Genomic DNA, 128,794 nt, shown 5'->3' on the forward strand with positions numbered 1-128,794 from the left:
CAGGGGTGGGCAAACTTTTTGGCCCGAGGGCCACATCGGGGTTGCGCAACTGTATGGAGGACCGGGTAGGGAAGGCTGTGCCTCCCCAAGCAGCCTGACCCCCGCCCCCATCTGCCCCATCCCACTTTCCGCCCCCCTCAGAATCCCCAGCCCATCCAACCCCCCCGCTCCTTTTCCCCTGACTGCCCCCTCCCAGGACCCCCACCCCCTATCCAACCCCCCTGCTCCCTGTCCCCTGACTGCCCCAACCCCTATCCACACACCCCCCCTGACAGCCCCCCCGGGACTCCCACCCCCTATCCAACCAGCCTCTGCTCTGCATCCCCTGACCACACCCTCCTGGGACCCCCTGCCCCTAACTGCCCCCCAGGATCCCACCCCCTTATCCAACCCCCCTGCTCCCTGTCCCCTGACTGCCCTCCTGATCCCTATCCACATCACTGCCCCCTAACAGGCCCCCTGTAAAGCCCCCCTGGGACTCCAACTCCTAACCTTCCCTGTTCCCCATCCCCTGACCGCCCCCCCTAAGAACCTCTGCCCCATCCAACCACCCCCTCCTCCCTGACTGCCCCCCAGGACTCCCCCGCTCCCTTATCAGCAGCAGGAGCTCGCAGACGCGACAGCCAGAGCCAGCTGTGCTCCCTGCCCTGCCCAGCAGGAACGGCAGACCAGAGTGCAGCAGCATGGCTGCGGGGGAGGGAGGACAGCAGGGGAGGGGCCGGGGACTAGGCTCCCCGGCTGGGAGCTCAGGGGCCGAGCAGGATGGTCCTGCAGGCCGGATGTGGCCCGCGAGCCATAGTTTGCCCACATCTGGTGGGCACTCAACAATGGGCTTCTTCCTCCCCTGCATCAGGTGCGGAGGATAGTCAAAGTACTTCAGAGTCCCAAGATAAGCAGAACATAGATAAAGAAAGAGCCACAAAGCTTTGTTTGTTTGTTTTTGTTTTAAGTCCCCTATGTCTAAGGGCATGGCTAGACTCGAAACTCCAACTGCTGCTGCGGGAGCGCTCCCACGGCAGCGCTTTGAAGTGCAAGTGTGGTCGCGGTGCCAGCGCTGGGAGAGAGCTCTCCCAGCACTGCAGGTACTCCACCTCCCCGATGGGATTAGCTTACAGTGCTGGGAGTGCGGCTCCCAGCACTGGGGCACTGTTTACACTGGCGCTTTACAGCGCTGTAACTTGCTGCGCTCAGGGGGGTGTTTTTTCACACTCCTGAGCGAGAAAGTTGCAGTGCTGTAAAGCGCCAGTGTAACCATAGAATAAGACTAGCTCTACTAGCAGTCTAGGACTTCAGGGCCATGGCCTATGGTTAGGACTCCAGGTTTGTCACAGTGGAGAAATATGATGGACTCTGATTTTTCCTGTTTGTCTGTGACTCCCCCGCCCCCAAATTTTTCTGAAATGGTAGTTGGTGGGTTGCTAGTCCAGTGTGGAGATGAGACCGGGAGCAAGGGGGCTAAAGAGCAAGTCCTCGCTGCACTTATCCTGCAGCAGCAGCTCCTGTTCTGTGCGGCTGGGCCCAGTGCCCCACTTCAGATGTTGCAATCAGGCGCAGGGGGTTGATTTATTTTAATGGGGTCTGCCATTTTGTGAGGGGTGGATGGATATGTGCAGTGCTGTAATACTATGTGCCAGGTAACAAGGCCCAGAGGAGGGCATGAAAGCAGGATCGGCTTGCTTTCCCCCTCCCCTCCTCAGTGGCCAGGAACTGATATGCTGCTGGAGACAAAGTGCTGCTGTGAGGGCTGGTGCCCCCCTTGGCAGGATGAGGAGGTCATTTTTATCAAAAATCAGGGAGCAGTCACAGTAAATTTAGTAACCTATGACTTACATTTGCCATGACTGCTCTGGGACTTTTGATTTAAAAAAAAAATGCTATGACAAATCTGCTTTTCTACCCAGGGTTAAACAGCACTTTTGGGATGATGAATAATGTCGAGGGCACTTACCTTGTTCCTCACAAATCCAAGAAACCTAATGTACTTATTTTCAATTGCATATTTTCTATGCTTTGCATTAGATTTCTTTTTTCCTCTGGTCCCTCCTAATGGCATTAGTAATTTGCCTCTATTACCAGGGAAAGGAAGGAATCTTTGTGACAAAATACACCCATGTATTCATAGTCTACACGCTATTGTAGTGATCCCTGTATCAGGTGTACCTGTAAGGTATCATTTAAACTCATAGTTTGCTGGTCAGTATTGCTTTGTTCAATGTTACCCCACATATCTTTACTCCTGAGGGAATTAAATGTTCTGCACACAATATTTCAATTAATGAATTAATTATTTTTTAATTAAAAAAATTTCTGCATATTTTATTTGTCAAAATAACAATATAATTACACCATTTTCAATTATTTGCTGATAAATATTTTGAAATAAATGACCAAAATAATTGAAAATGGTGTGATTATATTGTTTGTTATTTTGACAAATAAAGTATGCAGAACTTTGCAGAATTTTAAATTTTTGGTGCAGAAGTCCTTCAAGAGTACCAGGGTTCTGTGTGGTGCAATCTAGGTGCTGGCAGCTTGGTAGGGGGTCTGAGTGCCGGGGGAATCTGGATGCAAAGGGGCTCAGTGCAGGATTCTGGGTGCATGGGGACTGGGACTCTGCAGGGGAGTCCAGGTGAAGGTGGTTAGGGCTTGGGGGAGGCTGAGGGAGTGGGGCTTGGTGGGGTGTGGGGTCAGAGTGCAGCTACTTGGGGCTCAGTGGGGTGGGGGTCTGGGTTTGGGGGGCAAACACCCCCCCCCATCCTTTGGGGACAGCGGATCTGGGATTTCTGTTAGCTAGTGTCAGAGGCTAGATAACACAGGAGAACACTTCAAAGGGCACTCAGGGACTTAAGTGCATCTACTGTATTGTTAACCTTCAAGATGAAGACAGGGCTGGAGCAGGATGCTTGTGTGGCTAACAGGTTGATGGTGGTAGGAAGCTAACACTCAGTCATCACAGACAATGCTATCTCTCACTAGAGGCAGAGGATAACAAGGCGACTCTCAGTCCTGGATACCCTCAGAACCATCACAGTATAATTGTTTTAAAATCAGGCGTTTTATAACATAACTTACATTATAGTTTTTTGCAGTTAGAAACATAACCACAGAAAAATGTAACTACTGGGGACATTTGAAAAAAACACAAGTGTAAAAAGAAAAGGTATGACAGTACACCATATATCAATGCAGGTTGCATGTAACAAACTGTGGATGCATGTCCAATAACCATTTCAGATAACAACCACCTCCACCAACTTCATTGTGTAGAACACTTTTCATAAAGACTGTATCATAAAATCATTTGCACAATCACAAATAATACTGCTTCATTTCTCTTTACTTCAGCTGTTAGTAAGTAAGTAAGGCAGAAAAGAGATGTATTCAGCTGAGACTTGAAATGCGTGAGAATCAGTGAAGCAGAGAGATACTGCAGACCTTTTCCAAATGACAAAAGCTACAGCAGGAGAGGGTTTCACACCAATAGTGGTGAGATTGCACAGAAGGGCAAAGAAGTTACTCAGTAATACTTAGGCCTGGGGGATAGAAAGAGACAAGGGTCATCAGATAAGCTGGAGCAAGTCCATGGACGGTTTTAAAAATGAGGGGACTTTTTAATTGTATTTGAAAGAAATAGAGAAGCAGTGGAGTTGCTTGACCACAAAATGCCCATTCTTTCTTCTTGATAGATACAGGAAAATGAGCAGAGACTGAGATTTGAATCTGCAGTAATTAAGGAGCGAAGATGAATATATGAACAAAGACTTGACCAGAGATGGAGTTGTGGCAGTGGCGTATTTTGGCTTTGTTATAGGAACAATGATAGGCCCATGTAGGAGGTTCAGAATCAAGTATAATGCTAGTGTTACAGAGAACAGAGCCAAATGGAATATCTCAGAGCCAGATGAAATTTTTTGAATGAAAAGATTTTTTTTTTAGTTGAAAAATGGCCTTTTGTTAAATGATATTTTTCTGTAAAGTTGTTGATATTGTCAAAACTTCTCTTCGCTGCGTGAAACATGTAATGCTGTTCTGGTGGCTTTTATGTGTTTATCAAAAGGATTATTGAAAATTTTCTCTTGCCTAAAATTTATGGTCACTAAATGAAATATGTTGAGTTTTGGTTTAAAAAAACTTGGGTGGAGAATTCATAAAAACAAGTCCCATCCCTCGAAATGGGCCAATTTTGAGTCTTTTAAAATGAAAATAACTTCAATTTTCAAAATAACAATTTAAAAAATATTTGTTTGAGGGGGAAAACGTGTGTGTGTGTGGGAAATACAAAATTGAGGGGGACAGGAAGAGAAAATAATTTCAAATTTTCACATAGTTTTTCTTTATTTTTTGACAAATCCTGTCAGTCTTGATTGAAATAGGTAATAGTTTTGCTGCAATATACTTAGGGCAGGTCTTCACTGCCCGCCGGATCGGCAGGTAGAGATTGATCTATCGGGGATCGATTTATCATGTCTCGTCTAGATGCGGATAAATCGATCCCTGAACGCACTCCCTGTCGACTCCGGAACTCCAGCTCACGATCAACTCACCGCTGCAGCGGTCAACTCACCGCCGGCCTCATGGCCAGGTAAGTTGACCTAAGATACGCCGACTTCAGCTACGCTGTTTGCGTAGCTGAAACTGCGTATATTAGGTCGACCCTCCCCCCCCCCCCGCAGTGTAGATGAGGGCTTAGGCATCTGTAAGGCATTTGACTTGGTATCATATGATGTTTTAATCTGAAAACTAGAGTAATACAAAATCAACCTGGCACACAATAAATGTATTAAAAACTGCCTAACTTATAGGTCTTAAAATGTAATTGTAAGTGGGGAAACATCCCTGAGACAGTATATTTCTTTGGGAGGGTCCTGCAGGGATCGGTTCTGAGTCCTATGCTACTCAACTTTTTTTTTTTTTTAAATCAGTGACCTGGAAAAAACCATAAATTCATTACTGATAAAGTTTACACAGGAGACATAGATTGGGGGAGTGGTAAATAATGAAGAGGACAGGTCACTAATATAGAGTGATCTGGCTTGCTTGATAAAAATGTGTGTTAATGCAGCCACATATAAAGTCATACATCTAGGAACAAAGAATGTAGGCCATATTTACAGGATGGGGGACTCTAACATGGAGAACAGTGACTCTAGGGTGACCAGACGTCCCAATTTTATCAGGACTGTCCTGATATTTACTTGTTTTGTCCCGACCAACTGACCCAATATTTTGCACTCCGGTGCACAGGTGGAGGGGGCTCGTGCCCCCTCCCAACTCAGCCCCGCCCCTGCCCCGACTCCACCCCCTTCCTGCCCCATTGGATCCCTCCCCCAATCCCTGTCCTGGCCCCGCCTCTTTCCCAAGCACAACGCATTCCTCCTCCTCCCCCCTCCCTCCCAGGCTTGTGCAAATCACCTGTATGGCGGCGCAAGTGCTGGGAGGGAGGGGGAAAAGCAGGACATGGCAGCCCGCTCAGGGGAGGCGGAGGTGAGCTGGCGCTGTTGGGGGCGGGGTGGGGAGCTGCTGGTGGGTCGGTGCTCAGCCCTCACCAATTTTTTCCCATGCTCCGGCGGCTTTTTTTTTTTTTGTTGCTCCGCTGGCGACCCTCCCACCCCAAGTCCCAATATTTCATGTCTCATCTGGTCACTCTAAGTGACTCTGAAAGAGACTTGGTGGTCATGGTGTATAATCAGTGAAACATGAGCTCCCAAGGCGATGGATGCTGTGGCCAAAAGTGCTAATGCAATTCTTGGATGTATAAACAGGGGAATCTTGAGTAGGAGTAGAGAGGTTATTTTACCTGTGTATTGGTCACTGGTGTGACCAATGCTGGAATACTGAGGCCAGTTCTGATGTTGACAATTCAAAAAGAATGTTGAAAAATTGAAGGTTCAGAGAAAAGCCAAGAGAGTTGTTAAATGAGTGGAAAACATGCCTGATAATGAAAAACTCAAGGAGATCAATTTGTTTAATTTAATAAAGAGAAGGTTAAGGGCGGGGTGGGGGAAGGGTTGACCACCCTTTATTAGTTCCCATATGGGGAACAAATATTTGAAAAATGGCAATCTTCAATCTAGCAGAAAAAGGTGTAACATGATCCAATGGCTGGAAGCTGAACCTAGACCAGTGGTTCTCAAACTTTTGTACTGGTGACCCCTTTCACATAGCAAGCAACTGAGTGAAACCCCCTTATAAATTAAAAACACTTTTTTAATATATTTAACACCATTATAAATGCTGGAGGCAAAGTGGGGTATGGGGTGACAGCTCGTGAACCCTCCATGTAATAACCTCCCGACCCCCTGAAGGGTCCCGACCCCCAGTTTGAGAACCCCTGAGCTAAACGTATTCAGTCTAGAAATAAGGCATACATTTTTAATAGCGAAGCTAATTAACCATTGGAACAATTTACTAACTATTCTCCATTACTCATAATTTTTAAATCAAGTTTGGATGTTTTACTAAGAGACATGCTGTGGTTCAAACAGGAATTAATTTAGGAAAATTCTGTGTAACACGGACCACAGAAGGTCAGATTACATGATCACAGTGGTCTTTTCTGGTTTTATTATCTCATCTCAGTATAGAAAGAATAAATAAAAAGATTTATCTTAAGAGGCATACTACTTTAAAGTATTATACTGGAGGCAGTTGAGATTAAGCCACAATTTGTTTTGCCAAGGGCTGGGAGGGGTGAACTGCGTTGAGGGGGGAAAATACTCTTTAACTATAGTCTTAATTTTTTTTTTTTTGAGATTCAAATATCAGACATTCATTCCTTCACCCCGAGGGAGATGAGGACATTTTCCCCTGCACCCAGCTATTCTTACTTGCTGTGGCAATTCTGGCTAGGTATTCCTCATACACAGTGGCATGATGCCGCACTCCAAGATCCTTGGGTAGCAGCTCTGAAGGCTTCTTTGTGTCATTCTTCTTCAGGGTGTGGCTGCTTAACTCATTTTTCCTTCTGCTTCTTTGAAGGCTAGCTATTTGGCCTAGTGCAGTATCTTCTGGGGGAGAGGCTGGATTTTTCCCATCCCACATTTTGCTGCCATAGAACCCAGAAGTACTCCACAAAATCCCACTCATTCACTGCTTCCAGCCTTTAGAACTCACTCTGTAGATAGAATACACACAGGGCACAAAAGTATTCTAAACTCCTCATTCACACACCTCTTGTTTAGCATGGTGTAGTCTGAACTCCTTCCACTCCAGTGAGTGACTGCAGAAATTATGTTGGGGAGGAGATAGGATCTGTGGGCTTTTTTTTTTTTTTAGGAAGCAAAGCTTGTAGAGATGGGGGATAGGGAGGTGGGGAGGGGGTATACCTCAAAGCATTTAGCTCTGGAGCCAAAAACTGTTTATCAGTTAAATAATACTCAAAGTGGAGCTGACTGAAAATTTTCTGACAGCACAGTTTTCTGTTGGAAAATGCTGATTTGATGAAATTGAAAAGTTTCATGGGAACATATCAATTTTTGTCAAATGTTGATGAAATATTATTGAAGTGCTTCATTTCAACTTGATTGTTTTGAATTTCATTAAATTCAAAGTGGTAGTTCATTAGTTAGGCCCAGGTAGGGGTTCCTCATGAGCGCTCAGTCAGGAAGCCCTAGAAAAGAGGAAGCTCCTGAGGGGAGAGACCCTACTGAGACCTGGATTGAAAGAGACTCCAGTGGTGTCTTCTGGAGAGCAAAGGCTCATGGAGGGAGGATCCTTTGTCAGTTTTCTGAATAGTTAATGACGCACCCCACATCTACCAATATATGTGGTATTTCAGCTGCATAGATTCAGCTTTTTGAAAAAGTTTATTTTTGCTAATAGGTTATGTAGTTGGGTCCATTTTGCTCTATTTCAGGCCCTTTGATGCAGAATATTGCCATACACACACTCCCTCCCCTCATTTCTTTTACTGTAGTAATTCAGTACTAAGTAGTTAACATTAGATTCCATTTAATAGTTGTATTAACTAGAACATTATTTAAGGGCTTTCTTTCTGTATATTTCACATATCAAGTCCTTGATACATCATTTAATATGTATATACACTAACTGCTTTTGGGTGAGCTCCTGGTTTTAAAAGTAAATTACAGTAAATCACAAATAATTGGTATTCATTCAAATAGCAATTTCACACAGTGGCTTATCCCAGTGACACTTCCCAAAGGGTTTTGAGTACCTCAGAATATTTATCACATCAAGTTCATGCAAACTATTTAAAATGACTCAATTTGTAGCTGTTAAGTATTGTGACAAGCTATGATTTTTCTCTGCATTTTTTTTATTTTTAATATTTCCCAAGAGAACAAAGCAGACTGAAATGTCTTTGAGTTTAAGGAAAGGATTTTTATGAACTGACCAGAGAACGGTTTCTGAAGATGGGCTGCTTGGATTCAAGTGATGTTGATAGGTTTCAACAACACCTCCTCAGTGGCTTTAAACAAGTGAGTATGAATGGGTCTTCCAGGATTGTACATGACTGTTTTTAAAGTTCATATGAAAACATTTTTCCATGTTATTTTAGTCTCATACATTTTTTAATAATGTACTGTTTTTCCATACTCCATCGTTCAGTGGTAAAATAATTGCCCAAGCCTAGCTTCTATTGAAAAGCTTCTGTGGAAGCAGGGCTGACGAGGGGTGGGGGGGAGAGGGGGAGCCAGTAGAAATTACCGGGGCCCAGTGGTCCAGAAGGGGGCCCGGCTTCCCTGGCTTCCCCCCCCCTCTTGTCGGCCCTGTTTAGCCAGTCCGCCCTTGCTGGGGGGCCTGAAAAATGTTTTTCACTGGGACCCGAACCTGCTCTCGGTGGCCCTGTGTGGAAGCAATTAAAAATGATGGCCCTTGGGGGGAAAAAAAATACACACACACACACACACACACACAAAGGGTGTAGAAATAGAGGTATATGAACCCCCCTGATTTTAATTGGCTTCATAAACCTTAAAACAGTAGATTTTTGTTTTTAGCGTTCACAGCCTTTAGGTTTACTTATAGAGTTGGTTAATACAAACCTGAAATACCAATTTGAGTCCACACAAAACTAATTGGTTTCATACGAAGGTGAAGTTGAGGAGGGCCCGTCCTCCTTTTCTCTGCCCTACTCCACAAAAGGCCCATGACCCTTACATTTTATGAAGTCTTCTGGGTGTAGTCTGGTGACCTGAAGCCACTGCCACCTATTCTTATCCATGTCTTTAAAGGATAGTTTGCTGGACCACTTCATACCCTGTGATCTTCAGAGGGCATCAGATGATGGCTCTTCCCAATACCCTGGCTTTTTTTCAGAGAAGTTGCCTGGCATAGCTCTACATACATGCAGCAAGTTACTGTGGGTGCTCTAAGTTCCACTACTTGCTTATTTTCTCTTCAATTTATATCACCACTGAATTTGGCCAGTGTCATCTGAACAGGTTATTTTACTTGTTCCATATTTTTCTTTTCCTCCTACCCAAGTCAAATAATAACAATTGCTCTTTCATTTAGCAGAGCGGGCTAACAAAGATACATTTTGCCACCTCAATTTATCTTGTACAGAGACATATTTTGCTGGCTTTGGCTATAGGGGTTATTTGCATGGGATTAGTATCACAGAGTACTGTATTAAATGGATATAAAAATGTCCTGGTATTTCTCTTGCCAATATTCCAGCCTCCTCTAAGTTATCATTGCTTTTAATAAACAAAGGATGGTTCGCTGTTATAAACACTCTCTGTGAATGGTCTTGTGTTCTGACACATTTGAAGATTGAAAGGTCCCTCCTGGCACTTATTGTAGCTGTGCTTGATAGAAATCTGGGACTCCTTTCCTTTACCACTCAGTGGGAGTGTGACTGTGTAACTTGTCTCCAGTCTATATCACCAGGGAGTTCTGGCATCTTTCCAGCATCTTCAACATTTGTATAATGTTCCGCTGCAGGAGTTCGTCTTTTATCTACAGCTCAGGCACTTTCTTCTTGCTACCCTACAAGATTATCTCCTACCAGTGGTGACAGACCTTGAATCCCTTTTCCTCAGATTAAAGTCTGTAAAAGGATTTTTTAAAAAAACACATTCCTGCCGATTTCATTGTAATGAGTCTCCCATCCTTGGAAGTTTTTAAAAAATCACTAAATTTCAAAGTAGGTTTTCTGTTGTTAGAAAGACAAATATATCATTTTGCAGCAAATCTTGGAATCCCAAATCTTACCAATAGTTTAATGGAAGATTTTGTTCATATTTTCTTTGCCCCAACTCTTGCTAGCACTATATCAAAATTGCATTTACAAAGGATGTTTCCTGTGCCCAGTGATCTGGGAATATCCCGGAACATCAACTTTGTGGGGGTGTCTTCACAGTTGCACTACAGAGGTATACCAATGGATATGACAAAACTTCTATCCCTTTTATTCCATCTTTAAAGGACTCTTTCCCAATACTGTTGTTTAATGGATTGATCCAGGAGCTGAATTTTCTATTTTTAGCTTTCAGTTTTGTGCAACTTAGCAAATGTTACTGATGGGCTACATAGACACTATTTGGGCTAAATTTTGTGGTACTTATTCAGGTAAAATAGCTCTTCCCCCCCCCCCAAATTCACACCCAACAGGAGGCTTTGTTTCCATGGATTTATAGGCAGGCGTTTTAACTGAGTAAGGACTGTATAATTTGGCCATTTGTTGTCTGTTTCTCAAGTACAGTTCTATTGCTGGAACATCTAAATCTCTGCTTTTAATCATTGTTTCTCTTGTGCCTTTGGGTTGTGTGTTTTGTGCAGACCATACACTCTTTAAAAAAACATGATAGAACTCTTAAAGGCATGTAGAAAGGGGTGCTGGATTACTTGTATTTGTTCATTTAATGTTCATGGTTGTATATAGATTTTGTTTTTTAGAAAACAAAATAAATACTAATTGTAGTACAATAATTTAAATTAATAAATTGACAGTGGTGTAATTACATAGTTTTCATAGAATACTAAGTTACTTAGCAGAAACCCCAATTGTGAATTTCGCTAGCGACAATGCCATGGAATCTAACTGACCTAGATTCTGGTGGAGGGTTCAGAGGTGGAAAGTCCAGCAGAGTGGAGGTTGCAGTGGTGGGAAATAGTCCAACCTCCCCTTCACTGATTGATATGCTCAGAGGAGGCAGTGATTCTTAGGAAATAACAAGTTGATGAATGCAGACATGTAGTCACACATGAATGCAGGGTATGTTCAGACACTATTGGAGAAGTCCATTCTTGTGTATGGACACCATCTGAGAGACACAACAGAGAGCTCACTGTTTGGCATTATAAAGGTTTATTTTTCAATAATATCTCCTTTTCATAGTCCCTTGGAGACCTGTAGAGTTCATTATCTCCCCTGGACTTGTAATTCATAACAAGCTGTCATAAGATCAGATCTACGAGGAAGCTTTTTAGTTCCTACTCAAGTTTGATTATATTATAGTTTGAGATCAATGATGGGCTCCTGCTTTGAACTCTTGCAGTAAATAAACCTGAAAGAATCTCACTAATTAATTTGTTTTTCTTATAACATTAGCTAGTGGATTAGGGGTTCAATCCTTCAAATTACTGAGCACTCCTACAAATTGCTAAACACTCTCTACTCCCACAGACTTCAGTGGGAGTTGAGGGTGCTCAATCTCACATCTTGTTGAACTGAGCCCTATAAGATTAATAGACTCTAGTTATAGACTAGCCTTTCCTCTGGACTACAGTAACTCTGTTGTTGCTGCTGCTTACCAGACAGGATTCTTCCTTTCTTTAATCTGAAATTGCCACTGACTTTCAAATGCATTTTGAAGTTAATGGCATACATTAGACACACTGATATGCTGACAATTTTTTTAATAAGGGGCACCCACAAACTGGCCCCTTACTCTGTGATTAAACTCTGGGTACCAGACCTGCAGCTCCTTGAAGACAAAAGAGTGAAGTAATCAGAGAATCTCATAACCAAGGGAAAAGACATCGCCACTTGGCCAACGAACTTATGTCCGGAATAGGTGGGGAAATATTTTTTTCTGAAAAAAATTTCAAAGATAAAGAAAAGTTGGGTTTTTTTGGCAGTGTGTTTGGTTGTTCATTGGAAAATCAAAAAACAAACGTTCTTAGTTTTGGGGGAAACTTGTTTTGTCAAAAAGCCACTTTTTTGTCAAGTTTTGAAGAGAAAATTTCAACTCAGCTCTATTAATATTATGCTGCACTTGGTAGTAATGTTTGTACTTTGTGCCAGAAGACTCTAATGAGAATATTGACAGCACAGGACAATGTTTAACTTGTTTAGTTTAAGTTGTGGATGGAGCTAACCGTTTTTTAAAGGGATGTTGTATTATCTTCTTTAAAGAAAAATATTGAATATAACTGCTTATCTGTTCCATGTGGTCCATGCTATAGTTAAAAATATCTCTCCTGAAGTATTATTAGCCCCAAAACTAAGTAATCTCCTGTATAGAATAATTAGTAGTGTCTGGAGGGGATGAACTACAGTAGAGAAGAAATTGTACCACCTTTCCCTTCCATTTGGTAGCAGAATTTTAACAGGGGGCTTCCAGAAGCCCTTCTGCCCGTCAATCATAATTTTTTTTCATCTTTCTAATTAAATGTATTGGGCCAGGTGCTCAGTGGGTGTAAATTGGCATAACTCCATTTAAATTGATAGGGCTACACTGATTTACATCCGTTGAGGATCTGCCCTGCTTTTGTTACAAGAGTAAATAATGCAAAAAAAATAAAATCTAGAAATGTTAATTTTAAATTGATTTAAGTTTCACTTCTTTTGTGTTTCAATTATGAGAACATTCTCATGACTGAGTTTTGTTGGCAAAAAGCAGATGAAAGTGAATATCAGTCGCTTCTATGAGTATACGTAGAAACTGGATATTAAGAACATAAGAATAGCCATACTAGGTTAGACCAAAGGTCCATTTAGCCCAGTATCCTGTCTTCCGACAGTGGCCCAGGTGCCCCAGAGGGAATGAACAGAACAGGTAATCATCAAGTGAACCATCCCCTGTTGCCCATTTCCCAGCTTCAGGCAAACAGAGGCTAGGGACACCATCCCTGCCCATCCTGACTAATAGATATTGATGGACCTATCCTCCATGAACTTATCTAGTTCTTTTTTGAATCCTGTTATATTGTTTGTCCATGTGCACATTTATTTTGAAAGTGCTTGCATCCCTGTTAAGTTATCAAGAGAAACCATATGTTCTTTGTCTGAGAAATTGGAGTTCAACAGTACAGCTTGAATTTTTAATATCTGTGATCAATCCATAGAGAAAATAAATTTAAGAAGATATTAATCAAATGAATGTGAATAAATTTGAGGAAATTTGTGATCAGCTTGTAAATATTTCATGAACAGAAAGATCCTAAATATTGATTAAATTTATTCACTCAGCTCCATTTGTAAAATATCCTGTGGCAGGAGTAGAGAGATGTTTGTAGAATATTATAATTTAGAGACAATCCCTCATAAGGGACAGTATTATGAACATAGGAATTTGAAGATGTGCCCTGGAGGTGGGAGTTGGGAACACTGCATGGCTGTGTGCCATAGCTCACTAGATTGTTTTAAAAGTTTTTTATTCCTTTCTCATTCATTTGGTTTGTTATTTAATGAACACCAAGATCATTACAGCAGGAAAGTTTGTTTCACATAGAGGTCCTGATACAATGGAAAGATCTATGGAAAGATTCCCATTGCCTTCAAGGGACACTGAGTCAGGCCCATAGTCAGTTTTCAACAGGGTAACATGTATGGTATAAAAGTGTAATGACAAATATGAAGGCAGAGAGGAAAACCATTGCTTTTTTTAAACAAGTGACTGTGTTTAACTAGGTAATGCAGAGTGATAAATTTAGTCAATAGTCAATATTTAGACTTTAGTCAATATCCAAACATTAAGTCTTAAATGGAAAACAGTGAGGGACAGACTTCCAAAGCAAGATGCAAGGGGTTCCTCTGCTACACTGGGTCACTCCCATCATGCTTCCAAACCCTCAGATTTATCAATTTGGGAAGTTGCTCATCTATCCGTTTGTGTGTGCAAATGTCTGCCTGTGCAAATAGTAGCAGGGTGTTTATTCATTTTGACTTGCATCTTAAAAATTTACCTTTCGTTTTCTGAATGACTGAAGACACAAACTTTAGCCAATTATAAAAAGGCTTCTCCTTTGAGTTTTTTTTTTAAAGCTCATCATGTCTATCTAATTAAATTTATCAGATGACTTCTGAGCATAGAGGTTTTTTAAGAGCTAATTGAAAAAAAATCTGTGGACTTAGATTTGGCAAAGAAACCATTGTTCCCATCTGTGGAATGATTTGAAGGCTGATAGAGTACTTGTGACACTTGAAGGTTACCCCTGCATTCATTGTTTTTTACACTGACACACAGTAAGTTAATATTCCCACTGACAATGCATATATCAATTAATAGATGCACTTTTCAGCAGAACTAATAATCTTATTAGCTTTCCACAAGATAATCAGTATCACAGCAAGTAATGCATGAATTTTATGACATTGCTGGATTTTTATCTGTCTTGGGAGCTACAGACTATATGCATGTGGTAATGCATGCATCACCACATAATGACTAATGAGGCAAGGTAAAGAAATCGAAAATCTTTTCATTCCCTCAACATGCAGCTGGTGTATGATGCCAGATGTAAAATCATTGATGTACTTGCCAGGTTCCCAGGATCATGTCATGATTTATTCAAACTCAGACAATAAGGATTAGGTCAATCTTTTGAAGATGGTCAAATTCAAGGAGACTGGCTAACAGATAAGTAGGAGCATTTCTTGTAAATAAAACATTGAATATGTATTAAATATGAGAGTATTATTTACATCTTGCCTTTTTTTTAGGTCACAGTGGTTCTTCTCTAAAGAAATGGCTAATGACTGCAGTTCTTAATCCCCAAACTCCAACAGAATCACTTTATAATGAGGCACATAAATTTACCAGACCTATAATCGAAAGAATCTTTGGTCTTCTAAGAAATAATACAGATGCCTAGCTAAATATTGTAGTATAGATTATATAAAATCATCCCTTGAATGTTTGTGAAGGTTTTTCCCTGGGTGTTGCATATAACAAAATGACACTGTCTGATGTATAATTTCTCAAGGAAGAGAATGAGATCAATGTAACAAACCACAAATATATGGTCAAATAATTAAATGGAGTCCATTTGTAGTATGAATTTTCTGTTAATTTGTGACTGGTAAAGAAAATAAGATGCCTGGTGGATCGGGCTCTTTTGTTGTTAGACCATAATACTTGATGTATACATTTTTCATCTTCCAAAATAATTGTGTTTTATAATTAAATGTATTCCCAGCTGTGGCAATTTGCACACTATTTATGAGTGTTTGTCTTTGGACTTATTTGCTCAGGTAACGTCATTCCTGAACCCTAAAGCCAAGCACTTTATAAAACCAATGCACTTGCTGAAATTTGAAGAAAATATCTTTTTTGAATGAGGGAGATGTCTTGACAAATCATGTGGCTGATCACTAGCTAGGAGACACATTTATTTCATCTCTAGTCATTAAAGTGCACAGAGGGTTTTTCAGGGAGACAAAGATGTTTGGTTTCTTCCATCTCCTCCTCCTTCTGTGGAGTGGGACTTTACTGGGCTTCCCCTGAGGTGGATGCCATGAGATTCTTACAGAGCAGCATAAGGGCTGCCATGCTTGTAAGCATGGCTCTGTAACAGCATTCTCACTTTGTGATGATCCAAAATGCTAGTGAAGAAGTGGATTTGAGGAGGGTTGGGCACTGACCACTATAGTTAGTAAGATTCCATGGTAATATTTGTAAGACTAGGGATTAGTGCCATGGTCTTTGCCAAATTCCAACTCAGGTAATTACCATGCCTTTTAAAATTTCTCCCATAGCTATTGTGTGTATTGCACTAACATTTAGAGATCCCAATGGAAATTGAGGAGTCATGATACATGGTGTAAACACTTGGTAAGAGTTAATCCCTGTCCTGAAGAATTGTCTGTGTAACTAGGCAAGACAAACTGTAGGAGAAAGGACTTCTCTGAAGAAATGGGTATAATTTCCTGAGTCTGAGACCTTAAGTGACTTATTCATGGTCACAGAGGAAGCCTTTGGCAGAGTTTTCTCCCACCCTCATTCATGTTCATATCATTCATTTATTTTATTTTTGCTTTTTCTCCATAAACATACCTGTATTCATAGTAGAACAAGGCTAGAAGTGCACAAAGTGAGTTTCTTATTCATCATTTGTTGTTTTTTGCTCATTAGTACCCCGATTTAAGTTTCAGATGTCCAGCCATCAGAAGTGGAAGCACCATTTGACTTTCCTGGCCAGTCATTCACCATGAATAATGATTAGCAAACAAGCAAAGAGAAGCTTGTGAACACCTTGTAGGCTGAAATGTATTTGCATAATTATTGAATACTTATGAATAAGAAATGCATTAGCAAAAAATCAATATTGGTTTGTGAACAATCTGTAAACAGAAAAAAAGACTAGTGCTCTAATTTTATTTGCAGTGAATCCAGTATTACCTGAACTCAGCCTCATTCTGTGAACCCAAGATATAGTTGGAGAGGTTTGCAAAATCTCAGTGAGGCTCACTCATCTGTGATTAAAAAAAAAAAAAATCTTTTACATTGTCCTGGAATTTTCCTTGACTAGGTGTGATTGCATGGAATATTTTATAGTCATGTACAGCTTGGTATAAACTAGGGAAGCACTTTGTTTGAACTCTGATGCTGTTATAAAAATGTTTAATTAACCTTTTCAGTTAATGTCAATATGTTTTTATTACATTCTTCAGCTTCCCCTGGTGACTAGTGAAAATTCTTGATTTCCTTTACCAAAGAGACTTTGTGTTGCACGATGAATATGGTAGCTGACTTTTAGGGTTGCCGCCTGCCTGGCTGTAGACAAGAGTTTTTGACTTCTTTAGCAATATGGCAGTCTACAATGATTCTGCTGTTTTTAAACAGAGGCTGACCTGACACATAGCTAGGAATAATATCTCCCACACTGCTTGGCCTGTTGCCTAGCTTGCTTCAGTCACTAAGCACAGATTAGCAGAGTATTAATCCAGCCAGCACCACCTCTTATAAGGCCTGATCTGAAGTTCATTGAAGTCAATGGAAAGACTCTTACTGACATCTGTGGGTTTTGAATTGAGCCAACAGTGAAGTGGTTTGCAGTAGCTTCTGTTTCTCCCTCCCCACTCCCCAGTGCCCGCAAAAGAAGTCACAGGAGCTAGATTCTGCCTCCTTTAACTCAGATGTATTCATGGGAATGTATTGTAGACTATTAGGGCAGCTTCATCTTCATCTCTTTAGTTTTAGGGAGGAAAGAGCATTTTCTGGTTACTAATGGGATTTGATTCATTTGTAGAAGCTTTGGATATTTGCAAAATGTTTTGGGGTTGATTTGCAATTGTGGGGTTATCTGCTGCTCTGTCATGTTCACCTTTGCTCTAGTGCTGTTAACACGCTAAGTGTTTCTTCATCTTTGGCTAGACTACTATGGCCTTGATGTCTACATGTAACTGAAAAGAGATCACATTGCTATCTACCAGCCAAGTGGCAGAAGACCTAGGAGCCTGTAACAGAATTTCAGAACTCATAATTGTTTCTGAATAGAGTCTTAAGGGATCAACTTTGATTTCTTATAAGAACACTAATAAACTCTTTAGGCCTTAAATTTAACATATTTCTATCTGTACACTCCAGAAGTAAATTTGTTCTATTTATTCCAGCATACTGTAATGTATTTGTTTGGTTTTAAACCAAGCCTTCTGGGGCTGAATAATTAAAAACAAATGATGAGAGGGACTTGAGGATTCAGTGGACTATTATAATGAAATGGGTTGCTTCACTTTTAGGTCACTATTTCAAATCTGCCAAGGCTGGTAGTGCCTAAGCATCATTGCCATTTGATAGCTGTTTAAAATCGAAGTCCAATGACGCAAAATCCAATGGATCTCTCCATTTTGTCTTCAATTCCTGCTTTGTTTCTCTGGACAGGGTTTCTAACAAGGAAATTCTAAACAAGGACTGATGACCCCCAATATGTTTGGGTAATTCCAGAAAGACTTTTGCAAGGTAGCAGTTTATTCCACCACTACTCTAATCCTGATATATGAACACTGAAAAATCACCTGTATGTATATGACCTATTAACAATTTATAACTCTCTCCTTTTATTATTAAACTTTTAGTTTTTAGTTACTAAAGGATTGGCATCAGTGTGATTATTGGGTAAAATGTGAGTTATAGATTGACCTGGCTAAGTGGCTAATCTCTTGGGATTAGAAGGACCCTATATTTGATTAAATTGGTTTTCAATAATCACTCCTCATATAGTTCAGTGTCTGGGTGGTGGGCCAAGGGCTGGAATGCCTAAGAAGACTGAATTTTTGGCTTCTTGTTAACCAGCGTGGTGAGACAGAAATTCACTTTTGTTACTGATTTGGTATAATCTAATGACAGAATAACCACCAGTTTGGGATGAGTCTGCCCTGTTTCTCAGTGGTCTGTCCTGAATTTGGTATTCTCAGCTGTGAACCACTGAGGCACAGTTGACAATCATATTACATGAAATATAAGTAGTTGCCTTTTTGAGGTTCTCTACCAACCATTGTGAAAATTGTATTCAAACTTAGGATCCTGCTAGACTCCAGGTTCCTAGAGGCTCAACCAACAGCCATAGCTAGAAATATCTTTTTCCATCTTCATGCTGGTTGTCTGTCTGTGAAAGTCATGTGAAAAGATCAGTTTAATCTACCCCCAGCAGCCTGCCTTCTAAGTAGGATCACACTAGTGCTGCATGCTCTGCACTGACTTATCGTTTCTGTACATATTTCGATCCTAATCTTTAATACTTTCAGTGCATAAGAGCACAGAGTTTGATGCTTGTACGCTCTGCCCTAACCGAACTGCATGATAAATGGGGACATTCTGACTGATAGTCATGTACATTTTAGAAATTAGAGATGGAAAATCCATCTTCCTTCTCAAATCTCAGAGGCCAAGGCCAGGGCATTCTCCAAAAAAGGAATACAGGCACAAGTGGTCATATTCACCCATGTAATTCCAGAATAATCCTGTGATGTCAAGGATGATACACTGGTCTAAATTTGGTGTATCATCAATTTGGACTGAGATGTGCTGAGTTAGAATACATTATACAATTTGGACAGGTGTCATGCAGATTAAGCATATAACTGTCTGAAGTTGATGATACATAATTTAACTACATATGCTAAGTCAAAACAGTGTTTAAAACATTTTTAATAAGTAGGAATAACTATGTAGTAACCTCACTTCTGTTTCTCATCATTTGCAAACTTTGTGCCTACAGATATAATTAATGGCACCGGACAATAATTCTGCATTGCATATTCCTTGCAAATATGAATTCTACCCCCAAAGGAAAACTAATAAGATGCAATATTTAACAGGAGACATGAAAAAACATTGTTTTCTCATAGTGAGCTAAATGGGAGAAAATTACAGATTTTGTAGCAACTGTAAAAATCTAAAAAAGCTTTTATATATATATAACTTATTCAGTTTTATCTACTTGTCCCAAAATGTTTCTAGAAATGCCTTGCAGGTGGCTTCAATATGTTCTTTTAAATTAAAATAACATTTTTAATGTACATTGCTAGGTTCTGAAATGTATCCTACCTTTAAAGTTGTACTTGCCTGTTTGAATGTTATCTTTACTCTAGGGTATTGGGGCAAAGATTATATTTACTCTTGTTTTGCTTTAAAAATATTTGGCATTACAAACAGTGCTTTCTCTAAATTCTATATGTATGAAAACATTTGTACATGAATTTCTGATTGTGGATAATGCATGTCAAATTTTGCTTTTGTGTAGATTTCCCCCCCTCCCCTTCTCCTTTTAGTGATTTCAGTGCTTATGAAAGATGCCCTGGAGAATGAATGTCTGTATTAATCCAAATAAAAGATGCAAACACAGGCTGAAGCACAAGCTTCCCATCCAAACTACAGTACCCCTCAAAGATGACCTTAAAGAATCCCATCTAGGGCTGAGAGAGGAGGCCATTCACTGTTCCATCCTTAGGCTCTCTGCTGAAATTCTCAGGAAGGTCGCTAATTGTGGGTTTTGCAGCATTGGACCTTGATTTTAAACAGCTATCAAATGGCAATGATGTTTGGCCACTACCAGCCTTGGCTGATTTGAAATAGTGACCTAGAAGTGAAGCAATCCATATCATTAGAATAGTCCACTGCATCCTCAAGTCCCTCTCATCATTTGTTTTTAACTATTCAGCCCCAGAAGGCTTGGTTTAAAACCAAACAAACACATTACAGTATGCTGGAATAAATGGAACAAATTTCCTTCTGGAGTGTACAGATTAAAATATGTTACATTTAAGGCCTAAAGCATTTAATAGTGGACCATAGTGAACCACATCAGAATCTCATATGCAAATTCCTATTACACAAATGGAAAACGAAGAAGAGTCTATGCGAATATGGAGAACATATGCAGCGATTCTCCGGGTTGAGGAGAACGTTTTCCACAGGTTTTATTTTTTATGGGTTCTTTGGAGAAAATACCCAGACCATGTATCACCTAGTGAACTGCTGTTCTTTAAGATCCTTCTCTGGAGGGATACCCTTGGTTCATTCCATGTCACTTTTTAAGTTGCCATACAAAAGAACTACCTTTGCATCCTAACCTGGCTAACAAGAAAATGGACAGGAATACAAAATAGGAAAAAAATAACTGGACTATTTTGAACCTTAAAAATAGACATTTTGGGTTTGATTTGGGCATTGTGTGGGGATTTAGGCAGATTCTTCTTCTAACCAAACTAATCACAAAGATATTAAGTAAATTGAATGATTTTACAACTACTGTAGTAAAGTATATTGTTGTACATATCCAGAGAAAGTCACCATTCTACACGATTTAAATCAATGAAGTGAAACTGTGCTCACTGACAAAAGTTACAGCTTTTCCTATGCAGTGCTTCTCAAAGCCGGTCTACCGCTTGTTCAGGGAATGCCCCTGGCAGTCTGGGCTGATTTGTTTACCTGCCGCGTCCGCAGGTTCAGCCGATCGCGGCTCCCATTGGGGGCTGCGGGAAGCGACGCGGGCCGAGGGATGTGCTGGCCGCCATGGCCGGCTCCAGGGTTTTGGCCGCCCCAAGCAGCCAAAAAAAAAAAAAAAAGCCGCAATCTGCGGCGGCAATTCTGCGGGAGGTCCTTTGCTCCCAGCGGGAGTGAGGGACCGTCCGCCGAATTGCTGCCGAATACCTGGACGTGCCGCCATTCTCCGGAGTGGCCGCCCCAAGCACCTGCTTGCCAGGCTGGTGCCTGGAGCCGTCCCTGCTGGCCGCTCATGTAACTCTGGACCCCTCTTGGGTCAGTAACTTTCCACAAACAGAGGATGTGGGCTTTGTTTGAGACAGTAATATTCCATGCACACGGCAGAGGATAATACATAAGTCATCTCTTCTCTACCTCTGTCTGTACATAGATTAAAAATACTCAAGGTGTCTATTTCTTGAATGACTTATTATAATTGCATGACAGTGTTATATTAGGTACATCACAAAAATTGGAGGTGCAGAGTACACACAGGAGTGTAAACTGCAGTCCTTCGATTTGCCTTGTAAAAGAATAATTTACATGAAGTTTAGAAATAACTTGTTTTCTTCCATAATGCCATTTGCAAGTTCTAGAGCTCATTGAGGCTTTATTTAATGGCCTGTCTTTTTATTGCCTCTTGTAATGTGCCAGCGAGCCAGAAATCAGAATATGTCATGCATAATTTAATCAAGAACTCATTACTTAATGTATTTAATAACAGAAATCTGCACTGTTTTACAAACACATCTTTAAATATTCAATATTTAAATGACTTGTTAGTTCTATTTTTGAAATGGCTAAATTTTTGTTTTATATTATAATGAATGCAATGTTTGGCATTTTGGACCCATGCTTTTAATCAATATCTTTAATACTTACAAGTACCAGTAAGGAGAACAGTACAATAAACATTGCTGTAGGGAACATTTAAAATGTCTAAATAGTAATCAATACTGAGAAATTAGGTATTGACTAAAATAGTTTTATAATAAGTAATTATTGGTTTGCTCTTTTAGAAATTAGACATTTTCACTTTGGGAATAAAGAGTAAATATACTGTCATGAAATTAAAGTGTTTGTGACCTTTTGATACAACTTTCCTCTTTCTATGAAATTATTAAGTTTAAGTATGATTGCACAGCTGTATTATACTCTAAGCATCAATTTTTAATTATTATAAGGTCAATGTTAGAACAAATGTGATTAATACAATACTTCAGTAGGCTTCTGTTTTTGATTTAGGGACCTTCAGCTATTTCAGGTTACCCCTCAGCACACTGGACCTTATCATAACACTTTAGGGAAGGATTTTCAAAAGTGCACAATATTTGTCTAATTCTGTAGCCACTGAGGTCAATAGTAAAACTCCTAATGACTTCAGTGGGAACAGAGGTGGGCCAGCAATGAGTGCTCTTGAAATTTGCACCATTACCACTTAGTAGTATACTTTCCGATGCTTGCATTCATAACGTATCATCAGATAACTAGGTGACAGCAGTTTGACCTTCTAGCTGGTGTAGCAATATGGATGCTTGCAGTACACATGCTCTCTCTCTCCATAAATTTTATGTTGCTACATTATTTACTTCTGCTATCTTAATCAAAGAGGGAAGGGCTTGTGACCAGTATGGTGATTGAAGGTGAGGATTCTGTATGTCAGTGTCTCTGTATATCTGTGTTCTCATTGGTACACTTTGAAGTAAATTAACTACCGTATTTTATAGAACAAATTCCCACAGACTTTTAAAGCTTTGTCTGAGTAGCCTCTTATGAAAATGCAATAAATAAAATAATAAATAAAATCCACCATTACACAATTTCTCCCATGTACCCCCAGAGATGTCTGATGTCCCACAGTTTGGGAACTTCTGATCTACTAGTCACAGCTCCTGAATGAGCTCTAGTATGGATAAAACCAGCGTACAGTTATTTTTGTATTAAATAGAGGTATGTATGTCTTTGCAAAACAGGGCTCAGGTGTGTCTTGAAGAGTCCTGCACCGGGGCATGTGGGGCTCACCACTCCAAGGAAACAGGAAACCCCTGCACAGTTGGCCAGGTCATAGGACTTGAGGGGCCTCTGGTCCTACCCCTTTTTGGGAATCTTGCAGCCAAAGGACACATGGAAGGATAAGTTCATGCTCCCAGGATTTTGCAAAGTCTGTAATTGTGCCCTGCTGTGGCTCACCCTCTCCACTTGCAGACCCATGGAGCAGTAGGGCACTGACTGGACCATCATGAATATAGCTTGATATTTTAAAACAGCATATACAGAAAAAGCCACTACTCTGTAAAGGAGTTGATATAAAGGTCACAAATGAACATGTGACTGGATTCCAAGCAAATGAAAATATTGCTTTTCAGTAGCAGACTTGTCTTTCAGTCAGGACCTGATCTTTTTCAGTAAGTTTTCTGAACCAAGGAATATCTGTCCCATTATGTTGCTGAGTGGTGATCCACTCTCATAATGTTTTCTTATTCTGACCCATTATCACTATTTGTAAAGAAACTCACATGTTTGCCCACAAACATAATAGAACCAATGCTACAAGGATAATAGGTATTTTAGTTAGAATGAAGAGATAGTGGATAAATCCTGGAATTTTATATTAATAAATTTATTTGTTCATCATGTATAGTGTACTTGGCTTTGTGAAAAGCATTACACCATTTTGTATTAGGATTTATTAGTCCAAATTCTATATGGAGTACACACTGCTTGTGGTCCTATTGACTTCAATGAAATTTCAAAGTAGGCAAGGCAACCCAGAATGTGGTTCATTGTCTCTGGATCAATCCATCTTTATCAACTGATAAAGATATTAGTTTGTAAAAAGAGACCATGTTCTCTGATTGCATGCACATAATTTATGTATTCTGGACCATGTCTTGGATTAAATTGTACAGGCATAAAATATTCTGTGCACGGGGATAAAACATTTTATACTTTTTCATTGAGCAAAATTGTATATGATTTTATCTGCCAACAATTCACATTAAAATAATCTAGAAAAGGCTGTGTGTTGGATAGACATTTCTGTAGAGCAAACCAGAAAAGCCTTTGTTCCCTGATGGAAAAAAGATGGTAGGAAATGGCTGATCTTCTTCCCATTCTCATGTCCCAGAGATGGGAGCTACAGGAGCACAGGGCAACTTTTGACTGGCCATTTTCTGTAGGACTGGATCTTTAATGTCATTTGGTGGTGAGCTGCTAGATCACAGGGAACAGCATTGTGATAACATGACCATTGATGATTTCAGCCCAGGGCTGGTTTCCAGTAATTTTGTGCTCAGCCCTTTCAACAATTCAGAGGGTAACAGAGCCAACTAGGATTAGAGGTGGTTAAAGAGTCAAAGGCACATCTCTGTAAAGTAATCAAAGTATAACCAAGTTTATAAAAGCACCTATATATACACATCCAGATTGTTAATGGTATTTGCATTATCCTCTGCTTGCAAGCTCAGTTACAGCAGTTAGTTGCACTTGTTTCACATGCCTTATCAATCACGTTTTAAAAAAACAACAACTAGTCATTCAATCCATGACTAGAAGCTCTCATTGGTCCTGGTATGGAAATTTTTATTTCAAACTATTTTCAAACAAAACTTGGAGCAGCCAAACTGCTTTCTCAGTCAGGACACTGTAAATAAAATTTTGCAGCTGCTGCTTTAAAAGGATAAAACAAAAATGGGTTAGTGTATTGCACAACAGGAAGTCACAAATCTATGCCTAAGAAACTAATTTTTTTTGGAGATATAGTTCATGTCTGGTTAACCTCTGAAAGGTTACTGGCCACATACTGGCTGAGGGCCATTTTGTTTGTTTTATTCTGTTGCTTGAATATATCCGTAGCTGACACAGTCTAATCTGATGACTCAGAGCCAAAGCTGTTCTTTCTATCCAGACCTGAAGACTTTCTCCTGAAATGTGTGGGGGTTAGGGGTGGGATAGAGATCAAACTTTGTACTTTCATAAAAGGTGACTTGCTGGCTGCTGTAAAGGAGTCAGGTAGAAAGAAATATGACCTTAGCAACTAGTCTGGATGTTTGTAATCCAGTATAAGGCAAACTGTTTTCTATACCATCTCCAGGAGTCCAATGTTATCAGGGAAGGATGCATTGAAGACCAATATCAACCTGTCATTGTTATCAATCTGATCTTGACTAAGTAGATGAAACCCTCTTTGTGCCTCTTGATTTGTGTGAGCTCAAATGCTTTACGTGGAGAACCTTTTTCTGTTAGTGGTAATTTTGGCTTGCAGAGTTGCTGAGCCCTACACATTAGTGATCGAGCAATCTCACTCTGTTACTGAAGAAAGTAGTGTTACATACTCATCTAAATTTTCCAGGTTAATTTTGAAGTTACATATCAATCAACTGTGCTGCAGTTGGTTGTACAGTAGTTAGAGCAGGGAAATTGAAATAAGGAATTCTAGGTTTCAGTCCTGGCTTTGTCATTGATTCATTGTATGACTTTCAGCTAGCTACCATACTTAAGTTTATCCATCTGTAAAATTGATACATTCTCCAACCTCACAGAAGTGTAAAAGATTAAAGCTTATAAAGTGTCTTGAAGTTCTTGGGCATAAATGCAATGTTTGGTGGTGTTCCCCCACCCCCCACAACACTTGCTTCACCCTAGTAAGACCCATGGGATATATGGTCTTGATTGTTCCCTCCCCTTTATCCACTTTTGGAGGGGATCTTCTCCTCCCTCATGGAGACAAGGTCCTGTCATGCAACACTGTTCCCCTTGAGCCTGCAAAAGCGTTTTCTGTGGGCAGATAGATCCATGAAGGGGAGAAGGCAAACCGGGAGGAGTTTCTTCAAGTTTCAGTGGTTCTTACTTGTGGGTTCAATTTGTATGGTGAAGGGAACCTGAGTTTCAGGTTTGGGAGGAAGACAAAATTTGAATAAACCATGCACTCAAACAAATTTTGTTACAGTACCAACTAAACACTACCATATCACCCTACATACAACTCTGCAACTGACTGGGCTTCTCCCACTCTCATATACTCATCTAGTGTTGACGTTTGAGAAAGACCAACTTGTCATTTTCCCACATGTCCCTGTGCCATTCCATATTCTTCACAAGGTAGCAGGCTGTTCCACTTTCCTCATCCTCTGTGTTCCAAGAGGAGGGCAGCAACACAGGACTTGTCCCCTCGCTAATTGCAGGCAAGGATCTTTGAGGAAAAAGCATCACACTGGCCCTTGTGTTTGTAGCCACAGAACTTTTGGTTTAGCAGAGATGGTGGCCCTAGTCTCTGTTTGCCAGAAGCTGGGAACAGGAGATATGGGATGAATCACTTGATTACCTGTTCTGTTCATTCCCTCTGGGGCATTGGCCACCATTGGAAGACAGGATACTGGGCTAGATGGACCTTTGGTCTGACCCAGTATGGCCGTTCTTATGTTCTTAACACAATTGGGCTTGGAAACTCCCCAGAATGCACCACGCTAATAGGGAATCCCCATATAAGAGTTTGTGCCATCCAGTGGTGGCACAGAAAATACCTACTGTTGACTAATGTTAATAGTTTTACTACTTAATTTTTTAAAATATTTTGGTTATGCACCAAGTTTGAAAAAAACCTTGCACATTAAAGATTATTTCAGGAACCAGGTGATGAAATTAAACTTATTTGAGCTTTTCATAAGGGCAAGGAGCCAGAGATTTATTGAAAATGGAATTTAAATCATCACTTTCTATTTTTTTCTAATATAATAAAACTTGTATCCACTTACTGATGAAAACATCTGCTTCATACCCTCCCCCAATGCATATCTTTTGTTTCATGGGATTATGACTGAACAAGGGTCAGTCAGTTGGCTATAAATGATGTCAAGCTCATTATCCAAAGCAAATATTTTTAAAAACAAAGTACAATAATAGTTAAAAAGAGATCCGTACACAGTATAAGAATGAGAACAATAAAAGAGGGGGGAAATGGTAGGTTACCATAGCATATTTCAAACATTGAGCCAGGCCTTGAAGGAAATTAACAGATATGTGCATGCAACATAATATCTTTCTCTTTCCTGTACAGTAGAAGGTGCTTTGAAGATTGTTTGCAGTATACAGTATGCCCCATAAGATTCAGGCTAGAAATAATTTATTTAACTGTATTGTAGATGAGATACCATAGGCACAGAGGAGTTGTTTAATGTTTTAGAAGTTGCAGTAGGTCCCTTTTAAAAACAAAAGCTAAGTGATGCGGACAGCATATTTGCCTGTTGGCGGAGGGATTAACTGCACCCATTCCAGTTTTAATTAATCTTTCTTGAACATGGGTGACCAGAATTGTGCACAGTATCCGAAATGAGGGCTTATCAGTGCCTTGTGCAGTGTCATTAATACATTTGTCTCTACTGGAAATACCTCATCTGATGCAATCCTAGGATGTATTTGCCTTTTTTCACATTGGTGGTTCACATCACACTGGTTGCTCATAGTCATCCACACACCAATGTCTCCGTTGCTTCCAAATGATGAGCCTAAACCTTGTAGCAGACATTCTTATTATTACACCCTAAGTGCATGTCCTTGCACTCTGTACTACTGAATTTCACCCCATTTCTGGCTCTCCAGATTTCAAGGTCATCCAGATCTTCCTATATAATTTTCTGATCCTCTGTATTAATGATGCCTCTAACTCTGTATCATCAGCAGATTTCATTAGCAAACTCTTACATTTTGTGCGAAGGTCTTTAGTAAAAATATTGAATAAGATTGGTCCCAAGACTAATCCTTGAGGAAACTCCACTAATACTCTCCCTCCAGTCTGATAATTCGCCTTTCTGCACAACTCATTGCCTTCTCCTTTTAGCCATTTCCTTATCCACCTTAAAATTCTTGTACTGATCCCCATCTTCCCTAATTTAACTAATAATTTCCCATGTGGTCCTGTGTCAAATGCTTTACTGAAATCCAAGTATATTAAAACTACTGCACTTCTCTTAACTGATTTTTATTTTTTAGATATTTTCTCCAAGAAGGATATCAGGTTAGTCTTGTATGATCTATCTTTAGTAAACCCATGTTGTATTACATGTTTACTGTTTTAAATCCATGAATTTAATTACACATGCCTTCACAATTTGTTCTAAAGTCCTGCATACTACAAAGATCAGACTAACAGGTCTGTAATTTTTTTTACTTTTTTGCCTTTTTTAAAATATACGTACAATGTTAGCTATTCTCTAGTCATATGGTACTATCCTCGAATAGATAGATTTATTAAAAATTCTTGCTACCGGGCTAGCAATTTCATGTGCCAGTTCTTTCAGTGTTCTGGGATGGAAATTTTCCAGTCCCCTCAATTTGAGTGCATTAAGCTCTTTCAGTTTTTCTTCTATCTCAGATGTAATTTCCATATCTAGACACTCATTTACATCAGCCCTACTGCCTTCATGCACATGTTCCAATTTATCACTCTTACTGAAAACTGAGGCAAGGTATTCATTTAGTTTTAGGCCATACTAGATTAATGTGTAAGCTTCTTCCCATCACACTGCATAGCAGCCAAACTTCATACTTCCTTATTCTCTTTTTTATTTATATAACTAAAAACCCTCGTTATTAATTTTTCATTACCTTGGCAAGAGCTAATTCAGCTTGACTTTTAGCAATTCTCACTTTATTCCTGCATTTTCTGATCTCTTTGGTTTTCTTTGTGGACCAATCTCTTTTTTCATTCACTGTAGTCTTTCTGTTTGTTTCTGATAACCTTTTTGAGGTGGTTATTCATCCAGATGGGTCTGAAGCCTTTCCCTGCAATTTCCACACCCCCTTGCTTAGGATTCAAATTTCAGATAATTTTTTGTATAGTTGATCTTAAGAAATTCCAAGCCTCCTCCACACTGAAGTCCTTGAGTTCTTCAGTCCAGTTGACTTTTTAACTAACTCCCTTCATTTCCCAAAATCTGTCCTTTTGAAATCAAAAACCAAAGTTAATGACCTGGTTTTGATTATTCTTCCATTTAATTTAAACTGAATCAACTTGTGATCACTCAATCCAAAGTTTTTTCGTATGACCAGCTCTTCTACGATGTCCTCACCACTTACCAAAACCAAGTCTAAAATTGCATCACTTCTTGTTGGATCGGTAACAGTTTGGTGATGAAAATTGTCCTCTGTCACATCCAGAAATAACTGCATCCTACCACAATTACTAGCATTTTTTCTCCAATCAATATCTGGGAGATTAAAGTGTCCCATTATGACACAATTCCCAATATCGTTTATCTCTCTGATAATAGTTAGAGATCTCTATCTGTATCCAAATCTGACCCTGGGGTCTATAGCAAACCCCTAACATTATCAATCCTTCCCCAAAGTGATTTTGACACAAACAGATTCTGTTTTATTTATGCTATCACTTCTTACTGCTTTTATAGTTTACTGCTTTGTTAATGTTCAGTGCTGCTCCACCACATTTCCCTTTATTTCTAACTCTTCTAAATAGTACATACCCTTCAATACCTGCATTCCAGATCATGAGTGCTATTCCATTATGTTTCTGTAATCCCTACAAAATCTTGTTTGACATCCTGCACCAGTAGTTCTAGTTCCTCCATTTTTATTGCCCAGACTGCTTTTATTCATGTATAAGCATATCCATTATTTCCCTCGGACCTCACTCCAGTTTTCTAGCCTGATTAGATATAGTTCTGTTACTAACTGAGTTGAACTGCTAAACTCTTGGACTTCTTGAGTTCCACAGGTTAGTTACAGGCTTTGTAATTTAATCAACATATGGGAACTGGGCCCATCCATTTTCTCTGGAAGGGAAGGCCATTGTACAATGAAACACCAGACTTTCTCCTGTACCAGGACAGTGCAGGAGTTTGAGTGAGAAGGTTGTGGTAGGTATCCAGTTACAGTTCCCTGATTTGGAGGGTTAGACCCAGTCCTGACTCCACTTAGAACTGCAGTCAGGCTGCTCTAAATTATGCCACTGATGTAGGGTCCCCTATAACAGTGGAGGATTGGCAGATCATAGTGGTTCTCGATGTCCACTTCCTATCCCTGAGACACCCCCTTTCTCTCTCAGCAGAGGCTCTGACTCAAATCTGGCATAGTTATAGCCAGCAGAGTTCCCTGACTCCAGGAGCACTTTCCTTGGGGGAATGTATAGCCAGATTGTGCCCCCTTTTTACTGTCAGCATGGTGCAAAGGATCCAGATCCCCATAATCTGTAAGGGAATAAATAAAGGGGGAACTATGAAGGGATCCTGGGGTCTCCATTGTCAAAACAAATTGAATTTGTACATTATAAATAAGAACAGCTGGGACTTGCCTTTTGCTTGGCAGCTTCCACTATTTTATTTTTTTATTTAAAGAGTTGCACTCTCCTGAGTAGAGTAACTTAAATCATATGTTTGGAAGAAAGAGAAGTTAATGAAACAAGGAAAAGGGCTTTATCATGGGGAAAATATTTTACATGCTTTTCTACTGTGAAAAATGAGCTCTGTGGGAAAATATTCCTAATAATATCTTATCCCTTCCATGGAGATATGGTGCTTGAGTATTTTGCTTCTTTGCAGGCAAATGAGATTGTGTCCATTCATGACGTAGTGGAAGACTCTCCCTTTTGAAACCAAGTCTGCTTTGGCAGTAGGTGATGAATCTAAAATTTGTTGTCTCCTTCCTGTATGAATATAGTACCAGATAGTATCTTCTGTCCATTTCTTTATCTGCCTCTGAGAGCTAGTTAACTATTTGTAAAGGGTGAAAATCACTCATTTCTGCTGGATTATGCACAGTCTGCATGGCAGGAGTATTGCTTTAACTCTTATGGGGGGGGGGGGATGACCTCTCAACCCCCATGTGCTGCAGAAAAGTTTCTGCTCTGGTCCTAAGTAGTAGGTCAGGGGGAGGTTATTGAGGGGTGGGGCTAAATCAGGAGAGCCATTAGCAGACAAAACACTAGCCCCCAAACCTCTCAGTTGGGCAGCTGCAACTAATTCTGCTCCACAGGATGAAACAGTGGCAGTACAGGAGAGGCAGGGGAAATCCATTGGCTTTTGGGTTAGGAGGGAGGAACTTTTTCTGCACTCAGCCACACTTAGACCCCCTTACAGAGCTGTATTACTTGATTTTTGTTCAGAGAATGATGAATTTCATACTCAGACTTCGTCGCTCCTCATTAGGAGAAATCAGTGGCTTGGTAGTTTGATAGGGGATGAAGTAATTTTTTGTGTGTTAAACCTACAGCTAGTCAACATTTTGGAAAAAAAAACCCAACATTTTTATTTTTTAAATCTACCCCCCCCCCCAACCAGCTCTTTTTAAAACCTCCCTTTTTGGATTAGGCCAGTCTTTCATGCATTGGATGTGGGGTGATAACATGAGATACCTCCATTCTAATTAAACTAAATTGGCTCTGTATTAAAGAACAGTTGAAGGAGCTGCTGTAACTACAGCTTAACATTCAAGTCATGTGAATGCAGCCCAACTTCCAGGTGCCTCTTCCAAATTCTTTCCTTCTGCAACCCATGCTCCTACCTCCACATATCTGCAGACAGGCTGTCCACATAGTTGGACCATGGTTGCTACTCCATAGTGAGCAGTAGAATGGCTGTGGCCAACTGTACATTCCTATGTCAGGATTTGTCCCAGTGGATCTGCACTGTAAACAAACCCATTGGCTGTTCCCCTACCACAACAGTAGTGTGACCAAATTGGAAAAATTGGAAAGAGTCCAACGGAGGGCAACAAAAATGATTAGGGGTCTGGAGCACATGACTTATGAGGAGAGGCTGAGGGAACTGGGATTGTTTAGTCTCCAGAAGAGAAGAATGAGGGGGGATTTGATAGCAGCCTTCAACTACCTGAAAGGGGGGGGGTTCCAAAGAGGATGGAGCTCGGCTGTTCTCAGTGGTGGCAGATGACAGAACAAGGAGCAATGGTCTCAAGTTGCAGTGGGGGAGGTCCAGGTTGGATATTAGGAAAAACTATTTCACTAGGAGGGTGGTGAAACACTGGAATGCATTACCTAGGGAGGTGGTGGAGTCTCCTTCCTTGGAGGTTTTTAAGGCCCGGCTTGACAAAGCCCTGGCTGGGATGATTTAGTTGGGAATTGTCCTGCTTTGAGCCGGGGGTTGGACTAGATGACCTCTTGAGGTCCCTTCCAACCCTGATATTCTATGACCACTATCTTTCCTCCAAATTCTGACACAGAAGCCCACCATAGAATTCTGCTCTGCAGCAGAAATGGGTGTAAAGTAACCTTGTGTGGGCTTTCCATGGGCTGGCAACCTACACAATAGAAATGTGATCTTTCTACTGCAGTAGAGGTCACGTATGTTTGCAAAGGGAGTGTTGCATGATTTAGGTTTTACATGCTGGAGACTCTTGCCTATATGCTCGGGGTCTTACTGATCGCCATATTTGGGGTCGGGAAGGAATTTTCCTCCAGGGCAGATTGGCTGAGCCTCTGGAGGTTTTTCGCCTTCCTCCGCAGCATGGGGCAGGGATCTCTAGCAGGAGGGTTTCTGCCAATTGAAGTCACCTAAAACAGGATTGGGGACTTCAACAGCAGAGTCCAGGGAAGGGGTAGGGACGGTTTTATGGCCTGCAGCATGCAGGGGGTCAGACCAGATGATCATAATGGTCCCTTCTGACCTTAAAGTCTATGAGTCTATGAGTCTATGATTCTGCAATCCACTGAGTGACATTTATTCATGTGAGTAAAACCATTTATTTCAATATAACTGTTCATGTGAGTGCTACTTAATTTGAGTAAAGGTTGCAATATTGTGCTGGGAACAATCAAGGAAAGGATTTTATTATTTCTCTCCTCCTATTTGGCTTACAACAAACTAATATTATTTGGTTTATCTTGTCCTTTAAAAGATAACAAATTATTTGATAAGGCAGCATTTTATAATAGTAACCTGCACTGATTGAGGAAACATGTAAAGAAATGTTTCATAGGGGTAGCCGTGATAGTCTGTAGCCTCCTTGTTATGTAAAGAAATGTTTGCCATTGAAATTCCACTTTTCCCCCTTATTTGACTATGTAAGCATGTATATTTTCCATTTTGGGTATGTAGCCTTTCTAGCATTTTGCAAGAGAATTTGAAAAAATGTTTCTGTGAAAATAGTTGACTGGAATGTTCTCTGAAGTCTTTTAGTATTTGTATTTTGTCATGCCATCTTGTGAAGATATTTTACTTTAGGCTAGCTATTCCAAGCAGATATTGGATAGAGTTTGAGCTTTACAAACATCCACTGGTTCTCTTACAATTGTCTAAGAAATAAATGTACTGGTTTTCTGAGAATAGTCAATAAAAAGTATACATGGAAATATAATGAAAAGAAGCTGCTTTGTGTGGGAAGAACCTGCTTCTCTGTTCAGTTGTTTTAAAAAGCAAATCATGGGCCAGGGCCATCTGTGAATACTGAAAGTAAAAAAAAAAAATGCTACAGGTTACACTAGAATGTATCTTCTGAGTCATTTTCCTCCAGTTACTTTAATTTACTGAACATTATCCCTCCTTCCCCCGCCCCGCCAAATTCACTTTATTAGCAGTAAAAGTGTTTTTGTAATCTTTCAATCGCCTTGTACAATAATTAGCCTTTTTAGTACTTCAAATGATCCTTGTTTGCTAATTCCAAAGACGTCCGAAGGAGGCAAGAATGGCCTTCAGAGCTGTTAGACTTTGGAATGAAATAGTAAATCAACTGCTGATAAGACATATATATCATATTAAACACCGTGAATCCACCACAAAATCATTACACTAAAAAGCGACAATTTTGATTGATTAAAATGGTATGGGCTGGATAGTGTTAAATCACAGTGAGTGATGTGACATTACAATTTTACATATCATATTTCTGTCAAGATAATGAAGGTAAAAGGCATTGTCATCATACGATAACGGACAATAAGAGGAATCCTGATGTTAGATTTATTACTTGGTTTAGATTTAGAAAGAAGTAATTCTTGTCTTGTGCCACTTATCAAATGACTGTAAATTCAGTGATGATGTAAAATTCTAAGGCAGAGCCACTTAGAGTTTTGACAAAGTGCCAGCTATAAAGTATTTACTGTTTTCAATGATTCTGCCTTGCACACTTAAATATTTATCAGAAACATGAACCCTTCTGATAAATGTTTCTGATCTTTGTTGGTGTCTTTTTTTATGCTTATATTTTTCCATTAGAAGCTGGGTTCCCTATTTTAATAATAATAATAATAATTAATAATCCTTTGCTGTTTTTAAAATAAGTAAAGGCAAAAATACAGGATTGTTGGTAATATACATTATTTCATTATATTTATTTCATTTAATATGAAGTACATAACATTTTCATAGTTTATGTCCTTTGCCATTTTCATTTTAGAGGTATGGACACTGATAGTCATGACTCATGGTGCACAGTGACTCAGCATTAGTAGAGCCTAATTTTTAGGGCCCTACCAAATTCAGGGTCCATTTTGGTCAATTTCAGGGTCATAGGAGGTTAACATTGTAAATTTCATGATTTCAGCTATTTAAACCTGAAATTTCACAGGGTTGTAACTGTAGGGGTCCTGACCCAAAAAGGAATTTCGGGGGGGGGGGAGGAGTTTGCAAGATTATTGCAGGGTGGTTGCAGTACTGCTATCCTTACTTTTGTGCTGCTGTAGGCCGCGGCGCTGCCTTCAGAGCTGGGCAGCTGGAGAGTGATGGCTGTTGGCTGGGAGCCCAGTTCTGAAGGCAGAACCACTGCCAGCAGCAGTGCAGAAGTAAGGATGGCATGGCATGGTATTGCCATCCTTACTTCTGTGCTGCTGCTGGCAGAGTACTGCCTTTAGAGCTGGGCACCCGGACAACAGTTGCCGCTCTCCTCCCACTGAGCTCTGAAGGCAGCGCAGAAGTAAGTATGGCAATACTTCGGATATGCATCTGAAGAAGTGGGCTGTAGTCCACGAAAGCTTATGCTCTAATAAATTTGTTAATCTCTAAGGTGCCACAAGTACTCCTGTTCTTCTTTTTATGGCAATACTGTGACTAATAACCTAAAATAATGACCCCCCCCTGCAATTCCCTTGTGGGCAGGACTCCCAATTTGAGAAACACTGATCTCCCCCATGAAATCTGTATAGTATAGGGTAAAAGCATCTAAAAGACCAGTTTTCACTGGAGGAGACCAGATTTCATGGTCCATGATGCATTTTTCATGGCCGTGAATTTCAAGGCCCTACTAATTGTCATTCACATCTTACTGTTTGATCCCTCATGCATGTGTAGTGTTTTCTGTGGCCATACTTATTATTATTTAACATTTACCTCATGATAGCACCTAGAGGCCACAGCCAGGTGGGGACCACATTGTGCTAGGCCCTGTACAAATGCACAGTAAATGACAGTCTTTGACCTAAACAGCTTACTGTCTAAAAGACAAAACATAACAGGTGTATGAGATACATGAGCACGGGGGAGGGAGGAAAGATGATATAACAAAAGGGATACAATATTTAAGCACCAGTTATGTGCATCCTTCTTAACCAATCAACAGCTGTTATCAGGTAGCAGCTTGATGTATGCATTACAGCAGGGATGAGTTTATAAGGAGAGACTTGAAAGAGAATAGGTGGTGGTTTATAGATTTTAAATTAGAGTTTTGCTTAAGGGGCAGCTTGAGAAAAAACACAAAGATTCTTGTGAGAGAAAAAAGACAGGCAGACAATCAAGGCTGGCATTGTTGGCGGAACCGGCATCTGGACTTCATAATAGGACAGACAGATAGGCTGGGACAAGGAGTTTGTGTTTGTGGTTGAAGAGAGGGAGCCAATATATTTTTAATGTAGTTGTGATACCAGCAGGTGGGCTTCTCTGAACTAGCTCATGAAGTCTTTTAATGTCATTGCAGTAGAATAGGGCTAAGTGAAGCTAACTTGGAAACAAGCCACTTTTCAAATACAACAGTGTACCATAGAGCACTACTCAAGGGCAGGAAAAAATGGTGGTTGCACATGTTGGCCTGGGACATAAAAAGATTTAAAGGGGCAAGTTAAATAGATTGTATGCCAATGCAGCTGTTGGGATTTAGAGAGAGAGACGGTGGGTGAGGTAATATCTTTTATTGGACCAACTTCTGTTGTTGAAAGAGACAAGCTTTCGAGCTATACAGAACTCTTCTCCGGGTCTTTTAGGATTTGTCATTGCACCTGTCTGATCAAGATCTTGTTTAAGTGTCCATCACTGCAGTAGCTGGAATAATTCCACTGATTCAGTGGTGTTACATCGGTATTAGTGAGAGCAGAATTTGGTTCTTTGGCCCTTTTCTTTCAAGTTTTCCATTCTGTTTCAGCCTGGGGTACAAACATAGACTGATAGCTTTATGCTGAATGACTATAAAAGAGCATAAAAATACTATTAAAATAGCCTCCAAGGATTATTTTTCTCCATTCATGATTCAGACTGACAGTCACAGTCGGAGAATGTGAGACTAAAGTACATTAAATTTCCCATGCCATTTGGCTCTCTGAGGCCTATGCATTGAAAACAAAAAAGTTTCCATGGCCTGGTTGAATTTCTGATGAATAGATAAGGCTGGGTGCAGAGCCGCAGTCTGTGACCCTCTGTAGCTTGCACATAGTCCCTCCACAGCTTCTGTGACATGAAAGGTTCAAGATTGTTTTGAATGAGGATAGCCTTTTCAAACCACATCTGTGAAACACAGAAGAGCTGGGTAGCAGTCATCTTAAAAATAGGAGAATTTGCAAAACTGGGACAGATTATTAAAGCACTTTTGAAATATCTCAGCAGTCTCAGTGTAAGAACCAAAATAAATCCCTTGAAATTAGGAACTCTGCATTTTCTGTTACAGATTTTTTCCCCTCTTAGATATCTAAATGGAAACAAACAAATGAAGTCTCCACTAAAAGTGGTAAACCTAAGGGCGTTCATAATTAAAACTGCCACTGTGCCAGAGTCTTGGAGCAGTATGTGATCTTATAAAGCACACGATGTCAGAAAGACATGATGTAATTCCCCAGGGGAGACACAAAATTAAGTCCACCACAATTTTAAAGTGAAACCCGCTATAACCTTAACATTACATTTCTTTTAGTATGAGCTCTAGTGGTCTGTTATTTGGTGGGAAGAAGGGGAGAGGAGAAGCAGCAAGGGGAAGAGGCAGGAGCAGTAAGAGAGTTGAATGCATCTCCTAGAATTTTCCTGCTCTCTCTTACCCAGACACCATTACTCTACATGGCTTATTATGAAAGCCTTTCTTGTCTTGGGAGGGTTAGATGCCATCCCTGATTTTGGCTAGAAAACAGTTTAAGGATTCCCTCAAATCTGAGTATGCTGTGCATCCCACAGTCCTAGCTACCCTAGCAGCTCACAGCCAAGCACTCTGGTTTTGGGTCATAATCAAATTAATACCAGAACCATTGTAATGAGCTTGCAAAAATGTGGCTGCATTGATTCCTTCCATATAAAGGAGTTGCTACTAAATCTTTCTCTCTTGTCTCTTAACATTCTCAGGCAGAATCACACTAAAAACCACATCCTTTGTTTACATCATCTGGTTACTGCTGGCCCTTTTGGCCCAATCCTAATCTCACTAAAGTGAATGCTAAATCTCCCACAGGAGGATCAAGCCCTTTGGCTGTAAAATTTTAATCAGGTTAAATTCTATTTCTCATTTTTGATTAAACAAACAAGTTTCATTTGTTCATTTTTTCTTTGTTATTGTAGGGGTAACTTTGGTCCAAAATCTGCTTCATTCATAATTTTTTTTTCATAATGTAAAACCTGAACCTGAGACCTTGCTCTCCAACACTCCAGGGGAGTCAGCACCTTGTGGAAGTAAACTGATAATATCTAACTACTTTGTTGCATTATTGAAATGCAGAATACTAAAAAGTACTGTTTCCAGATTTAGATGCACACTTTTTTGACGCTAGATGTCACTGTAGGACTGAGAGAAAGCTTAACTAAGAAGGTGAAACATGACTTCATCTTTCACATGTAGCCTGTTAGCATCTGCTTCATAGCCGAAAGGAGACAGCATGGAATTGGTGCTTACACAGTTTGTTGGCAACTCTAGAGCAATATTTATGTAGGCCAGCATATCCCAAACACCAGTAACTGGGTCTGAGGGTTGCTTCTCTGTCCAGTGTTTAAAATATAGGGTAGTCTTGTGTTTTAGAACATAATGGAGTTGTCTCAAAGATTCCTGTTATGAAATGAAATGAAAATAGTTTATCTATAAACAAGGGTCTTTTGTAATTGTTAGGCCTTGTATCTCCCACTGTCTTTCACAGGATTTGCGCAGCTAAAACCTAACACACAGTTTATGTAAATTTACTCCAAACTATTAACACAAGATTCAAGGAATTTACCAATGATAAAGTGATCAAATCTCTTCGGACACAATCTTTGTTTGAGTTCAGTTTGATTTTATTCCAATTTGTCATCTTTGTTTTTCTGTTTGCATCCTTTACTTTTCATTTCCTGTGTCTTTAGTGCATCTTTCTTACTCATATCTTAAAGCATATTTTCCCATTGTTTTTCTATATTTTTAAATTTCTCACTTTCCTTTTTGATGTACATTGTAGTGCTTTCATCTCATTGCTCTCTTCATCGCTAGTTTTCTTTCTAACTTGGGTATTTTTCTGTCTCTTCATCCTGATGTTTTTTTCTCTCATGTGGTAGGTGCGGAGACTGAAGATGTCTTTCTCCCCGGTTCACCCAAATCTGCCATAGTCTTTCCTCATTCTCCGTGAATCTATCACTCCTTCCAGTGTCTCACTCTTGGCTTCTTTTGCCACCTGAATCCACTTTTTCCCATTTCTCCCCTCCAAGTCCATTGTTTTATGCCCTCCTCTTTCTTTTCTCTTGTTTAATATATATTCTTTTCTTACCTCCCTCGTTTTCCCACCTACAGAGTTTCCCTTCCATCTTTTTCCCATCTTCTGCAGGTTTGATCTCTATTCCTCCTTTGTTCTCCCTTCCCTGCTACCTGTTCCCACCCTCTTAAATAGTATATGAATATCTTTGAGCTTTTTGCCTGTCTCAGCAGTGTAGCCACCTGGGAGAAAAGGATCTGTAGCAAGAAAGTGCTGCATATGCAGCTCCCCCACCATAACTCCTGGCAGCACACAGGGCATGGACCTGGTTAAAGGTGTTGTAACCGGAACTGGGAACAGACTCAGAACTGTGTGACCCATTTCCCCTTGCATTGTTTAAGGAGCAATGGGCCAAAGATTTACTCTCATTACAGCATTAAGCAAAGGTCCACTCACATCTGACCTGCTTCTACTAGCTGTACATGTGTGTGTTGGGTGTTCCTCAGTCTTTTGGCTATGGCTGCCCATAGAGCTGCTAGAATTATTTCTTACCAACTAAATGCACTATGAATTTAGTCTTTTTTCCCCCTGAGGGACTCATTCATCCTAGTTTTCTGCCAGTGTCTTCATTATTTGTAATTTCTCACTATACAATTTGGATGAATTCTTTTCAGAATACAGTTACTTCACAGAGAGTTCACTTTAGCTGTTTGCTGTTAACTATGATGATCTCCTAAGTCCGATGGTATTGTTTTTGCTTACTGATTGGATGACAAACTTTTTAAACAGGAGAAAAACCCAAATAATTCAAATGGGCATTCATTTTTCAAACCAATAATATTCATGTTTCACTAACATTCACTAACATTTTCATGGTACCGGCAGATTGTCTGAATATCTGAAAAAAACTGTTATGGTGACATTATGACTTCCAACAAACTGAAATTTCCACTGTTATTCATGTACATTTTTGCAAATCAGTGGGAGTTTTTTACTAGAAAAATAGGAATTGCTATACTGAATCAGACCATTAGTTTATCTAGTCTAGACCCTGTCTGTGAGAGTGACTAGTATGAAGTGCTTGTTGAGGAAGAACCCTGCAATATGAAGCTGTGGGATAGCCTGCCCCAGAGAAAGTTTCCTCATAACCTCCAAAAGTTAGTAGTTGGATTATGCCCTGAAACTTGAGGTTTTATATCCTTTCCAGAACTCTTTTAAAAAATGTTTACTATTATAAATCTGGATATTCTTTGATACCATGTAGATGTTTAATTCTTTATTTTTATTCTGAATAAGCTCTAGGCCTCCATTATTCAACCAGCTCTAGTTACTAGGCTTGCTGTCTCAGAAGTCCAGCAACAACACCACTATTTATATTCTACCTTGCTGGAATGAGCTGTGTTCTGGGCCATTGTAGTAACTGCCCCTTCTGGAACACTGTTCACAGTGTAATACTCAACTGAAGGGACGATGAAATTAAACCGTTTACATGTTTCTGATTAGTTAAGTGATGTCGACCAGGGCCTGCAAAGGCAGAACTGCCACTGAAGTGAGAAGCATCATAAGCAATGTATTACAAATATACAAATTGTACATTTGAAGTAGAATAAAAACATAGCTTTCCATATTCAGGGGTCATAAAACACTAAGGGGAGAATAAGCATGTTTCTCAATCACAGCTCACAGTCACCAGTAATTGGGGGGGGGGGAGGCGGGGCGAGAAATGTACTTCACCTGCATTATTTAAGAATTTTTGTTGTTGCTGAAATAATACGGTATGACTCAGTCAGATGAGTGAGAGAAAGATGACATCTGGCAATTCAGCTGCTTACCCTTGATGTAACACTTTGATTTATAGAACATTAGAATGTTCTTTCAGTGTAAGTAACAACTAAAATCTGAAACCTAGTTAAAAGAACATGCAATGGAACCTCTATATTTTTTTATTGACTAGTGACTCCTGTGTATCCTTTAGCTGTGAAACAGCCTTTTTCTTCCCTTCTCTCTTGCTCTCTCTTTTTCCCCCTGCAGCTGGTAATAGTTTATGGAGCATGTTGCTGTGTTAATACCTTGTTAAGGCTGTTTCAGCTGCTGGGTCTTTGAGAGGTCAGTGTCAGGACTATTTTACTGTGAACCCTTGATGTGCAGGGTAAAACCGGGGACAGGTAGAACTTTCACCCTCTCACACTGCAGGGAGCCTTACTGCTCCCGGCGTCCCCCCTCCCATAATGCAGTGCTGCTGGTAGTATAAGCAATAAAAAATAATATGTTTCTGGTCACAAGTAATTAGGGAAGCTTTAAGAAACATTTATGTTAATGGACTAGACATAACATCACTGGCATTACTTGATATTTCTAAATTCAGTTTGGTAAAGCTGCAGGTGTTAAAGGGCTGTTGAATGTAGTTGTCTACACATTTTTGACAGATAGCAAAAAAATCATTCTCCAGCTTATAAAGTACAAGTAAAAATAAAAGCATAAGTTTAAAAATATAAAATGTTCATATTGTCGTACTTGCGGTATTACATCACTCGCAACTGCATTTGGCAGGTTTCTAAACTATAGTCGATGGCATTTGGGATAAGCCAAAGATCAGATCTGAAAAGGGAATATTAACATCTCATTTTTCAGTTCAATGTAATATTTTAAATTTTCTAATAGAAGTTCATCCAAAAAACATACATTACTTAGATTCCAAATTGTGAAATGGAAAACCATATTTTAGGAGCCTAATAGAAATAAAATCCAGTTTGCATGCCTGCTGTTTCCAACACAAAGCTTAAAAAAAAAAAAAAAAGGTGACCAGAAACACAGTATTTTCCCTTCATTCTTTTTCTGGTTAATTTCAACATGCAGGTTGAGTGGTCAATTTTTGCACTCAGTTGGTTGTGAGGTTAATCATAGGCCAGGAACGTTTGTTTCTGTAAAACTTGTTTAACTCACTGACTGCTGCTACATTTAGTTTTAAAGGTCTGTTTCTTTTATACTACATAATTTAAGAAAAAATATCAAGACTAATTAGTTGTTAATGAGAAATTCATATAATGAGAACCAAATGCAACATTTATGTCATGTATAATATATGTCTGCGAATCCTAAAAGGTAGGAACGCAATCATTATTCAAAAATGAGTAAAATCTTTGAAATAATTATTAACAGATGTGTTGTGAATTAAGATTTCAGTATAAGAACAATTTGTTGCAAATGGTAAAATGTGAATGCTTTATGTATTTTTTTTTTTAGATTGTTTTATAATTGCTTTTTAAAGAATTGCTTGGATATTTAGTTGTCCACCACCTGGGTTTTCTCATTTAATCTTTCAAGCCAATGTAAGAATCTATTAATAGTTTGCATTTCTTTACCACCTTCCATCTAAAGCTCTCAAAGCACTTTAGAAATATTAATGAATTAAATAGCCCAGAGGTGGATATTTTCTCTCTTTTACAAATGAGGAAATGGAGGATCACTGAGGTTAAGTAACTGGACCAATCTCAGAGGCAGAGCCAGGAATAGAACCAAGATATCCTTATCCTTTACAAGATCATGTTTCCCTTTCATTTTCTGTAGCTGCATGGTTTATTAATTGAATTTATTTTATTTAATAATGCATTGTTGCCATTCATGGCATCTAGGTGCAAAACAAAAATCAGATAACATTGCCCACAATGGGAAGCTATAGGAACTCTCTGCTTAGTAATCAGGCTCTAGCTCACATACCAGGAAAAATAAGGTAATTAAGTCAAGAAAGTACTTCTATAGTTTAGACCCTCTCAAAGTCATGACTAAAAAACAAGCATGGCAGAATCCTCTGAATACTAGCATACTTGGGCTCAGTGCTATGGAATCAAAACTTATACTTTATCTAGGGATGGGCAAATAAAATGCTGAGCACCATGAATATTGGCCATGTTAGTGAATATCAATCAGAAGGCATTCAGCTACTGGATATCTGCAAGTGCATATGCCAAAACAGGGCTAGTGGAGATTTCCAGGTCTTATGAATCTTGGAGGAGACCAAGAGGAAAAAAACTCATTGCTCTTGTTTCAAACTTATAAGAATTCCCATAAATTAAAGTTCCCCTTTAAAAATGCTAAATCATAGCTAGAAAGGGCGAACCAGAGAGAGCGAGCCTGCCAGACTTCATTTGTGTTGCTGGTTGCATTGCTAGCACAGGAATGCAAGAGAAATGTGAGCAAGGGGCAGGCATACAAATATGCCTCACTAGTGTGTGTGTATATATAAGATGGGCTGGGTCACCATGTGCTGCTGTAAATATTGATGCGTCTGTTCTTTTCTGAGAGCTAGCTCAAGTTGTGATGTTGCAGTTTGTAGCTGTTGAGCTTAGTTTTCTCTAAATTTTAGACAGTTGGTACCAATTTTAAAAAAAGGAGGTTTGAGACCACTGTGAAAAACTGTAGGTGAGCTATCATGCACTTACATTTGCATCTGCAATTGCTGCCACTACAACAAGCAAATCAAGTAAATGCACGTGCAAATCAGCATTTAGAGGCCTGTCTAGCCATTTGCCCATGCACATAGCTGATTCATATGTGCCATGTAGGCACACAATTGTACAGATTGTTGTTGTTTTTTTAAATCCCCCTGCCTATTTTTAAGTGGTTTTTGAAGTGCAGTCAGGGACTCTGTGCTGCTATTTCCCTTTGGTCTGAAGAGGCAGGAATTTCTGATCTTCCATTTTAAGAAGAACACACCTAGAGTACACTAGCACAGTGACAGAGGGGATAGAATGTGTCATCACTAAACTCAGATGGAGCAGAAGCAGTAGCACTTCCCTAATTAGTAGCCTTAGTACTGCTTCTGGCAGTTTTCTTCTGTCTGTTGTCACAGCTATGAATACCACCTCTTCCATTGTTTGGGCTTGACTTCAGTGAAGTTATGCCAGTGAAGAATTTGGCCTCGGACATTGATAATATTGTATCTGATGAGTGGGAGGACACTAGTGAGGAGATAAGGAAGAGTTAAAAGTGAAATTGTCAGATTCTAATGTATTTTCTCCATTGGAGACACTTGGAATCCAAGCTAAAGAAAAAAGACAGTAAGGAGGGCAATGATAGCTACAGCACCTGAAGTCCCTTTCTGTTTGTCATTTTGGAAGAAAAGAATATGCAAGCAGTCAGAAACAATACATGGCTAGGAAGGTGGGAAAAAAGAAAACTGTCAAGGACTCCTGTGCATTTAAAGCTACTACAATACTAATCACTTCATCCTTCAATTCCTTCATGCGATCACTGGTAAGAACAGGGCTGTGAACTACTATCAGCAGTAGCAGCTGCAGGTAGTTCTGGACATCAAGGATATATCTACAAAGTCCATTGGAGTTCGACTCCCAGCCTGGGCCAACAGCAGGGCCGGTGCAAAGAAGTTTCACACCCTAGGCGAAACTTCCACCTTGCACCACCCCAGCCCTGTGGCAGCTCCCCGCCCCCCCCTCTGCCCTGAGGCGCCTCCCCCCGCAGCAGCTTCCCCCCCCCCGGAGAGCCATGAGGCAGCTCCCCACCCCAGCTCACCTCTGCTCCGCCTCCTCCCCGAGCACGCAGTCCCCGCTCTAATTCTTCTCCCCTCCTAGGCTTGTGGCGCCAAACAGCTGATTGGCGCTGCAAGCCTGGGAGGTGGGAGAAGTGGAGCAGCGACGGTGTGCTGGGGGAGGGGGCGTAGGAGAGGTGAGCTGGGGTGGGGAGCTCTGCGGCAGCTCCCCGGCCCAGGGAGCCATGCGGCACCTCCCCACCCCAGCTCATCTCTGCTCTGCCTCCTCCCAGAGCACGCCGCCCCCGCTCTAATTCTCCTCCCAGGCTTGCGGCGCCGAACAGCTGATTGGCGCCGCAAGCCTGGGAGGCGGGAGAAGTGGAGTGGTGACTGCGCGCTCGGGGGGGAACGCTGTAAAAAAAAATTGGGGCACCACTTTTTGGCGCCCCCAAATCTTGGCGCCCTAGGCAACCGCCTAGTTCACCTTAATGGTAGCACCAGCCCTGGCCAACAGACATGGGCTAGTAGAGCTCGTGCTAACACTCTAAAAATAGCTGTGTAGATAGCACTTTGAATTTGCAGCTCAAGCTCTGAATCCCATCCCACTCCCTAGGCTTCAGAGCCTAAGCTCTAGTCGCAGCCACAATTTCAAAGCACTGACTACACAGCTATTTTTAGCGCTCTAGCACAAACCCTGCTAGCCCAAGTCTGTTGACCTGGGCTGGGAAGCTCGCTTTGTGCAGACTCCAAAATGTTGTGTAGATGTATTCAAAGGCACATAGCCTGAAGCAGTTGGAAGCACTAAAGAATTGAGTTCTACTGGTGATGCACCAACACATGATAATATGTAGGGCCCTACCAAATTCACAGCCATGAAAAACGCATCCCGGACCATGAAATCTGGTCTTTTGTGTGCTTTTGCCTGATAGTATACCATACAGATTTCATGGGGGAGACTAGCGTTTCTCAAATTGGGCGTCCTTCAGAGCTGGGTGGCCAAAGAGAGGCGCCTGCTGGCTGAGGGCCCAGCTCTGAAGGCAGTATTGCAGAAGTAAAGGTGGCAATACCATACCATGCCATCTTTGCTTCTGCGCTGCTGCTGGCAGCGGATCTGCCTTCAGAGCTGGGATCCCAGCCAGCAGCCACTGCTCTCCAGCTGCCCAGCTCTGAAGGGCAGCACAGAAGTAAGAGTAGCAGTACCACAATCCCACCCTGCAATAACCATGCGACACCTCCTCCACAACACCCTTTTGGGTCAGGATCCCTACAATTACACTACACTGTGAAATTTCAGATTTAAATAGCTGAAATCATGAAATTTACAATTTTAAAAATTCTATGACCGAGAAATTCACCAAAACGGATCATGAACTTGCTAGGGCCCTAGCAGTGTGGCAGCCTTTTCAAGCGTTAATATTCTTAATGCATTAAACTAATGTTTTATTGAATGCCAAGTCCATTGGTTAAGATGCTAGATCTCCCAGGACAAGATTTCATACAGTGATTTATTTGTAAGGGTACATCTACACTACAGCGGGGAGTCGATTTAAGATACGCAAATTCAGCTACGTGAATAGCGTAGCTGAATTCGACGTATTACAGCCGACTTACCCCGTTGTGAGGACGGCGGCAAAATCGACTTCTGCCGCTTTTTGTCGGCGGCGCTTACTACCACCTCCGCTGGTGGAGTTAGAGCGCCGATTCGGGGATCGATTGTCGCGTCCCGACGGGACGCGATAAATCGATCCCCGAGAGGTCGATTTCTACCCGCCGATTCAGGCGGGTAGTATAGACCAGGCCCATATGAGGTGTGTGAGGGAGAGAGGTGCAAGGAGTGGAGAGTCAAATATCTACCCATACCCTCTAATTAACCTGTTCCTGTTGACTCTAGCAATTACATAATATAATAATAATACCTAGCTGTTATAGCACTTTTCCTCCATAGATCTGTGTTGGGGTGTTCACCCCACACTGGAATGGAGGGGGTTAAAAGCAGCGTAGAGATACTGCACACAAAACCCAATCAGGGCCCAGCAGGCTCACATAAAAGGGAGCTGCAGGGCAGAAAAGGGTCAGTTGCTGCCGGGAGCCCCAGGAGAGAGGACTGTGTTCTTAGTGGGCTGCAGGAAGGTAGCATCTTGGACAGAGCAGTTGTGGCAGGGACCGGGAGAGCAAGAGGGAGTTCCTGGCTGGCTGTTGGACCTTACGGGCTGGAGGCCCACAGGGAAGTGGCTGGATTGGACTGGGAGATACCCCCGCCCCCAGAAGGGGGAAACCACAGATGGTGGCATGACCAGGGGGTCGAGTCACATGAAAAGGACACTGCAGTTCCTGGGCTGAGACACAGGTGGAGAAGGCAGTGGAAATGGCATCACCAGGAGAGGGTGCACTGGCTGAAAGAGCTAATCTCTGAGACAGCCAGCAGGAGGCGCCTCTCTGGTGAATGGACTCCATCACATGATTTCAAAGCTCTTTATAAAAGAGGTCAGTATTATTATCCCTGTTTTACTGAGATGGGAAAACTGAGGCACCTAGTGAGGAAAGTCACTTGTCCAAGGTCACCCAGCAACTCACTGACAAAGGCCAGGAAAAGAACCCAGGTCCAATGAGTTTTAGTTCACTTCTCTATCCACTAGACTACACTGCTTCCTTCCTAGCCAGCATATACATTTTCGTAATTTACACTCATATGTAATCAACAAGTAACTGATAATTTGGGGCCCTTAAATTTGGATAAGGATTGTAAATGAAACAAAGAATGAATTACATCTTCTAGTCTCATCCAGCAGAAAAAAAAATGCTCAGCTTCCCTGATCATCATATCAGTTCTACTGGGCAAGTGCTGAGCCATTAATAAAATTTTGCCTAGGAACTGCAAAAGGTACTTACAATAAGCATGCTGCGAATGATGCTGTTGGTTATGGCCCATCCTCTGGAAGAGAAAGGACCAGGAGTGGAGTGATTAATAGACCTCATGTCAGGAAATGTATACAAGAAAGGCATGGGCTAGTGGTTAGCGCACAGGATTGGAAATCAGGAAAACTGGACTACATTCCTGACTGTTACTTCCTTACTGTTTGTGATTTTAAAAAACCCCAAACCTTCCAGCCTCAGTTTCCCCATCTGTAAAATGAGAATAGTAATATATGCCGATTATAGCTGGCTAGAAACATGAATTCCCATCCTGTGGGAAATTCTGAAATTTTTAAAAAAAAGATCATTCTGAAGTAGAATGAACAACGAAATTTCAAAATTTCCCATGGAATGGGAATTCCAAACTTTTTTGTTTTAAAAGGTCTAGACTATTTCAAAATGTTTGGACTATTTCAAAACATTTATGAGGCTCACTGAGCTGTCCAGAGTCCTGTCAGCATGTCAGGTGGGGAACTGGTCATCATGGGAAGTATGGGAGCTGGGCCTTCCAGACTCACAAAAAGATGGGGGCCAGCTGGCAGGAAACCTGCTTGCTTTCCTTCAGAATTTTATCAAAGTTGACACATTCTGACAGAAAGTTTCAATGTCAATGTTAGAGAGACAAGGTGGGCAAGGTAATATTTTTTTATTGGACCAACTTCTATTGGTTGGAGGGAGACAAGCAAAAGAAGTAGGTCCAATAAAATATATTACCTCACCCACCTTGTCCCTCTAACATCCTGGGACCGACATGGCTGCAACTACAATGCATTTGTCAATGTCAATGTGACAGAGTGCTGAAAGCTAACAGGTGAGCCAGCACTCTGATCACTTAGGCACTAATCAGTTCCTCTGGAGAAGGCTGATTGGAGATATGCAGCTGATCAGGCTGAGATGCCTGATGAACCAATTAGCCATCAGCCGAGGGCTATAAAAGACAACCCAGGAAGAAAATGATAGTGGGAGGACCAGGGCTAGTTGAGCTCAGCGTGTGATGAGATAGCAAGGAAATGAGATCACTGTTTTGGACCTGTGGGAAAGGACAAGAAACAATGTAAATACTTTGCTGCATAAGGCTGTATTGGTGATGCGGAATATAAATAAATTAATGTGAAGATTCCCCTTACTGAAAAGAATCAGAGAAGTTCCTGGGGCAACAGAGGATGGAGATGAAATAAACAAATCAGCATTTTCCAATGGAAGATTATTCTGTAGGAAAAGCTCTGACCAGCTCTTATGCTAACCTTTGTAAAGGGTTGTGAGATCCTAGAATGAGAATTGCTATACAAAGGCAAAGGATACCTATTGCTTCTCATTATTTGAGTAAGTTAAACTTTGCAGTTAAATTATTTTATGATTACTAGAAATGTACTAGATATATTTTAAATTTCTTCGTAACTTTAAAACAGTCTCTAGTGTGAACTAGCTGGATTTACCTCTCTCGGGTTCTAATTATTTGGATGTTGCATTACCCTTTTTCTTATTTTGCCCATTGTGGCAGACAGCATATTTGGGACCGATTCCAAGGGTTTAAAAGCTTCTCTTTCCATCTGCTTTCTTAAAATTGCACAATCTGAACCAGTACTGCCATCTGGGAAATAATTTGATCTTGTGATGGAGTAGAATCATTTGTATAAACTAAAACAAAAATGGTCATTTCTTTAGAGTGAAAAACTAACAGCTTTCCCCTCCTTACCTAAAGTTCCTGCCAAATAATGGTAGAATGAGCTGCTTGAGGGAACTTAAGTGTAAAGCAAAAGTAAAACAAGTCTTTGGATATGTCAGCACTGAAGCCGAAAGGTGTAAGTTATGCCTTGAGGAGATATTCCTGTGCTAGCTCTGATCCAGCTAGCATGCTAAAAATTGAGTGTAGCTGTGTGTGTGTGTGTGTGGGGGGGGGACTAGCCAGAGTACCATCCCATTCCAAGACCACAGATAGGTACTTGGCGTGGCTAGCTCCACCTCCTGCTCCAGCTGCTGTGGTTACATTTTATTTTAGCATGCTAGCTCAATCAGAGCTAGTGATCGTGTGTGTCCTAGAGCTGGAGTTTACACTTACAGCTTCACTGTAGATATACTTGTGACAATCAGAGTCCGGATACCTCCAGGTGGAGAACAGGGGGTCTGAGCCCCAAAGAATAAGCAATTGAATCAACTATAAAAGTGTAATGAGTTAGATTTTTTTTTTTATGAAAGTCAATGAGACACTGCTGATTCATATCAATGTGAAATGTTTGTGTTAACGCTGTATGGAGAATCAAATGGAGATACTGATTATATGCTTTAAAGTTTGTGACAAAACATTGTGGGGGAGGCTTTCACCAGACAAGAGGAAAGGCAGCTATCTATCTCTCTGCAATGTAAATTTAGCATTATGGAATCAAAACAATGGAAGCCTCATTTGCATATGAATCAGCAAGGCAATGGGAAGGATCAGCCAGAGGTTATCCTGACCCTGAGGACAAAACAATGCACTTTGGGGAAATATAAGCAGAAGTAAAAAGCCACTTTGGCACCCATCACTTAAGGGACATAAGGAACAGCATCCTGTGAGCCTGTGAAAGTTGTGTTCCCTAGTCCGAAGGGCTAAGGATGCTGTTATCTTGATTTAAGTGAGAAAACTCCCTAGGCAAAGGTTGTAACTTTCTGTTAAGTTGTAGTGACTAGAAAGCCTGGTTTGTTTTGTTTCACTTGTAACTATACCTGCCTCTTTCATTCTTGCTTAGAATCCCCTAAATCTCTTGTTCTTTGTTAATGAAACAAGCATATGTTGTATTACAAAACTATCTCCGTGCTGTGTATTAAACTGGAGGGTGAGTCCTTAGCTAGCCATACAGACTGGTATGTACTCTGTCTCTTTGAGGTAGCAAACTTAACTTCTGTGAATGTCCAGTGAGAGTGACTGGATGCTGCAGAGAGATATCTCTGGGGAACTTGGGAGTTGGGGTTCACAGATTCAGTCCAACCTTGTCTTGCAGGTAACAGAGACCTGTTTGCTGGTAAGGCAGGCAAACTGGTGTGGCAGGGAGCTGAAACATAGTTTAGCAGCTGCAAAACTCTTACTTGCTGAGGCTGAGAGGGGGTAACAGAGGAGTTCACAAATCTGGGTACTGCAAGCAGGATGTCACAATGCTCTTAGAGAAATAGGGTCAGATTCTGCAAAACTCAACATTGGTGAGGAGACCCTTTCCTCCACCTCCCCCTTCCATTACTGAGATAAAGAGCTGTAGAGGATGGACCAAGCATTCAACTCAACTGCAAAGATGAAGTGGCTGAATAAGGATTACAATGGGTTGGACTCTATCCTTAAAAGGACAATTCACCTCAAAGAGAAATGTAGCAGAGGAGAACCCCGTGAGCCAGAGTGGGCAAGAGAAGTGAAAGTATCCTTGCCCCCACTCCAGATGTCATGACAAGAGGGCTGATGAAGGGCTAGCAAGAGCATCCATCCCTGACAGAGCAACACTTGCCTTTCAACAGAGAACAAGAACTGTAAGCTGTGAAAATGAGGCTGATCACTGTGCTGACATCAGTATGATGCATGCCACAGACAATCACTACTGTGTCTTCATATCCCTCACTGGAGTGGATGTTTTTGAAGAAGGAGCTAAGGGATGATTTGAGGGGATTGTATCCAACAACTAAATCTTTTCCCTAGCACCATCTCCATGTATTTGGATGAGGAGCTTTGACTAGTGAACACCCACCTAGGTTTCTGAGGCTTTTGCAAAGGAAATCAAACTCTTGACAAGGAAACAACATTTGCTTTGGGATGCTCTGTGTTCTCTGACCAATAGTGAATTGGGCCCTTCATCTTCCCATGGTCTGTTGAGGAACTGAACTGATGGGGTGGGTCTCAGATTGTGGGCTGGGGGAGTTTAATTTTCACATGGTGTCAACTTAAAAAACACATTAAGAAACCTTTTTGAGAGGGAACTCTTCATCCACATACATTGACAAGGGTCACAGGGGTCTGTGCTCTGGAACAGCTCCTGAGGGGCCAGCACACCTAGACCCTGATTAGTGTAAGGCAGAGGTTCCCAAACTTGATTCGTGGCTTGTTCAGGGCAAGCCCCTGGTGGGCTGCGAGACGCTTTGTTTACCTGAGCGTCCACAGGTATGGCCGCTCCCAGCTCCCAGTGGCCTCAGTTCACCATTCCTGGCCAATGGGAGCTGCGGGAAGCAGCGCGGGCCAGGCCACCGTTTCCCGCAGCTCCCATTGGCCAGGAACGGCAAACCGCGGCCATTGGGAGCTGCGAGCGGCCGTAGCTGTGGACGGTCAGGTAAAAAAAGCATCTCATGGCCCGTCAGGAGTTTGCCACGAACCAAGTTTGGGAATCCTTGGTGTAAGGGGATTATTCATGTTTTTGAAAATATAGTTTGACTAGAGCAGGGGTCGGCAACCTATGGCACGTGTGCCAAACATGGCACGCGAGCCGATTTTGAGTGGCACCCTGCCTGCCCGGTAGGAGGAGGAGGAGGAGGGGCGGAGGGGCCAGAATGCACCAAGCTGGGGGAAGAAGCGGGGGAGGAGGGAAGCTTGGTTGCCGCAGGACCAAGCTTCTGCCCCCGCAGGGGAGAGCAGTGTGTGGGGGGGTCCCGGCCCCCCAGCCCACTCAGCCCCCCCACCACCGCTGTCCCCTGCAGGGGCAGGAGGCAGAAGCTTGGTCCTGTGGCAGCCAAGCTTCCCCCTCCCCCGTTTCTTCCCCTAGCTTGGTGCGTTCCGGCCCCTCTGCCCCTCCCCCCTCCCTCTCGGCGATGGCCCTTGCAAGGGGGAGGGGAAAGAGGGGCAGCGTGCTCGCTGCTCCATAGAGCAGGCAGAGAGAGGTAGGGATGGGCCTTGGGGAAGCAGGTGGAACTGGGCATATCCCTCCCAGCCCCCTGCCTTGAGCCGCTCAGGACAGGGGGCTGGGAGCACCCCTACAGCCGAGCACCCCAGTCTTCTGCCCTGCACCTCCACACCCCCACAGCCCTCTGCCCTGACCTTGAGTCCCCCCCAACACCCAGCCTTCTGCCCTGTACCCCCACACACCCCCAGCCCTCTGCCCTGAACCCCCGCCCAGGTTTGGGGTCCCGGCTGCTGGCCCCTTGCCAGCCGGCGTCCCGGCCACAGGCCCCACTCAGCCCGCTGCAGGCCTAGGTGAATAGAACCTCAGGCTGGAAGCGGGCTGAGCAGGCTGGCGGCGTAAGATCAGCATTTTAATTTAATTTTAAATGAAGCTTCTTAAACATTTTGAAAACCTTGTTTACTTTACATACAACAATAGTTTAGTTATATAATATAGACTTCTAAAAAATGTTAACATGTATTACTGGCGCGCAAAACCTTAAATTAAAGTGAATAAATGAAGACTCAGCACACCACTTCTGAAAGGTTGCCGACCCCTGGACTAGAGCTTTGAAGGGTAACAGGGTTTCCAAATAAGTAGTTTTTTCTATGATCCAATAATAATAAGAGATCATTTTCAAAGGGACTTCTACTCTCTGGGTGTGCAGAAGTGCTGACAGAGAAGAATCCTAAAGGAGGAAAGTTTGGGATTAGAATCGCAGAACTGGAAGGGACCTCGAGAGGTCATCTAGTCCAGTCCCCTGCACTGATTGCAAGGGGCCAGGTATCCAGGAAGATTACCTGGGAACTGTGGTTCTAGAATAGCAGAGCTTGCACAGTAAGGACTAGCTGAGAAGGGAGCTGGCTGGGACTAGGAAGATGCAAGAAGAAGGATTACCAGAGACCCCTGGGAGGGGAGACTGTGAAATCTTGGGGCAAAGGGTGAGCTGAGTTTGTTTTGTTTGGACAGTAAACCTACTTACAGGATATTGGGCATGGCAGCATAGGCTTGAAAGCTGGGGAGAAGCTCTGCCATGTCTCAGTCTCCTTCCCCTCTAGTGCCATAGTAGGGGACGAGGAAGGGGAGACATCTATGTCCTCTTCCCCTTACAAGTACTCGGAGCCCCACAATTCCTCCCTGTGGCTGATCCACCCAACTAAGGGAGGGGGCTTCAGGTCTCCCCTTTTCTCTACTGCTCCCTGATCAAGGGAGGCAACTCCCCCTGCTGCCTTCAGCACAAAGAAGGGGTCCAGGCTCACTCTTCTCTGAAAAGCAGCAGCATCCAGGGAGAAAAGGAAGTAAGAACAGTGCAGGGGGGGGGGAAGTAAAGGAGGGGGTCAGAGCTGTGCAGTGGGGGATTTAGAGGTGATTCAACTCTGCCTCCCCATATTCATGTGCCCGCATTTTTGTCTCCCTTTCCAAACATGCCCCATAATGCTGATCCCAGGATGGGAAGCTAGGAATTCTGTGTTGACTGCATGACACAGGCACACAATGCTTCGAGGGGATGGGAGCTGGGGACAGGTAGGCTCAGTGCATGGCATAGTACACAGGACTGAGATGATAACTGGAAGCTCAAACCAGGAAAGGATGGAGCACATAGCTCAGAGACTGAGGTGAGGAGTTGAGAATGGGCATATTCAGTGCATGGCACAGGTCTACTGAAATTGAAGGAGGGGAGAGGAGATGGAGCAGTTTCCATCTCTCAGAGCTATTGTTTCAGGATGTATTCATCCCCATAGTGTATTTTCAATCACACTAAGATAACATCACACCTCTCTGACCCTTCTATGCTACTAAGAGTCAGCTATAGATGCAGGGATGAGAAAGGGAGTTGGACCTGGAAATGCTGGCAGCAGGTGGAGGTGGGGCAATGGGTGTGTGTGCGGAGAAGCAGGGAGACGTGAGTCCACTCTCACAAGCTTAAACTTATCATAACCTATATGGAATAAATTTTTCAAAATATTGTGAAATAACCCACCTCTGTGTTTTTTCTCCCTACCCTGGTAGCAAGTTCACCCCAAAAGAGTTCATAGCATGACCATTATCACTATTGGAAGGGGCAAGAACCATTTACAAACCAAATAGCATCCTTTACCTTCCTGAGTTTTCCCCCTGCAAACCCATGTGATAACTCAAATAAGGTGTCTCCTAAAAATAACATTACATTGTTCAAAACACTAGGAAATTCACCGACAATTCTGTGAATGCAGAGTTAAGGTTGCCTGGTGGTGTCTCATGCCTTTCCAGAAGATCATGCCCAGCCATGTTCAAACTTCTGAAAATCAGAAAATAGAGTTAAGGTACATCACAGCCTCCCCCATGAAACCTTAACTCTACCCTCTTCAAGCGATGTCTCAACATGCCCATAACATGTACTAGTACTCCAGCCTTACATATGCTGCAGAACACTCAGGGAACAGAGCACATGAGCACAGTAAGAGAAAACTTAAATCTTCTCTTTGACAAGCCAAAAAAACTCAGGGTTAGGTCAGGTGTAGACAACAGGAGCTACCTGCACCTGGCTTACATTCAAACACCAAGCCTACTCTACACAAACCACCCCAGATGATTTGGATGTCCTTGGCTCTTCCTCTCCTTCAGTACCTGAGGATTTCAAGGCCTACCATGACCATCTGCTGCATGTGGCTGCTTCCCTGGACATTCAGCTGGAGTTCCTGCAGGAGAATACACATAAGTTGTTGAATAGCCTACAGCCATCTGCCCCAGAAGAGTGAGTTCCTAGAGCCTGCAAAGGATCTTTGGAGCATGTCAGCTTCAGTACCACCTATTGCAAAGCACTTGTGCTATTTTGTGCTGGTAGAGGAAGTTGAGGACTTTTTCTCCTATCTGGCCCCAAGTATGCATTTTGACTCCTTTGTCCAGAGCAATGGTCCAGTCATAACTCCCTTTACTACCTCCCCTCCATTCAGGGACAGGCTGGCTCACTTTCATAATGCTTGGGGCTCGATTTACGACTAACAACTGGGTCCTAAGAACTATCTAATCGAGCTATGTCATCCAGTTCCTCTTCCCCATTACACACCCATCCCCATTCCACGTCAGGAACCCCGCTCACGATATACTGCTTCTCAAGCAGCTTTGCTGTTTACTGGCTTTTGGGAGGCTGGAGGAAGTTCCTCCAGAACACCAGGGTCTCTATTTCTGGTACTTTCTGGTTCAAATACACAGGAGGAGTAAGACCCATTCTTGACCTTTGCAGCCCCAACAAATATATCAGACACATGAGGTTCCAAATAGTCACCCTATCGACTATCCTCCCAGTGTTATCTCAAAATGACTGGTTTGTTGCTCTGGACCTTCAGAATTTCATGTGGCAATTTTGCCAAGCCATAGAAAATTCCTCTGGTTCATCATGGCAGAACACCATTTTCAGTACATGGTGCTTTCTTTTGGCATCTCTTCTGCCGGATTTTTACCAAGTGTATGGTGAAGGCATACCTCAGAGAGAAGAGAATGCATACCTTCCCATATCTGGATGACCGGCTACTGAGGGGCAGGGTCCAGAGGGCAGGTCACATAAACACTATACTGCGTTACTCAACTGTCTGGGTCTTCTCCTAAACACTGGGACATCAACTTTGGTTCCCACTCAGAAAATCAAGTTCACTGTGGCCCTACTAGACTCTATGAGTTTGAGAGCATTTTTGTCGACCGTTTTCAGGTGATTTGCCATCCTTGCCTCAGTCTGCAGTCACAGCCTTCCATGACTTCAGATATGCTTGAGGCCCTTATGTCACATGTCTGCTTGCATGCAAGTGATCCAGTTTTCAAGGGTGAGTGTTTGCCCACTTCAAATGTGGCCCAAGACAGTTTACTGTCCAATTCTTCACCCCTTGGACAGATTGGTCCGTCTTTCTCTGATGTTCCTGAACTCCCTGCAGTGGTGGGCACTTCCATCGAATGTATGTCAGGGTGTTCCCTTCGTCTGGCTCTAACCAACCAGATCTGTTGTCACTGATGCCTCCCTGATGGGCTGGAGAGCACATCTGGGATTGCAGAAAGTTCAGGGTCTGTGGTCGGAGCAGGAGGCCTCACTGCATATCAACATCCTGGAATTTTGAACCATTTACAATTCCTGTCACACCTTTCTGGATTGTATTAGGGGCTCAGTGGTTCATACTCACTGACAATAGCACTGCAATGTATTATGTGAACAGGCAAGGGGGAATGCTCTCCAGGGTGCTCTGTCAAGAGGCAATCAGGTTGTGGCAGTTCTGTATTGAGGAGAGCATCACTTCAAAAGCCGATCACTTGCCCACGATCCAGAATTATATCACAGACCATCTCAGCAGAAATTTTTCCTACATCATGAGTGATCCCTGAACATAAGTGTTCTGTGGGTCATCTTGGCAATCTGGGGCATTCCGACGATTGATCTGTTTGCTGCAAGGGACAACTGGAAATGTCATCTGTTCTGCTTTCGAGGAGGCCTCAATTGGGGCTCACTGTTCAACGCCTTCCATCTCAGTTGGAAGTTGGTTCTTCTGTATGCTTTTCCCCTGATCCTGATCATCCCACAGGTCATCCCAAGATGAAGGTGGACCGGGCCTTATTGCCCTGGCACGGCCGAGGCAATGTTAGTTTGCTGACCTTCTTGTGCTGTTGATTCAGCCTCCCATATCCCTTTCTCTCCAGCCCGACCTATTCCCAGAATCATGGTCGCACCTCACTGCATGGCTGTTTCATGGTTGAATGAGGAGGAAGAGTGGTGTTCAGTAGCTATTTAACAGGTTCTACTCGATATCAGAAAGTTTTCTAATACATGGCCCAGTCCGCAAAATGGAAGCAGTTTTCAGTGTTGTCATTTGGCCCACAGAGTTTCACCAATACTAGCTCATATCCAGGACATCTTGGAGTACTTGCTGCAGTTTCAGTTGTAAGGCCTTGCACTCAGCTCATCAGGTGAATTTGGCAGCAATTTCAGTGTTTCATCCTCCCCATTCATGGGAGATCAGTCTTTTCCAATGCCATGGTAGCAAAATTCTTAAAAAGGCTTCTTCATCTCTATCCTCTGGTCCAAGAGCTGGTTCCTCTGTGGACCCTTAACACAGTTCTGGTGTCCTTAATAGGACCTCTGTTCAAACCTAAGGCATCTTGTCCCTTTCTGCTTTTGTGTCAGAACTACATTCCTGGTTGCGATAACATCCACAAGGAGTGTCTGTGAGTTGCAGACTCTGATGGCAGAGTCCCAATATGCACAATTCTCCAAAGACAAAGTGACTTTACGACCACACCCAAAATATTTGTTTAAAGTGGTTTCTCAGTTTCTTTTGAGCCAGGCAATATATTTACCTGTGTTCTTTCCTAAGCCACAGTCATCTCTGGAGGACCAGCCTCTCCATACATTAGATATCAGGCAATGTCTAGCCTTCTATCTGGACAGAACTAAACTGTTTTGTGCTTCACCTTGTTGGTTTGTGTCAAATGCAGATTGTACGAAGAGGGAAGTGATCTCTTCACAGAGCATCTCCGAGTGGATAACATCCTGTATCTAGACTGCGTATGAAACAGCTTTGGTTACACCTCCTCAGAGTGCACAAACTCATTCCACAAGAGCACAAGCTACATCAATAGTGTTCCTCAGTGATGTCTCAATAGTGGACATTCACAGGGCTGCTATGTAGTCATCCATACATACATTTACAAACCATTGTGATGGGGCAGCTGCCCCTCACTGGTATGCAAGGAGTTAAAGCAACCCTGGGGAGGCTGTGTGGGAGACAGCCAATAGGGAAAAGGCTTGTAGTGCCAGCCAATTAGGGGAAGGTTTATTGGAGGAGTCATACAGGGTCAGGCTGGCCCATATAAGAAGGGGCTGCTGAGCAAACCAGAGGCAGTCACTGCCTGGAGTTTGAGGGAGGAGGATTAGCTGCTTATAGAGTTGGAGCACCATGGCCAGAGCAGTGCTGGGCAGAGTCAGCAGAGTATGAAAAGTTCCAGGCTGATGGCTGCCAGACTGAGGCCCTGACACAAGGGCAGAGGAGGTGCTGGGGCTGCGGGGGAAGTGGCCCAGGGAAGAAGATGGTGGAATTGGAGGAGGGGCAGTACATGGCTGCCGGCTATAGGGATCCTCATGATGGAGTTTTAGGTGTGTGGGAGTAGTGGGCAGGACCGAGCTGCTCCTCCCCCCCCCACACACACACACCTTGCCCCCACTGGCCACTGAGGGAAGTGGCTAGTACATGGATTGCAGGCTGCCACTGAGATAAGTGGCTAGAACCTGGACTGCAGAGTACCACTGAGACAAGTGGTTGGACTGAGGACTGTTGATCCCCCGGAAGGGGGGAAAGAACCAAGTGGGGCACAGCTGGAAGGCTGTGTCCAGAAGAGGAAGACGTGGTCCAGGGAGCAACGCGGGTCCTGGATGCGGAGACAGGAGTGAAGACGGGCGAGATACCACCTGAGGAGGGCGCACTGGCAACCCCGAGCTAATCCCAGGGTGGCCACGGTGGTGAGTCAAACCCCGTCACAACCATTATGCCATGATCCAGAGCTGATGCAAACTTTGGGAGGGCAGTCCTGCAATCCTTGTTTAGACAGACTCTGAGCCTCACTACTTGTGAGTCATCTAAGTGGAATACATGGCGGTATCTATTTGAAGAAGAAGTAGAAATGGTTACTTACTGTAACTGTGTGGTTCTTCAAGACATGATGCAGACATGTATTCCACGACCTACCCTCTGTTCCCCCTGCATCAGAGCCCTGTCTCTGAGCATTTGGTGTGAAGGAACTGAGGGGGCTTGAGGCAGTGCTGCCTCATATAGCTGGGGAGGAAAAGACATGAATGCGAGCGCCGCCTCCTACAGGTACTGCTAGGTAAAATTCTCCACCTCTGGTGCACTGGGCTCGCACACACCTAAGCTGAATATACGTCTACATCACATCTCAAAGAACCACAGTTACAGTAAGTCACTGTTTCATATTGCTAACTTCCTCAACTAGCATTCCCCATTCCTATTATGCTCACTTCTGTTTTTCCTGGAATGAGTTTGATCCATTTATTTCTTCCAGGCATTGGGACATCTTAACTGGCAGCAGACTTCACACACTACAGTTAAGTGTCCTCTTTGTTTGATGGCATTGCAGTCTATGGTGTTTTGAAATCTCTGTAAGCAGTCTCATACAGGTATTCATGAGGAGGTGTGAGTTTATTGATCCTTGAGGGATCTTCATGATGGAGTTTTAGGTGTGTGTGGGGGTAGGAGTTGTGTCTGAGAAGACTGCGTAGATCCTGCACAGTGCTAGGCCTTTCACTCCTGCTAGGTCTTATACGTTTTTCAGAAGCATTAAATGGCTACTGGGCAAGCACTGTGAAATAACACCACTTTGATATGAATGTCAATAAGTGGAGTTCAACAAACTTTGCAGTTAGAACCCAAATCTGAATTTATTTGGGTTCGCTTACAGCTGACACAAATGCCAATTCTGTAGGCATAAATTCAGGGGGGAAGGGAGATCTGATTTCAGGACTGTTAATATTTTAGAGAAATATTTGCTTAATAATTGACACACACATGGAATTAAGTAACTAGTGTGATTTCCTTCTGGGATGATGCAATGATAGTAGATGTGCATTATATGCTAATGATATTCTGAAATCACTAAAAATCCATAGTGTATAAGAACTCTCTTGTGGTTGCTAGATGTACAGTAACTGTAACAAAATGGAATCCTTCTCCTGGCATAGAAGATACTAAACATCTAACAAGTATAGTATCAACATGGACTAAGTTAAGAATGTTGGCATGGTTGTCTAACAATGATTGTTCTGATGGCAAGTGTAAACAAGGGTACACTCAAGTGCTGAGATATTACTGGCTATCCAGAGGCTATAAGTCTGTATCTCTGTTACACACTGTATTCAAAGTGGCTCTGACACAGCAGGAACTGGAATCAGAAAATGGGTGGGGGCGGGGCACGAGCATGAATTATAAAATGCACAAGATCCAAATTATTGGCAATAATTCAAATTGGGAAGGGGTTACCCAACAGAGAGGGTTCATTCATTCAGAGGAGCTGGTTTCTCTTGGAGAACAGATTACATGATTCCTGCAAGGCTAGAATTATGATGATTCAGTGTCAGACAAAATATCTACAGTTCTTTTTAATCCTAGGAAAAAATTCCACAGGAAAGGCATAAAACTTAAAATGGAAGAAATCTTCTTCTGTTTCCATGCTCCTGAAAAGCTTATATTGTATATTTATTAGCACAGGGTTCAGAGACGGCTTTCCTAGCAGTTTACTCTGCAGACATACATAGTTGACTTCCATGAGTTAATAGAAAGCAAACCCTTTTTCTGCATACCTAGTTTATAGTGGGTTACTTTATTAGAGAATGATGTATGTAATCCCCATATATAAACGAGTCGGGATATTTTCTGCGAGTTTATGTACCTCACATTATTTTGATTTTTTTTAACCAAGGGCTAGTAACTTTGGCTTCTTGGATCACTGAGCTTTGATTTCTAGTACTTGCCATTAATTCACTCCAGATGTAGTAAATTATGAGGAGGTGATAGTAATATTTTTTTCAAATTCTTAAATAAATGTTCCAGTCACCTCACGCCCATACCACCTTAGGCTGTGATCTTAGCATAATTAATAAACTAATAAGGATGTCCCTAGTCAGTACTTGGAAAAGTAAGTAATATGGGTGACTCACTAGAGGACACTTTTCCCTTAGTCAGTCAGTCTTGAACAAATGCCCCATTTTTATTTATTATGGGCCAGATCTTAAGCTAATGTAAATCAGCATAACTCCATTGACTTTAGATGATTTTAAAGATAAGCATGGTGCTTCATCAAACAAATAAAATACGGGTTCCCTGCCCATGAGTGCTCACAATGCAAAACAAGGACAGCTGGAGGAGAAAATATCATAGCTAGGGGATGGGACAGGATAAGTAGATGAAGGAAAGGACATTAAGGTTACAAGGTCACACTGGAGGCTAGAATACGCATGTGGGTAAAAAAAAACCTTTTGAATAATCACTGTTTTTAGTTACAGATATAATTTATAGGCAGGGGACATAGAGTAGGAGAGACAGGAAGCATAATAGTCTCAGACAGAAATGTGTGGCAGGCAGCATGAAAGAAAGCATTGGAGGAGGACACAAATGTGATCAGCTTGGACTGACCAGAGAGGTCATTTTGGTATTGCGGGGAAGGTCAGAGTATGAAGAGAGATATGGGCAGAAGGTGCCATATGGTGGTTGAGAGGCATTGTGCTGTTACATTGCAACCAAAAGGAAGCAGCTTTAAGAGTGACATGCTGATCACAAACAGCAGCATCATTCAGTCTTCTGTGGTACTTTCCACAAGACTGGGATCATAGAATTACAGAAATGTAGGACTAGAAGGGACCATGATTCATAGAAGATTAGGATTGGAAGAGACCTCAGGAGGTCATGTAGTCCAATCCCCTGCTCAAAGCAGGACCAACACCAACTAAATCATCCCATGAGAGGTCATTTAGTCCATCCCCTTGCTCAGAGGTAAAACTAACTACTGAAGCTAGACATTTTTAAATCAGAATGTCCAGATAACTTGTATTCAAGAGTTTTAAGAGAGACGGCTAATGTGCTCACTGGATTGTGAATTTTTTTGTCAGTGAGGCTTGAAGCTAGAACCCTGTGCGGATACAAATTTATATCTGGGGATATCCGCAGATATAAATCTGTAACTGCAGAACTGCAGGGCTCTCCTGGGAACCACAGTGGTAAAAGGAGCAGAATGTGAAGCCGCTGCTCCCAGGAGCCAGTGCCCCATGCTGGCAGCAACTCCAGCACGGCTGCACCGCCCCCAGCCCTGCCCCCATCCCTTCCATGCAGCTGTCTGTGTCTCCTGTCCAGGGGCATGCTGGTGAGCGTGGTGCCCACCCCAGTGGGTGGGTCTGGGGGCAGTATAGCTATGCCGGAAGAGCTGCCAGCGTGAGGCACTGGCTCCTGAGAGTGGCAGCTACATGTTCTGCTCCTTTCACTGCTGCAGTTCCCGGGAGAGCCCTGTGGTTCTGCGGATACCGATTTATATCCGCATCCATGGATATAAATTTGTATCTGCACAGGGCTCTACTTGGAGCACTGGAGAAGTTCCAGAAGATACAAGAAAGATAATGTGCCATTTTTAAAGAAGGGTTAAATGGGATGAGCTGGGTAATTATAGGCCTGTCAGGCTGACATTGATCCTGGGGAAGATAATGAATCAGCTGATATGGGACTCAATTAATAATGAATTAAAGGAGGATAACATAATTAAAGTAAATCAAAATGGGTTTATAGAAAATAGATCCTGTCAAACTAACATGATAGAGATCAGTTCTCAGCCCTACACTATTTAACATTTTTATCGGTGACCTGGAAGAAAACATAAGATCATCACTTATAAAGTTTGCAATTGATCCAAAAATTGGGGAGAGTGATAAATAACACTGGTCTACAATTTTTGAGAAGTCGTCTGCTTCAGAGATAAAATGTGCTATTTATTAAGTGTTTTGATGTGCTGAATTCAAATATGACAATTAAAACAACCGATTGGCTACTGTTTCTAAGATATTTAAGTTTTTACATTTTGTGTCTATGTATATTGTGTAGATAGTAAAGTTTTAATCATAAATTGTAAACCTAGGTCATGTGTTTACGGTTGCTTTACATGATAATATTTCACCTGTCTTGTTTATGTAACACTTTAAAAATCAGCAAAAGGGTTATATAAATAAAATTTATTATGAAACAAAAGGCCAAAAACTATTGTGTACATAGTTTAGTCCTATTCAGTGTCATCTCTTGTCACTGTCCAGCAATAGTCTGCAAACATTGATGGGCTCCATTTGCCCTGATAGCATTTCTCCATTGTTGCAATGTCCTGGTGAAATCGCTCGCCGTGCTCGTTGCTCACTGCTCCGCAGTTCAGTGGAAAAAAATCTAGATGAGAGTGCAAAAAACGTATCTTTAGTGACATGTTGCAACCAAGGCTTTTGTATGCCTTGAGGAGGTTTTCCACCAACAACCTGTAGTTGTCTGCCTTGTTGTTTCTGAGAAAATTTATTGCCACTAACTGGAAGGCTTTCCATGGCGTCTTTTCCTTGCCACGCAGTGCATGGTCAAATGCATCATCTTGAAGAAGTTCACAAATCTGAGGACCAACAAAGACACCTTCCTTTATCTTAGCTTCACTTAACCTTGGAAATTTTCCACAGAGGTACTTGAAAGCTGCTTGTGTTTTGTCAATGGCCTTGACAAAGTTCTTCATGAGACCCAGCTTGATGTGTAAGGGTGGTAACAAAATCTTCCTTGATTCAACAAGTGGTGGATGCTGAACACTTTTCCTCCCAGGCTCCAATGACTGTCGGAGTGGCCAATCTTTCTTGATGTAGTGGGAATCTCTTGCACGACTGTCCCATTTGCAGAGAAAACAGCAGTACTTTGTGTATCCAGTCTGCAGACCAAACAAGAGAGCAACAACCTTCAAATAGCTACAAAGCTGCCACTGATGTTGGTCCTCAAAAGTTTATGCACCTCAAAAGTTGTTTCATGTTGTCATAGGTTTCCTTCATATGGACTGCGTGACCAACTGGAATTGATGGCAAACATTGCCATTATGCAGTAAAACAGCTTTAAGACTCATCTTCGATGAATCAATTAACAGTCTCCACTCATCTGGATCGTGAATGATGTTGAGGGCTGCCATCACACCATCGATGTTGTTGCAGGCTACAAGATCACCTTCCAGGAAGAAGAATGGGACAAGATCCTTTTGACGGTCACGGAACATGGAAACCCTAACATCACCTGCCAGGAGATTCCACTGCTGTCGTCTGGAGCCCAACAGCTCTGCCTTACTCTTGGGTAGTTCCAAATCCCTGACAAGGTCATTCAGTTCACCTTGTGTTATGAGGTGTGGTTCAGAGGAGGAGGATGGGAGAAAATGTGGGTCCTGTGACATTGATGATTCTGGACTAGAAGTTTCATCCTCTTCCTCGTCTGACTCAAGTGAGAATGAGTCTGGTGCATCAGGAACCGGCAGTCCTTCTCCGTGGGGTACTGGGCATATAGCTGATGGAATGTTTGGATAATGCACAGTCCACTTTTTCTTCTTTGACACACCTTTCCCAACTGGAGGCACCATGCAGAAGTAACAATTGCTGGTTTGATCTGTTGGCTCTCTCCAAATCATTGGCACTGCAAAAGGCATAGATTTCCTTTTCCTGTTCAACCACTGGTGAAGATTTGTTGCACAAGTGTTGCAGCATATGTGTGGGGCCCACCTCTTGTCCTGATCTCCAATTTTGCAGACAAAAGAAAGGTGATAGGCTTTCTTAACCATAGTGGTTATACTGTGCTTTTGTGATGCAAAAGTCACTTCACCACAAACAGAGCAGAAGTTATCTGCACTGTTCACACAAGTATGAGGCATCTCTGCTCACTTTGGCTAAACAGAAATGTGTCCCTTTGCAAAATCAAACACTGACAAATAAGAGAGCACGACACTGTATGATTTCTAGAGCTGATATAGGGCAATTTGTTCAGCAGAGTGATGTAAGCTTCGTTATGATTGCATCATCCATGACTTCTAGGAATAACATGATGCAATTCATATCATGTATGACGCAATACCAGCTTCAGATTGCATCATTCATTGTTTTGCCTAAAAAGCAAGTACTGTCCAAACCCAGTCATAGATTTATTCATAGATCCAGTCAAAGATGTATTTTAGTCATTTCTGGTTTAAATTGAGATTCCTTCCCTTTATAACTCACTTATCCTCCGCCATTCCCAAGTCAAGGGTCGTATATACTGACCCAATAGCATATCTTGAAATCCGGAGCCAATCAACAACTTTAAGCATCATTTTTGTTCTCAGTGACCCAGAATTAGTAAAGTTTGACTACATTTATTTCAGAAGCATTTTGGCTGTAGAGCAGTGTAACACAAGAAGTAGGGTCACCCAATCAAATTAATAAGCAGCAGGTTTAAAAGAAACATAAGGAAGTACTTCTTCACACAATGGACAGTCTATCTGTGGCTCTCATTGCCAGGGGATTTTCTGATGGCCAAAAGTGTAACTGGGTTCAAAAAAGAATTAGATATGTTCATGGACAGTAGGTCCATCAACAGCTATTAGCCAAGATGATCAGAGATGTAACCCCCTGTTCTGGGTGTCCCTAAACCTCTGACTGCCAGAAGTTGGGACTGAGCAACAGGGGATGGATCACTCAATAATTGTCCTGTTGTTTTCATTCACTCTGAAGCATCTGACATTGGGCACTGTTGAAACACAGGCTACTGGACTAGATGGACCATTGGTCCAACCCAGTATGGCCATTCTTATGGTTCAGTGGAGAATCTGCATCTATTTATAATTATTAATTTTTTCTGTACACATTATATTTATATATATTATACACACACACACAGAATTGTGAGAGTGTATGACAGACATTGTGTGTGTGCGCACATGTGTGTTCACATGTGCACATGCAAATGCAGACACAACTTTGCACATTAATGCAGGAAAAATTAGGAAACTGAGTAGAGAAAATGGACATAAAAAAAGTTTATACAAATGTATGAAAGGAAGGACTTTCAGAGCAAAGAAAATTCTTCCTGACACTAACCACTTTACCACTGTCATCCATAACTGGGGTATCCAGTCATAAAGTCTGCTCAGGACAAGAAAAAATAATGGTTCCATGTCCATACACGAACCCGCTAAATTTAAGGTAGGCTTGGTGGATCCATAGTCTCCTGAATGAGCCAGCTCTTTTTGAATTTTATTGATGCTTCACTTTTTCAGCCAGTAAATGCCACCATTGAGCAAATCAAATCTCACCTTAAGCCTACTAGAAGAGAGTTCAGAGCATCCTAGTGTCTCCCGGATTGGAAAGGGATATTTGAAGTCTAGGAGTCAAGCTCAGGTTTTCCACTTAGTAAAACATAACAGTGTGTAAGTGTAATCCTTCTGCCAGATGGAACTGGCAGCAACCAGGGCCACGTTAAATATCTAGGGGTTATTTTTCAACACTACAGCACAGAACTGGCTTGAGCCACCACCCAGTAACCTGGGAAAATTACAAACCTGGGTGCCTCTGAGAGGCAATAATTACATCCCTGGGTGCCTCTGAGAGGCAATAATTCCCCACTCACAAGCACAGAGTCTGAGAGTAGAAAAGAAACTTTTAATGAAAGGAGGGAAATGCCAGAAGCAGGATTCATAATCATAAAACTGAGCAGGACACCCACCCCAGAGTGCGTGGGGCAGTGCCTTCCACTTCATGTTCTTGAGTTCTACAACCAAACGTTCATTTTCTGTGCCCCTCTCCACTCACTCACTATACCCCACTCACAGTGGTTGTCCTTGCTCAGTGAGGACCCAGGGTTTAGAGGTGCATCTGTGTGAGTTCACCGCCCACCTGGGGAAGAAGGCACCTTGCTTGTTTTGCCATCTGAGCACCTGCTCTGGCTGGCCACCCTGCCAGCCGTGGTTTCTCTCCAGCTGCTCGTTCTGCTCACCGCCCCGCCAGCCTCTCGTTCGCTGGCCGACTGTCAGTCACCTTCTGTTGCCACCTACCTTTCTGCTGTGACCTCTGCACATCAGTCCCTTAGTGATTTTCAGCTCTTTGCAGGCTGGACAGGGATACTGCACCACCGCAAGTGATTTCAGCTCTCATTTGAGTACTTTAGCATAAGAAGAAGGCTCCTAATAAAGCCTATTTAGCTCTGTCTTTGAGCAGTAGGGAGGAACAGATTAAACCAGACCGGATCCCCTAAGGGAGAGTCCCTACCTCCTGGCTGGGACACTCTTATTTTCAGAAGGGTCTGGCATTCGAGCCCATGGCTTAGCAAGTTCCTTTCTGCTGAGGGTGACCCCTCAATTGGGACAAGCTCAGCAAAGTTCTGCTCCCCTTTAGTCATACAATGAAGATAACAAGATTGATACATTTCATTACCCCTGCATTCAATACTAAAGTGATTTGTAACCCAAGAAACCAACCAAAGCTGATCACTTGGAGCTGCACAACTCCTGTCTGCTAGATACCTATGGAGAGTAAGTGTGTTCATGTAAATACAGTTTGCTCCTGAAGTCTCTCCCCCTCCCAAACTAGAGCTGTCAGGGGAGAGTTCATTCAGACCCTGCTTACATAAGTAACAAGATCAAACAATTAAACAGATAAATTAACATATTACTTGTATCGTTTCCAAACTACTGAGTCATTCATATTTTACAGTCTGCAGTTGATACTTAACATCCACCAGCATGAGGCTGAATAGCATGGCTCTCACTGTCTTTTTTCCCCAAACAAAGCTTTCAAATTTCTGTAATATTCACAACTTTTGTCCATGATGTCTTTTATGTATGGCAGTCATCACAGTATCTAGGCATTGCACATACAATGCAATTCACAATCCTCATTGTGCCAGTCACTAAAAATCTATTAAGCTAGTGCAAAAACTATCTGTGACAGATGCACTTGTGTCTGTGAGATAAATGCATGAAAGATACAAAATTAATCACACCTCTCACAATGACATTTTTACCTTCAGTGTGGTTATATAGCACTGTCTGTTTAAATAGCAGTTTCCAAAACTGAGTGCGGAACAATCCCGGCCCTAAGTACCTTACAGTACAATACAACTAACTTTGTAATGAGAGATTGGGGAGAGATGGAATCATATTGTGGGGGCACAAAGTCATCCACAAGTCACAGTCAGGGCTTAAAGGAACTTCACAGCCTCTGTTTAGTAGCTAGTCCAGTTTCTGAACTAGAATAATACCCGCAACACCTGCTCATCCATTATATAGGGATTTCTAGACATAGCATCTGAATAATCTTAGACCCAGTGGCCACGCTCCTAATTTTTACTCTATAGCATGATGCTTAAAACAGAGCAGCTGCCAGTACCTTATTCGCTTTAGTGTTCCTACCACTGCTACCAATAATGGAGCTGAATCAGTGGGAACTAGAATAGGAAATTTTTGGAAAAAAGTCCTAATGCAGAGAAGATCTTAATGCACACAAAGCAATCATGTCCATGCCTGAGTGTAGAACTATTTAGAAACTGGAGGGAAACTTAGTAGCCACCAGGATCAGCTATCCCATAGGGGGTGCAAAATAGTGAATTCCTTTTTGACCTGTAGCTTAAAGGAACAATCAAATCTGCCAATCAAATAATTCCAATATATTCCAATATGGTGACTGTGTTTCAGTAATGTCTTTGGAGGTCTATTCAATGAAAACAATCTGGAAGTTTTCAATTACACTTTTAAAATTAGTAGCCTTCAAATAATTATAGTAAAAACCCTTTATTTGTCTTGTTAAGGCAGCATCACTTTATCACAGAAAATGCTACCTATTCTTTTTACAGTGTGCATGAAGGTAAGAAAAGAGACAGATTGAATACAGATGGAAGTTGGGGAAAAGGTAGAAGCACAAAATGAAAGATGTAAAACAGAAAGTTGAAGCTAAAAGTAAGTGAAATGACATGAAAATCTGAATATATTAACAAATGTATTGCAAATTGTTGGACTAAAAGGGTATTCAGATAGTTCCAACCAGTGTTTTTCAATTTTTCCCCCTTGAATGTTCATCCCCCAACAGGAACAGTACTTCGAAAGTTATAGCCAGCGGAAGACTACAGATCCTATGCTATACTCAGAAAGAAACATGCAACTCCACCATGATGGAAAGCCGCCTGAATAATTCCTTCCTGCTAAAAAGACTCTAGAAATGTGGTGGTGTAAAGAATAAAATAAGGCAGACTAAGTTACTTAACTGTTATTACTCTTTCATCTCAAATCAAGAAAAATGCTTTGTAGGCTTTGCCAATATTTTAACTAATGTTGACTGATATCAGTACTATGATAAACTATACCATTCACAGACAACACAGTATTCTCTCATTTAGGATTTTCAGAACAAGAAGATAGAACTGGTCATGGATAATGAACACGCTATTGTGAATGTATATCAATGCCATCTACTGGATAAAATCAGAAATGATCATCTATGTGACAGGCTCTATATTGCTAACAGACATAATGCTTTAGCTCAAGTAGGAGAAGCCTGTCTTTTCTGACCATCAAAGTTCTATCCCTTAGGTCACTATGAAATTTCAAATGACTGCAGTTTGCATTGTACAATAGTGATGATCATGAGGCCAGCCATAGATTTTTTTATATATTCATGACAGACACAGATACAAGTGGTCCAAAACAGTGGATTTAGAAGTTTAATTAAACAGTATTAAAGAAGCTGGCTGACTTCATAAATGTTCATGTGACTTTATGCCAAAGCTTATGTTGACCCTTTATATATCTCCAGAGAAAAAGAAAAATTTTACAGTCATCAAATGCAGTTTGGAAAGGCAAACTCATCCTGGAAAAACACAAATTAATAATGGTAATCCCTATAAGTAGCTGTGAGAAAGTGTATTTTATATCCAGATATGAACTTTCTACCACTTCACATTTTCAAAAAATGGTTATTTCATGTTTTACCACTGTGTTGTGAATAATTTCATAATATTATCTGTCACATTGTTTATGAAGTAACCAAATTATGAGCACTGGCTTCTCAGTTAAAATCATCATCAATGAGGTAGGTGTTTAGCAGAATTCAGATTCAGAGGATCTGGTAGGAGCCAGGATGTGAACGCTCCTCCTATGACCAATACTCTTCAACATTTACAAGAATGATCAACCAATCCATCTCAGCACAAAAAGTTTTAACTATGCCAACGACCAAGCCAAGGTTCTCACCCAGATCGAGGTTATATTAACATCGGTGTTGTCTGGGCTCTCAGTCTATTACATCAAGATCCAATTGTGCACCAATTCAGCTAAAACACAAGTGAGTCTCTTCCATCTTTAGAATCATGAAGCCAATAAATAACATGACATAATCTGGAACTGGATACCACTTGCCCACGGCTGAAATCCTTTCTACCTTGGAGTGAAGCTAGACCCCACTATCTCCTTCAAGGCACACCTGGAGAAGACAAAAGGCAAAGTTAGCACCCAGAACAACATTCTTAGGAACCTTGCAAATTCAAACTGGGGAACCAACCCAGCAACACTAAGGGCAGCTGCACTGTCACTTTGAAATACACATTCTGGTATAGGAAAAATTGGCTCATGCAAAAAAAGTGGACCCTGTGATGCCACTACATCACAAAATCTCTAAAAACTAAAACATGAACAGCCTTTATGTGCTTTCTGGAATTGTTCCCCCAGATATCGGAGAGCAGTCACAAGCAAAATGGGACTATTGTGACGTGTTGAAGATACCAAATATCCCCTACATTGCCACACAGCAGCAGTTAGTCACCTGAAATAGTGCACAAACTTCCTAGCTGCAATGGAACCTCTTCACAAAAATCACTGACCGCTAAATGACTAGAATTGTGACATACACAGCTCAAAATACTCAATGAGGATGTCAAAAATGCACATTGACATTGGTTGACCTGGAGACGTTTCAATCACCTCCAATCAAGAGTTGGCAGGTCAAAAGTCCAACAACGCAGACACATGACTGCAGTAAAACACAAACCTAGAGGAACCATATACCAGGACTACAGACCGGGCCATATGATGTGCCCAACACTGGAAAAACCTGTGATTGTGGTGGAAGAACGCAAGAGGAAGCAGCTACAACGTCTGAAATGAAATACTAATTTCCAGCTAGGAGAGCCACTAACTGCTGCACTAACGACTTACAGCCAAAGCCCAGCAACAAGCCAGCCTATGGATGTTACAACTATTGGACCCAAGTCTGCCAGTCTTACTCACTATGTCTTACTATCCAAACAGTGGATATCCCAACAGTCCCATTGAAAGTACTGAGCTCTCAAAGAAGAGCTTGATAACATACCTCTGAAATGCTATTTTAACTTTTACACAGCACATAGCTGAAAAGTTCATCACTGAGCAGTAATTTTTTTTTTAAGAGATGCAAAGAAATTGCAAGGCTCCCAATGACTTTTACATGAATCTTGCATCTAAAAATCCATGCATTTCTTTGATAATGGAAAATTACATTTTTGCAGGATCCTATGCAGGATTTTTGATGTGACAAGGACACATTGCCCAAAATCATAATGTATATGCACCATTTACTCACCAATGGATGACTACGTGCATATTTGATACTCATTGCAAATAGTACTTTACTGCTTGAATATTTCCACTGAAATCAATGGGATTTCTCAATGAGTAAGATACTAAAACTGAATATTAGAATATGGGCTATAATAAGGTACTACTCAATATAAACAATGGTGATAGAATTGACCCATTATTTTGCGCAGGTACTGCGGCAAAAGTAGTCCAGTACCAAAGCAGTGCAGGGACACTTAAATGGAAGATTCTCATTAAAGTCATAGGGAGTTCTGTTACCAAAAGTTCCTTGCATTTCTAAAAAAGTGTATTGTGTCCTACAGAAGCCAAACTTTTCAAATCTGTAGTGTATAAGAGATAGTTTAAGTAGCATTTCACATACACCTTGATAATCTCTCCATTTACTCAATCCTTTCTTTTTTGTAAGACAGGAATGTCAACTCGTGTTCCAGGAGATTTAAAAGTAAATCAAAATGTAAACAATGGAGTGATTCTATTTTTGCAAAGAAAAAGCCTGCGGATTAATTATTATAATTCACTTCAGTCACATAAGACAGTCTAGTTAAGAAAAATCAAAATACATTAAATGATAGTGATCTATCTACAGTGCATTCTAGAAAGATAGCCTCCTTACATTTAATAGTTTAACTGGAACATTTCTGATTTTCTCTCTCAAATTTTTATCTACATTGCAAAATTGACTTATTAGAGATCAGTGTTTCGCTGTTTCCAATCCTGTCTTCCTTGTTGCAAATAGAATGCTTTCTTTAGGCAACTTTCCTCTTGCAACAAGACAAAGGATTCAGCGATCAAACAATATTGATTTTCATTCCAAAGTCAGTGCTACATCGCTTAATGTGTGCATCAAGGAATGCTAGTTAATTTGCAATCACACACAAGAGACTGCGTAGGACAAACCTATGATCTCTGTCAGAACTGCTGTTCAGAAATAAAAATCTCTAATAGAACTATACTGGATTAATAAGCCTCCTAGATAAACCACTGCTGGAAAATGGAAAAGCTGAGCCAACATCATAGAGAAGGTAACTGCAACAGCTTTCACTGTATATATTTGTGTATCTCTATCTAGTACAATTTTTTACTTCCAGGCACTGCAATGCCACATGTTGACCTCTTTTTACCAATTCAATGTACTTTATGTAACACTGTCTGAAAGACCGTGATGATTGTTCCTGAGGCTCTAAAGTCTTTATTAATTATACCTAATGCCAAGAGGGATAGTGAAGCAAATGATCTGCTAAGACTGAATAATTTCACATATAATTCACATCTTCTTCAACTATATTTGGGGCATCACAGCGACTCTGTCATGTTACAGACTCTCACCTAGATTTTGCAAATTCATCTACATTTATTACTACTGTGCTCTGTGGAATTATCACTGCACAACTGCAACAATTTAAATGTGTCAATTCTACAACAATGCAGCAGTGTGCAGCAAAAATTTTTTAAAGGCAAAAATACTGTGAAAGTTGAGCCAAACCCTTCCCCCAAATGAAGAACAGTGCTAAGGAGGTAAGCACTGTTAAGGGGGGAAACAATACCTGAACATTGTTGTTTATTGCTGTTTGGTACTTTAAACTGAGGCATGATTTAGCTTCCCTCCCAAAGGGCCTGATTTTGCCACCCAAACTCTTACTGAGTAGTTCCTTACTCCAATATTAGAGCATTATTTTTATGAACATTAATTAGTGGCAGAGATAGGAACAGATATTGGTTCTTCTTGGTAAGTAGCTTTTAAAAATTCTGACAGCGGATCAGATTCCCAATATTCAAAATAGTGGCAGTGGAAGGAGGACTGTTTTTTTATATATAAATATAAAAACCAGAAACACTAGCCCTGGAACTTCTATGAAAAATTTTAAGGTAGAAAAAGTGTTTCACAAGCCATTCCATGAAAAATGGAGAGCCCTCAAAGTGGTCTTGAGTACAACATCAAGAAACCAGTTATACAGTTGTGCCAATTATCACTCAGAGAAAACTATGGTGAACCAGCTCTGGCATTGTCTGTAATCCTGAATTTACCTTAATGCTTTCCGGAATGATTCCGGCTTATGATATAGAGATTGATTTCTTGTTGGACAAAGGTCTCCCTTATGACTAAAGACCATGGGTGAAATCCTATCTCCATTTAAATCCATGGCAAAACTCCCCCTGACTTCAATGGGGCCCCAAATCTCCAGGCTGACTCTTTTTTGCTCTCTGTTGAGTCTGATATCATTGACCAGGAGGTTGTTTACACACCTGTTAGCTTTGGCACGGATAGAAGAAGTTGTGCTTAAGTTTATCTTCTCTTTCCTCCTGGAAAGAACCCAGAGCAGGGCATCATACTAGGCAAAGTACTATGGAACTTCTCACCTAGCCCAAGGACGCTCTCCTGTAGGAAACTGCAGTACTCTATCCATAAATTATCCTGTTCAATGTATATCTGAACCTACTAAGACAGCTAGTGAGATGATTAGGCTGCAGTGTTATCAATATACTTTAGTGGGGGACAATTTGGTAGTGGGGGACAATTTGGGCTCCAGTGATCATGAGCTAATTCGGTTTAAAATACACGGGAGGAGTAGCAGAATTAAGTCAAAGACTAGGGTTTATAATTTTAAAAAGGCCAATTTTAACAAATTAAGGGGACTGGTAAGGGAAGTGGATTGGGCAAACGTATTAATGGATCTAAAGGCAGAAGAAGCTTGGGATTACTTCAGGTTAAAGATGCATGAGCTGGCGGAGGCCTGCATTCCAAAAAAGGGAAAAAGATTACAAAGCAGGAGATTTAGACCGAGCTGGATGAGCGACCGACTCAAAGGGGCAATTAGGAAAAAACAGAAAGCGTACAAAGAGTGGAAGAGGTGAGGGATTAGTAAAGAAACTTACCTTAGCGAAGTCAGAGAATGTAGAGATAGAGTGAGAAAGGCCAAAGGCCGTGTAGAGTTGGACCTAGCGAGGGGAATTAAAAGCAATAGTAAGAGGTTTTACAGCCACATAAATAGGAAGAAAGCAAAGAAAGAAGAAGTGGGACCGCTGAAGACTATTGCCGGAGAGGAGATTAAAGACAATCTAGGCATGGCGCAATATCTCAATGAATATTTTGCATCGGTGTTTAATGAGGCCAATGAAGGTATTAGGGATACTAGCACCACTACAGAGGGGCATTCAGGATGGGGGATTACCATATCCGAGGTAGAAACAAAACTTGAATGCCTTAATGGGGCTAAGTCGGGAGGACCGGACGATCTTCATCCGAGAATATTGAAGGAATTGGCGCGGGAAATAGCAGGCCCATTAGCGATAATATTTAATGAATCTGTAAACTCGGGGGTGGTCCCGTTAGACTGGAGAATAGCTAATGTGGTTCCTATTTTCAAGAAAGGGAAAAAAAGTGATCCGGGTAACTACAGGCCTGTTAGTTTAACATCTGTAGTGTGCAAGGTGTTAGAGAAAATTCTGAAAGAGAAACTAGTTGAGGACCTGGAGGTTAGTGGCAATTGCGATAAATTACAACATGGTTTTACGAAGGGCAGATCGTGCCAAACGAATCTGATCTCCTTCTTTGAGAAAGTAACGGATTTATTAGATAAGGGAAATGCGGTGGACCTAATATACCTGGATTTCAGTAAAGCGTTTGATACTGTACCCCATGAGGAATTATTGGTTAAACTGAAAAACATGGGGATCGATATGAAAATCCTGATGTGGATAAGGAATTGGTTAATGGGGAGAATGCAGCGGGTCGTATTAAAGGGTGAACTGTCAGGTTGGAGGGAGGTTACTAGTGGAGTGCCTCAAGGTTCGGTTTTGGGACCTATTTTATTTAATCTATTTATAACTGACCTCGGAACCGATTGCAGGAGTGGGCTGATAAAGTTTGCGGATGATACGAAGGTGGGAGGCGTTGTAAATTCGGAGGAGGATAGGGATATCCTGCAGGGAGACTTGAATGAGCTTGTGAATTGGAGTATCAGAAATAGGATGAAATTTAATAGTAAAAAGTGTAAGGTGATGCATTTGGGGATGACTAATAAAAATTTTAGTTACAAGATGGGGACGCATTGGTTAGAAGTAACGGAAGAGGAGAAGGACCTAGGGGTCCTCGTAGACCACAGGATGACTATGAGTCGACAATGCGACGTGGCGGTGAAAAAAGCCAATGCTGTCTTGGGATGCATTAGGCGAGGTATATCTAGTAGGGATAGGGAGGTCCTGCTTCCGTTGTACAAGGTGCTGGTGAGACCTCACTTGGAGTACTGTGTGCAGTTCTGGTCTCCCATGTTTAAAAAAGATGAACTCAAACTGGAACGGGTGCAGAGAAGGGCCACTAGGATGATCAGAGGAATGGAAAACCTGTCGTATGAAAAGAGACTAGAGGAGCTTGGGTTGTTTAGTCTGACAAAGCGAAGGCTGAGGGGGGATATGATTGCTATCTTTAAATATATTAGAGGGATTAATACGAGGGAGGGAGAAGAATTATTCCAGCTTAGTACTAATGTGGATACGAGAACGAATGGATATAAACTGGCCGTGGGGAAGTTCAGGCTTGAAATTAGACGAAGGTTTCTGACCGTCAGAGGGGTGAAATATTGGAACGGCCTTCCGAGGGAAACGGTGGGAGCGACGGACCTGTCTGGTTTTAAGATTAAGTTAGATAAATTTATGGAGGGAATGGTTTAATGGTAAAACATAGTAGTCAAGGAAAACCAAGCAATGGTAGGTAAATTGTATAATGGCTGACAGGGGTCAGGCTGGAGACTCTTGCCTATATGCTCGGGGTCTTACTGATCGCCATATTTGGGGTCGGGAAGGAATTTTCCTCCAGGGCAGATTGGCTGAGCCTCTGGAGGTTTTTCGCCTTCCTCCGCAGCATGGGGCAGGGATCTCTAGCAGGAGGGTTTCTGCCGATTGAAGTCAGCTAAAACAGGATTGGGGACTTCAACAGCAGAGTCCAGGGAAGGGGTAGGGACGGTTTTATGGCCTGCAGCATGCAGGGGGTCAGACCAGATGATCATAATGGTCCCTTCTGACCTTAAAGTCTATGAGTCTATGAGATATGCATATGTATATCCATTACATTGACACTGTGTAATTTGGTTATTCCACTGACCAAGATTAGGGCTCAAGTGTAAACTAGTTAGCTAGTTTAAACTCATTTTAGATTAAATCGAGGTGATTTTGGTGTGCACAGGAATCAAACAGAAGTAATAGCAGAGAGGTGTTCTTTACAACCTGGAGACACACTACACACACCTAAGGGTATGTATAACTTAAGGGTCCCTATTGGGGCCTCAACTGGGTCCAGACATCGACAGAGCAGCAGAAGCCTTTCCCCCTCTTCACTAGAGTCATAGGTTTTGTCTAAGGGATTGTAACTTCACTATAGTGATTGATGCCTTTACCACCTGTAGACCGATTACTGCAAGGTGCTTTACATGGGACCACGGAATGCCATTTTGAAACTTCAGCTAGTGCAGAATACAACTGCTCATTAAGTATATTTAATACAGTTCATATGTGCTCCAAAGATTGCACTGGTTTTTAGTTTACCTCAAGTTGTAGCTCAAGGTGTTCATTTTGAATTTTGGCTTGGATCATGGGTTTCTTGTGTACTTTGCTCCAAACAGTTGAGATCAGCTGATAGCCCCTATATTTGTAGGGCTACAGAGCAGTCTTGGTTAGGAGCCTAATGTCTAGAATCAGCCCACACACTCTCCAGCAGAGAAAAATAATGTTCAGGAAAGTTAATAGACTGCAGTTTTAAACAGGGTTTTTCCCTGTTTTCCCTGTAAAAGGGTTGAGCTAAACATCTCAGGATTTATTTTTGCTCTTAATGGATTTAGGAATTGTTTTTACTGGCATTTGTATTGACATTTATACTAACGTGTTTTGTTTTGTTTTTAATTTTATATTTTTGTTCATGAAGCTAGTGAGCATAGGCAAACCACATAAATCAATAAAACCATTAGTGCTTGAAGACCATGGTGAAACTATTAAGATGTTCTGATATAAAGAGCAGAGGTCAGCATTTCTGACTAACACAAGCACAACTTTTCAGCCAAATTAATTCCTGAATGTAATTAAATCCATTGTATTTAAATGGTAATTAAATCCATTATAATTTATCCATTGTATCAAATCCATTGTATTTTTTTTAATTTGTGCTTTTAAAAAATAGTTTACTAATTTTACTTACACACACACGGCTTAAGTGATTTCACACTCTCTGTAGGTTCCACACATTTCAGTAGTTCAGGTGCCTTGGACAATGGTGACTCAATTGAACTGATTTATTGCCAGTCTAAAGCTATGCTTAAAACACACACATACACACACTTAATACAGTAGTAATACACACATAGCACAGTTGAAGAAAAGATAATGTCTGCTGAATATAACAACTGACCCTAACAACTATCTGTGTGATTATGTAAAAGAGAAATGGTGCATGGTCTAGCAGAGGTTTACACAAGGATCAGTCTTTAGATACCATCCCAAGAAATAGGTGGGTCAAGAAAGGCATAAGAGTAGTGCCCACTCTATGAAACTCCCTTTGGTGTGTAAAAAAGCCACTATGTTCTGGAAGGAAGCCACTTCTAGGTAGAAATTTGAGTGATTTAGGTTTAGATTTTTGTCTTTTAAACCAAGATTTTTGCTATTTAGCAGAAAGAGATTGATAAAATGCTTACCCTATGTTTATTGGTTTAAATTTTCACACTTGCAAGAAATTATGGGGTTAGACAATTTAATAATAGATTCTGAGATTCAAAAAATTAAAATACAAATTGTCAACATCACATGTCAAAACATACTAACTAAATACCATTAAATCAAACTAATAAGTTCTCAAACAGTATTTTTCTTGCTTTGCCTATTTGTAAATTTTGATCATAGATGGAAATATTATGCTGTCAGTTTGTGTGTATGTTGAAATCAACATCTACCAATAAAAATCTAATCTTTCCAACCCTATCCATACAGCAGCAACTTGCAAAGGAGAACTCAGAGGAAGATATCACTTCCACTAGACAAAGCATCAAATATATTAGAAAATACATTTGATCAGTTTTCTTCAGACTTCCAATAGTGTTTCATCAATTGTATAAACTACAGAAGACCATGTTCACATTAAAGTGAACATTCTGTGTTCACCCTAAATTCTGTGAGATGATTTCTGCTAATCGACAGGGAATTATATATATGCTCACATTCACATCATCATCCACAATCAGCTAATCTAGAAATCTGATCATTGAGCATACAAACCAGTCAAAACCATGGGGATCAAGACAACTTTGGAGAATAATGTAATGCCATGGGCCTACATTATTACCAAATCTTTGGGGAGAGAAGACAGATGTTGTTGTCAATTAAGTAGCTCACTACCTGTGGTAAGTCTGTCTGAAGAATTGGTACACATTGTGAGATCGCTTTATAAATACTCACACATACACACATACACCCCTCAAAGCTTTGTTTTTGAAGCATAATCTTTACACTGAATTGAACCTAGTAAGTCTTCTATATACAGTTTCAGTCAGTGGTGGTTGTTTGCAGACAGTGATGCTGCTACTGTAGCTGCCTCCATTTGTCATCGTACATGAAACATTTTCCTCACTATCAATTCCTTATGCATTGAGTCAACATAGCTGGATCTGAGAAGGTTCTACTGAGGATATAGGAGCAGTCTTGAGTTACCCTGGATTTGTGTGTGTGTGTGTAACTGAAAGATGAATCTGCCCCAATATGACTTATGAAAGTTTAATGGAGAATAGCTTCTGTTTATTCTTCTCTTAATAGTAGTCTTCTGTTTCCCCATCCATCTTTTTAACCAAAGCAAACATTTTATTCCAAAAAACATCATATAAGAATTCCCAACTAAATACTTTCAAGTTCCAGGGAACCTGCATTCCTGCCAACAGCAAAAACATTTAGTAAATCTCTGAGCTTTAGTAAATCTAATGCCATACAGCAGATTAATCAGATGTTCAAAGCAAGTAGCTAAGAGGTTTCATAAACAAGCGATATAATAAAACACAGTGTTAAAAAAGAAAACACAATTTAAAAAACAACAACTTGCATTAAGGGCAGGAAACAATTCATGCCTAGAACTACTGCATTATTAGTCACAGAGCTGTGACCTCTCACTTCGAGTGATAAAGTACACAGGTCAGAATTGACAATACATACTCATGGCTGATCATAGCTGCCAGTTATTGATCTGAGGAGGAGGAGAAGGGGAAAAAGAAAGGGAAAAAAAAAACTTTGCAGGGAAAACATTGCCCTGAATTACAAGCATGCATTCTCCTGAGACTCAGCAACTCTCTGGGTTTCTCCCACTGGAACTGGAAAGCAAGAAGTGAGTTCAGCAAGTATTTAATATCAAGTGAATGTGGTGTTTAATCAATACTATTCTGCTTTTGTTCCACGATGTGGAAAGCAGTGTCTATTCATTCAGCAAAGGTTAATGCCAAGGGTCAAGTGATTTCACACTCTCTGTAGGATCCACAACATTTCAGTAGTTCAGATGCCTTGGACAATGATGACTCAGTTGGACTGATTTATTGCCACTCTAAGGCCCTGCTTAATACTAAAGTGCTATCTTATGATAATACCTCAGAAAATAGCACTGATAAAAGAGGAGGTGATAATTACCTACATTTTGAAGTAATGTCTTCATTTCTAACATCCTATAAAGATGTAGGGTCCATTTAAAATGATCTGCTTCTTGTATTAGCAAGTCAGTTAAATCAGATATTATCAGTGTTCTATGCTTTATGAAATACTATGCAAAAGAAATCTGGTGACTGTACAGTATTAAAAAAAAGACAAATTGCAAGCAAACATAATACAGCCCATGATTTAACATATATTTTTAAAGAATAACTTATTTGATATCTCCTCATCCAAATATAGTGATACTATTATAAAAAAAAAAAAAGGAAAATGCTGTCAGGAAATGTAGAATAAAACAAAAAAAAAGAGTAAAAGATACTTTATGTACCAAGAAGCTTTTAATAGAAGGCAGCATAGATAACCATGTTTATAATTTGCTACTGATTTTTTTCTGCTTTAAACATTTCTAACTTAAGAGCAGATATGTAGGGGGGAGAAAGATATATTCTCCTTCAATAAGATGCATTGAAAATGACATTAGGTGAGGTCATTGTCTAAATCAGAATGTATTTGACTTTGTCAGGGGTCTAATTTTTAACATGTTAGCATCCCTGATTATTATTCAGCAATGTCTTATTCAAGATGTGTTTTATATAATGAAAGAAGTTCAGATGTCACCAGGAAAACAGTGTGAGAAGAATTAATTGGAAAGGAAAGTCATTTAGAATCCAGCTCTACCTAATATATCACTGAATGATGAATATACCAATCAATTAGTGAAATAAAATAAATTCTGCAAATTTGACTGAAGACATGCTATTATTATAAGTGGGAGGATATTTGGAACAGTTAATTACTCCTTATTTTAGGCTATAAGTATGCAAAAATCCTTTATGAGATTTTTCAGTGTGCCTTTCTCTCCCAATTAGGAATATTTAGAAATCTCTTCTGAACTGTTCTAAATTAATATGAATTACATTTATATAACATTACAGCTGAGAACACAATTCAGCCATTTTAATGTATGCAAAATGGAAACTGTTATCTTCCGTAAGTTATTATGTTTCCTTAAAAAAATAGCAAACCATCCAAAAATGGATGTGATGATCAGTATAATTTTATTAGAATAGGTGGAACAGTTACTATAAAGTCTATGAACTGACCTGGAATCAATAATTTGTTGCAGTTCTGAAATATCCAGATGATAGTAATTTTTTCACTTCTGCTTTCCAGTTGCTATTGGACCTGGAGGTGTCAAAATCCCATGAGAAAAGTGGCTGTGGTGATAGTGTACTTCAGGCCAATAATGTAAATACCACAAGTCTTGTAAGAAACAGATTTTCAGCTTAATTTTACAGACTCATGTAAGTTCAAATAGTTCAGACTTCTGGATATTATCTAAAAGTGAATTCAAACACCAAACCACTTGAGATTGACTCATTACTTCACTTCCACATCAAGTTTTTCAAATTACATTCTGAAGTTTAAAACTCCAAGCTTATCTTTCCACATAAGATTCCACGTAGGAAGGAAGCTGATGCTTGAGCGGTCTAGCATGTCTCAGAGATATCCAGCATCTGGTCCTTCTCTAAGAGGCCTGGAAAAGGAAATTTTAAAAGAGGATGATAAACTTCTGGAAATTTAAAAGTAAAAACTTTGGCAATAAGACAAGAAATTAGTTATTGCAATCAAACAAGTTAAAAAAAAAACACAATTGCCCCACCCCCCCCAAAAACAACCCACCCACCCACCGACCCCAGAGGTTCATTTTAGGTGGTGTGATTTCAAAACATAGGATTTGTCAACCCAGATCAATCCGTGGTACCATCAAGAGCAGGATCTTGCCTCCCACAGTGGCCAGTGCCTTAGGGAATATGAGAAACCCACTTTCTAACCCTATTAGCAGCCAGTGTACACCTTGAAGAATGATCTTTATAAGCCCTATCTTATTTTGCCAGACTTTAATACTAGTGTTCATTACATTATCTGGCCTTGTCAATGTAAAATTCCACAAAAGTCATGCAGAAAAATGCAGAAAACAAAATCTATTCTAATTCCAGTTGACTTCACCGTGAATAGATACAGGCACAAAGTGTGCGTCAAGCATAGTTTTATTGCAGACTCACACTTACTTACCTTGTATTCATATGAAATACTCAATGAGACAGGTGATTCAGAAAACTAGGGTTGAAAGATCAGACCAAAAAGGCTTCCAGCTGATCTTTGTATAAATAGTGGGTTATACAATGGTTCACTTTAAGTATTCAATTTCATTGATGTACTGACTTATATTGTTTTTTTCCCCTCTGTTTAATATCCCATTTGGAATTCTGACCCAATAATTACTTAGGAAATTCAATTTTTTCAAAAAATAGAGTGATAAAGACAAAGAACATCCATATTAGGGACAATATGATCATAATATATACTAGCCCTGCTATCAATTAAATTGAGTCCAAGTTTTTCAAAATATAAGTGCCCAAAATTAGGCTTCTAAATCCATATTTAGGCACCTAAGTAAAATGCCGAATATTCAAGAGTGCTGAGGACCCAAGAACTCCGTTTAGCTCCAGTGAGAGCAGCGACCTGACTGGTTAATAAAAATTGTGTCTTGGTAGCCATGTAATTATGTAAAATACCTGCCCTGCGACAGAGTGAGAGATTACTGAAATTTATACAGACAGATTTAGTGGTGTTTTCTTGTTGAAAGATATAAATTGAATTTGGATCCCTCTTTTCCCCATATGGAAGTTATTTGTTATCAGAGTAAGTATGTGCTATTGGCTCAGCTATGAACAACTGTGTTATTTACTTCTGATTTATACTGGTCTCTATTGTTTTGTTCTCTTTATTATGTTTGTTTTTCTCCTGCTAGGTGGGTTGGAGGAGGTTGTAGTTGAGTTTAACTTTGTAACACTAATAGGGTATAAATTAAATCTACAAATATAATATAGAAAATATTTTTAAAATCTTAGACTTGGAAGAAACAAAATGTAATAATTTGACAATCAGGAAAAAAGCCCAAGAATTCACTGAATGTTATTAGACCAACTATAGAGCTGGTCAAGTGAAAAAAAAATCTTGATTACTACCAACATTTATCAGTTAAATTATTCACAAAAATAATTAATCCAGCTCTACTAAATATGTTCCTAAATAGTGATTTGGGTACTAATGTGAATTTCTGTGGAGCTTCATTGATATCAATGGGACCCTACCTGTGCTCAGGGATATTCTGTAGGGATACTTGATACAGGATTAGAGCCACAGCTTGTAGAAAATGGAAATCAAAGGGTATGTCCAGACTACCCGCCGTATCGGCGGGTAGCGATCGATTTATTGGGGGATCGATATATCGGATCTAGTTAAGACACAATATATCAATCCCCGAACGCGCTTCCCGTCGACTCCGGAACTCCACCGGAGCGAGCGGCAGTAACGGAGTCGACGGAGGAGCCACGGCCGTTGATCCCGCGCTGTGAGGACCCAAGGTAAATCAATCTAAGATACTTCAACTTCAGCTACACTATTCACGTAGCTGAAGTTGCGTATCTTAGATCGATTCCCCCCCCCTCCCCCAGTGTAGACCAGCCCAAAGTATGACAGTGCTTCGCCTATTTTTTAAAACAGGCATGTCTATTTTCATTATGTAATCTGTTGCTTCTAATTAGGTTGAAAATATACACTTAAAGAGATGCTCCCAGGTTTATTTTTTCTGCTTTTATTGAGGTATGCAATAGATTTCATGCACTTGGATGTTACCTGTTGAGAGTGTTCATGTGTGAGCATGTGCATCTCAAATCTTTTTAAAATTCAATCTGAAGTGACTCTCCAGCTGCTAAAGGTTGACTACCACTGACCTAGAAGACAATACAACTAATGCTAGAGTGCTAAACAAGGCAGGCGTCCTCACTGAACCCACAGAGAGACTCAGAAAAACCAACAAGACACTTCCTTTGTGCACCCAACTGCACAAGTGTAGATTAAGTATGGCTTTTTGGACTCACTAGAGCGAGTTGTGAAGAATGTAGTACAGAAATAAAAAATAAATGAAACCATCCACAGAGAATGCAAGAAAGGCTAGGCACCACACTTTACACATTCAGACTATATTCGGTTCAAAATCAGAGGAGTAACCACAATAGCCCACCAAGCCCAAAAGTCCCATGATAAAAAACAAATATATAAAGTTTTGCCCCCTAATTTTCTTTCTGCCAAGTGCACCTTGGCATAGAGTGGTATAGCTCATCCAGGAAGGACAGATGGGGAGGGGGAGAAAGGAGGATCTACTATAAAAAAGGGGGTCTACTATAGACCACGAAATCAGAACAGATGAATGAGGCATTTCTAGAACAGAAATATTCACATACATGACCTGGTAGTAACAGGAAGTTACGCTGCCCAGATATCTACCGGAAAAAATAGTATGGCAAATCACAACATTTCCAGTGAGTTCTTGGACTATAATGAGACAATTTTTTGTTTCAGTAAGTGGAGGAAGTAACCAGGGGGACAGCCATTTGAGACTTGATTCTGCCCAACAGAGAGGAATTAGCTGCAAATCTGAATCATAGAATCATAGAATATCAGGGTTGGAAGGGACCTCAGGAGGTCATCTAGTCCAAATGCTCAAAGCAGGACCAATCCCCAGACAGATTTTTGCCCCAGATCCCTAAATGGCCCCCTCAAGGATTGAACTCATAACCCTGGGTTTAGCAGGCCAATGCTCAAACCACTGAGAAGGTCGAAGGCAGATTGGGTGAAAGTGATCATGAAATCACAGATCTCATCATTCTAAGAAAAGAAAGGATTGAGAGCAGCAGAATAAGGATAATGAGCTTCAAAAAAGCTGACTTTGACAGACTCAGAGAACTGGTAGGTAAGTTCCCATGGGACTAAAAAATCTAAGGGAGATAGGAATTCAGGACAGCTGGTAGTTTCTCAAGGAGACAATGTTACAGGTACAACTGCCAAATATCCCAATGCAAAGAAAAGATAGGAAGAATAGTAAGAGACCAATATGGCTCCATCAGGAGCTCTTTAATGACTTGAAAATCAAAAAGGAATCCTACAAAAAGTGGAAACATGGACAGATGCTAAGGAGGGTACAAAAGAATAGCAAAAGCATGAAGGGTCAAAATCAAAGGGGCTAAGGTACAAAATGAGTTACAGTTAGCAAGGGAAATAAAAAGCAATCAGAAGAGGTTCTATAAATACATTAGAACCAAGAGAAAGAAAAAGAAAAGTGTAGGTCCTCTAACTTAGCAGAGAAGGAGAGCTAATAACTGATGACATCAAGATGGCTGTGGTGTTTAATGCCTATTTTGCTTCAGTCTTTACAAAAAATTAATGGTAACCAGATACTCAACACAATTAATATTAATATCAAGTGGGAACAAGCCAAAAGAGGGAAAGAATGGGTGAAAGAATATTTAGATAAGTTAGATTTATTGAAGTCATCAGAGCCTGATGAAATTCATCCTAGGATACTTAGGAAGTAGGTGAAGCAATCTCGGAACTGCTAGCAATTATCTTAAAGAATTCATGGAAGATGCTTGAGGATCTAAAGGACTGGATAAGGGCAAAGATAGTACCTACCTTAAAAAAGGGGGAAGAAACAACACCCCCAGAACTATAGACCAGTCAGTCCAAATTTGATACTTGAAAAGATACAGGCATAACTTAGTAAACAAACAGTTTGTAAACACTTATGAGATAATAGGGTTAAAGGAATAGCCAGCATGAATGTCAAGAACAAATCATGCCACACCAGTCTAATTTCCTTCTTTGACAAGGTTACTAGTTTAGTGGATTAGGGGGAGCCATATACATGAAATATCTTGATTTTACTAAGGCTTTTGACACAGTACCACATGACATACTCATAAGCAAAGTAGGGAAATGTGAAATGACTATAGGAGTGGTGCATAACTTGTTGAAAGACTGTACTCACAGAGTAGTTATCAATGGTTTGCTCTCAAATTGGGAGGACATATCTAGTGGGGTTCTACAGCAGTCAGTCCTGGGTCTGGCACTATTCAATATTTTCATGAATGATTTGGATAGTGGAGTGGATAGTAGGCTTATAAAAATCTGCAGCTGACATCAAGCTGGGAGGACTTGCAAGCACTTCGGAGAACAGAATTAAAATTCAAAACAATCTTAACAAATTGGAAAATTGGTCTGAATTCAACAAGATGAAAGTCAATGAAGATAAGTGAAGAACTACTTTACACTTAAGAAGAAAGATAACAATGCACAATTACAAAATGAGGAATAATTGGAGAGGCAGTAGAACTGCTGAGAAGGATCTGGGAGTTCTAGTGGATCACAAATGGTATGATGCAGTTGCAAAAAGCCTAATATTCTGGGGTGTATCAACAGAAGTGTGGTATGTAAGACATGGGAGGTAATTGTCTTGCTCTATTCGGCACTGTGTTCAATTCTGTAAGGTTGGGGGAGGGTGAAAGCAGGGTTTACCACATTTAAATGTAGTTATTTTACTGTGGAGGATTATAGATTAGTCTGTTTTTAATACTCTGGCATCTGTTGCTGTGCTGCGATGTTATATAAATGTGTCATCCTTTGTGGCAAAAGCCAAACAAATGTTAATACTGTCATTACAAAATAACTTGTGGCAACAGAGAGATCAAGCAACAGAGGAAGCAGCTTTTGCTCAAAAACAAGAAATATAAATATTCTTCTTATTATTAAATAGTTATATTACAGTAGCATCCAGAGGCCCCAGTCATGATCTGTTACTCATGGTACTAGGTACTGTACAAACACATACAAATAAATAGGGTCATGTGATGGGGGCACAGCTACTGTACCCCCCCCCCACCTCTTCTATGAGCACAGACCACCCTGAGACCTCTTGCTTGTAAACACTGATGTGTACTTTATTTACAGTGTCTCAAATCCTCCACCAATCGATGCATCCAGACACTTGCAGTGTTTTCCAGCTTCCCAGCCCTTTCTTCTGGAGCAGGGGGAGAGGTTGGTGGGTCTCTTCTGAGAAAACTCCCCTTGCCAAGCTCTCCTAGCCTTCTCTCTCTCTCTCTTCCCCGCCCCCCACTTCCTCCTCAAGCACTTCTTTCCTGTGTTCTTTTAAAATCACTTGCCTGTTAGTCAGCTAATTAGCTCATTAACTTCCTAACCCCAGTCTGGCCTAGTAATCAGGAACACCCCTGAACAGTAAGGCCTTCTCCTGAGGCTCCCAATTGGTACCAATAGTGACCAGAGTGCTGGCTCAAGCTCCATCCTCTCAGCACTCGGTCACAGGCCAGATATTTAGCTGGTGTCCCTTCCCCATAGAATACCATTGCTGGCTGGTCTTTGTGACCAATCCTGTATTGCTATTTTGAACACTGATTTATTTCATCTAGTAGTGTGAACTAACCTACTGGTCCACAGTGGTAATGAAAAGGTTCACACATATGGCATCTGAGTACTCAGTCCACCAGTGAGCCTCAACCCACTGACATTGTGTAGTGCTAAAGGCATAGTGTTCGAGGGGACACCATTTCTATCTGTGGTATAATGATCTCTCACTACAAATTGGGTCTCAGTGTGCCATTTCATTAGTGTTTTCCAATACCGAGTGGCTAAAGTAGACTGAAAGAGGAGGCGGGAATCTGAATCGGGAAAAGAGAAGCAAGAGCTGTGGGATAGTGGTACTAACCCAAGCCAGAGAAAGAAGGGCAGCTCCTTTCTGCCTTTAGCAGAGTTGGGGTGTAGGCAGAGTTTCAGCTCCCCTCTTCCTCTCACTACTCCTTATGTTAATCCATTTACTTTGTGCTGTGTTTGTACAGTGCTTAGCACAGTGGGATCCTGGTCCATAAATGGGGCTCCTAGGTGCTATCGCAATCCAAAAATCCTTCCAGGTATCTTCATAGATCTTTACTTCCTTTTATTAGAGCTTAAGAGTTATCTCCTTTTCCAAACTACCAGCAAGTACTGTGCCTATAGAAAACAGTGACTGGAGCTCAAAAAGAGTTAACAAACAGCATGGGCATCATCCTTTCCATCCCCTTCCCCAAAAGCATTCACATCTTTGAGGTCAACTCAGTCAAGGTTACCACAGTATTGTTAAGTCTTCTCACAATACTGTGGCTTTTGGATGGCAATGCTAACAAGCTGCCACCACATCTGCAGATAAGATATGGTTTTAAATTTCAATCAACTCAGCCTTGTTTGTTTGCCTTAGCTAAAACGAGGAGTTGTCAGGCTACAAAATTTCCATAGCTGTCAAGGATGTTTTTGAACATGCAAATCTACAGTACATCTTATCACAAACATTGCAAAAAGCTTTAAAACTGGGACATAAGAAATCTGTATACTTTCTTTTTGTTAAAAAATGAAGCCTCTAGTTTTGAATATAGCCTTCACCCTGTATATCAATGCACTGCTGTCTTGTTTGTTTTGTAGCCAAACAGACAAACAATACAGCACCAACCAAGCTGTCAGTTTCTTCCATTCATCTACTTTGAGCCATTTACTATAGATAAGTATAAAGGTTGCATTGTCTTTCAAGTGGTACTCAGTTTGGAGGCTCTAATTTCCATATTACCCAATCCCACATCCCAACCTTCATTTGCCCCCAAAAGGCTTTGTTACCACTGCCGGCTGGAGCCATCATTTGGAAGATAGGGCCAAACAAGTGACCCTCCAGCTCTGGTTTGGTTTTTTGGCTGGATTGCATTTCCCATTTACACTATTAGCAACACGCTCCCCAGCAAGCAGCTTGCTACTCCTTCAATCTATCTTCAGGAAAATGGCTGATTGCTGCCTCCCAAACATCACAGCTGTGGGACAGGAAATGCTTCTCCTGCCATCACTCAACAGCAATTAAGGCTGGAGACATCCAAGGTAATGCTGCAGGGAAATCACTGACAACTACATTATTTCATTCATCCATCCCTACAATATACAGCATGCTAATTTGTCCAATGCAGTAGTACCCAGTTCCAGTCACTCAAACTTAATGAAACATTAGTTTAAATTTTCCTAGCCTAAAATACAATGCAGAATTTAAAAACATCCTAACTACACTGATACAGTAAAATTCCTCTGCTACCAAATGACCCCCTATTTAGATTAAATAGGCCAGAATTAGTGATGCATTAACATAAAACAAGTTTAAGTTCAGATAAATATCCTTTCTTCATTGTGTCTCACTCTGGCCATTCTGCCTCACCCTCTTTCCAACAGACCTGTGATCTCTATCTACCAAAATATTTAGAGGCGACTTTACGGTCACCCTCCAACCCAGGTGTCTACCACTGAACAGCCTTCTTGCACTGATTTCCTCTCCCAAGAACTCACACATTTAACTTCACTGATCACATGGCAGGTGCATCAGAATTTAGTCCCTATCCCTGGGGGGCGGGAGGGCAGGACTAGCTCCTTAGATCAGGTATTATCCACTCTGCTCTTCTCATATTATTTGCACCCAAGAATGGATTTAATGCAAAATGAGCTATAGCTGACAGACAAGCCCAAGATGTGAAATTTAAATGGGGGGAAAAAACAAAAATAAAAGACAAAACAGAGACCAGAGAGTCTGTTGGATCAGTTGTGGAATCAACAAAGATGGGCAGGAGAGAGCATATAAAGAGAGTAGGACCCAGTCACAGATGAGTGATGTATGAGTGTCCCGGATAGAAGTTGTAGAAGAGAGGATATGTACCTGTTGGAGGGAAGGTGACTGGAGTTAGGAGGATGCAGGTAGAGATTGTTCCTTGCCTTTAGCCTTTGATTCAGATTTAGTTCAAGCCATTTATTTTGCATAAGCCATCCTAGCTATATACAGATCCCTCGTACTCCAAGACATCATGTGTCCTTATTTGCATTTCCAGCAAAGATGCCTGCAGAACAGTCAAGTGGTTGTTAATATTTTGCAGAATTCTAAGGGTTTGAAAGAAACACTTAAAGTGTTGCTAGAGTTTTCAGCAGATTTCTTATGCATCTACTTTGAATTGAGATGCAGTATATGAATGTGGTTATGCATTATGAAAATACCCAAGAAGAAATCTTAATATTTAAAATAAAATTATTTGGTAATTATTCTAAGGACTCATCTTGCTGATCCATAATTTCTTCTAGAAATATGTTGCCTGTGCAACATGTGGAGTGCTAATAAGTTTATGTTGGATTACTGATCTAATATTAAGTACTTCACTCAATGATTTCCAGTTTAGAAATATAGTTGGTAAGTAAGTGGGGCGGGGGAGAGAGAAGAATGGTATTAATCTATAATTTCTTCTCACTGAATAGTGGTTAGCACAAAATGAACACTTAATCATTGAGCCTCTTATAAACATAATACTAATAAGTCTAATTTACAAGATCATAATGATATATAATCATGTATAAGAATTTTAAAGATATATACACCATTTCTAATGCATTCATCTGGTTCAAATAATACTCTGACTTTTTCGTGAGAATGCCACGAAATGTGTGTGCTCTGTGCTCTTGCAGACATCTTGAAATGTGTTGCTGAAATGTATTGTTCGGCACATTTAATACCAAGTAGTACACTGAAGAGATAAAATTATACAATGCCTTAGGCAATTATGTAAAAGGATTATATGAAAAAAGAAAGATGTAATGTAAGTACAAGTGACACAATGTAAACACAATATTTAATATTTAGGACAAAATAAAAGCCATACTTCCTAGGTTATTGCAACATATTGAAATACATCAGACACCATTTTTTTAGCCAGGCTAAACCTTTAGCAGGTTAGATCCATTTATCTGTTCCAGCAATGTTCAAATTCATTAATGAAGCCATTATTGATTTGTGGAACATGACTTAAAATCTCAGCAAACACTGAACAATCTGTGAGGAGCTCTTAAACACTGAATGTATGTAACTAGACATCTCAATTTAACAACCAGACATACATAAAACAGCATTAATAGCTAGGCACTTAATGGATCAATTCCCACTGTTTGTGTAATGTGGAAATAAAAAAGGCTTATTAAATGACAAGCTTTCCCTGGTTTGTGCTAATTAATTATACACTGCATCTGACTGCTAATTTAGTGGGACAATGCAGCCCAAAACCATGGTTTCTTCTTGAACTTTGCCTCAGCACCACCTAATTCAGCGCAGATTGCAGCTGTGACCTGCCTCTGAACGACGACAGTATTAAATTAGAGCACCAGGCCATCAATTTAATAAGTACTGTAGCAGGTAATTTGAATAAGGACAGTATTAGTATTCCACCAGTGCACAACTAAAAGCAGCTGACCTTTCAGACCAGAGAAGATCCTTGAACACATCTAGCTGAATTGGAGAACACAATAATAATCTGACCATGTTAAGAGTGCCAAGAGAGACTTTTACAGCTCTACACCCATTACTATACATCAGCTACTCTACAGTATATAAGAACACTTTATGTACAAAAAAAGCAAGGTTATAAATAGAACAAAGGCAATAGGAAAGATATATTTGCAGTGGCACATTTGGAAATTCTCCTTATTACCTTGATTTATGGTATAAAGAATGTAAAATTAATCAATGCACATAAAAATGCACTATGAACACGCACATAACAATTCAGTGGCTTTTCACCACAAATTTAGTATCAAGAAGAACATATGTATGTGTCATGTAGTAAAAGTACAATGTATAAAAAAACCTTACTAGCATATCTGTGCAAAATGCAGCAATATAAGATGGACATCACATTTAAACAAGAAAAGATAATGCTTTGCTGCTAATTGACAAGTTTTTCAGGGGGGATTATAACTACAGTAAAATTCTCTGTCAACAGACTCTTGCTGCACAGACTCAGCCATAGAGCTGTGTGAAATTCCCCTAAAGTCTGTTGAGCTGTTTTGAAATAAAGGTGATTTTGTTTCAAGATGTCTATTTATATATAATTACACAGAGAGACGCAAAAAAGGATTCCACAGCAGCAGCTCGATTTGCCCTTATGTGAATATGCCCCCCCTTTTTGAGGGAGGGCTTTAAACCAAATCATAATAGGGCAGATCCTCAGCTGGTATAAACAGTTACAGCGTCATTGGAATAAATAGAGATGTGACAATTAGCCAAAGATCGGGCACACTAATATTTTAGAAATATACACATACACAGAAATATACACATACGCAGAAAAAAGAGTGCAGGCTTATAATACATAATGTACAAGATGTGACAAACAGCCATAACTCTTTTGCCATTTTCTCCAAGATCATGGGCTGCTTGTCAAGTGGTCTCCCGTATTACAAGTTGTTTTTAAGATCTAGTTAAGGAAAGCTGCTTATTGATAGCTCTGGTAGCCCATTTCCAGCATGCACAATGTTATCAGATCAGGTGTGGTGTCCCCAATTTCCTTCTTAAAAGACATAACTCAATTCTCCAGAATACCAAACACTCAGTTCAGAGCGGTTTGGCACACATAATGTATTATAATATGGAAAACTGTTTGTGACTACGTAGTTACATTTTTCAGTCAGATTTTGATGCCCACACTCTCCCAACTTTGCTAAAACCAAAATGATTCCACTTGAAAAGTTACATGTCAGAGCTTTGAATTTTTCAAAATAATATGATGCTAATCATACAAGATGTTTGGAGATATAGGGATTATCAGTAGGTAGAATCCCTATCTCACTTGCAACAAAGCACTCACACGTTGGGTTAGCATCCAAAACTCCTCCCCCTTCCTAGAGAGTCCATTATTCTTAACAAATATAAATCATAGTCTGAGCTTCTTGCTGAGAGGCTGTTTCTAGGGTTTTTTCTTTTCAACATTTTTTGTCTCAGCCCATAGGCCCTCTCGTGCCTTGGACACACTACCTTTTATCCTCCTAAGTTGGAACTAATGAGACTCACCTGGCCTGGTTGCCTGCAGAAGTCAGCAAAATAGCCCTTCATATTTATGCAGGGTTTTAGAAATGGACATGGCTTGTCATAGTTCTAAAACAAGGTTAGGAACTATAAACTGGATTTATTCTGACACTGGTAAGGATATTGGTATTTTGATTCTGAATGTACATAAACATAACCAAGTATACCATCATAGGGTCACCATCTCAGAAATCACACACACACACACACACACACACACACACACACACACACACACACACAGTGTGAGGTGGCCCTGGTGCTGCCCAGCCTTTGGTTTCCTCCATGCTCCTCAAGCATATTTTTCTAACACTCTTATGCTAATAGAACAGGAGTACTTGTGGCACCTTAGAGACTAACAAATTTATTTGAGCATAAGCTTTCGTGGGCTACAGCCCACTTCTTTGGATGCCTAGAATGGAACACACAGAAAGAAGATATTTATACATACAGAGAACACGAAAAGGTGGAAGTAGCCATACCAACTGTAAGAGGCCAGTCAATTGAGATGAGCTATCATCAGCAGGAGAAAAAAAACCTTTGAAGTGATAATCAAGATGACCCATAGAAGGGTGAGGATACTTAACATGGGGAAATAGATTCAATTAGTGTAATGACCCAACCATTCCCAGTCTCTGTTTAGACATAAGTTAATTGTATCTAATTTGCATATTAATTCAAGTTCAGCAGTCTCTCTTTGGAGTCTGTTTTTGAAGTTTTTTTGTTGCAAAATTGCCACCTTCAAGTCTGTCAGTGTGGGGTTAGAGAGGTTGAAGTGTTCTCCCACTGGTTTTTGAATGTTATGATTCCTGATGTCAGATTTGTGTCCATTTATTCTTTTGCATAGAGACTGTCTGGTTTGGCCAATGTGTATGGCAGAGGGGCATTGCTGGCACATGATGGCATATATCACGTTGGTAGATGTGCAGGTGAATGAGCCCCTGATGGCATTGGCACCCTAACAGCTGGATTGTCTGTCTATGTAGACTCTCTCCTCAGGCCCTACGCTATGAGCACACCCAGCTATCTTTGAAGACACCACTGACTTCCTGAGGAAACTACAATCCATCGGTGATCTTCCAGAAAACACCATCCTGGCCACTATGGATGTGGAAGCCCTCTAAACCAATATTGCACACAAAGATGGACTACAAGCCATCAGGAACAGTATCCCCGATAATATCACGGCAAACCTGGTGGTTGAACTTTGTGATTTTGTCCTCACCCACAACTTTTTCAAATTTGGGGACAATATATACCTTCAAGTCAGCAGCACTGCTATGGGTACCCGTGTGTTCCATTCTATGCATCCGAAGAAGTGGGCTGTAGCCCACGAAAGCTTATGCTCAAATAAATTTGTTAGTCTCTAAGGTGCCACAAGTACTCCTGTTCTTTTTGCGGATACAGACTAACGTGGCTACTATTCTGAAACCTGTTCTTATGCTAATAACACGCAGAGTAATTTATGAATATGGACACATAAAATCCCCAAATAAAGTTCAGTAATATAACACAAAATGTTCTGGCTCAACTGCCTTCTGTGACTCTAGGCTCTTCATCGGTCCTCAATCTACCTTCAAATGAAACAGTAACATACAATGTCCACCCACCCTGGTTTTAATAAAAGTCTTACATCCTTCCAGGGTTCCTTCTCAACATGCCCCTGGTACAGGGCAATGACCACAGGGCCACTCACCAGGCCTTCCTTTCTGGAGTCTTTTCCCTGCTCCAGGGACTACCCCTTCCTGTGACTTCTCTCTACAGACACCCAACCTCTCTTTATAAGGAACAGCTACCCCCTTCTCAACTGGTGCTGATTAGTAAATAGGGTTGGCTGGCCTGAAGCCCTTCAAGGGGCATGCCACCCTGTTACATATACAGCACATAGAGAAATTTTACAAAGTGGGCATTGCACAATGAAAATACACATGAAGCAATATGGGCTTTATAAAATATTCATGTCCCAGATGAGAGTGGAAAACAGAGAACCACATTGGGGCAGGTGGATCCGCTCTAGAAGGAACAGGAGAGAAAAGCACCATGGAGGATAAAAGGCCCAATTTTGAAAAGGGGAGAAAAGAAGCTACATGTGGAGGTCAGAAGTTGTCTGAGAAGCAATGGGATCCATCTATTTCAAGCTTTCAAGGTCCCCAAGGTTCATGCCATAGAGCAATTATTACATATTATAAAAAATCTACACAAATTCCCAGCTAAAAGCAATGTATTGAACTAGAATTAAAGTTCAATAGGCATATGAGCAACCTCTTTGGAATATGGCTTTAAAGGACATATCAGTTAAGGGGGGAGGAGGGGATATCTAAACTTTGGAATACTGGGAACTCTGAAGTCACATTTGGAAGTGGTCAGTTAACGGCACCCATGGAATCTTATCTCTGTCCTGGTCTCTGTTCAACCTAAAATTCAAGTTAAGATATAGTTTCACCTGGTAGTGAATATAACATATATTGCATATTATATGTTCTTAAGTACGAATATATTTCACACACCATGTATGGCCAAAGGTGGGGCAGGGAATGAAAAAAGGGAAAAGAAAAAGATTAAGGGATTGAAAGAAAAATCAGAATGGGAGATAGAGAAAAGGGACCCTCATCTGGAGATGTAAGGGGTTCCCTTGCCTCTACATCTTGTCCAGCCCCTGTAGATGGGCTGCCCTCTTGGTTGTAGGTTTTCTTCTAAGATATAAAGATAAACTGACTCTAGAAACTGAACATCTTAAAACTGAGGTAATAACTTCATGCACATTCCGGAAAAGATTCACATATCATTTCAAGCTTCCATTTTGCTTATTTATGCATAACCTCACCTTCAGTCTCTCATACATAAAAACAAAAGGTATTGTCATACATTTAAGCTGTGGAAGATAGAGAGCTATGTTCTTGCATGTTACATAGAAAAGACACACTACCTGATATTTCTATTAAACTTACACTACATAAAAACGGGACATGACTCATTCATGAATAGAACCCTTAGTCTGATTTGTGGCAGCAAGCGTGCTGTCATAGGCATACTTATTGCTAAGAATGTATCAAATTACCTTTGCTGCAATTATTAAAATTCCTTCTCCACCTTCCAAGTGAACTTGATTTCAAGTGCAAAGAATCTCCCCAGTGAGTTTTCCCATCAAATATTTCATAACTAAAACATTAAATACATCTGCTAAAGAAGGACAAGTAATAGTATAATCCATTTTATTTTAAAAAGGCATGCAATTTTTGAAAGTACTAATACTAATACTATAACTGCCTACTTTAAATGTGGTGCTATATAATACCACACCTGCCAATCTGCTTATCTTTCTAGTAGCCACAGTATCTATACATAGATATAGCACTACATGCTTTTTTAGGACAGAAGTTAAACATTAAAGAAATTTATTTAAGATCAGTTTTAAACAGCCTAGCAGAAGGTAATTATTGCAATAAATAACCCCAAATTTCTGTGAGTTGTCTACCTTATATTAGAAACAAATCAACATCCTCACTCCAGCCATTCATACATTTGATCCCGTTTTCCTATTGAAAAAGGGTAAATTGGTAGACACTAATAAAGATCAAGTGTGAACAGTCATAGATCCCTGAGAATAAAATGTTTTTCTTAATAGGTTTTCAATGCACATAACTCATTTCTCTGCCCTTCCCAGGCCCTAACTGTACATGATGGCTTCCCACTCACACCCTGAGGCCTTCTCCCACAGAAGACGTCCATCAACCCTAGCTTCCACCCTCCCTTTGAGAAATAGCAAAAATGGTGATGAAACCAAGCAGCTCTGCCAGCTTCTTTCTGGATTCTATTTTTTACACCTGGCAAATCTTTTAGCTCTCTCAGGCTTCTGATGTAGTTTTGCTCCACAAAGTAGTAAATCTCTATAACAAGGAAACTCCAGGCAACATCTACCCAACTATCTAGATTCTTATATTGTTGCTCATCACAAACAACAACAACAATTACAACTATCTCTTCCTTCCCCATTGACAAGATGTGGGACAGAATTATTTTTAAAAATTATTATGAAAATTAATATGAAAGGTATGAAAATTTTGAATTAAGCAAGGTATATTATTTAGGAATGTTTCAGTGAAAAGGTTCATTTTGCATTTGGCACTGAATGCGGCAAAGTTAGTAGATTCTTATTTCATCTGGCAGTGAGTTCCATAGTGCTAGTCTGACTCATGTGAAGGTTTTGTCTTCTGTGGACATGAATCTCTCTCTGTTGGTCAACAATGGTTTCATTGTTCCAGTAGAACATCATGATAGGAGGCTGTTGTTGTGGAGGGAGACAGACTCTACAGCAGCAGTTCTCAACCTGCGGGTTGCATGCGGCCCAATTAGCACACAGCTGTGGCCCAGCTGTGTGATAAAGGCTGCTAGGCCCACAGGATGGGTTACAGGTTCCCAGCCACCCGGTGTGGTGGGGTCCGAGCCACCCAGTGCAGCAGGCTCTGGGCTGCCCTGTGCGGTGGGTTCGGGGTTGCCAGCTGGCCCCATGGGGGGGGGCAGCTCCGGGGCTCCAGCAAGCCCTGCGCAGCAGGTATCTGTGGCTGCTGGGAACCTGGATCCCGCCGCGTGGGCCAACTGGCCTTTAGCACTTAGCTGAGGTTGAGGTCCAGGGTCGGCATCGGGGCTGCTGGCTGGCCCTCCAGGGTTGGGGTCTGGTCTGTCACCCAACTGCCCTGCCACCTGGTCCCAGTCAGCCAGGTCCAGGTTTGGGGCTGCCGCCTGGCCCTGCACAGTAGGGCCTGGGGTCCCTGCCACCCAGTCCCCTGCACAGAGCTCCGCTCCTGGCCTCACTCTATGGAGGGGTTTCTGGGCAGGAGATGCAGGGCATAGATATCTGAGGGGGATTTAGGAGGGGGCAGGCTGTGGTTCTCAACCTGTGGCCCAGGTAACATATTGTGAGATGCATATGTAGCCCACATTGATAAATAGGTTGAGAACCACTGCTCCACAGATAGCTAAGCCCAGTTCCACTCAGGGCTTTTCAAATCAGGATCTTGACCTGAACTGTGTTTAATGTGGAGCCAGTACAGATTGAGGTATATTGGGTTGATTTGAGATTTACAAGCAAGCTTTAGCCTCTCCCATCTTTAAAACACACATACAATTCCATGTGCCTTTTCAACTACTGCCCCATCTCCCTGCTCACTATCATCTCTAAGTCTATTAAATGTACTATATTTCCTCTCTAAAGTTCTTCTTTTCCGATTCCATCCTACACCCTCCCCATTCTGCCTTCTTTCCCTTGCATTCCATTGACACAACTCTTGCCAAAGCCTCTAATCACCTCCTCCTCACCAAAGCTCCAAATCAGTACCAATCCTCATCCTCCTCAACCTATGAGACACCTTTGATAGTCAACCACGCTATTCTTCTTGCTATTTTGTCCTCTCTTGGCTTCCATAACTCAGTCCTCTCCTGGTTCTCCTCCTCCCTCTCTCATCACTCCTTCGGCATGTCATTCAAGGATCTGACTCATCCCCCTTCTAACTTTCTATGGGGGTAACACAGGGCTCTGTCCTTGGTCCTCTTCTCCCTCCACATCTTGTCTCTGGGTAATCTCATCTGCAAAAACATTCAACAATCGTCTCTTTGCTGACAATTCACATGTCTACCTCTCTACTCTGGACCTAGCTCCTTCTGTCCAAATTAAAAATCTCAGCCTGTCTCTCTGACATCTCCTCATGGATGTCTGGCCATCAGCTCAAGCTCAACATGGCTAAACAGCACTCAGTCTTCCCCATCATAAGCCCTCTCCACTCACTCCTTTCTCAATCACTGCAGACAATAAAGAACCCTGTTTGTCACTCAGGCCCATAACTTGATCTTCATCTTCTACTAGGGTTCTCTCTCTAGATCCTGACTCCCAAATGCTGTCTAAGACTTGCAGATTGTTTCTGCACAACATCTCCAAGATATGGTCTTTCCTATCCATCCACACAGCTAAAATTCTCATCCAGACCCTCATCATCTTATGTCTTGATTACTGTGACATTCTCTTCTCCAGCCTTCACAAATGCAATTTTGCCACACAAATATCCCATCAGAATGCTTCTGCAAAGATCTTTTTCCTAGCTTGTCACTTTAACCATGTCACCACTCCCTTTGCATCCTACACTTGCTCCCCCTTCTCTCTCATATCAAACATAAGCATCACTTTCAATGCCCTTCCTGGTCTATCCCTATGACACCTACAATCTCTATGTTATCAAGATGTTGACTCGCAACTCTGATCAGCTCTCATCACACTCCATTGCTCACTTGTTAAACTTTCAAACAGGCAACTCTGGGCTCTCTCATGCTTGGGAAGACCTTCCTTAAACATCTGCAAAGTTCCTCCTTGTCCTCCTTCAAATCCTGAAAACTCTCCTTTGCTATGATGCCTACAAAAAAACTTGACAATGTTTAAATAGCTGGTGAGCTATGCGGACCACTGCCTACCATGCCAAACAATATTGTATCATTATGCTCCAACATCTGTCTGTATCCACCTGTTGCCTTATACTTAGTCTCTGCTCCATGGAGCTTACAATCTATCTTGTTTGTACAGCACATCACACAATGGGGTCCTGGTCTGTGACTGAGGCTCCTAGCTGCTCCCGCATACATTATTATAATAATAATAATTTATTATTTATTATTATTATTAGAAGGACAAATTCTAGTATTTTAGTTAACCAAACACAGCCTTCATCATCAAGGCTAAAGTGCTACAACACTTTGCTTTCAAATAGAATCACTGACTTCGTGCAAAATAATGCAGCCAATATAATTTTAAAAAATTACTTACACAGTAATCTTCATCCCAAAACTTCAGAAAATGTCCAAATTCATTGGTGTAAATCCAGAAATAGGTCCTTAACTTCATTTCAATTACTCTGAGTTTAGGTTGGAGGACTTAAAAGGCACAATGAAGACCCACTGACATAAGGCTTAGTTGGCCCATTGGCATAAGAAGCTGGAAAGCAGACTGAGATGGTTCTTGACATTGTTAAAGATATCCATATACAGGACATCCCTAACACATATGTCTGAACTTGAGAAGAGAATGATGTCAGCATGTGTGTGTTTCAACACCTCTAAATGCTGATTTATTTGAGTTGGAATTTCTCTGCTTGTTTCTAATGAGGCCATTTTTTTTCTTTTTTTGTGGTCAGTGGCTAAAAAGAATGGAGAAAATGCACACACTCTGGTAAGTCACTTGAGTAGCTAGGACTTGCCATAGTGTGCTAGAGGAAGGAAAGATACAAATGTATAGTGGATAAAAATTACAAAATTGTAACTAGTAAACCAGCTGTCTTCTTTTCAGTGAAAATTGGCTCATAGATTCATATAACTGTAAACTATGCTTACAATCAAATGAGGAGTAAAATTAAGTGTGATGAATTGATAATGCTATACACTGAGGGTCATTCAGAAATGGACCTTTTAATGTATAGCTGGTTGAACAATTCTGAAATTACATGGTTTTACTTTGGATCATTTCAGTAAATGAAGTAATAAAGCCTATTCTATTTTAAGCAATCAACCAATGCTGTTTTTGAGCAAGCTGAACACACTGGCATGATTCAGCAATTATTACAACAGTGGCTTAAATTGGTGAAGTTACATTTTCAAAAGAGAAGCTAACTATTACATATCAAGCATATACTTAATAGGACCCTGGCTTTGTTATCACTTTCTGATCCACATATATGGTGGAAGTATGGGTAGATAAGAAAGTTAAGCAGGGAGACATAGTAGCTAGTGGTTCAAGACTGGAACCATGCTAACTAGTCCTAAGTTTAAGAAGGTGCATTTGGCAAAAGACAGGTAGTCCCCACGTCACAAGCTAGTTATTAAATAAGCATAAAACAAGAAAAAAATCCTAAATTCCTTTGTGAGATTGAAAAATGGTTCTACCATTGCTGGGTTTGTGCTTATTATAGTTATAAACTATTAACATCTATGAATGCACTTTATCTGCCCAAACCTATTCTTTATACAGAACACATTTTCCCAGGGCACTGTTGCAAGCTACAGTTCTATACACCTGCTCACAACAACTATGATTAAAAAGAATAAATCTCAAAAGGCAAAAGTACTTACCAGTGCAAGTTGCAGCCTCACAAGTCCTACAAGTTCTTTCACCTAATGCTCAAAATTGCAGCTAGTGAGTTACAGGGCACATATCGAGTTACATGGAACATGGCTTGTCCTTTCAATCATGGAGCCTCTCTCTCACACATGCAGTCAGCATGCTTTGATCTTGGGTTGATCAGAAGTCAAATCAGACCCTTCCCCCACCCCCTTCTACCCAAGCATGTCCGTCTCTTTCCCTCTCTCCTTCCCAAAGTTTACTGTGTGGCTCTGTAACTCCTTCAAGTTTATATGTTCCACCACCCAACACTTGGTTCCTTTGTCTTACTCTCAGTAATTTTCCACTCTCCAAACCCCAAGCCCACTACAAACAAGTTGGAGGAAGTGGCTTAGCATACCTATGACAGGTCAGAGTACAGTCATTAAGGTTTACTCTTCTCCATTGTATCTAGTCTGGGAGAGAGTTGTGCTTATGGGATCATCAACAACGGTGGATATCCACAGACATAGCTGTATTCTGGAACATAAGAATGGCAGTACTAGGTCAGACCAATAGTCCATCTACCTCAGTATCCTGACTTCTGACAATGGCTGGCACCAGCAGCTTCAGAGAGAATGAAGAGGACACTTTATCAAGTGATCCTCTCCCTGTCATCCATTCCCAGCTTCTAGCAGTCAGATGTTTAGGGATGCCACAGCATGGGATTGCATCCCTGAACATGCTGGCTAATAGCTATTGATGGACTATGAACTTTTCTAATTACTTTTTGAACCCAGTTACTTTTGGTCTTCACAACATCCCCTGGCAATGAGGTCCACAGGTTGACTGTGCCTAAAGTTGACTGTGGAATAAGAACAACTTTATAGTAGACCAAAATTCATACTTTGGATAGACTGAGTCTTTAAATCACCACACCAACATTCTGAACACTCCTTAAAAAACAAATACCCAAGACATTTAGTTATTGTAGTGAGAAGAAAGTAAATTTTCTACTTTTCACTCTTTTTCTGTTCCTCAAAGTAAAAATACCTGCTGTAAAACAAAACAAAACAAAAAACAAAAAAAAAGTAAGAACTAAAAGGGCTTTCAGGTTTTCCATGTAGACACAATGAACATTGTGGTACTTGAAGTTATCTAATTCCAATTGCACTTTAAATTAGACAGTGAATTTAGAGTTCACAAATATGAAAGATGTTATAGCACTGGCCTGAAACAGTTACAGTGAAAGCTCTGCTAATACGCTTCATTTCTGACCTGCAACAACACCTTTGTTATTTTACTCATATGGCACTACTGAGCAGAGACTGACAACTGTGTCAAACTCTGCAGTGGTTTTCATTTTGGGCACAAATGGGACTAGGCTGAGAGCAAAGTTATTTTTAATTGTAACCTGTATTTCATATTGTGTCTGTGAGGTGAAAGGCTAGTGCACTAATACTGTAGTGTGCAACCTGGCTAGCTGCCTCGTTCCAGTTGAATTTATTTCTAACACAAGACAGATAATGACAGTACTAGGGGAAGGAAGTAGGAGTAAGGGCTCTCACTTTACTGTAGACATGAGAAGATAATCATCTTGCAGACTAATGGGGTAGTGGAAGTGAAAGAATAGGAAAGAGAAAAAGAGTTATACCTAGTACTTACATAATGACAAGCACCACTCCAGATCCAAACTACCTCATCCAAATACAAGTATACATTGTAAAGAAAACTGTCAAATATAGGAGGACTAAAGTAACAAAAAAAGTCACCAAATATGCTGCCCCAAGGGGTAACTGAATCTACCTGAGAAAAGCCTGACCATAAAATTAAAATATACTCCACTATGCAGGAAACAAAACTGACCTTGTCAATATGCAGGCGTTATTGTTTATATCTTGGATTCTCTTTCCCAGAAAGGCTATTATTCCATGGGTGGATTAAGCTATGTTGTCAAGTCTCATTGGTCACAATGTTATTAGATAGTGTAATATGGAAAATAAAGTAGCAGAAGAGCAAAAAAAAAAAAAAAAAAAAACCATCTAAAACTGCTGTAAATACTAGGCATCCAGAAGCAGACAAGAAATACATTTTACTTCCTCAAAGTAGCCATTTTGAAAATGGAGGCTATGTGGAAAAGGATAAGAATTAATGCTCCCAAGCATGGAAGTTTGGAATTCATCGCCCCACTCACAAAAAAACCTATGTTATATGTGATTAAGATAATCATCTAGATCAGTTAGCAAGTGCAAAACTTAAAATAGTTCCATCTGTGTGACTATCTGCACCCTTATGTTCACCCCTCTTACGAGACCATGTTAATTTTGTACAAAGCATATTGTGTAAGGTATCATTTGAAAACTCCGGGTTTACTGAACATTACTGTCCTGGTAAAATGTGTGGGGTAACATTGTATGTAAAGATAGAAGATTCCACTGTATAATATTACCCAGGCATGTTCCAACATATTCTGGAGGAAAGTCACACACAAGATTCCTGGAGACAAAAGATTAGCCAATGCCTCAGCCAGGTGTCAAGAGGATCAAAGGGGCCATCACCTGATTAAGTGACCACTCTTCTGTAGAAGTGAGGGGGTGGACAAAAGATCTACATTTTGACAAAGAAGCAGTTTAAGGTCCATGGCTACACTGACTTTCTGTCTCCTGAATATCAGCTGGATGTGATTCTTGCACAAGAGAAAGGGCTATAACAAGAGAAGGCAGATGCCCCAAATAATCTCTCCCTTGCTCTCTACTCACAGCAGCATCAATACCCAAACAACAAAGGAAGCAGCATTGGACTTGGGGGGAGGGGGAGATATCCTGCTGAAAGAGGTTCAGCAGTAAGACTGCTGGAACAAGTGGTGAGAGAGACCTTTGCTTTGTATTCACTTAGCATGTTAAGTTAGGTGTTCGCTGCATTTTACCTTTTATTTCTTTGTAACCAATTCTGACTTATCTGCCACATTACTTGTAATCACTTAAAATCTATCTTTCTGTAGTTAATAAATGTGTTTTGTTGTTTATTGTAAACCAGTGTGTTTGGACTGAAGTGCTTGGCAAAATCCATTTGGGATACGTTTGCTCATATCATTTTCTAGTAATAAATGATGGACTTTATATGAGCTTATATTGTCCAGGAGGGTGCTGGGCAGTACAAAGCTCATAGCTTCTTGGCAGCCTGGGCACCCAGGGTCCCCTGCTTTGTGGCAACCCTCCAAGTAAACTGCCTCGGAGTCAGGGAACTCAGGGCTTCCAGGAACCATAGCTACCCGGCAGCCTGCCTTGGAATCAAGATTTGGGTCACCCTGCCAAACAGGTTTTATCAGAATTGGGAACCTCAGGACCAGGACAACCTGCCAGGCAAACTGCCCTCGAGCCAGGTCTCTCCATTCCCTTTCACAGATAATTTCGAATTTTTTTGGTTATTTTCAAATCACAATGAAAATAAATTTCAAAATATCGAAATCTTTCATGAAACCAAATCACCCTTCTACACCTTCATCCACTGATTATATTGAGTACATTTATAACCAGTTTATAAAAAGTTAATAAATGATTAACAGATGTTACACATGTAAACAGGGTCTGAATGAACTCTCCCCTGACAGCTCTAGTTTGAGAGGGGAGAGACTTCAGGAGAAAATTGTATTTTCATGAACATACCTACTCTCCATAGGTATCTAGCAGACAGGAGTTGTGCAACTTCAAGTGATCAGCTTTGACTGGTGTTGGGTTACAAATCACTTTAGTATTGAATGCAGGGGTAGTGAAATGTATCAATCTTGTTATCTTCATTGTATGCCTAAAGGGGAGCAAAACTGTGCTGAGCTTGTCCCAATTGAGGGGTCACCCTCAGATGAATGGAACTCACTAAGCCAGGGGCTCAAATGCCAGACCCCTGTGAAGATAAGAGAGGTGGAGATAGGATCCACAATCTGGTTTAACCTGTTCTTCCCCACTGTTCAAAGATAGAGCTAGATAGGCTTCATTAGGAGCCTTTTGTTATGTTAAAGTGCTCAAATGAGAGCTGAAATCACTTGTGGTGGGGCAGTGTTCCTGCTCAGCCTGCAAAGAGCTGAAAATCACTAAGAGACTGATGTGTAGAGTTCACAGCAGAGAGGCAGGTGGCAGCAGAAGGTGACTGACAGTCAACCAGCAAATGAGCAACTGGCGAAGCACTGAGCAGAACAAGTGGGTGGCAAGGCAACCAGCGTCTGGCGAGGCGGCGAGCAGAATGAGCAGCTGGTGGGGCAGCCAGTGAAAAGGAACCGTGGCTGGCGGGTTGACCATCAGAGAGGAATCACGGCTGGTGGGGCGGCCAGCCAGAGTAAGTGCTTAGATGGCAGAGCAAGCAAGGTGCCTTCTTCCGTAGGTGGGAGGTGAACTCACAGAGATGCACCTCTAAACCCTGGGTCCTCACTGACCAAGGACAACCACTGTGAGTGGGGTATGGTGAGGGAGCAGAGAGGGGCACAGAAAAGGCCCTTTGGTTGTACAACTCAAGAATATGAAGCAGAAGGCACTGCCCCATGCACTCTGGGGTGGGTGTCCTGATCACAGTTTTATTATTATGAATCCTGCTTGTGGCATTTTCCCTGGTTAATTTTGGGTGACTTCCCTCCTTTCATTAAAAGTTTCTTTTCCACTCTCAGACTCTGCTTGTGAGTGGGGAAGTATTGCCTCAGGGGTGGTGTGTAAAAATTTTCCCAGGTCACTGGGTGGGGATCGAGCCAGTTCTGTGTTGTACTGTTGAAAAGAAACCCCTAGATATTGAACCCGGCCCTGGTTACTGCCGGCTCCACCTGGCAGAAGGGTTATACATACAAGTTACAGATACGAATAGATGGTTAAAGCAGACGGAGGAAGGTGTTATAAATGGTTATAAGCAACCTACAGACCTGTTGGGTTCTATAACAGTAACTAGTCAGAGGGATCTAATGTTTGGCTGGTAGATTTTAAATGAAGCTCTTCAAGGAAGAGCCAGACCTAGGGAAAGAGGGGTTTATGTTTTACTTCCAGTAATTTTGTTAATAAACCCAAGGAAAGGAGTGAATTTTGACCATGTACAACATGTAACTCCACCGCTAGCCAGCTTCCTCCTGCTGCTGTTCAAATCCCCCAAAAGACATCCTTAGAATGCCACTTAAAAATAAATTTTTCAAATTTGATACTTTTACTCATGTTGAGATGAGTGTCACCCTTTGAGCCATGAAGGCTGCATTTCACAGGCAAATATTAATGCACTTGGTTTCTGCTTGTAAAAAACACCTGTATGTTGAAGTCACATTTATACATGCATATGGTCAGTTAAATGCTTAACTGATCCTGTGTACATTTAATTACTGGAATTACATCCACTTCTATAACAAATTAAGTGCACAGAAGTGTACGTGCCCAACTGCATGTACCTAGCTTTGAAAGGCTGCGCCTCTATCTTCAGTACAGATAACATCAAAGACAAAAGTGTCACCCACTTGCTGAATCTTTTGACAGATGTTTCATATAATCCATCTCTCCCTCCTACACTAGTCACTTTGCATAGAGTATGTCTGCAAACAACAATAACTCCCTGAATTACTAGGGGGAATATTATACATTCTTGTTTTCAAGGATCTGAGCTACACAGATAAGAATCTCAGTTCATTAATACTTACTGGCCTGTTTCCACAAGCAGATACTTTGTGCTGACACATATCAGGTGTTATTATTTCCTCCCCCTCTCCCCCCCCATGTTAACCTGCTAGTTCTCACCCTAACTTTGCTTCTTACCAAAGTTGGGCAATATACAAATCTCCAGCGGGTTTCCTAATATGTTCAAGAGTTACATTTCTTTATTTAGTGAAAAGAAGTATTTCTGAAAAGCTTCTCAAAAGAAGGACATTAAGCAACAAACCAACCACTTGAAGAGAGGGACGGTTATCTTTAACTGATACTAATTGAACCAGATTATATTCTCCACCATTTTAAAAGAAAAAGAGTGACAACAGCAATACTATTTCAAACATCTTTATGGTATCTTTGCCACTATACTCTTTGGTGATTAAAAAGATTAATAAAGAAACGGAAACTTTCTTTAACAAGCTATGATCACTAATTAAGATTCATAGTGTAAAGTCACAAGTAGATTTAGCACATGCAATCAAGTTTCAAGAGTCTCCAGCAGCCTCTAGTAAAGACATTTCCTCTAATAAGATCCTGAAGATCTCTCTGGTGAAGTCTTAGTGCTGTACGAAGTTCAAATGTTCATTTCACTGATTTCTGTAAGAAAAATGCTTACTGCTTCATTTCACATTATTTGGCACAGCCTTCCTACCACCTACTCCCATTTCACTATCTGAAAAATGTATCTGAAATTCCTGTTTTCACAATGGAAAAAAAATGAAAAACATCACAAAAGTCCACATTTCAATACAAATCCATCATCCAATAAAAATGGACCCATTTCCTCTTGAAAATGGACCATAACTCATTTTAAAAGTGCACACAGATTTGTGAAATCTCTATGGCAGATTGGGAGCACCCTCCATTTGAAAATATTCCATTTTCTTGATTCCCCACAGAGAGCCTCTAAAGCACTTGAAAATTGAATTTACCCTAGCACAAGTTTTGGCAGAAAAGGGGCCATTTCCAAGTCAATAATAAAATTCAGGTAAAAAAAACAAAAACAAACAAACAAAAAAAAAACACAAATAGTTTTCTCTTTTCAACTTCTCTTTTATCAGAGCACCAAAAAGGGTGATTTTTGCCAGTAATACCTCAATTCTACCCAGAGCTACAAAAATTCAAATAATCCAAACATGGACCAATATTACAATAGATTTGAGGAATTTGGTTATTTTAGATGACAGAACCAATACATAGAAAACTTTGCTCAGTGTGCATAAATGTATACTAATAACCCTACAAGCAATTAACTACATTTACACAGACAAAGCTAAAGAGACAAGTTGCAGAGTACTGACCAGGAATTCTTTTTTTCTAAACAGACTTGAAGCCGGCAGCCAATAGGAAAAAAACCAGCAAACTCCCTCATGGTATAATATATTAAAAATACAAAATATGAATCAAATGGTAGTTTACCTGGCATACAGTAAGCACACATTGTCTAGAACACTATGATCATATTTGCTCATCATTTCCTGGGAAGGTTAACATTTCTCCAGAGAAAGGAATTTTAGGCAATTAGAGAGATTCTGGGTTCAGTTAATATTTGTTATTATGAAAGGCTAACAAGTTTGTATTTAAAATATTTGAACTGCAGTTAGTGTTGCATCTGACAGTGAAGGAAACTCCTATGAGAACTCTGGCATGAGACATAATGGAACCTTTCAAGGTACGCACAAATTCCAGAATCTGTGAACTGTTTGACACGGACAAATACATTTACAACACTGACTGATCCGTATTTCCAGGGAAGAACTGAAACCATACAATACCTCAACAGGGAGCAGAGGTGCGGATACAGGTCATTAGAAGGTTGTTCTTATGAACATACTGCTGCAGGCCATTTCACCCGCCATTTTCCCCTCCACCTGTTTATTTCTATCTATGACTCATATTTGGCCTGCACATAAAGTGTGTACATTTCTTAGGCATGTACCTTGGGGCACAAAAAAAGGCCAAGGGAACAGTGAATCGCAGTAAAGCCTGCAGCAACAAGTATGTGTTAGTTTGACATTAGTGGGCATTGTATGGATTTTTTGTCATCTGCCCAGAATGGAGCAGGAGTGTCAAGGCAAAGTCAATTTGCCACTATACTCTTGCAAGAATATCTGCATAAAGAAAAGGTCAAATAATCTGAAAGAACACCCAATAATGTATTCAGGGTTGAGTAGTTGTATGTGGCCAAACTAGCAAAACCTGCTATTTTCTATCTAGTTTCCCACCATCTGAATTCAATAAGACATATTTTACTCAGATGCTTTGTTGTTTTATGTGATTTTCATCTTTAGTAGAAGATTAGGAGTGAAACTGGGTCCAAAAGAGGTATCCTGTGAAAGCAATGGCAGGAGGGATATTTGACAGGCAAACACACTTCTAAAAATATAGAATAAAATTCTCAAAAGCTTCTAAGTGAAAGTCAATGGAACTTTAGACTCTTCAATTACTTAGGCACTTTAACCCATAGAAAAGCATCTGTCTATAGGGTAAGATGTGCAGGAAGGGAGGTCCAAAACTAGATTCTTCTGTATTGGAAGCAAAGGGAAAGAAGGCATGGCTGTAAAAGTTAGGATGTTATGCTTTACATTTTCAAAACATTGTACAAACTACTAAGTGATCCTCGTAATGCCTCTGTGAGGTAATTACTATCCCTAGTATAATTTTTCAGATGAGTGAAATGCCTGGCACAAAGCAACATAAGCCTCTAGCACAGCCAATTTTAACTAATTGCTATTTGTTCTAGCGGGCAACTACATTTTTGGAATAGAGCACTAGCTGGATGGTGTTTCTGCTCCTTGGGACTACTGGTCCCTCAGCAGAAACCAAGAAAAATCAGAGAGCAATTGAAAATTCAGTGAAGCCCTTTACAAAGGAGGTAAGCATCATTATCCCTGTTTTACAGATAGGGAAATTGAGACAAAGGGAGATGAAGTTGTTAGGGGAAAAGGGAATTAAAGAAGGTATTAAAGGACCCCTGCTAATTATGGAAGTTAGGGTTATCCCTGACTTAGGGTCCATCACCTCTGGTCTCAGTGAAACAGAAGAGGGACAAAATTAAAGGTGAACAAAAAAGACAGTTTATTGTGTACAGGTAGGTAAAAGAAAAACACTCAGTGGTTTGAAATCAAGGGCGTGAAGCCAAAGTCCTCTAGCCCTTACAGATATTATGGACTAACAGTCCAGAAATCTATACTTTACAGACGAGACGTCAGTCATGGAGGAAGGGTCATGTCTGACTGATTGCCTCAGCTCCAGTGTGATGGACAACCCGGACCTTGTACTGTGCCTGGTGATGGTGATGTACACAGGAGGAACACGAATCAAATCAGCTGCTGGACCAGAATCCCTCAATCTCAGGTAAGTAGGGGTGAGTGATGTGTTGCCTCTCGGAGACTGCTCACGACGACCGATGACCGACGTGGACATGGGCTGCCACCATGATGGACAGCATCCTATAGCCTGTGAGAGGAACTTATATACTCTCTTGTCTCTGGGCAGAATTGCCAGATCACGTGACTGATCTTTTCTCACCTTACAGAAAAAGGGCACCAAAAGCCCAACAAGAAGGGAGACCAACATGGCTTCCAAACAACAACTTTACAGAATTCAAAATGACGATTGTGAACAAATTTTTAAAACAATACCATATCACAATATACAGTTAGAATACATAACAACAGTTTTCCTATACAAAGTGACTTGACTGAGACTAGCTGCCTTAGGGTTGGGCTTGTTTTTTGCTGCATATTCACCTGATCCTGAGCCTGATTGTTTCTCTTCAACTTGTGTCGTCACTTGCAATAAGGTAAAGTGGGTCTAAAGTGGAGCAGGAGTGTCAAGGCAAAGTCACTCTGCAGTAGTAATATTTTACCTCCCCTTTGCACCCTGCATAATCCCGAGAGCTGTTATCACTGTAATGGGTTAAGCAACTGAAGACCTGGATCTTGCATAATGGCCAGAGCCAACATAGAAGTGTAGGTGCCCCTAACCAGCACTAGTAGAGTTGTAATGATTTCATTACCCCTCCACCCAAATCGTACATGAATTTTAACCAAAACAACCAAGACCCTTCACACTGGCATGGCAGGCGTCAACAATGCAAATAAGCCTTGGCTCATTCTATCACTTCCTCTGTCTCACCACTAGGAAGCAGCAGAGAGCACCTTCCCCTGTGATCTTCGGGGCAAAAGGCTGCAGTACATAGGAAATTTGGGTCTGATTCTATCTCATCTTTTGGAATATCCTCATTGTTAAAAGATTCTAACAAAGAATGATGTTTCCAAAAGAAACCAAAAACACTTAACAATATAATCTATGAAGAGAAAGGGGGGGGGGGAATACACAAGACTCATGACAATGCCCCCTTTTTTATATAGATAATGCGGATAAAGTGATAAACAGCTGTTTTACTTAGCAATGTTTCAGAGGCTACCTGGTACCTTTCTGAAGTGGAGAATTTGTTAAATATTCAGCCTTCAAAAACTGTCATTAAATAATAAAAATATTTTAGTCCAATTTAAGTGAAAACTATTATAGCACACAGAGCTTTACAGATGTCTTTAAAGATAAGAAAAACAGTTTTTAGCAGACGAGATTTTATAGTGACTCCAAGATCAGGAGAGTGAAATAATGCTTTACATTATTCATAATCCCTGTGGAAAAATTAAAAAAAGATGAATATGTTTTTACATTACGATGATTATTTACACAATGTGCTAGGTGCTTTGCAAAACAAATAAAAGAGGCAGTCACTGCCCCAAGGAGTTTATGATCTAATTTTAGATGATACACAAGTGAGAGCCACAAGACAATTCAGGGGCAGGGAGACCAGATTAAGGGCTTGTCTACACTGCAGGCGATACAGCTGCACAGCTACGGTGCCATAGCTATGCTGCTGTAGTGTAGATCCTTTCCACAGAGACAAGTGTGTGTGTGGGGGGGGTTCCCATCGCTGAAGGAAATCCACCTCCCCAAGAGGCAATAGCTAGATAGAAGAATGCTTCTGTCAGTCGACCTAGCCACACCTATACTGGGGAGTAGGTCAACACAGCGACTGCACCCGGCGTATGATTTTTTTCACATCTCTGAGAAATGTGGATCCGTTACTCTAAATTTTAATTCTAAACCAGGCCTAGGGTTAAAATAGGAAGATTATAGAGTTTCTTTGCACTGTTCATGCTTCTTGATAGACTATATGAAATTATGTTATTTCTCTCTCATGCCTTGATCCTTTTCGCACTCACTCTCTCTATTTTATAGCATGCTATGGTGGGGAAGGTTTTGACTAATGTAATCTAGTGCTTGCGTTTGGAAGATGTTAGTCTTTAGGAGAGACTAGAATACAGAGGGAAAGGGCCAAACAGAGAGGACTGGGAGGTGATTCTATGCATAGCGGGTAGCACTGAAGAAACCACAAAGAACAGGAAGAAGGGTACAAGGCAGCTCTGGCAGAGCAAAGTAATGCACATTGGAAAACATAATACCAACTATACATCCAAAATGATGGGGTCTAACTTAGCTGTTACTACTCAAGAAAGAAATTTTGGAGTCACGGTGGGTAGTTCTCTGAAAACCTATGCTCAATGTGCAGCGGAAGTCAAAAAGGCTAACAGAATGTTAGGAACGATTAGGAAGGGGATAGATAATAAAACAGAAAATCTCATGATGCTACTATATAAATCCATGGTACACCCACACCTTGAATACTGTGTGCAGTTATGGTCACCCCAGCTCAAAAATATATATATTTGAACTGGAAAAGGTACAGATAAAGGGCAACAAAAATGATTAAGGGTAGGGAACAGCTTCCGTATGAAGAGGGATAAAAAAGACTAGGACTGTTCATCTTGGAAAAGAGACAACTAAGAGGGGATATAATAAAGGTCTATAAAATTGTGACGGGCCTGGAGAAAGTGAATAAGGGAGTGTTATTTACTCCTTCAAATAACACAAGAACCAGGGGGGTTAAAACAAACAAAAGGAAGTACTTCTTCTCACAATGTACAGTCAACCTGTGGAACTCATTGACATGGGATATTGTGAAGGCCTAAACTACAAGGGGAGTCAAAAATGAGCTAGATAATTTCACAGAGGATAGGTTCATCTATGGCTATAAGCAGGAATGCAACCTCATGCTCCGAGTGTCCCAAGCCTCTGATTGCAAGAAGCGGAGACTGGACATCTGTTCTGTTCATTCCCTCTGAAGCACCTGGCATTGGCCACTGGCAGAAGACAGGATACCGGGATAGATGGACCATTAGTCTGACCCTGTATGGCCTCTCTTATGTGCAGAGAGACATGATAAGAAATGAGATCTAAGGTGTAGGCCAGAACTAGACTGTTCTCAGTGTTACCAGATGACAGAACAAGGAGTAATGGTCTCATGTTGCAGTTGGAAGGTTTAGGTTGGATATTAGGAAAAACTTTTTCACTAGAAGGGAGGTGAAGCACTAGAATGGGTTATCTAGGGAGATGGTGGAATCTTCTTCCTCAGAGGTTTTTAAGGTCAGGCTTGACAAAGCCCTGGCTGGGATGATTTATGCATATGAGCAGGGGGTTGGACTAGATGACCTCCTGAGGTCCCTTCCAACCCTGATATTCTATGATACTATGGAGTTGCATAGAACCTTTAAATTGATACAGTGGGAGGACCAGAAGAGGGTGTAATGAGGACAAATTAATAAGAAAGATCACTTCAGCAGCTGCACTTTGGATGGAGGGGTGAAGAGCAATATGCACGTCAAAGAGGAGGATGCACTAATCGAGCAGGAGATGACTGTAGCACAGAGGCATGGCCTCCCTCAGAGACTGTCAGCAAGGGAAGGCCAGATGCCCCCTGGTGGGTGGAACCAGGAAGGCCACACTCACCATGCTGGAAGCAGAAGGGACAGGACAGGAACAGGAAGTATAAAAGGTGGGTCCCATAGCTCAGTCGGGAGGCAGCTGCCAAAGGAGATGGATGTGTTCTCCCCTCTGCTGATGCAGGAGGCTGCAAAAGACTTCAGTTACCCTGAGGACTTGCCCAAGCTACCAGAGCTGCCAGACCCAACAAATGCTGAAGAGCTGTTGGGATTACCACTAGCAGTATATCCCAAGGAGACAGAGGACGAGCCTGGGGTTAAGGTACACCCTGAGGGGAGGGGCGGAAGAAGCCCAGGGATAGGTGATTGTAGTCTGGCTGTAGGGGTATCCGAAATGTGGTGAGTGTGTTGCAGTGGGATTCCTCGCTGACCCAGTGGCAGACCACTCTGCCACTGTAGGGCCCTGGGCTGGGACGCAGTGGACTTGGGCGGGCCTGCGTCCCCTACCCCTGCCACTCCACCCCTGGTGTGGCAGTACTCCCCCTCTTCAAGCCAAGAAGCCTGTGCTTGTCTGTCTCCCACCAGAGCCAGGACAACAGATTGTACCTGGATGCCTCGCTCCTGACCAGAGCCCCCTAGACTGTGTTGGGCGTTTACCCCTGCCTTAGGGCTGGAACCCAAGACTGTGTTTGGTAACCAGGGCCGGCTCGGCGCGGGGGGAAGGGCGGCCAGAGCCCTGGGAGGAGGGTGGCGAGCCCCAGCCCGGGGCTCCGCTCTCCCCCCGGCGGCCAGAGCGCAGGGGGCAGGGCGGTGAGAGGGCGGCGAGCCCCAGCCAGGGCTCGCCGCTCTCCCCCCGGCAGCCGGGGGGAGGGCGCGGGGGGGGGGGGGGGGGGGGGCCCGGCGCCCGGGGGGGGGGGCAGCGAGCCCGGCCGTGGCCCCGCTCTACCCGGGGGCCGGAGCGCCGCGCCGCCCCCCTCCAGGTGCTGCCCCAAGCACAAGCTTGGTGGGCTGGTGCCTGGAACCGGCCCTGTTGGTAACTGCCCTGTCTAAGGGCATGGGTTCCCAGACTATACTCTGCCTGACTATACCCTGCCTGAGGGTTGGGCTTTAGACTGGTGCCCAGCCCTGCTTGAGGGCTTGGGTCCCTGAACCACTCCCTGCTCTACTCTGCTGGAGGGATCGAACACCCAGACTAACTTCCCCCTTATCTGAGACTGTCCTTACAGGGGCGTGACAGCAAAGACGTGTGTCCTCCCTTGGAGGTTGACAGTGAGAGAGGGCCACACATGCCTACAATTATCAAGATGTGAAGCGTGTTTTGACAGAGAGGAAAGAAAAGAAGGATTGGATGGTCAAAAAAATGTTTATAAGCAGAAACAATAAAAGTTGATCACAGCCTTCATGTGTCATGAGAAGTCAAAAGACTCCCCCAACTCTGTAAGTCTGATTGATAGGGAGGATGATCATGTTATCCACAGCAATGCAAAGGACTTGGAGAATGGGAGGGGGAAGAATTATTGATTTTTACTATCTTGATCTTTCCTCTTGAACATGTATATAAGATGGTGTGCCAGATGTGTGGGACTCGAGAGAGGGAGATGGGTCAGGAGGAAAGAGGTAGATTTGTGAGTCATTGGCATACAATGGTAATTAAATCCATGTGAGCTAACTATGTCAAACATTGTATTAATCAGTACCTTTCTGAAGTGTCCATATATTCTGAACATGCAGAGTTTACAAGTCCAGTGTGTACACTTAACGAGCTTGTTTTTCAGCTCTGTGCAACCCTACTTACAGAAAAAGTTACAGAAAGCAGGATGCCTAGAATCAACTTATCAGAAAGGAATCAAATTGTCTTTGTGGTCCAGGAGATCTAGTTATTATGTGAGATGTGAATTATTATAATTCCAGTTTTGTCACAGATTTAATGTATGACACTTGGTAACTCGTTGATGCTGTCTGCTTGAAATATGACCACTTGTATCACTGATATTACCACTGTAATACAATTGCAACAAATCTTGTACAAAGTATATCATAAGGTGTCACTGTAGAAGTTATGATTTGCTAAATAAGATTATCCTGTTTAAATCCATGTATCATCACAGTATCTGAAGTTATGAATATTGGCTATGTACCCATATCTCAAATGTGCTTGTTCCTAGGTAACACCCACAAGATAGTTTACATCCAGTCTAGCCAGCCCATTGTGAATGAACTAATCAAGCTTGATGGCCCATTAAGGACACTTCACTCTAACAATTGGCCATAGAAGAAACTCATCCTGCCTGGTAAGCCTTCATGTGGACCTCTCAGCATGGATATGGGCAATGGCTGCCTCTGAGAGTCATCAAAGCATGTAAGGATATGTGATGCTCATGTGACCCTGGACTCCATATCAGATCATTAACTTGCCCTTTCCACAAACAGAAGCTGTGAGCTGTGGTTTGAGCCAGTATATTTTCAGGTGCATTGTAAAAGGTATAAAAAAGACTACTGAGTTGGCCTCTTTCCTGCCCTGTTTCTCTAGGCTGTGGATTTACAACTAAAAGGAGCATATTGAACTAAGCATTTTCCAATCTTTTGGAAGTTACCAGAGAGACTTTACAAGCCAGCAGTCTATACCCTCACTGCTACAACCCTGATATGAGAACTTGGCAATTATTGTATGTATATGATCTATTAATCATTTAACTCTTCTTCCTTTCTTTTATTAATAAACATTTAGTCACCAAAGGATTGGCATTAGCGTGATTATTGGGTAGCATCTGAGTTATAGATAGATATATAGAGAGGGAGAGAGCACTGATCTCTTGGGATTAGAAGGCCCCTAGATATGATTAAATTGGTTTTCAAGTAACCCCTCAGAGTCCAAGGGCTGGAATGCCTAAGGAGACTACATCTCTGACTTCTTGATAACCAGTGTGGTGAGACAGAAGTTTACTTTTGTTACTGGCTTGGTTTAATCTAATGATAGAATAACCACCAGTTTGGGGTGTCTGCCCTATTTCTCAATATGTCTTGAATCTGGTATTCTCCGCTGTGACCCACTGAGGCACGATGACAACTCAGTTTCTCTTTCCTCATTTCTAAAAATGGGGATAATGACAACTCTCTCTCATACAGGACTGTTGTCATACTAAATTAATTAGTGTCTGAAATACTGGTTCTCATGTATAAAGTAATATAGAAGTGCAAAGCATATATATTGGCATAGTGTTCGAACTGGTGAAGTAATTTAGTATTGATTCAGAGTAGGGACAAACTGGTTCATTAAAAAAAAAGCCCACATCTTAGCAATATATATTTTACAATTTGGATCTGTATGTGTAACTTAGCCCACCTCACACCCACCCTTCTAATCAACAGTCCTTCCCTCTCTCTATAGGTTTCCTGGCCTTTCTGCTGTTTTCCACCATCGTATCACTTATTAGTGATCGCATCATAGGCTTTAGGAGACGTCCAGACTGTTCTTTTTTTCCTTTCAAATCTCACAGGTAGTGTGGTTGGCCACTGAGAAACATATAACAGAGCTAATGACTTTAAGACCCAGAGAACATGAAATAGGGATTGTGTAATGAGGCACAGCACAAAAACTGGCGATTATATTGGGCCTCACAATGGGATCAAAGTTGGGGGCAGGAGGGGGGAGATCATAAATCTGGGAGAAGTAACAGGTAATGACAAAGTTGATGCAGGACTGTGGGGCTTGTGCAAGTTATAGGAACTGAGCATGGAGACACTGAGAAGCCAAGCAGTGGATCTGTGAAAGGAAGGATAGGATTAGAGGACTTCACTAGCTGCAGACAGACAACCCAATATTTGGTGCTTATCTCAACTCAACGTTTTGATGTGCTCCCATCTCTAATTCTTAGTGAGGAGAAGAGGCCAATGAAAAGAAACACACAGAATTTCTAAGAATTAGTTGACAGACTAGCAGATATCCTACTCATTTTAACTGCATTAGTATATCAAATGAAGTGGAAAATAAGTAGCTAAGTAATATTAATGCTCACAGCAAACAGAATTTTAAATTAATAAACATTAATATATTAATTTACTTCTCATTGTGCAATAGTAAGGGATGTTAATGTTTCATGTACATAAAATGCCATGTCATGATGTGACAGAGCAATCCACCACTAGAAAAAGAATAGACAAAGGTGGGGGCCACTGAACAATTAACCCAGAAGGATATTCCCTAAATATCAAACCCCTTTTCTTTCTGTTGCCCATTGCATTAGAGAAAAAGATAAGGCCACTCTTTCAGTCTCGGGAGAATATTTTCCTTATTTCAGGAGAAAGCACTAGAGAAGCAAGTACTGGCCTACGCACTGCTGAAATAGGCTAGCTTGGAATCATGTGAGGGCTTCTGGGATGGAAGCACATTTACAACCTCACATAGTGGCAGAAATACCTTGCTGCAAGTCCCCTATTGAGATGAAGGATGGTTCTTGCAGTTTATCTTACATTTGTTTTATTTCTCTATTTTCCTTTCCTTCTGGCATCTTGTTGTTTCATGGGGACTTAGTGTCACCACCCCCATTCGTCCAGCCATCCAGAATGGGTTAATTTTACACACACACACACACACACACACACACACACACACACACACACACGTAACAAAGAAAAATTGGGGTAGGGGGCAATTCATTGAAACCCCAAGAGGATCTCAAGGATGTCAGTTTCTGCATAGCTCTTAAGCAGGAACTGGTTCTTGGGCCCAAATCCTCAAAAGGTATTTCAGTATCTAATTCCCTTTTGAAATCAGACCTAAACCCCAGGACTAGATGCCTCACACTCAGTTTTAGGTATGACTGTGATCCATACTACGCCCACTCAGCTGGCACCTAACCCTGTAAATGCCTAAATTCACTTGGTGCCTAAATATCCACTGTAAAAAGTTTCCTTGGCATCTACGTTTCTGCTTCTGAGCATTCACTCTACTTCTTCATGCTAGGCATCTTGACACCTATCACCTGCCTATGACACTGATGCTACAGTTGTCCTCCTGATAACTTTCAATCCAATGATTAGACCACTCATGTGGGATATGGGGGACCATGGTTCAATTCCCCCTTCCACCTCCTGAGAAGGGATTTCAACCGGGGTCTCCCATTTCTCAGGTGAATGCCCTAGCCATTAGATTATGGGATAGTCTGATGGGGCTCTCAAACTCTCTTTGAAGCAGTTCAATTTTAATTAAATAACTAAATATTAATTGGGTGAGAGGAGGCATGAGAACCACTCCACAGTCCAGTGGCTAAGGCACTCACCTGAAAGGTAGGAGTCAGGAGACTCTTCTTCACATCCTCTCCCCTCATCAGGCAGGGGGGGAAATTGAACAGGGGTCTCCCAGACCTGGGTAATTGCTCTAACCATTGAGCTAAAGGTTATGATGAAGGCCTCCTCCCCTTGTGCACCCTGACAATTTTGTGAGGCAAATGGCTAACTCCAAATTCATTCTTGCAAGAAATGGCTTAGGAACCAAAGTCACCAGACTCCAGAAGAGGGACTCTTGGCTGTGGATCTCAAGCAGAGAGAGGCACCTACTTGCAACCCAGACTTAGGTGCTGAATTTCATGAAAGCCATGGGGCTTGGACAACTCTTCTTGTCAGCATCTGCCATTGATTAGTTTAGGCTTAGGTTGGATCCCAGTCTTCGGTACCTATTGCTCCCTATGCATTGTATAGGGAGCCTAGGCATCTAACATAGGCTTTGTGGATGCCATTGTTTTTCCAGTCATGTTCTAGGCTCCTCAAAGTTAGGTGTTCCAGCACCGAGCATTGCAATGCCTAAGTCCCTTTATGGATCTGGGGCATGGTGCTTAAATACCTTTGGGGCTCTGGACCTGGATAAGGAGCGCTGTCCCAGTCCTGGAAGGGATCTGTGCTGGAAGCCCACATGGAACCATATTGCCTTCAAAGATCAGATGGTGTAAGGAACCATCTGCATGGATCCATTTACAGGATAAGGACCTAATTATTAGCCAAACTTGTTTATGCTGATTTTATCCTGTTAACATTTTTAAATAAAAATTCAACATTTTAAATTTAAAACATCCAGAGATACCTCCATCCTTCCTCTTTACACTGACATAAGGTGAGTCCACACATCCAGGGGAACCACTTTTCAGCCACTGTGTGATGTGGTGAAATTCAATATATATGCATATTTACGAAACAGTCAGTATCACTTTCCTTTCCGTAATATTTACAAACCAATTTTAATCTTCACACTTTGACCCCATTATCAAACCTCAGCTAATCTTTATGCTTCCCAGAGCAATTTAGGATTGCTTCATCATCATTTATTTGTACTGCATTAGCACCCACAGGCTAATGTAACTGAGACAAAGACACAAATTGCAACTGGGATTGGGACACCACGGTAGCAGGCATGGTAAAAATACTTTCTGAGAGATTCTCTGCTTACTGAGAGATTCTGTAACTGAATCGGTTTAAATAGAGAAAGAGTAGGGAGAACAGAAGCACAGAGAAATAAAATGAATTACCTAAAATCACACAGCAAGTTAGGGCCACAGCTGGCTCCTAGTCCAGTGCACTACGCTCTAGACCATGATGTTGCTCAGGTATTGAACATTTTTTCCCCATGAACTTTCACATGTAACTGTTGCCAGTTCATTTTGTTTAATTTCCTTTCAACGTCTCAAAATATAACTTGACATATTTTTGAGGGCTCAAACTTTTTCCACAGATATTTTTGTTAAATTAACTTCTAATTCAAAATGTCATGCTTTTGCACTTCGTGAATTCAAAATGTCATACACAAGTACCATGGCAGCAGACTATGGAAATCTTGGCGTGTGGAGAGAAGACAGGAAGCAATAGAGTAACAGATGCTCACACATATTTAAAGTCTATTGTATATACAGAAAGACATGCAGCAGGCCAGGCTGGGACAGAGATGGCCAAGGTTCTTTAGTGGAACCCCACAAGGCCAATTTTAAAGTCAAATTGTGGGGAGGGGGAATTTTACCTTAAGCTTAATAGTCAGATACACTGGGTGTCCAGGGGGACCAGTCAATGTTTTCATAACTGCCTGTCAGTCTTATCCTCGTGGTAAGAATTTCTCTTCTCTCCAAATGGTGACCAGTTTTGGTGGGAAATGAAGAATTAGTGTTGATTCTTACTGCCAAATCAATTGATATTGCATGGATTCACTGTGGAGAGTTAGAACTTGATCTTACTGCCATTGAAGTCAATAGTAGTTTTACCACTCACATAGACTGAGTCCATGGCCATATCCTGAACCCCATTCCAGCTGCTTTCCACAGCTCTGTGATACAAATCAGACATACATATGGTAGGACATGAGTATCCTCGGATTGTGTAGCAGTCTCACCTCATTCTCCTCCTTCCCTTGCTACCTTGGAAGCTCAAGCATCCTAGAACTGCTGGAACAGCCCATTGGAAACTGTTGGCCCCGAAGCTGATCTGTGTTATGCCTGGGACTGGTCCAGAGCTGAAGTGGCCCTGGAAACAGAGGAATGCATAAGTGGTTTAAATTCACTTTTGGGACTACCCGTCCTAAGCTGTGCTGAATTGGTTTGTGACATGGTGCTGGCTCCTCCTCGTTTCCAGCTCCTAAACAGCATTAAAAAGGACAGATGCAGGATAAATACTTTCCTAATATTTATTTTTCATTTACACAATTACCTAGTTGTCACAGGGATGTTATGAGAGGAGTTGATCCGGGGGACAATCTCTCCAATAGGAAGTGGTCTACACTATTAAAAAGCTTGAGAATCCCTCATATAAATGGTTTAGTAACCCAAGTAAAGACATTTATTTTTAATGTGAATTTAACCTGACTGAGCCCCTTTAAGTATTAACTTTTTCCAATTAATATTTTGTACTAGGAATTACTCAAATCAGCATCCAAAACCTAAGGTAGCTTCTAAGTTTGGTTCAGCACTGCCTAGAGTGATTGTAAGACTTAGTACTTTTGTCTTTAAATGCAACCTCTGTGGTATCAGAGAACAATAATGCATGTAGACAACAAGTGATGACATTCCTCTCCTTGGGGCACTGCACTCAACCCCACGCTTGAAACAATATTTCACAAAATGTAGAGGAAATAAAAAGGGAAAGGAAAAGGGACAGCAGCAATTGACCTATATAAAAGTTGGCCCTGAAAATTGCCCAGAAAGCAGAAAAAGCCTCACAAAAGAAAAGAGGTCATACAGAAGAGGAGAGAGAGGGAAAACATCCCGTTCTAAGGATCATATTTTTTTCCTGACATCAAAATTTAGTAATTAACCAAACCGTTAATCTACACAATACAGGCCTGATGCTGCACCAGTTGCTATGAAGAGAAGTGCTTAATATCATGAGTGTGGTCTGTGCCATTAAGGGCTGAGTTTATCAGGTAGGGCTTTGTCGTTATACACAACTAGATAGAGCCAGACACAGAACAACATGAACTCTTGCAAGCACCTTAAGCACTGGCTGATCACTGACCACAACGAGTAGACCAATTCTTCTATCTGTGACTTGAGTGTGACTCTTCCTAGCAGTAAGAAATAATTGGCAATAAGAGTTTGCAGCAGGAGGCTCTAAAGCTAACTGTAGAGGAGGGTTCAAGTCACTGATTTTGAAACTCTCAATATTTAGGGGTGTTCTATACTGCTACTTGTTAGATTCCAAAAAATATTATACTATTCCAAAATGTTGATGACAAATGAAAATGGGAAATATGACAAGTAAGGCAAATAAATAGGCAGAATCTCTCAGGACTCTCTAGGCTCAGGCCAGCTCTCTTAAACCAACTGCTGCATTTCAGTGTTTCTGGCCCAACTCCTGACCTTGGGTTAAGTGTCATTCACAAAATTAAAAAAAAAAAAAAAAGTTGGGGGGCGGGGAGATCATCTTGAAAGTAAAAACACTGTCAAGGTTTACATAAGTACATGGCTAGTTACATCCACCTGGTATTAGCTTACATTAATTAAAAATGTATATGGGCTTTTATTGGAAAAATCTGTCTTATTACTCAAAAATTAGAGACAGGGCTCAGCTGAAAACTGGGGAAAGATTTCAAACACTTCAGAATCTGGGGTGTTTGGACCTAAGGTTATAGTTTGACCCATGCCAGAGATAAGGAAGAGACAGGGTTCAGTTATAATGAATAAAAAGTGGATTTTCTAGCAAGGCCTCTGGGCAAAGCCAGATCCTGTAGATCTCAGGCAGAGAAGCACAGCCTGTTGTCTTGCGTCACCACACAGTCTCCTCTAAATTCCGTCCTGGAAAACAGAATCATGGAAGGGACTTCTGACTACTTTATGGGGATCATCTACAAAATTTGGATTTAGATTCAGGTACAGATTCTAAATCGCCACTTCTCCCACTAAAGCTCAGCAGGAGGTTACGTCTGGAGTTTGAGCCTGGCCCCCATCACTAAAACAAAAGTTTTGTGAGGCACAGTCTGGTTTTCATTCCAAATTTGTTCAATTTTTTTAAAAACTAATTTAAGGGCTTTTTTAATACTTAGACATTTTCTGCACTTGTACCCAATTTAAAAAAAATACAGGAAGGAAATAGAGTATTGAGAGATGATCTCCTGCAATTCCATACAAAACACTGCAGGACCATGAAGAGCAGAATAGATAATTAGACAGGGAAGGGGGAGAACAAAAAACAACATACCTTTGATTATATGTTTCTGAAGTTTATGGCAAAACCTGCTCCTTGAGGTTTATTAGACTCTAATCATTTTTCTTGAAAGATTAGTAGCAATTATCATTATGGTTCAAGCATTTAACTATGACTGCCGCAATAAATCTTATTAAAATAACTGAAACATACTTTTTTGCATGTGGCAACCTGTCTCTGAATCACAACCATCTGTACATAGTTATTGCCTGGTGCACACAGATGGCAGTAAAACAACTATAAAGCTATACCATTCTTTAATCATAAGTTCTAACAGTACTAAACAAAGTGAAATTTGAGTCAGACCATTAACATTTGAAAGACTATATGATCACTATAATTAAATACACTTCAGTATCCTGTTATAAAATGTTTTATTGGTTTCTGACTGAAAAAAACAACACTTTCACTGGGCAACCCCCTGTTTTGATCTTTGACAGTTCAATTAAAAAAAAATCATATGTTAACAATGGAATAGCAGTCTTCACATTTTTATACTGCAAAATTCCTTTATGGATTTAAAATGACAGTGGAAGGTAGCAGAATAATTTATTCCTTCTTGCTCAAGGCACAGAATCATGAATGCTCCAGGTCAGTAACTGCAGGGCTACACTAAACCCCTGTCACTCCAAATCAGTTACAAAGTGAGCATCTGTACTCTGCTTAGCCTTCAAGGGGGGAAAAAATGTCCACATTACTTACAAATGCTGGGCCTCTTAATGTGAGGAGTTCTAAATGAAGCCCACATGCAGGTCACTTAATGTCTTTCTTCCATGTGATACTAGATATTGATCTAGTAGATCCAGTACAGTCCTATTGGATAGAAAGCGACAATGTGTTTCTCTCTAAGTCTGCTTTTATTTTATTGTATTTTGGGGTTGGAAGAAAAACAAGAGTTTATGCCCATTACTGTCAACTTATTCAGCTTCTAAATTTCATATTCACTTGATAAAGGTTTTGAAAGCTCTAAATAAATCACCACCACCCAGGTCTAAATCTCACAGATAGAGGAGGTGGAAGTCATCCAAAGTACAAGATCTACAGTTAATACAGGACTTATTTTCATACCAAATTAGTCAGGACTTTTTTTCTCTGGTAGTGCATTTATCAGCAGCTTCTTTAAGGCACAGTAAAGTGGTGGGCTCCCTCAGCTCCCACTGACTCTAATGGTAATTGAGGACACACAGTTTCTCTTATGACCAAGACCTTAGTTTATTCCTGAACAAAGACTGAAACTTAAAGTAGTTCCATGGTCCACATTCATTTACATTTTTAACTATTCCAAACACTAATATCCTGAATTTCCAACTATTTTAGGCCCAAACCGGCTATGCCAACTCCCACTGATGTCAATGAGGACCGTGGGTGCTCCGTACCTCACAGGATCAAGTCCATTTGCCATATGGCATCTGACCATCACTGCAGCATATGAATAATGAACCAAATATGAGTTTAGAGTAAAATAGGCTGCCTTGACATTTAAGTAGATAATTTTGTCTTAAACAAAAAAAAACAAAAAAAAAACAAAAGAGAGAGAGAGATTAGGTTCAGAAACATTTCACACGGCACACAAAGTCTTTGTTCACCAAGATGTTTATATTAGCTGTGTTAGCAAGAGCAAGTTGCTCTTGCTTTATATTAAAAGCCGCATCTCACCCCTTCCTCAGTTCTGAATACCAAAAATATGAGACAGATGTTGTTAATGTAATGTATCTTGCAAAGCACAACAGTGCTTCTTTGATGGGCTTAGGGTAAGCAGTTGCCCTCCCTGGGGCACATTTGAACTGTTTGAGATTTTTCACTGCCAACTACACAGCTTGCTACCTGTCAGGAACTGGAATTGGCAGAGAACAGCTGGTAGAAGTCAATGGATGTGCCAGTTCTGGTTCATCCAGCAGAGGTACTGTGGAACAGTGCAACAACACAGATAAGAGTTAGGCAATATAGATACACGCTGTACTGGCACATAAGGGCACTGACTTCTAAGGTAGGGAATGTTAAAGGTCCAAATTAGGCCGAGTGATTACTACATCTTTAAAAAATTGACATGCCTACAACAAATAAGTGAAAACTGAAAAAAAATGGTTTAACCCTTTGTTTCCACTGACAATACTGTTGAGTGGCTGCAGACAGGTTACTATTACTACTGGTTGTGGGAGTTGCAGAAATAAATACAAAATCCCTTACTTGTTAAATCACTTAACATAAAATAGCTAATGTTAAAGTTGATGCAGGGGAGGGTAACTATGGGTGTAGAGTGGAAATCACCTTTATAAATTTCCAGTTACAAGTAATTCTCTTTCCTCTCAAAAATATAAATATCCTGCATGAGCCCCACACATGTGGACTGAAGAGCTGAGAAAATGTCACTATAGCACAAGATACAAAATGAGATAGAACATCTGCACATGAAAGGAAAAGCTTCTTTAAAAGAAAAAAAACAAAAAGAGAGGATGTTGGAGCAAGCATTTTTTTTTATGGCAAACAGAACCATATAAAAAGTTTGAAAGCTAAATGTTATATTACATTTATATTACAGAAGATGTAGGCATATGTAAAGCCAGCTGCCAGACGTTGACAAGAGCCAGAAAGGGGGAACTGGGCACTCGAACAGCTCTTATGAGATAGCCAAACAGTCTGGAATCTCACAAACATTAACAAGGTCTAGTGATAAGTGTACAATGAACTCTAAGTGGCTGTCTTGCAAAGCTGAAGAGACAGAGCTGACCTAATACCAGTTATACCATATGTACCACATGTTTGGTTGAATGAGTATTACTTCAAATCCTCAGGAGATAATCCCACCAAGGAATACCAATGTGAAAAATGGATGAGATAACTATTTGACAGAGTTTTCATGGACACAAACTTCTAAGAATACTCAAAACCAAAAAAGAAAACCTTCCAAATAAAGGGCTTTGTACACATCATAGAATCATTATAAATCAGTGTGAAAATATTCTCTCCATTAGTTATAATGAAAACAATTAAAAGTAGCACCAACTTACATTGATATATTGCTTTTGTGAGAACTCCAGAGCTTGATCTGCTACAGCTTGAGCTAAAGAGCAAAGACTCTATAGCTGGGGTGGTAACAGGATTTCTTTGGGGTGAAAGCATGTTACTGGTCATGCTCTGGGCCTGATCCACAGGGGATATGAGTCTGTTACAGCCCCAGTTTAAAGTTTTTGTATAAAAGACCCATACCAGAACCCCTACTAGTTTGGGACCTGTCTATTTTTTGTCAGGTTCTTCTACGTTGAAATGAGCAGAAGCACTCAAACTAGAGACCCCACTAGTTAAAGATGGGGCTGCTGTGAGATTTAACATCTTTATAACTCACTTTCTCCTGGTCTGAAATAGAAAAAACCTGAATTTGTTGACTCTCAGGGTACACTATAAGTGTCTTCTTTCAACCTGAGCTTTTGGGGAAGTGGGAAGAACTTTGAGAATTTAAGTCTGGCACGTGGGGTGTTGTCAGTCTTTGTTTCTAAGGATTTGGCTGATTATTTTTATTACAGTATATGGTAAGGGTTGGCTGCTAGATTTTTCTTTAGTATAGAATTTGTGTTCTTTCCACAGATTCCAATGCCAGAAGGGCCCATTTTGATCATCTAGTCTGACCTCCTGTGTAACACAGGCCATAGAACTTCTCAAAATGAATTCCTAGAACATGTCTCTTAGAAAAACATCCCATTTTAATTTTAAAGTGGTCAGTGATAAAGAATCAACTATGATTCTTGGGAAATTAATCCAATGGTTAATTATTCTCACCAGTAAATATTTACACCTTATTTCCTGTCTGAATCTGTCTAGCTTCAGCTTCCAGCCATTGGATCGTATTATATCTTTCTCTGCTAGACTGAAGAGCCCATTATTAAATATTTGTTCCCCATGTAGATACTTATGGACTGTGATCAAGTCTCCCTTTATTCTTTGTTAAAGTAAACAGATTGAGCTCCTTGAGTCTATCACTATACCATGTTTTCTAATCCTTTAATCATTTTCAGGAAAGTCCTCAGGCAGCGGTGGAATACCGGCAGAAATATATAAATCTGCAGGTCCAAAAGCGGTAACAACACTCCAGAAGATCCTTACTGAGATTTGGGACAGTGAAGAAATGCCACAAGACTTCAAAGATGCCACAATTATTCCTTTTTAAAAAAATAAAGGCAGAAAAATGGTCTGTGATAACTACCGTGGGATATCTCTCCTATCTGTCGCTGGGAAAATCTTTGCTTGTGTCATCCTGAACTGACTCAGAAGAGACTCAGTGTGGATTCAGACCTGGTCATAGCACCATAGACATGATTTTCAGTATCAGGCAAATACAAAAAAAAATGTATGAAACAAAACTTGAATATGTTCAGTGTTTTCATTGATCTGACAAAAGCATTTGATACAGTCAACAGAGAAGGATTATGGATGATCCTCAGCAAACTTGGTTGCCCACCAAAACTGGGAAAGATCATTTGTTTATTTCACGAGGGGATGCAAGGTTAGGTACTTTCTAATGGAGATGTCACGGACTCCTTTCCCATTTCAAATGGAGTTAAACAAGGCTGTGTCCTTGCCGCTGTACTGTTCAACCTCTTCTTCACCTAAGTTCTCAACCATGCTACAGATGAGCTCAACAGAAGCACATACACTGGATACAGACACGACGGCTCAATCTTCAATCTTATAAGGCTTAAAGCAAAAACAAAAGTAACAGAACTGATAATAAGAGAAGCACTCTTTGCAGATGATTGTGCCTTCCTAGCATACACACAGGGAGATCTCCAATGCATTGTAGATCACTTTGCTGAAGCATAAAAATTGTTTGGCCTCACAATCAACCTGGAGAAAACTGTGGTGTTGCACCAATCCTCTTCACCACTCTGCCATATTCCCTAGCATATCCATTAGTGGAAACCAACTAAAGCAAGTTGACAGTTTTATCTATCTCGGCAGCAACATCTCCCATATGGGATCTCTTGACAAAAAGATCACAAACAGGATGCAGAAAGGTTTCAGAGTAGCAGCCGTGTTAGTCTGTATCTGCAAAAAGAACAGGAGTACTTGTGGCACCTTAGAGACTAACAAATTTATTAGAGCATAAGCTTTCGTGGGCTACAGCCCACTTGTGGGCTGTAGCCCACGAAAGCTTATGCTCTAATAAATTTATTAGTCTCTAAGGTGCCACAAGTACTCCTGTTCTTTTTGCAGATACAGACTAACACGGCTGCTACTCTGAAACCTTTCTGCATCCTGTTTGTGATCTTTTTGTCAAGAGATCCCATATGGGAGATGTTGCTGCCGAGATAGATAAAACTGTCAACTTGCTTTAGTTGGTTTCCACTAATGGATATGCTAGGGAATATGGCAGAGTGGTGAAGAGGATTGGTGCAACACCACAGTTTTCTCCAGGTTGATTGTGAGGCCAAACAATTTTTATGCTTCAGCAAAGTGATCTACAATGCATTGGAGATCTCCCTGTGTGTATGCTAGGAAGGCACAATCATCTGCAAAGAGTGCTTCTCTTATTATCAGTTCTGTTACTTTTGTTTTTGCTTTAAGCCTTATAAGATTGAAGATTGAGCCGTCGTGTCTGTATCCAGTGTATGTGCTTCTGTTGAGCTCATCTGTAGCATGGTTGAGAACTTAGGTGAAGAAGAGGTTGAACAGTACAGCGGCAAGGACACAGCCTTGTTTAACTCCATTTGAAATGGGAAAGGAGTCCGTGACATCTCCATTAGAAAGTACCTAACCTTGCATCCCCTCGTGAAATAAACAAATGATCTTTCCCAGTTTTGGT

At 41.0% G+C, this 128,794-nt stretch overlaps 1 long non-coding RNA gene across 1 annotated transcript; it reads right to left on the minus strand.

Moving 5' to 3' along the window:
* Positions 1-69,056: 69,056 nt before the first annotated feature.
* Positions 69,057-120,811, minus strand: LOC117879361. The gene is made up of 3 exons (XR_004646249.1): positions 120,692-120,811; positions 81,075-81,508; positions 69,057-70,156 (listed from the first exon to the last, which is right to left on the minus strand). It is a non-coding gene; the product is annotated as an uncharacterized LOC117879361 (long non-coding RNA).
* Between the last annotated feature and the right edge of the window lie 7,983 nt (positions 120,812-128,794).

Source organism: Trachemys scripta, chromosome 6 (genome assembly GCF_013100865.1).
Source record: "Trachemys scripta elegans isolate TJP31775 chromosome 6, CAS_Tse_1.0, whole genome shotgun sequence".
Lineage (NCBI taxonomy): Eukaryota > Metazoa > Chordata > Testudines > Emydidae > Trachemys > Trachemys scripta.